We start from the raw sequence: 121,896 nt of genomic DNA, 5'->3' as shown, positions 1-121,896 counted from the left end.
TGAGCCAACAAAATCCTGAAGGAAAGCAAGAACCTTGTTTAAGCAAAGTCTATACATCTACGGCTCCTAACAGGTTTTCCAGTACTCTATCATATGCCCAGTTTCTAGAGTGTAATTTTATTTACAAAGAGTTATGTGGGCCCTAAGACTGGACAATTGCTAGAGATTATCAAGGTTTACAGTTGACCTAGCCTCTATTACCTGACCGGTTCAAGCCACGAGCTAAACTGAGCAGAGGGAAATCCCAGGGAACTCTTCAAGTAACAAGGGCAGTTGCTGGATTTATTTTTGGTTTATGCAGGAAGGTTTTCTGAGTATGGTTGGCCAGCGGGCTCAGCACCCTGGTGCAGTTGCTTCAGTTAGAGCCTCATGTCAGGCTGCAAATTCAGTATCAGAACATACAAAGAAATCGTACCAGCCCCAATGCCAAATGCTGTCCCACGTTCAGACTCATCTTTAGAACCACCCAAGATTACACTAATAACACACTCCTACAGCTGCTTTTGAATTTGAGAAGTGCAGTTGAAGAGTTTAAGAGGCCGCTGCTGAAACAAACTTCCTTTGCGATTTTTGGTACATGATGATTATGCTCCTTTTTGAGTTAACCCAGCTGTACTCACAGGACTAGTACCAGCATGACTCGCCATGGTGGAAAGACAGGAGAGAACCAGGCATGGCTCAGCAGCTCTGATCAATCCTTCACTGCCTCTTCCTTGAGTTGGGTTTAGGAGTCATCTTACCCTTCACAACTCTTGCTGCTGCAACTGCTTTCTTCCCCAGTGGAACCTCCAGAAGTGAGTGGTTGAGGAGGAGACAGTGGGAGCCATGAGAAAGGCAAAGATCCACAGTGGTGTGTCATCAACCCTGGCTGTCAGTGAGCTGAGGGCTGCTCTTTCCACTCATGGTCATTCACTCACAATCCAATCAGCCCAAGGCATCACACTGAAGCTGCCAGCTTTTTCTTATTACCTCTCATCCTTCCCACCTAGGTATTTTCCCAGACCTTCCCATCCCTCCAGAGCTCCTCTGTGGCAATCTTGTATTTTGACTACTGTTCTTCAGACCCCCATCTCCTATAAATAAAAATCCAGCACCCAGCAAAACAGCCTTTTGACAGCTTTGAAGGAAGTTAGCCAGGCCAGCCTCATCCTGTCAACACCCCTCTGCTTTCCTTCCAGCTGAAAATGTTTTCCATCTTAAAATCCATCCTCCTCTCCTCCCCTGAAGATTCATCTCCGTGATTCATCTGAATCATCTACAGCTCTTCCCATTACTCCACTTTCAGAGCTGCCCTGGTCTCACAGACTACGCAAAGAGCTGCAGATGCAAAATATTTCCAAAACCCAAAATTAAATTTACTGCTGCTTTTCAAGGCTCATTGCTTTCACTACGAGACACTGATGCTCGATGTGTTCTGAACCTTAAGTTCAGCGGCACTTAGAGCTGAGTGAAATAACTATGAGAAACAGAACTAGGAGGAGGTGTGGAGCTACTGCTGCAGACAATAGCAATTCTATAGCTACCACTGCTTTATCACGGTGTTGTAAGGGTTATCACATGAGAAACTGTGAAGCATTAGCCAGCTGTAATATAGAGGTTTAGGAGCACCAGAGAGAAACCTTGCATTAACAGTTTTATCTAAAAGTAGATCAATGGGGAATCCCCGTCTATAGCAAGCACTGCATAAGACAGTCTCTATTATCTCATTTTTCTTAATTACAGGAAACAGCAGAGAAAACTCTAACCTCAAACTTCCGTGTCTGCTTATTTCCATACCTAATGGGAATTTCAGAACTTCGCTCCTATAGCTGAAGCTATGCACACTTGTACTCAGGAAGATGCCCTGGGACTAAATGAGAGTGTCAGTTGGAGCCACTGACTTAAAAGGCCTTCCTCCGATTATTGACTGACAGAAGTACTAGCAAACCACCAGGGACAGCAGCCATTCTACAAAGGAAACCCCTTTTTTGTACTTGACTTTGCATAGAAAGTATGAAAATAATTTTAAGAACTGCAGAGAAATCTTTGCTAAAAAGACTAAATTCAGTGACCGTCTCAGCTTTTTCTTACATGCACAGTTTTATCACCTTTACAGCAACAATATACTGGTGCAGGAAATGAGCCATTCCTTCTAGATGCTGACAGATTTCTCGTGCTGAACATCCATCACTTCTGTCACTTCCTCCTCTGCTGTGCTCCTGGAGTCTGGAAGCGCCACACGTTCGAGAAAACCATTAAGTACGGTGGCACTCTGGTGAACACGCTGCCAGTTTATTTCTCTGTCACTGTGTGCACTCGTAATGCACTACCTTCACTGTTACGATCCTTCCTCGTTACTGTAAACTGCAGCTGGAATCCTGCTGACTCAGGCATTCCATCTGTAAAACCCTTCAGAGCTGTCACTGCCAAAGAGACCATCCATTCTGCCACTCCAGTTTCAACAGTGAGTACATATTAAGTCTGGATGGTTACTAACCCACCAAGCTACATTTCTTTCTACAGAAAAGGGTCTCAGGAGACAAGCTGAACAAGCTGCTTTAGTAGATCAGAACTACAGCATGTAATTATCATGCTGCAAAATGACTATATTGGTGGTTAACAAGGAAACTTTTCTCATGGGGAGCTCAGAAAGTGCCCTCCTCCTGCCCTACCTCAAGGGCAGTGGGGTAGAGGGAAAGAGGCGAGTCCATGATGTGGCACGGTACATACAGAAGTGAGATTAAGTCATCTCAGTTCATCTTGATTCAAGCAGCAAGCTTTTCCCAAAACTCTCAACCCCAATCATGCTATTTATGCAAACACACACACGTTCCCACAGTTTGCATTTTACAGTACCATGTCAGGTCATTTCGTATCAGCACACTCTCAGCTTCCCACAATGGCATCTGGAAACACGAGCTCCAATCTTACAGGCACCACACCTGGCCTGGATCCTGCCCAATCCCAGTTATCCACTAGCTGGTGGCAAACAATTCTTTTCTGCTTTAAAGGAGTGTGTGCCGTGTCAGAATGACAGGGTACATTTGGTTTCTGGACTGCAAACCATCACTAGCTCTCCAGGCTGCTGTTCTGCATTTTGTCATCCTATAGCCTTCTTTCTTTGAATATGAAGAAATAAACAATGGAGCTAACTATTTACTTGGTGAAGAAACACCAACTTTCTAAACTGCATTTTTCTTCACGCTTGAAATGGCTGAGTCTCAGCACACCAATGCACGAGAAATATAATTTCAAGCGTATTCTAGAGGAGTCAGCACAAACGCCTATTCTGCAAAACCTTCCTAGCGTAACCCTGTTTCAGACTGAGATGACAGTGTCCTGGAGTGGCACAAATCCCTCACTGTCCCACATTATTAAGACAGGAGAGACTGCGCTCCTCCATGTAATCATTCCTTAATTGCATACGAAACATTCACTGGAACAGAAAATCAAAAGTACTGCTGCATAATGGCAGCTTTTGCCTCTCCTTTGCATGATCTCTGCATCTTTGCCTTCCCATCTCTGCCACAGGGATCCATGGGCCTGGGCTACTGTAGCGTGATCCCAAATGATCAGTGTGCACCTCCTCCCATTACTCTGCTATTGCTGCTACAAAACCCTGCTGCTGTTTGGTCTCCTGCTCCTGCAGTGCCTCACTGATTTTTAATTGGCTCAGCAGCTGGCTCACTCAGCCCAGAAGTTTCCATAAGGTTACTCAAAATGCAGTTTCATAGCTGAAAACAATTTAACTTACATTCTTCAGTTACAGGCTATCAAATTCATTTTCCATTGCCACAGATGCAATGATTAAATTATACTGCATTATTCTGTTTGGTTCAAGTCAAACCAGTTAGAAACACATACAGATGCTAACTAGCACTAATCCTGCATGGTCAGACTCATGCACAGGGACCAGCAACATGCAGCCACATGTTTGGCTGCGGCTTGGTGCGCTTCTCATCTGCCGCAGCAGGCAGCAGCCAGCAAACAGGACCTGTCAGCATCACAGCACAGATTCAGGCAGGGTACAGCACTGAACAGTCAGTTGCACCTGGTCCACAACCATGAGATACCTTCTTGTCACAAAGGTAGTTAAAGTCTACAGATCTGCTGTCAATTTTCTCTGGTTCTCTGGCCCAGTGTTTGCTTCAAGCAATGTTCTCTTCCTCACCCTACATGCTAGCTTAGCTCAAGCAGCACACAGGCCCAATGCCTCATTACACTCTGATGCGATTCCTTTACTGAAGCACAGCTACTATGGGAAACTGAGAGATTCCTCAGATGACCTCTAACAAAAATAGCTGTGGCACTAGAAAAAGGGTTGCCAACTGGTTGACACAGTCTTCAATTATGCTGCTATTACACTAAAACACATGTAATGTAGCTGTAGCTTCAGAAAAAACCCTAAAACATCTCCATTTGTGAAATGAAATAAACCGAGTACTGCTGAGGCTTGCTTTCAGCTAGGGCACACAACCATTAGGCTACGCATGAAATCTCAAATGTTAATACATCATCTTGACAACCCGGGAACAAAGGGTGCTGAGTGGTCAGGGCCACGTAGGTGCAGGATGTTGGTGAGTCTCTGCTTGTGAAGTAATGAAGGTCATTGTAAAGCCATGGCACCAATGGGGCAGACACAGTGAGGACTCATCCGGTTTGTCTGGAAAACAAAATTCCTGACTCTCCTCAGCTCCCGATTAGTTCTGCCTCTTTTTTTAAGTACAGCAAGAATTTTCTGTGTATTTGCAAATATACTACGTAAGGAACTGGAAATTTTACTTGAAAAAAATTAGGTCCTCATTGCTTTCTAACTTTCAGATTACTGTACAAGTCTTCCAATCTTTTGTCAAAAGCTTGTGTGCACACTTGAATTTTTAACAACCACAGTGCTATGTGGAACAGCTTAGCAAAAATAAGGTTAACTAACCGAAAATGTAAAGTTATTAAATGCACGGAAACAAGCTTTCATTTCATTAAATCCTGACGTACTGCATAGGCACTATATTACACTGGTTAGATGAATGTGCACATTTGTGAGTTTCCATCGTTATTTACAGAGATAATGGGTGTATTTTCTATGTATTCTTTAATTTTTTATCATTTGTAAGTCTCTTTATTTTCATGATCCCAGAGCTCTGTACTGTAAAATGTCACACCAGGTAGGCATGACAGTAAGTTTACTCTTACATTTATACCACTCAAGCATGCCCACCAGTCTCCGAATAAGTAAACTGCTACCTTTGCAAGTAACAGGCACTTCTTTGTTTAAGAGGCGTATTTTCATGGATATGCAGTTCTTGTATCCATAAAATTAACTGGACTAATAGTTAGGAGAATGAATTAAAGATGCTACAGAACTACAACAAACAAGCTTAGTGTAAAAGGTGGAAGTATTTTGTCTTCACCTGTAATACTGAAAGCCCTAATGAGATATTCAACACAAGAGAAGTCCATTTAGGAGAATTCTAAAAAAAAGATGTGTTTATTTTCCTTGTAGATACAGATGAACCCTGAAGATTATGTTCTTTACTCTTCTACTATCACCCCAAAGTACATTGACCAGGCAACGAACAACAGAAGATAAGACAGACTGCTTAAGTTACAGTTACATACCCCTCCGGCAACTTTCTTGATGAACATGTATTTGGTGAACCAACGGAAGCCAAAATACAGTTCAGGTTACAGCAGATCATACATCAAGACAGAAAGAGCCAAGAAAGCCACATCTTGATACTTCATTAGCAATTTTAAAAGCATTTCTATTAATGAATGTTTCTACCAATTACAGCTATGGAAAGTGATGTTTAAATACAGATTTATGTTAAAAATTACACAGAACAACATGCTTTTTACATTTTTTTATTGAATGTAATATTTAACCAATTTCATAAACAACTAAAGCAGAAAAGACTGTCCGCTCATAATGCTTCCAATTTTCTTTTCTTCCATTTTTCCACATAGACCTTGAATGTCTCCTAGAAATAGAGTGGAATAAACAAGTTCAACACTGTTCCAACTGAAAAGTTACTAATTCTGAACAAAGTGTTATGTCCTGACAAAAGCAAAATCTATTATTCTCTGTCATGCAAAACTAGATCTGTATTGAAGTCTGTATAATTAAGAGAAATACCAGAGAGAGAGAATAAAAGGAAAAGGAAAACCTTGCCAAAAATGCATAATGAAGCTTCTATTACAAAATGCAATAATATAATCAATTTCATTTTAAAAATGAAAATACTTTTTAACTGCAATCTGCAATTGTGTCAAAAAAATTATGAGATGCTTTTAAACACCAAGCTGCATCAAAGAAAAATTGAAATCAGGGAAATCAGAAAATGAATTATTACAGTGACTCTGAAAAAACACTCTTGTTTTCACTAGCTACATGTAAGGAACAGACATTCTAGGTTTTAAATTTACACAGTCCAAATAAAAATTCTGATTATAAGTTATGTCAAGATTGCAGGAAAAACTCCACAGCTGTTAAAAGGCTAAACCAAGTATTTTATGCCAAGATTTTCTTCAATTCTTTGCAAGATGAGAAATGAAAAACATCACATTTATGATGTCGCAATATGGAGAAACAGCATACAATCAGGTGTTTACAGAACTACAGAAAAAACCCTTTTAGAATATAAAATGCAGCTAGAAAATGGCAATTAAAAGTTTGCTTAGAGAGAGACAAAATACATTAAGTCTTTAAAGTTTGCTTTGCTAAAATGGTTTTAGTAGACTGCTGGTGAAAAGAATGATGTGAAAGAAGTATTTACAAGTCTTGACAGATTTAGTGTCATGCCACTTGTCATCCTCAAATAAAGCGTATTTGCAGGGTTGCATACATCTGTTGGTAAGGCAGCTAGAAGCAAAGCTGCAATAGAAAAATAATTCCTACACTTCTAAAATGCCATCCTACCAAAGCATCAACTTGTACTTGATAGAAACCAGGTAATTAATGAAAACTAAGCCCCATTAATTGTTAATGGAATATTCTAGAAGCCTTTTAAAGTTCAATTGCTTAGATAAATGCCCTGAGGACATCTGATAAAGGTACACCTGTAGATGAGTGCCTGGTAAGGATCAGGTAGCTTAAATATTGTAAGCCCAAGAGGTTTTATTTCCTCAAGTCAAATCCGATGCAAGATTACTGTAGCTCCTGTAACACTCGGTACTTCACACGTTACCTCCTTTGAGGAGGGTCTGCAGAGATCTAATCCCCATGTAATCATTCATGCAATTTGTTTTATTAACACTGAACATACACAATTCTGCAGATCTATTTCTTAATTAGACAATACTCACAGGGGGCTCAGTGAAAGGGACAGGCTCTCCTGCTTTCTTCAGAAAAGCTGCTATAGATTTCAGAGATAGCTCATGCAGCTTTATATTCTTCTCTTTTGTTTTCTCATACAGAGCCTTCACAGAAGCAACATCCCCATCCAATTCTGAGGAAAAAATCCCAAAACAAACCCCAGTGATTAAACGCTCCTCTTTTTACCTGTTTCCATGATGTCATACACTCCTACTACTTGCCAAAACATATTATACATATTTTAATATACAGTATTCCAAATATTCCGGATACTCTTCATATCCTACTGACAATTCACATAAAAGAACAGAACACAGCCATTCTAGCTTTCCTTTTTATTGGAGGCTGCATGATCAATTCCTTCGAGCATGTGCTGGAACCACATGAGAGTAGGAGCTGCATGGTAAGAACACACCACTCTAGGACGTGAGATACAGAGCCGCATGTGTCTTTCTGAAGCAAATGATAAAAAATAAAAACAAAAGCTAAACCAAAAGCCACCCAAATTCAGAATGTGAAAAATCTAGGACAGAATTTAATTCCCTTAAGTAAGGGCAGAATATTGTCAGTTACAAGTGCTGGCTACATCAAAGCTATAACCTAGAGGAACAAAGAAAGCAAAGGTCAGATGCTCATGTTAGAACACAAAACTCATTTCATCCTACTGAGTAGGAGAAAATTTTTGCTGACCCACTAACACTACTTAGAACTGTAGCTGCTCAGGTAACCAGTGACATTCTGGCTATTCCATAGAAGGCACCATGCCCTGCAGCAGGTTCTAGCTAATCCATTCTTCATCTATTTAAAGCACTATTTACACTTCTAGCTGTAAAAGAGTGGGGTGTATGTTTCTCCTTCCTCTAAACTGGGAGAGGGGATGAACTCTTCCCTTTACTTTGAGTCTTTCTTAGCCATAGACTTTTCTGCTGCTCAGACATTTGCTTCAGAAGCATTAGGATGACACTAAAGTGACCCCTTACAGTTTTACTGTTGTCCTCCAGGTCCTAGAAGCAGTACAACAGTTCCTATCTAGCACCTTGTGAACCAAAAGCAAGCCATTACGTTCAGTTAAATTCATTTTGCTCCTTGGGAAAATGCAAACATCTCCAGCATGGGAGCTGTCTCAGGTCTTACTTGTTCACATTTGGAAATGCCATCTGCATGACCAAAGGGGCTACAAAAACAATGGTTATTAAAGGAAAAAAAAACCCACACAAGATCTAATTATGCAGAAATGGACAGCTTGTCCCCCATTCTCATGAGTAAACGCTTTCCAGTCATATCTGGCAAGTGGCTGAGCAACTTCATGAATGTGGGAGGTTACTGCAGAAAACTGCATGAAGTGATGGTTTAATGAAATTGAGAATAGAAAATTAATAGAAATTGTGAATTTTCTATTCCTTTAAAATAGACACATTTATCGTACGGAAGACAAAAAAAAAACAAACAAACAAAACCAAACCTAATACTTAGGTAGCATTTAATGGATCACCAAAATGTGATTTTACACATTTCCCTTTTCTAGAAGGTATCCATAAAAGATCATGCACCTCACCAGATGGAGGAAGTCTAGTCCTGGCAGTCCTGAATCCTACCTCAGGATAGAGAGAGAAGTCGATGTCCCCTTACTTGTTCAGTTGTGGATGTCTGATATATGATCAGACTTTTCAGCTGTGGCCTGCATTCTATTGTATCTTTGCTAAATACATAATTATTGTTTGTCCATTTATTTTCATAACTAGCAACAGTAACCAAGCGTGGTAATAGCACTCTGTTATCTTTCATTCCCCTTTCTAAATAATTACAAGTAACAATGGACCTGACAGGAAAACTATTTGTTCTATAGAAAATGATCATACTACAAGGTTGGACTTGGCCCAAAATGAGAAATCATGTTTTAAAGCATACTAACTGTAAAATGGTAAAATAAAACTAAAATCTTTTAAACAGAAGACCTTATTTCTAGCCCTCTTGGCTAGAACACAACCAGGCAAAGCCTTCCAAATTTCAGCTGTACTAAATATTTTGCTGATGATCACTTTAAACAGCTGAATGAAACTAACCTACTCACCACTTCAGAAAGTATTAAAAATGGAAAAGAAGGGATGATGGAAAGAGGTACCTAAATTGTTCATGTGTACAGGTCTGACTATGTTCTATCACCACATATTACACATGGTAATAATGTCCCTGAATATCCTAACAGTAGGACACAACCTGACTTCCTTAGAACAGAAATATGCAATAGAAAATGCAAAGATGCCCTAGTATGACTCAACCAGACCAGCCCTGGTGAAGTGGATCAAGATGTGTACTCTTCTACTCAGTACTGGAGTGGAAATCCCCGTCTCCTACAGGCCAGATACTCGTAGAGAATAACCTGGGAACAGCTTTTAAAACTGTTCATGCTGGTACTGAATGTCTCCTCTAGAACTTGCCACAAGCCAGATATCTCTGCGTAAGAAACTACAGCAACCATCTGTTCATCACATACAGTGTGGCTTTGCATGTTGAATACACTCTCACCACTGTTTTACATATCATAGAGCAAGTGACTGCTTCTCTGCAATCTCCTTATGAAATTGTACTACGATGCAGTTGGCAAAGGTACTGAAAAAATTACTTAAATCACTTACGGAGTTTCTACTGGGGTAAAAAAGTTGAAAAGGGCTAATGATAACTATAAAGCAGCAAGTGCATGCTGGTGATAAAAGGGTGGTGTTTTTTTGTTTTATAAATACATGTTAGGAAACTTACCCTGCTGTGAATGAAACCTTGGGGCTAAACCATTATGGTAGTGATTGCTGTTTTGAACATTACTAAGCAAGTGAAACTTGTAAGGTAGCTACTACATCATGAGAACTTCTACAACTTCATTCAAATACAGCACTTGTACTTCTTTAACAGCATACCTTGGATTTGGATTTGAAGTATTCTACTTAAGTTATTCCTATTTTATTTCCTCTGTGACAGACTGGAGCACAGGGGCTTCTGTCGTGTATTACAAGCAGAAAGATATAACGTGAAGAGTATTTACACCTATAATAAAACTGGAGGACCATATCAGAGTACACAAGGCAAATAACACTACAGCACAGAGACATAAGCTTCCAACTGAGTGTTGCCACAGGAGCTACGTGCTGGATTTTCATGGGTGGAAGCTGCAGATAAACATATTTAAATAAGCAACTTGATTTTTTAAGAGCTATTCCTCTCCAACTATAATGAGAACTGATCAGCACCTCAAACCAACTACTTGGGAAAATCCAAATGAAGGCATCAGGAATATCATTATTGGCTAAATTAGAACAGGTATAAAGAACCTACACTAATAACAGTAAGGTCCTTCAACATTACTGATATTAGTTCTAATGGTTTTCATGACTTTTCTGAAAGCCTTGAGAGCTCTTACTAAAAAACTATTCTGGACAATACATTACCATAACATTTCATGAGGTAACAATATGCAATTTCTTGATCTAGATGCTTAGGAATCAGTTCCAGAAGTGTCTCGATCGTCTTTGCCTACAAAATTTAATACACAGACAAAAAGAGCATTAACCTCAAATCCTAAAGAACAAAATAAAATTGCCAAAGTTCGAATAATTGTTTCAGACCTTTTAAGTGAGATGAACTGCACTGATAACTAAGGAATGGCCTGTACAACTAAAGCAGACATAACTTCCTTCCTGAAGTTTCATATGCAGATACAAAATAGGCAAAGAAACTAGGCACAAAAATAAATCAAACAAAATACGGGACTAAACTCCCTACTCAGTAAGTCTTAACATCAGTTTCTCACTGTTTTTTTAAAGGAAGCAATTCATATATTAATGAGAACATGTTAGAATCTCAAATCAATTAAAAAAAATCATGCAAACCACTCAGCAGACTTCACAGACCTAGAGGTCAATACTAGCCATGATCAGTGCTTGAAAGAACTGAGATCACTAATGTGCTTAACTTTGGAACCTCCCTCCCTCAACCTCTCATTCCAGTTTCAAAAACTCTCAGGTCCTGAATTTAAAAAAGTTTATAGAAATTAATAGCATCTTTATCACATACTATTAACTTCTACAAGTTATTAAAATTTCAGCTTGAAAAGCTAGAAAATGTCAAAGTTTTTCTGATTTCTTCTACAGGCACCAAAAGATGGTGTTTATCATCATCATATTTATCACCACTTCAAGTGAAGTTTTAATCTAGGAGTATTTAATGGCAATTCCTACACAACATAAATGTGCAGTTTCCCTCATATGAAAAGTATCTATTCTAGTTTGTGTATTAACTGTCTCCTGACGCTGCTCCCCAGTGAAAGAGAAATCAATGTGGTTTTGTGGTTTATAGAGAATGAGCAACGCGCCAGGAATCTAAACAGACACTCAAACTAGAAACATACCCAACCCACCTAAACCCATCAGTTGCTGGCTGGGGTTAAACCACGACACAAGTAATATGAAATGTGCCTTTTAACGTAAACACAGAGGCATTTTATCATTAGATAGAGGCTGAGGTTTTAACTTGGCATTTGTATTCACATAATGTAGCCAACAAAATAAGTACTTTCAGGTTGCAAGACTGAACTGGAGAGTGCAGTAAAACATTTAAAGCACAATGTTTGTAGGGTATAAAGTATAACATCAGAAATGCAGGAAATTACTGAAACAATAGAAAAATATTAACTACAACCTCCTTTTCATCATGCTCCATAAAGTAAATTGTTCCTTTAAATGTAACCAGCTCTGATTATTAACCTTCTCCCTTCCCAAGAAATCTGATAAAGCTCTCAACCGTGAAGTTCAAGGTCTAAAACTTCAAAGGTTGATGAAATAGTATTCTGCTTCATATACAATGAAATACCTGAAAAAATACTATACCTGTCCAGGCCTAGATGCCAATCTAGCCATAAAATTAATGAAAGTTCTCTTCTGCTCAACTAATGCACTGCACCTCTAAAGAAAAAGGAATAGTTAATGTAGCAGTCACGAGTAAGTCAGTGATAAAATTACTAATCACAGATGTTTAAAATAATATACTAATATATAACCTATTTACAAGGTAATAACAGAACATTAGGTTGAAAAAAACCCAACCCAACAACTCCAAAACCACCACAAAATTACCACTGAATACAGGAAACAAGTTTGTTTCATGCACCGTTTTGATAAACACCGTTTTAAAATGGAAGGTATAAAGTTTGTTTAAAACAATAGGGGAAAGAATTGAACTAATACTTCAACATACCACAAAAATGGTTTTAGGACTGCAAAAGAATGAGAAAGAGAAACACTATTCCTCTCCAATTATACTGCCAAGCATTCACAAGTGAGCTAGGGATCATAAGGTTAATTATACATTTAATAAGGTGTCAGGGAGATAACTGCTCGTTTCTTTATAAAAATTAAAATGTACAAAGCAAGTTCTCTTTAAAGTATAATTACCTACACTTATGCATACAAAGGACTGATTTCAATCTCTCTATTTTATAAAAGGCTTTCACTGCAATAGACAGTGTTTGAGAGAGAGAGAAGTTGAACTTGGAAAAGTTTGAGACAGACCAGATAAAAATCAAAAATCCATCTTACATTAGAAAAAAGGGCAAAATAAAATCTGCAAGACAATGTTGTAGTGTGTTTTCTTCAAAGGCATCAGTCTCAAGATTCTTACAATGCACAGTGCTTTTTTACCAGCTGCAAGATATTTTCAGTACCAAAACACACAGCAAGAAGAGAATACTGTGCATATAAAAATGTACATACCATCAATTTACTACATTCAATTAGTGATTTAGACTTCAGCAAAGAAGAAATTATATAACATGGTCTGACAAGCTCTTTAAGGTCCAAGTGAAAAGGTGTGAAGCCTCATTCCATCAGGCAAACAAAAATATACCTGCAGTGTTCTGACAAAAAAATGTGTTTTTGGAGATAAACTCAAGAGAAATATTCACAAGAGAAACTCGTGACATGGATTCTAGCCATTCTCATCTACTGTCAGTAGGTGCTGTGAGAGGAAAAAGACAGCCTAGTTGGAGAAATGCTCTCCACAGCCCCCTTTCAGGCTGAAACACCAAACCACTTCTGACTTTGTCAGGAAAAGCACCTGCACTCCAGACAGTAAAAAAGACATCGTTACTGTCTCTTGAACTGTTATAAATGCCTCTTAAATGCATTTTTGAAAGCGAAGATTCTCCATGTGTATACTAATATGTCAGATTATTGCAAGCAAAAGAATTAATTTAGATTGTGAATTAACTTTTCAAGAAAATAATAAATGGCAATGATTATTCTTCTCTTCTAGTTGCCTATTAGCAGAACACTTGAACCACCATAGCTGTCAAGAACGCTTAGCACAACTGAAAATGTTTCCTGCACCATATAAAACCAGAATTCTCTCATATACACAGAAGTTTCAACTCCTGCTTGTTTGTGGATGTCCACTCAACATGAAACATTTTAAAGTTTTCCCCCAAGACATAGTGTATAAATGTTATCTTAAGTATGTTACAGAGCCACGGATTTAATTCCAGCAGTTGTACGGTGCGTAGTAACAAGTTTTAGGAATGTATGAATGGAAATTATTCCGTGTTTTGAAAAATATTAAGAATTTACAGATTTTACTTTAAAATGCAACTCCACCCTTTCTTCACAGCAGCAAGAAATTGTAACTGGTTTGCATTCACTCGTTCGATTTCATTCATTTAATCAAAGAGCTATCAAAATTCAGGAAGAGTAAAAAATAACTTGAGATTACTCTTTTTTATTTTTATGTGTTATGATAGCAAGAGGGTTTTATATAAAAGTTGTAGTTGCCTTTTAAACTAATACTCAGATGAGCAGTTAGGCAAAGCAATAAACAAAGTAATATTCCAGAGCAGGGAATATACGAAGAAGATACTCCACGCCTCACAAGTAACTGAACACATTTGTTGGTATGCAAAAAATGGTCTTAGCTGGATGGATGAAGCAGAGCTTTTTCTTTAGCAGCTTAAAATACTTAGGAACTGGTAAACAAGTAATAGGCACTATGAGGAGATGGTAAAAGGCCTCGCATACAGAACAATCGTCAGACTTGGTGGACTGCCTGACTGCCACCTGCTGGGATGAGCCTCCCTGATGGAGCCTGTTTGTGCACACTCCCATCACCCCACCTCTGGCTTGGCTTTGTCCTTAGCTCCATAAAAATGGCATGAATGCAGCTGTCTCATCCCTTAAAGATGGCTAACTCAGCTTAGACTGTGGCCCAGAGACCAGCATTTGTCTTTTAATGCATCCGTGACACTCAAGTGAGTAGAAAGCAAAATCAGCACTTAAACCGTGAACACAGCATATACAATGTTATAGCAACCAAGTGAGATAAAGTCCATGAAAATCAGACATTGTCTTCTTCTGGTCTGCAAACTGTACAGCTGTTAATTATCATGTTTACAGCACTTATAAATTTATGCGAGAAGTCACAAGGAAATGGTCTGCAAGCATTTTACAAGAAGCAACAGCTTCTAAACAGCAAACATATAAAAGAGTATTCACTTTGGATGGAATTTCAGGCAGTACACAACTCTTCTTTTACTCCCTTCAGGTTGTTAGAAGACAAAATACCTTCCGACTCCGGCGCCCACTACTAGCATTAGTACTACAGCACTAGCCTGTGGTTTGAAATAGCCTAAATTATGCTACTGCTACGCGCACTAATTTGAAAGCATACTAGTACTAACCTATGCTATACAACACCTCTTCTTGACAATTTCTCAGTTAACCTTTGAAGAGTTCTAAGCATTTCTGTACCTCTCTTATTATGTCATTACCTGTAACAGCGATCTGGCATCTTCCACTCTGTTTGCACTGACATATTGAAGGAAAAGATCTGTGACAGGTCTGTAAATTCCATGCTGACTGGCCAGTCGTTCTGCCATCGCACCAACTGCAAAATGATGGGTATATAAGGAAAAAAATTTGATTGAAAAGACACTTCTGTAAACTTCACAGGCATGATTTATGCTGACGGAGCAGGTTTTACATGTAATAGCTCTTTCATAACACCTCTGTCTAGTCAGAGTATTTAAATATCATTGCAATTAACTTACATTTTTCCAAAGCTGGTTCTAGTCCTTCCTCAGACACCTTTCTTAACAAATAGGAAATACTTTGGATACCTTCGTCAGGATTCTGTGCACCAGAGATAAGCAGAGGCTCAAAGTATTCCACGGCAGCATCAAGGCCATTCCTAAGAAAAGAGATTGAACTGGTTTAGTTTCTGAAATCGAGATTTCTAAACCTCAAGAAACAATTATATTAAACTCTTTGTTTTCTACATTAAGGTTATATTTCCCAGAATGGTTGAGTACCTGTCACTCCACTCGGATATTGTAAAAGGGAAACCATTTGTAACTGAATGAATAAATTAACCCATAAATAATTTTTTTTTGACCTTTAACTTGCACAAAGCCCAAGTAATTTTGGCACAATTTTACCTCAGTAAAAAAGTTCTGCTATCTGCCTTAGGAAAATGCGTTCTGCTAATCTAGAAAGCAAAACCAGAACATTAACAGAAAGTATCTGTATAATTAATGCAAGCAACTACATTTTTTTTAATGCTATTCAATTAATTATTTACCCAATTTATCCCCTGCCTGCCTTTTTAGATGCAAAAGACAACACTAAATGTCATTCGCAAGATATTTAAGAATATACGAAATGTGTACTATTATGCTGCTGCGAAGTCTTTTCACAGGTTCAGGCTAGTTGTGGTATGGGAAAAGCAAAGTTGATGCTATTTAAATAAGCTGCGCCTGCATGTAGCAATTTCTTTATTTATTCTTTTCATCAATCTACATCTTAAGAACACAGCATGACTTTGCAATGCTTTTATGACACGGAAATACAGGAAAAAATGCAGCTTATGAGACAAATCCTGAAGTATCTCTACTATTTGGAGTGTTTAATTTAGGTAAAAGTCAATGCACTAGAACTGTGTACCAAGGACCACTCAGATCTAAGTATTTACAGGATCAGTCCTTTACAGACAGATTGTTTTTCAGTAGCTGAAAACAGAGTGAGCTCACTACCGAAATGGGCCTGCACAGCTCTCCTTCAAGTCTTCTTGCTGTTCCAAACACTTCAGTTACGATTCTCTCTGGTCTGCATGCCTCAGGCAATCAGGTGTTTTGTTATGTACTACACAGTTCTACAGCTTTCCTGCAGAGTTAAGACACAGGAACTCTACCTGATGAAACTGGTTTGAAATAAAACAGAGTATGTAGGGTTCTTGGAAGACTGGCTCCTGCAAAGCATATTTGAGAAGTTCATAGTATGTCCTTTCTCCCAGCAGTGCTTTTCCCATGCAGTTTTATACAAAGCATAAACTAGCACAGTACCAATGTATCAACTAAAGCAGAAATGGTAGGCAGAAGATGATACTGTATTAAACAGTTGAATCAAAGGATGCTCAAAGTGTGGGGATAATTATCATGATTGAAACAGGGGCCTAAACCAGCATAGCAGCCAATTTTTTTTTATAACTAGAAAAAAAAAGGACTCCACAGATATATGTCTGACTTTCACATTTTGAAAGAGTAATATTTTGTCATTTCAACTACTGGAACAGGTAGCAGATTTCTGTAGGTGTAGTATATTAGAACAAAGGTACCAAAGCTAAATTACACTGCTGTAGAAGACCATATGCCCTCCCAAATGCTTCACAGCTATCCCTGTCTTTCATTAAGTCATTTTCAACCTCAAATGTGTTTGGGAAACGATACCAGAACAGAACTGCACAGCACACTGCTCAACTTGACCAGAATTTTAACAACTAGGACACTGGAACAATGAAACGGATAATGAAAGCAATTTCCCACCACTCTACATAAAAGAATTACATATACTAGTCCTAGAAATACTTACTTTTTAGTATGAGCCAATGCAATAGCATTAGCCATTAGTGAGGCAGGTATACCAATTGCTTTTGTGCTGTGTTCCAGCATGTCTTTAAGTGCTTGCAGGTTCTTTACATCTCCTTTTTCTGCCAGAGACTGAATGAGAGCCGTAGCTGCTGATCTACTAGGAAATGAGCCGCTGTCAAGTATTCCTTTTAAAACAGCCATGGCATCTAACAACGGTAAAGAAACAAGGGAAAAGGAAATCAGATTTTAGTTCAGAATGCAACCATGCTGCTGGTATCATTAACTCTACCCTTTTAAAAACATTTACAGGAAATAATTCTCTTGCTGAACTTAAGCCCCAAAACTGCTATAATGAATAACAACTTTAATATACACACACACTAACAAAAACTTTCAGCAGTACTACAGCATTTTAACCCGAATTATTTCCTCAATAAAATTAAGATACTTCTAAAATTTTATTTAGTACCCAGCTCAAGGAAAGCATCTGTGCCATAAATGTCCTCCCTCATGACCATAAAGTCATGGCGTTTTCAGCTTGTTTTTTCTCCGAACTCTAACCAATTTTCTTTAAAAACCCCAAAATGTTGCGTGCATAAGAACAGTTTTTAAATGCAATTTATTACTGAAATTGCAAAAGTCTGGTACACAGATTTGTCTTTTTAAGCGTGCACCAAAACGTTGTCCAACATTTTAATTTTTAATTAATTAATTTTTAAATATTAAATTTTAAATAAAAGCACCGGACAGTTTCTATACAAGAACAAAAACAAACTTGAAATTGGACAGTTTCCTCAAAACCTCCTACAATTATAGCAATTACCTACGTTAAAAACATACCAAATCTCTTGTCCATCTACCACAAATTTCCCAAACCCATCACAGTCGAAGTCACCCTCATTGCTCTACCCAGAATTCTTGTCAATTTACGTTATCCATGAGCAAACATACACAGAAAGACATGCCCCTCTGGTAAAAATCTTTCACTCCTTACCAACATAGGCAGGATTAGTCACAGATGATAATTATAATAGCAAGGGATAACACTTATAATATACACCCACTTGAACTCCACAGCATTAACATTCCAATATGCAGGTACTGCAGAAACAACGTATTACCTTCTACATGAGAGGAAGAAAAAACATCCTGTGTGCCTAACCTCACTCCACAGCAAATTTTCTTCCTGCTCCCCTCCCTCTCATATCCCCCCCCCCCCCCCCTTTCTTTGTAGGGAAAGAAAAGGAGCAACCCACCAGGGACAAGATTCCCCAAATGTAAAAAGCAAATTTAAAACACATGCTGAAATTCAAATGCTCTCCTGCGGTCCACACTGTAAATCCACACTCTCTTTTGCATGGAGCATGCCAGCCTTCTCAAGAACACACACAGGGGAAGATTTGGAAGTTGCATTTGTGCAGCACTACTGCAAGAAATTATGTACTAGGAGTATACTGGATAATTCTGCTGGTATCTTTTTATTTTTCCTTATGCAAAAGCATCCGTTACTCCTAATCTGAGTTCTTAATTTAATCCCTTGATTTCTTAGTACTTAAAAGCAGGTAACTACGTGCTTGTGAAAACTGACCGTTTATCTTTTAAAAGGCTTTCCTATAAACTCTGCCAATTCCCTACCATGAAACTCGAGTTCTGACTCTTCAAGTAACCTGGGTTTTACCAAGCTCTTGTTTGGAGATATTACAGCTCTTACAAGTATACTTAGGGACCTACATTACACAGAAAAGAATGACTGTGAATGTAATGAGGAAGTGATAACGCCAGCAAGTTTTACACAAGCGAAAGCCATCACAGGACACAGGTCAAGTGTAGTTAACTAACAATAGATTACAAAAAGACAGTACCCGAAATTTTTCTGGGTAATCAGAAAATGACTAGTCTGGTTGAAATATTTAGTAGCTTGCATTTTCAAGGCTTCTCTTACAAAAAGAGAAGCAGTATCTTTCAAATTAAAACAGAAACAAGGATCAAGTTGGACTATTCAATTAAATTACCAAAGTAAAGCTTGCTCAGTGCAGAAGGTAAACAGTTTTGCAAAGCAATGGAATTCCAGAGACTTCTTGAGAAACTTTGTATTGTGCAAAAAGAACCATTTTTAGGGTACTGCAAGGGAGAGGGGTTTTGTGGCAGGGAATTTAGTGTCCTAGCTAAAAAGCAATCATATAGTTAGCACAGGAGACTGGTGTAATATAGAAACATCAGTGATGTTCTGAAGAAGGGAAGATTTTTCTTCAGTGTAATATTTAGGAAGAACTGGCAAAAATTCACTGCATACTGGACAAGAAAAAGCAGATTTGTTAGAGTAAAATCAAACCGGGGAAGTCAGGTGAAGGCCTTGAAAGCTGTAAAAACTTAAGACTTGCCAAGAGCAAGAGAAGCAATTGCAATGACCATGTATATTTCAGTTGGTAACACCTGGCAATGACGTCAGACTGGAGATTGAAGGGGAAAAGGATTGAAAAGAAGTTTATCAGCTGCAGGAAGGAGTACACATGATAAGATGCATCTCAATGCTTGTCTTAAAGTATGTTAATGGACCTGATATTACACAGGTATGGGCTACTACAGCTATACATAATGGAAATAAATAAAATCAGCTGATGGCAGTATCAAAACTGTATTTTCTGGTATGAAAGCAAAATCCAATCCAGTGTAATACATTTTCTTTGTACATTTGTATGTTGTCAGTATGTTTAAAGGTACTGACAAAAATACGCACCAACACTGAACGCTTGCACAGGGATAAAAGACACAGCACTGCATGTAGAACTACCTGCCTGCAGAGTTTCCTTCTCTCATCAGAGTTCTACCGCACAACTGAACAAGTAAAATTCAACACTGTGGAGCTGAACTTTTCCCTGCAAAACAACCCAATGCCGAGAACTAAAATAACACAAGTGTAAACTTTACCCACCATCTTGCTGGGTACCCTTACGTACTCTTCAGCCACCATTTCCTTTTCTATCATCATTTTTATGTTAAACAGAAAAACAAACTGAGTATTTTGTTACTGTTGGTATTGAGAACTATTAAAAAGTATTTGATTAAGTTTTTAAATCAATATTATAATCATTTAGTGCACAATCACGCACATTTAACAGTCAATTTAACTCATCTGGTATCTCACACAACCAACACAATATGCAAGAAACAACTGCTGGGAATTGTTTCAGATGCTCTAAAGTATGTTAATTTCCAAAGCAAAATGACTTGTGCTGTGAATTTTAACGCACTTGAAAGCCTGTACTTTCTCTCGTTCTGGAGCACAAATTTTGCATGTCTGAAGAGCTGTGATTCATCTTAAGAAAACCCATCTTGTGTTAAATGGAATGGAAACTGGACTAAGTGGTCAAATGACAAGTACATTCATATTCAAGCTGTATTATAAATGCATGTACAGTAATTTACGTCTCTCAGCTACCACAAAAGGCTCTTGATAAGCAGGTAATTTGCTAAATGGACTCCTTTATCCAAGTATTCGAAGGGCGTTACAAGAAAAATCTGCAGAGGCATTAATGTGACGTAAAGGTCAAGCATTGTGACATACCTTTCAAATAATCCCGCCTAACTTGCGATATGATGAGGAGGCTGCTGGCAGCACTGTTCAGTGTGAAGCCCTTGATGTGGGTCTCAGCACTAAAAGAAGCAGACATTTAGAAAGGAATTACTGACATGCTTCTGATACGATAATAAATGGTTGAGCACCAAGGTGAAATTATAAAAACTACTGTTCGTATGTTAAAAATATTGCTGCAAAATATCGACCTGGAGACAGCTTTTGTGTTATCCTGTCAATGGTTATAGAAGGATAATTTTTTTTTGCATTCTGACAGATGACAAAGTTGGAAGTGAGCAACAAAAGAAACAAAGTACAAGATTTTTTTTAAACAATCGGTTCAGATTCTTGAATGCTGACATATTAGATGACTAAAATAACTGCATGCCCTGCATTGTTCTGTTGTATCCTAAGCTGGATACTTTTTCTTCTTTTTTCAATAGTCACCATAATTATAAAATATAAAACTATTCTTTCAGCAATAAAAATGAAACATTTATTTTCAGCACTGTATATTTTAAACATAAACTAAAGCATATTATGAACTAACACCATATCATTTGGTTGATTAATTTTCAAATTTCTGTCATCTAGATGTATACAGGTTTTAAAGTGAACATACTACATTTGCTGCCTTAGCCATGTTAAAATTGTATTTCACTTATCAATTCTTCATCTCCTGCAATACAAAACTTCACAGATCTATAGCGAAGAGAATCGTTACTTTAATAGCACTGCTGGAGCTTTCTAACACACTGAAAATTAGTCAAGAGAGGCTAACCCGCAATCATATTGATCCTACACTACAAAATGGTCCCATTCCCAAATGACAGATAGCCACATTTTTAATATATAAGGATAAGTTTACAAATGTTCATTTCTAGATTACAAAATCTCTACACAGAAAAGGGGGGCATTGCCATTTACCATATCAGCAATCAACATAAACCTCACTGATCATCTTGTGGCAAACAACTGAGCAGCCTACCTACTTGAACTTAGAGGCTGAGCGGATTGGGAGGTAAGCAGGGTCATTGCTAAATTATTCTCCTCAATCCCAAGAAAATCCTTCACAGTGCACACAATATGACTATCCTCTCAGTCACTTTCAGCCTCCCAGGCTCAGAAATGCAGTCACTGGACTCTGGGATTTTCTTACTCTCCCAACCAATCCTCTTAATCCCTGCCTAAGCGCCCACTGCTCAGTTCCACATTTTTTTTTCCCTTTGTCCCATCTGTCAAAGCCCCTAAGTCAACAATTCATGCATGAGACTGTAAATTACATATAACAAAGGATTTACTTTCTCCAATCTTCCAATCTTTAGTGTGATTAAATAGATGTTAGCTACTATTACAGAACTAATCCATCATTCCAATACTCCTAAATTTCTATTTAAAACTTCTTGGACTAAATGCAGTAAATATTCCTATACACGGTGCTAGAATGTGAAAACAACTAGACCTGGGTTGACCAACATATTAGTAACCCCCTGGGTTGTTTGGTTTGGGGTTTTTTTATCCAAATGCAGAGCAGGAGTGCAATTTCCTTCTACCACATCACTTCCACATGGAAGTTCCTCAGTTCTGTTACGAGGAGGGAAGTTTTAAAATTATCTGACCTTTTCAAATGAAAATCCCACTTATTTTGTTGCCTATGCTACTGCTTATAGTAAGGCACTCAAAATATTATTTAAATTTCAAATTTGGCTTCAAGCAGAGAAAAAAGAAAAAGATGTTAGCTTATATAAACGAAGGCAGCTTTCCCGTATTTTATGAAAATACTAGAAGTTGCACAAGTTTCAGGCCACTGCACACATTTAGGCTTTGTAGGAGTAATCTCTTTGTAATACGAGGTTGGAAAAATTGTCAAGCATGCAGAAACGTGTGCAAACCACACAGATTTGCTATTCCTCAACCATGGGCACTCACACAATCACTTTGTCTATTTCAGTGAATAATTTAAAACTTACAGACTTTTGAAAATGCTTAATGTAAGCATCATTTTGTTACCAGGAAAAAGATACAGAGATAAACGCCATGAACACTGCCAATATGAAGCACTTTCTGTCTTGAGGCAAGTGAGTTGTTACAAGTTCCTTACAATGTCATTATTTGGCATTTCTATGCTACAAGATGGAGTATAAGAGTTCTGAAAAGCACAGGGGTTACGATGGCTGGCTTTGACCAGTGATGAAGAACAGGACCTCTTACCAAGTCCTATTCTCTTTTTTATTAAAAAAACCTCAAGGTTCAGAGGTGTGTCCTTTGAAACACATCTCCAACTTCATTAGTCTTTACAATTTTTTGTTCTTTATTTTTACCCCTGCATTTTGAATTTACATACTAAAACACTAATCTAGAAGTGGGAATTCAGAATCATTAAAATACTAGGAACAAGCCACTGCCTTTTTTCTGCTCTTCCAATCTGCCAATTACTGCTGATAACATGCAATACTTTGTGCATCTTTCTTACAATTGTGTTTGAGCAGGGAAGCAGTCAATGCAGTAGAATGTTTTAAACTTCTCCCCTGAAGAATCTTTCAATACACTGCAATACATTCGTATTTTGTGTAAATGTTTCACAAACTACCTAATTTAAATCAACACTCTTTTGTACTTCTAAAAACATCTTCTCTCCATCTTCTCTTTATACACACTTACCAGTTACTTCCATTTCAGGGAGTGTAATGTGGCAAACTGTCTTACTTTCTCCTTGACACAAGCCACATATCCATCAAGCACAAACATTCCTTACCATGAAGCCCAGCTACTGAGACCTCTTTGAAAAAATGTTACTTGTTCTTCTGAATGCAGATGTCAAACACTTTCTCAATGAAAGGCATTTCTTTGGTCTAAACACTTTTAAAGAAAATACGTTCCCAGACATCGAAGATTAAATTGACTCTAAAAATTACTACACTTTTATAGTGCTTTATGCATCATGTAAGTTACCTACCAGGCACTTTCAAATTCAGTGTGTCCAGTCAGAGAACACACTTGATGACAACCACTGTTCTTGTTTTAGTTGTAGAAACTTAAAGACTTAAATTACTTACACTTAAATTTTTGTTTTTCTTGTCTTTATATTGATAAGTAGTAACACTTTTACTTTGAAGCCTATAATCTGACCAGAACACACGTTACAGGCAATAATTAAAACAAGTGGTGTTCCATGCAACTCACTAAAGGTTAATTCGATTCTGTTGATTCTAATAATAGATGTCAGCAGGTTGGGTTTATTTCAGAAGTGTTAAGAGTTGGATCTAAGGTTTATGGTCATCTCCTAGCCACTGGCATTACAGTCAAATGTACCATTTTGCATCTGGCAGGCAGCCAGCTGCCAGGGAGCGTGGGTAGGGTAGGACAGCAGAGGGATGGGGATGGAGGCAAAGGCTCACGGGCACTTAAGTAAAGGAATGTTGTCTGTTTGGATATTGCTTGAAAGAGGAAAAGGCAGGCTGCCAGGAGGGTGGATTTTCAGTTCTGATGCCAAGTACATTTGCTGATACTGTTAGCTGAAATGAGTTATTAGCAATACATACTGTCACTCTAGTACCTTTTTAATACACAGAATATCTCTCTATGAAACACTGGCATATTTCTTACCATAGCTTCTAATTATCAGTCATGACCTATTGAAAGTTAAGGACTTACCTTTAAATGATCCAGAAATTATTTTAACACATGCCTCACCCAACTTAATTGTTGGGGGACCTGACAACAAATACCCCAAAACACAGAAAAGCCTTACATTCGTTTCACTTTCATGGCTTCTTGAAGATAATCCTGTGCTAGCAATGCTTTTATAAGGGTAAAGTAAGAATGATGATGAAGCTCATTCTTCCCCTGCATCTTCAGGAAAATACTGTAGGCCTCTATGACGGACAAAAAAAAAGCCAAAATTAAATGTCTCATTGCAATGATGTTGATCATAGATAAAAATCACCTGTTCATTGGAAAGGTCCATCTTAAATCTGTTTATCCTCCCCTTACATCTTAGAGCCCAAAGCTGTTTGTCGCAGCTTGCTCAAAACTGCTTACATACAACAACGGACACGTATCTCCACGAAGTTTGCTACTGCTCTTTTTCTATATGTCTGCTGCTGAAATACCAACACAGCTGTTTAGAAGGGGAAGGCTCAGGATTTTTTAAGCAACACCTAATTCTGGGGTATATAGTTACAGTGTCTGGTGCATGATCATAACAGCATTTAACAAATAATATAGGAGGTGATTCCAATATGGGGAGATCAAATTATTTGGCTACGACAAGATTTATACAAAACATACAATTTACAAATATACAGATATTTAACAAGTAAACTGCGCTGCATTTGTTTGACTGATTAACAGTTTTATTTCATGCATTCACAATAACTGTCAGTGTATGAAAAGATGTTACCAAAAAGGGGGAAAAAAATGATAAGCACACTTTTCAGTCATTTATTTTTCTGAAACTAGATTATGCGGCTATAAACATGCAGCTAGAACTGCCATCCAGGCTGTAACGTATGCTAGAAAGCTGTGTTAAAACCACAAATGATCTTTTATATCTAACCCGCATTTGCACGTTTCATTTAATGAAACTTAATAAATAACCCCTTTGCTAATGCAAACCATAGCCACAATAACCCTTAAAACTTTACAGAAATACTTGTACAATAACAGCGTGAGGCATTTTAGGATTTTTATACTTCAGAAGTAAAGATGAAGACATCTCATTTGAATCCTACTGTCACAAGAAGAGTCATACTAATAGCGTTTACTACAGTGTGCTGGGGAATTTTGAGCTAGCATTCCCCAAATCTAAACTGCTGGTGTTCCCTTTGGTTTGAATGTTAAAATTCTTCAACCAAAGAGTATAGAATCATAGAATGGTTTGGGTTGGAAGGGACCTCAAAGATCATCCATGCAACTTGCAGCCTGATTGAAGTATACCTACATGAGTCTTAAGACACATGCCTGATCAGGTATTATCAGCTTAAAGCTTCTTCAAATGGCATCTAAAATTACTAAAGTATATTAGCATTCAAAAGAGAAAGTTCTTGGTTTCAAAATCATACTGTGTTTTAGTAGCTATTTCAAGTACAAAGATTTGTTAGAAAAGTGACAACTTGCCAAGAAAGTCTCAGCTCTCAAGACAGTCAAATTTGTTTCAGCAATTGCAATTGTTTGGGATATGTGTAACATGATCCCCCAGAGTCAAGTTCTCACACTGAGGAATCATGATAAAAATGAAAATATGACTTAGCATAAATCAAGCACTTCAGGGAACAGCTTTTCAAAACACCTCCATGTCAGAATTGATAAATTTGTGAAATTAGTTACATAACCAGATTAATATTTTTCCTATCAAAAAGCTGATGCTGATAAAAAGTTATATTCTGCCTTATTACATTCACATCAAAATTACACTATACTGTTATTTAAAAGCGACAACTTAGTATTTATGCTGTTGGTTTTTTTTTCCAAGAGAATTGTTTCCCAACATTTGTCTTTTCTTCCCACTAATTCCCAGCAGCTCTAGACCACCTCCTCTTGAATACTGCATCTTTAAGTAAAAGAATATGCAGGAATAATTTACTGATAAATTCAGTATCAAATGTTATCATTGATAGTTAGCAGTTGCGTTTCACAGTTTTAAATTAGTCTCCATGCAAGGTCCAAGCCCTGTTTAGTTTCCTCCTCCTCTCTACTTGATCATTTATGATATCAAAGGCACAGGACACTTTCCTAGGAATAATGTTTTACGATGCACTCCACTAATTTTGAAATGTTCCCAGTGAAAATATTTCTGTGTTTCTCATTTTCTTTTGAGTCCCAAAATGTACCAGCATGAAGGAAATTCTTGAAAACATTTTGTCTGCCCTAACACGTGATTCCTAAATTCATATACATAACATGAGATTGCACACCCTATATACAGAATATCCAGACTTCAGACCTCTCATCAGTGGTCATGCAACTGAATAACTCTATGGAGTCATTTTGCTAACAGAAGTATGTGAATAGCTGACAGATTCCAGTTTTAAAAACTCACGAGCTTAAAAATCAGCATGTCCAACCTGTAAAATACCCTGATAACATCAGGGGAAAAAAAACCTAGGTATCTTGTATTTATAAATCTTTCTCATTCAGAAAAATTAATTTTTTAAACCTACTTAATTCTATTTCTTATCTGCTTCCAAGTGAGCTACCTGTTTATATGTCATAGTATAGGTGAAGAAATAAGGATTTCCAGAACATTCAAATACTCTGCGTCTTGGCAAATGCTAGAAATGGACTGATTTCCACCCCACTTTGAGAGGTCCAGTAATCTAGTTCTGACTCTATGACCCTGCTTTGGGATGAGATGAATAGGAATGGATTTCCAATGATTTAAACACAGGCTAAGCTAAAGGAACTGTAACGAAATACACTCCTCCTTTCTATATACAAAGGCAAACACCCATGTATAAGTTAATTCCGTTTTTATCGGAGGCAGGGAAGTTTGCACAGAAAAGCTATTAATTTTTCATAGCAGAATTGATGTGATCTCTCAATAAGGCCTTTTTACTTCTGAGGTGGTACCCACAGGCACAGGGGTTTGAAACTGCAAGCTGTGGGTCACATTTTGATCTTTTTTTCCTTTAATAACCTTTATTTCTTTGGGGAAGGCACAACAGGAGGAAAAGTTTGCAAATCCTACAGATAAATATGGACAACTTTAATCTTAGTTATAAAGAAGCTGAAGACACTTAAGACGCTATGCACCACATTAAATCCTCCCTTCAAATAGAAATAAACAGCCCTGCAACATCAGTGGATAGAAAATAGACTAACAGATAAATGCCAGCTAGGAGGACAGCAATGGTTATCTCAGTAACATAGACCCATCTCATTTAATCTTGTCTATTTAATTTCTTTGTCAAATCTATACTTCAATAAGGTACCTGATGTATACTTTGGAACCATATCTGATCTTAGTGAGACTTCAACAGCAGGGGCAAATACAAAATCTCTGAACCACTTCTTTTAATAGGTAATTGCCTCTCATAAACATGTCCCAGCTATTTCACTTGGTATCAGTCTTTCATCTCCCTACACTTCTCATGTCTTACACCATAAAACTTTTGACCAAAAAGCTACATTTTCTGGGAACCATAGAAATGTACATAAATTCAGGTTCTGCTGTTTAATGGATACATTTGAAAACCTAGAACATGGTGTTAACCCAACAGTATAAATTGAACTACAGGCCAGCAGTACTTCGGTAATTTTAAAATTGGCAACTTCTCCATACACTGGCTTTCAAACGTGCATTTAGAAGTCAGCATTTTTAATGACATTTTAAACATTTAGCATATCCTTCTCATAACAGGTGCCAAAACATAATATTGGCAGGTAACGTTATCACGTAACTTTCTTAACATACTAGGAAACCAACAAAAAAGCAGCAAGTATCTGTGGGTAAGTTGCTCTGTAGTTAATTGAAATCTTAAAATGAACGCCAAGGGGGAGCAGAGGGGGAAAATTTACCTTTTGCATTGTTTTTCCTGCAAAGCTTCCTTATTTTATTTTCTTCTTCACCAGAAACAGTTGAACTATCGGTATCTTCATGTCCAACCTTTAAAACAAACTTATTTAAATTACTGTAATGCTGTACGTTAACACTTCTCAATGGAAAGAAATATACTAAAAAGAGTTGTTAGCTAAGAAAGATAAACAACAGTTACCTTAGGTACCTCAAATGGAACAACCTGACCATTTTTTTCAAGTATTTGAGCCAGTAAGGTTAGCGTTTTTGCACGAGGAACAAGATTTTCTTCTTGAATTTTTGTCCAAACAGCTTCAGCCTTTCTCCAGTCATTGTTGTTATCTGAAAACAGATTCAAATCTTCAGTCAAAAGCACATTTAGAGGGGAGTTTCACAAAAGGTATCTTTGGGAAATAATTCATCAATTAATCATATACTTCTGCTTTTTAAGATCATCAACCCAAGAAGTTCTGAACTACTTCTAAAACACAGAGGATGCTAGGAGATGCAAACAACAAAAGGATTGTAGGAATTTTCAAATTAATGAGAAATCAGCTCACAAACACTGCAGAAGTGCACCTCCTGGCTCATCAGTTCTAATATTCTTCATTGTTCATTATAAAAACAACTACAAAAATTTCTAAGTTATTACAAAACATTAACCCTCTGAGGTACCATTTTCTCAGTTCTATTCTGAAATTCTTGAAATTAAATCCTCTGGTTATGTAGCTACTGAGATAAAGCATCTACATCCCACAAGTTTAGGCCTTCAGCCTCTCATTTTGCTAAAAGGAAAAACCCTGAAAAACAAACAAAACCGACTGTATCTGAGGACTGTAAAAGGTTAAGTTTTCTGAAAGAGAAAAAATAATCGCTACCAAATTCACAGAATAATTCAACTGTTTTCAACAAGAACAGCAATTTTACATGCATCACTGTACCTAACTGCAAATAAATAGAAAGCTGGACTTCTTGACTGAAAAAAGTTAACTATTACTTAACTACATACATTGGGTGGTTTCATGTGTCTCCTATCATAAGTCACCAGAACAGCATTGGCTTCTGACTGTAGATCCTATTCACAGCTACCTAACCCCAACTTCTGCTGTGATCTGTCATTCCATATTTTAATTCAGAATCCCAGAAATGAAGAGAAGCAAGGCAAGAAGGCAGAGCCAGAAGGCGGATGGTGTAATGAATCATTTGCTCGGCAATATCTCAGCCTAAACCAGAAGCTCTTCAGCTACACTTCCAACTGTTCAGCTAGGGAACTTGAGCTTTTCAGTAGCTCAGGCTCCACTGGACTAAGTCAAAACACAAGGAAAAGCTGGAGCAGCAGCCTTGGAAGCAGCATGACACACTTGAATGTTGTTCTCTGGAATTGTTATACAGGTGGAGTTTCAAAGCAGCACATGCTGCTTTGCAAACAATATTGCCATGCAATACTGAAACATTACAGTGCAATGTTCTCTTCCTCCCATGGCGCAGCATGGGTTTAAAAAAACATATGGATATGTAGTTGGGCTGGTTCAAGATCCATGGCCACTTGGCAACAAATTTCTGGCACTGCTTCAGCTTTTTGGAAGTGGCAGCAAACTTGGTGACTACCCTAAGAAAAATAAAATGGTTGGTTTTAAGGACTAAATAGTGCAGATAACATTTTAATTATGTCAGATTATTATGGCAGTTAGAAGAGTAGGACAGAGAATTTCTTAACACTTTTTCATGTGCCTGTGCCCCTGAGGCCTCATGACGCCACATCTAGAGGACTGTGTCCAGTTCTGGGCTCCACAACTATAGAAGACATGCTAGAACTGGAGCAAATTTCACCATCAAGACAGACATGGGGCTGGAGCAGATGAAGAACAAGAGGAGGTCAAAGAAGATGAGTTTTGGGCAGCCTGGAGAAAAGCAGGCTAATACGGCAGACTATTTGCTGTATTTAGTTATCTGGAAGTTACAGAGAAGAGCAAGTCAGTCTCTCCTTGGAAGTGCACAGCAAAGTATAAAAGGTGACGGTTAAAAGTTGCAGCAACAGTGTCTGAGGATGATCAAACCCTGGAGCAGGTTGCCCAGGGAGGCTGTTTGATTTCCAACTTTGGAGGCACTCAAAGCTTTACTAGACAAGGACACAATGTGATCTAACTGAAGTTCTGGGAAACGGCCAGGCTTACAACTCCTGAGGTTCTCTCCAGCATAAATCCTGTGATTCTAAACAGCCAAATGCATTGTCTTCTACATTTTTGATCACAGCCTGGACAAAATGGTATTTTTTTTTATATGCCTAAGTTAAGTTAAGGCTACTTTCTACCGTGCTTGTGCACGGAACAGCTTCAATAGATAGTCTATAATGGTTGAAAACAGGAATGTGCAGGGGGTTTGTGTTTTATGGTGACAGAAACCCACAAGTGTTTTCCACTTCTTTGAATAGATGGAATTGGCTTTGTCTTTTGAAAGACAACTGAAGATTTTGCATGACAGAAGTTCATAAACTGTATCTTCTTAGATTCTTTTCCTAGCAGGCACACTGTCAGACTTAGTCACTTCCAGAGGTGAACATGATGAGTAGGGAAATAGGAAGGCTCCCTCCCTGTTGAGCCAACATTGCTTTTCAGGCCTACTTGATTTTTGATGGTGAACCAGTACGCGCAAAGCCAGAATTGGGTAATGCTATAGTTGGATTTTGAAGCTAAGGCTGTTCAGGAAATGGGAAGTAACAAAGTTCTCAAGAGGTCTCTTGTCATTTGTTTTGTGGAAGTACTCATCTCTTCTGCTTAGGGGAAGTGGAATGGGGAAGAAGCCTCTTTTATTACCATATGAAAACATTGCTAGTTCTAGCCAACCAAAAGTACACACGGGGAACAGCCCAAAATTACTTCAAGCTCAAGTGCAAGTATTTGCCATACTAAATATATCAAATTGCTGTAATGGCTCATTAATGCATGCACACACAGATATTTTCAAGACTTCAAAATAACTGAAGCTTCCAGAACTTTTTAGTTTTGGTTGACTGAGTAACAAACCCAGCAGACTGAAAAATACATAAAAAGAGGAAATGAAAACCACTATAAATCTATCCTACACTAAGTCTCTAGCACAGAAATAACCTTCCAATTTTAAAAACCGTCACGTTTCTATAAATGAAGCAAAAGTTAAACTGTAGTTGGTGAAGAACTGGTAGATTAAAAAAAAAAAAAAAAAACTTAAAAATGCAGCTTTCCAAACTAGATCAAATTACAGAAGACTCCAGGTCTTTATCTGTTATGAAGATGTAACAAATACACAGTTTTACTTCCTTAAGCATATTAAAACCAAAACAGAGTAAACTTTCAAATTAGGACACAAGGCAATAGAATGGATTGGAAGACTTGGATTGTGCAAGTTCTAGGTAAGTGTCAAAAGTCCCCTGTACTCTCCCACTCACAACACGCCTCAGAAATGGTATCCAGGCTAATTGCGTATCAGGATAAAACTCTCCAATTCAGGGTAATTTCCTATCTCCAAACACAAACCAAAACAGATCACAAGCTCACTTACCACAAAGTTGAAGCAAGGAGCAGTACATCGCATTTCTGTCACATTCAAACAGATTTTGAGTTAATTCTACTAACTGTTCCAATGCCTCCATCTTTAAAAAGAGAGAAGAACATAGTTATAGCTCAGCCAAACTATTTTTCTATGTATGTGCACGTACATGCTGTGTGCATTCAGCTAAAACAATGTTTCTGTTTAAATATACAACAGCATTTACACAGAGCATTAAGTTCACCTCATCAGCCTGTCACACATCCTTTCACAAACATAAAAATCAAGCAATGAAATACTTCCAAACAATTTTTCTTGGACTCTAATGACAGTTACACAGAGGACATCATACAAGCCACGTACCTGATTATTTGATATACACTTCTTTACAAACCACTGCAACCTTCCAGAGTGGGCTCTCAAGCCAGGAGTCTGTAAAATATTTCCAAAAGAAGAAACACATTACTTCACATAGGATGTTCTGAGAAAAAGAAAAGTGAATAAAACTTCATAGTTTTGGAGTTGTTTTGTTGTGGGGTTTTTTTGAAAGCTGAATGAGACTACAAGCTCACAAATAATTCTGTTAGGCTACATTTATAAGAGACTTTAAAATTGCAGTTTATTGAAGACATTTTCCTTTATTGTTGAACACTACCAAGAGAGCTGTTTTAAAATACACTTTAGATGAGCTGAAATGTTAAATAACTTCTACCACCACAGTAACAGAGTATTATTGCTATTACCCACAGTAATCTTTTGTATTACTTGTGGTAGAGAATTACACAAAATGCTTCCAAACTGTCTTCACAATGAAATGTTTGTATTCAACAACACTGCAATGTCTTAGCAACTAGAAAACCATGCCTCTCAGCCACATCATCACCAACTGGTACCCGGTTCTCTGCTAACATTAGCCCTTTTCTTACAACTAGTAACACCTAGTACCAATTGTGCTTTTAGATACTGACTTCTCTTGCTACTGCTCATTAAGAAAAGCAAGAATTTCTAGAGCAGTAACTGTTACAACTGCAATGTGCTGCCATGCAGGTGCCAGGTATACTACTGTAAGACAATTATCCCATGCAAAAAAAAACCCCAGACAACAGAGCAAAGGCTTACCAGAGTTTCGTACATGAAGGAATTGATGTATAATAGTCAATATGTCCTAGTTCTTTCTGTTACTAATTTGCTCAGGTTTGATGAGCCTTTGCTTATTCATTCCTCTCATTTTGAGCAGACTACAGTTACAGAATACAATCTCAAAAAGGTTTCAATCATTGGAAGCTCCTCCTGGTACAGACTACCACATTGTGCCATCTCAGTACCACCGACCAGAATAAAAGTATTAGTTCCTCCACTTAATTCTTAAAGACAGGAAAATTCTCAGTCCTTAAAGAAACACGTTACAGACATGCCAGCACTTATGTCCAGCATATCTAAACACATGATACAAAGAAACTGTGTGCAAAGCATCCATCATTTTCACCTCTTACCCTTCCCTCTCTCAAAGTACTTAGATTTACTTTATAGTCTCTTGTTTTAAGCACAAGGATCATTTACAGAGAGTATTCTGCTTTCATTTCAGGTGTCCAGGTTCACATTAATACAGCTCAAAGTGATTCCAAGGAAATGTCTGTTCATCCCTACAGAGAAACGTGTTTTGACTCATGAAGGCTTTTAGCTGTTAATATTTTAAGAAATCTCTACTGTTTAAACACAAAGTGCAACTTCCAAAACGTGAACACCACTTAGCATAAAAGAGGCAGCTTGAACAAGCAGCTGTGAGAAATATTGAGTCTCAGTTCCAAAACAGTGGAAACAATTACCATTGAAAAAGTCAATATACCTTCTGTCTTTTTAACATAGATAATTTCCTTTTCCCATATTCCTAAGTGCAAAATTATTACCATTACATCTTTCTGAAATAATTCAGGATATACCAGAAACCACCATGCAAAGCCTCAGTCAAAACCATTACAATCTGCTAAATAGATAGGAAACAGTGTTCTGCTGAGTAAATATTAGGCCATATAATCCTACAAATCATCCAGGCCATATTATTCAATCATTGTAAGGTTTTCAAAGAAATAGGACATTAACCCCCCAGTTTTTCAAGATGGGGCATTGTCTCTGTGTATTTAACTGCACTATAAAAATAGTCTCAGACTAAGAGGTCACAGAAAAATAGTGGCTTTCTCAGGTATTCAAAAGTGGTATATGTGAACAGTTTTGCTTTCCAGGTACTTGCTTTTTTCCATTTTTTCCCCCCACATTTATGATTATAGATACTGTTCAGTGCTTCTTTAAGAGCTACTAAGCAGTTTCATATAAAATATGCTGAAAACTAAGTCAAGAATTAACATCTTATACAACAGGCTCTTGAAAATGAAAAAGAAAACAGTATGCTGCATGCATTTGTAGCTAATCCTCTTTAGGACACGGTAAAATTCAAATGCTGAATTCACTTACAACTTTCAATATCATTGCTGATCCGAATGCCAATGAACTCAAAGCTACAAACTTTTTATAGTAAATCCTTTCCTGTTCAGAAATGATTGATGTGGCTGTCACTACAAGGACAGCTGAGTTATACAACAGATATCCTTGTGTTTCATTTTGAAATTGAGAAGTGTTTTCACATACTGCAGGTCTCAATCATCAAAAGAACATCTAGGTCAGATTAACTAAATCTCCAGGGCTTGCCTGATAGTCCATATTTGTAGCTTATCCCTTACCATCTTAGGGCATTTTAAACATTGCATTTAGCAGGGAGCAGGCTTTCTACAATGCAGCAGACTAAAATACAGAATAAAAGAAAAATGCAAGTTATAAAAAAAAAATGAAGTAAAAATCTGTTACTTTCATTACTTGTCCAAATCCCTTTTTACAATTTAGCTCTTGCTTGTTTCAATCGAGGAAAAAAAATTAAAACCTTATTATTCTTAGTGGGCTTGGGTTGGGGTTTTTTTTTAAGCTATTCACTCCTTCAAAGAATCAAACAACTATTTAGAGTCTCAAGCAATTCATACATTATATAAACTAAACATGGAGGTTTTCTAGCTTTTACATTCTCTTGGAACGCAACACAGTTGTGCTATACCAAACCAAAGGTTCATCTAGCTTCTTCATTCTCTTCCTAACAGTGCCTATAGGAGAATACAGAATGACAGAAAACCTGGCAATACTTCCCCTTTAGTGCTCTTTCACTGTCCATCTAGAGGGTCAGGACATCACACTGTCCACAGAAAGTGATTTCTCTTCTGTGAACTTTTCTGGTTGCCCCTGGAATCCTGTAAGACTTTCCATTCCTGAGATCCTTTGGCAAAAGGCCTCATCGACTACCTTATGCAGAAAACAACCACTACTTTTTCTTTTCAGCCTAGCTGCTACTAGTTTCTACTTGTATCAGAAGGCAATGCACAATTGATTTCTCTTTATCCTTTCTATTTCATACTAATTTCATGAGTGGTATAATTCCCTGTGGTATATAATAATAACCTATTTCACTGTTTCTTTTCCAGAATACACAGAACTCACCTACTTAGCTATATCTCCTATAGAAACCATCCCACACTTCTGATCACGTTTGTCACTACCTTCCTGAGGCTCAGCTTACGACCCTACAGCTTACTGATTCAATGCTTTCACATACAGAAAGGAAAACTAACCAGAAGGGGCAAAAATATGCTGCATCTTTAGAACAACTCTTGCCAAGTAGTACTCAAAAAAAAATCACATGAACGGAACAATCCTAACATACTGAACACATTTGGTTTGTTTGCCTCCTTTCCTAGAACCAGTCACTTCAGACAGGTGATTTCTGTACTAACATTTTTATTTGAGGTAATTTCTACCTATTACAGCTGAAAGAAAACAGATTGCTTGGGAAAATAGTGAACTATCAGAGAAGAATCTATTTGATGTTTTCCCAGATTTTTAGATAATTATGGAAATATTCAAGTTCGGTTTAGTGTTCTGTAACTGTTAAGCTAACAGGCCAACACTATTTCCTTACTTGCAAAAAAAGCTTTACAGAAGACATATGGAAAATATTTACTTCTCTCTACTTGCCTAAAGCAACCTTTTTCTCTTAAACAGAAAACTTGCAGAGAAAACCCACAAAACCCAACAGACCAGAAACCCTGTGGTATTGTTAAAAAACGAGGACTTTCTGGAAGCTAAGAGTTTCCAGTACACCCCTTTTGCTGTAGCTGGCTTACAATGCACAATTATTTAAAAGCCAGCAGAAGTGGCTGGCTTTTCATTTGGCATATACATAACATGAGATGGATGACTTTTGTTTTAACCTTCCGACACTGCACTTCGACAAACTACTACCGTGTACTGCCTGGATACCCTGGACAGCTAATTTTAGCCTTTCACAGTGAAACTTCACTGCAAACAACACACCAATTCTAACCAGTCAAGTTTAACTCTGGCTTCCTTAAGTGTTTTTATGTTTTCTTCTAAATCCTTACATTTTCTTCCCAAAGTTCACTCTTTCTTTAGGGAAACAATCCCACTTAGAATCACCAATCCAAACACATTCAAAATAAAAAGTTCAATTTTATAAACACCATCCATGCTGCACTGTCTGACAGTATTTTTTTGGATGGGTAGAACCAGTCATTCCTCTCTCTGCAGCTAAAAAAGCCAGTAATAATAAGAGACAGCTAATGCTGCTGAAGGAAGAAGAATGTTTCATGATGAGTTACATCAACAGCCATAACAGACTTATGTTACCAGTACCAGAACCAGTTACTGAGATTTAGATGCCAAAGCAATGTCTTGCAAGAAAATGCGTTACTTCTCCAAACAGACAGCCTTGAACAGACAGCTATAAGAACTGATGTATGTCATTTCTAACAGCGCACTCTAACATAAGCATCAGAGAAAACAGAACATTTGATGGGAAGTTCTTAATTTAAAGACAGACTTTTCCCTGATCCCACAAAAATGTCTATGAAATTCTCACAAATTCTATGCAGCTTCAATGAAGCCTGGGATATTTCTGCCTGGCAGCTTACTTGAACAAAGTTTTGTACAGAATAAACACTGTATGCTATGCTTTCATCTTCCTCCATGTTAAAACTCTTGGTGAAAGTCCTCAATTCTGTTTAGTAGGTGTTTAGCAGGTGTACCACTTCATCAAAAATTAGAACAAAATATGCAGATATAAAGTTTCAGCACCATATGTAATCATGTTAGTATAGTTGAGAGATGAGATGGTTAAAATTACCTTACACTTGTTATACTTCTACCTCTTATTAAATACTCCACCTTTAAATGGCAATGTGTTAATTTCAAAAAAATCAAATACTGAAACATACACTTTAACATTTTTTAAGTCATCTTACACTTGTTTTGCTAGATATGAAACAAATAGACCATTTTGCTCTATTTCTTACACAGTAATCTTCGTAGCATAATGTAAGTGAAGCATCACAGTGGGATATATAGAAAACACAGAAGGACCATTTTGATTACTGTCTCTGAATGTACCAACTTTTACGCAGTAGTCCAGAATCTTGTAAAAGATGCAGCTTCAAAGACTTAAGTGATCTAAAATTAATCTGTGCATCAAAAAGCCTATATTCTGGTGAAACCATATCATCTACCTGAACAACCTGGTCTACTGGAAGGTGTCCATGCCCATGGCAGGGGGGTTGGAACTAGATGGCCTTTAAGGTCCCTTCCAACCCAAATGGTTCTATGATTCTTTCCAGCTCAGATTTTAAGTCATCGTACTACCAGGATGACGCTAGAGTTACAGCAGTACATGGCTGAGAGACAAGGTTTTTCTACAAGCTCATTTTCTGCCTTGGAAACAGTTTAGGGCTTAGGAATTAAAAAAATTGTTTCTTCGGTGATGGCACGGAAAGAAATTCCCATTCATTAACTTTTGCCTTTCTCAACAGAAGAAACAAAACCTTGCAAACTGCTTGTAACCAAGATGGGATTTCTCTAAAAGAGTAATAGCTTTTGTGCTTTGTAAGCTATTGTGCCCAGAAATAAATGTGACTAAACACACCCCGAACTCCCATAATATCGATTTCTTTAATGAGAAGCTCATCTGAAACCTCCAGACATTTGCACAAAGTTTTACGCAAGTGATAAATGAAAACTTGAATATAACAAAACCTGTATCTTCAATATGACTTTTCATGTTTGATAAGAAGGGCAAGTGCTCTTACGCAGCACCAGAGTTTTGAAGATTCGTTGCTCCACTTCAAATAATGCTTTCAAAACCTACTCAATTATAGTATATTTTGTATTTTATTTGCACTACCAGATATTCCATGAAAGACAAAGGGACGCGTATCTACATATTTATCCTCTAACTCTCCTGTTGGGAGCAATTACAATTCAAACTCATGCTCTCCTTTCTGCCTATCCTAGAATAACCCAAGGTAGCAAGTGGCCTACTTGAAACTAGGTTAATTTTTTACATAAAAAACAGCAGTAGTTCATAATAAGAAAATAAGAGAGGTTGCAGTCTCCACTGGGAGAGTTTTTACTGTTGGTCTGTGTTTGCCTCAAAGCTGCTAACAGTTACATAGTTCACTGAATTTACCAACACAATGAGTATCTGTTTAGTAAATACCTGTGATTTTATTTAGTTCACTTGAAACAGGCATATATGCTGCTTTACATTAGCAGACATTGAGAAAAATATAAGGCAACTTTAGTTACTTTCCAAAAATACCTACACAAACATAGGAAAAAGCTTTACAACTTCAGCATTACTCATGACAGAGACTGGTGTATGTTTAAACGCTATTGGAATATTCTACATTTACCAGTAAGATTTCCAAGGTATATAATGCAGTAAAGTAGTATTATTAAAAAAAAAACCAAAAAAAAAATCATGGGACAATAAGAAAACTTCACAACAATAATCATGTCGGAAGAAAAAAGTGACAAAAATATGCAAAACCCCTGCTCAAAACAAAACCCTCAAGGATGTTCTAAATTCAAAACAGCAAAAATTTTCTCTTTGTATTGTAATGTGGTTTTATGTTGTCTGATGAATGAAGAAAGTATTATAAAACTCAGTAGCATCTTCCCTCTAACACAAAGTCCCTGAAGCTAAGAAAGGATGCACAGCTCTTGCCATGACCCCACATTCCAAACATTACCCTCTCTCTTTCTGGAAGGGATTTGTTTAGTAGTCATCTCCTTTACTGAATTTACTTATTTGAAACATATTCCTTTGATTTCTTTTAAGAAAGCAGTACTGAAGAACTTCTAAATAACATGCACTGAAGCAGTAAGCATCCTTTTTTTAATTAACCCATATACACGCATGTACATAGGCATGAACACAAAATCCAACTTCAATAATAGCTGGATCAGAGTCAAGTTTCATAAGTAGAAGTAATGCTTTTATTAAGACTAATAGGACCCAATAGTAAGAAAAAGAAAATTAAAAACTTTTCTTGTAGTTGCAGGGCTTGCGTGCCTGAAAGCACTTCAGCCTTTCCCCTCCATCAGTCGTATGCAGATACTGTCGTAAGAGCTACTACACCCCCTACAAACTACTCCTCAATCTCAGACTACTGTCAGCTAATGCAGTTTGCATTCAGCATTCACAAATATTTAAATTTTGTTCCAATCATCTCAACCCTTTTCTAAACAGGGCCCAAAATAAGTCTGTCTAGGTAAATTCAGACACCGGACAGGGCCACCATGAAATTACACCTAAACCCTCCACAAACTAAATCCTGCTGTCACACATCAAGAAAGCATCTTCTCCCCCGAGTTTATCTCTAGCATAAAATCAGGAAGACTCAATTTTATGATGTAGATTCTTAAAAAAAAAAAAAAAAAGAAAAAAGCAATCTGGAAAAAAGAAGATTGTAATCTCTCAATAGCAAATAGAAATATTCTCATTGTTTTTAATGGTAGATTAAATCCAGTGGCAACTGGTATCTTGAGGTCTGCTGACAGTGGATGTCACAATTCTTTGCTTAAATCTATTTACCTCCTGAATTAACTTGACATCTGTTGATAGATATATTCCTGTACAGTAAACTCACCCAAAACAGTTCTTTTGTCAAGTCTTGAATTTCAACAGCAAACACCTTTTGTTGCATTTATTCTCACTGGAACACAATTCATTAAAATACTTCACAGCCATCTGTCCCTAATTTCTTAACATAAATGTCTTGAGATATGGTATGATATTTAACTATTAAATATAAATGACACATTTGCTATAAGAGCAAAAAGCAGCAGAAAGTGAGGAAAATATCACACTTAAAATCCAGTTAAAACAATTCTTAAGCCATGCATTATGCATTGCCATTTCACCAAGGGAAGTTCCTCTAGTGGTAGCAAGCTTGTACAGGCTGATCTTCTACCAAAAACAATTTGCTATTCAGTTCTTTCCTATATCCCTATATCTTTCGTTATATCCCAAATACAGAAATCTTCCCTTAGCCTTCATTTCTAGTAAAACTACAGAGTAAGACCAACAGCTGTACTCCTTCATTGAAGAAACAATTTTAATAGCAAATAACGTGATTTGATCTAGAAAGATTTCAAGAACTGTCAAAAGACAGCTGAACATTTCTACCAGCTCCCAGTTCCTATCACAGGAGACCATATGCTCCTAACTAAAAATGCCAGTGACCTGATGCCATCTTTTAACGTGGTGCTTGTTTTTATCAATTTTATCAGTGTAGAAATGGATCTGACACCAGTTTAAAACCTTGCATACTTTAACCACATGTGCACAGTGTTCACTTCCACCATGAAAACATGGTTTAGACTTTTGTGAAGCAGATTTACAGAAGGGCTTGCTTGAAACTCTGCTGCAGGACTACAGTACTTAATCATAAGTCTTGTAACTCTAAAAGGAAGAGCCAAGCGTGGACAGGGACTTAATTATACACAGATTAAGAGAGTATTTTCATAATTGCATTCAGCATGAATAATAAATGAAAATAGGGGGAGTCTCAAAATACTCAACCATCATGCAGGTGAAACAAGAGATCTCTGTGCAAAATTGGGAGATCACCAAATAATTAAAACTGGGCCAAAATGACAGACAACTATATTCTAACTGCTTTAGGTAGTGAAATCTTTAAACCTCCATGCATCATGCAAAGAGAAGAAAAGAGTAACAGGTGAAGGGAGAAGTACATTCCTCAGAGGTTGTGTAATATTCCAAGGAAAAGCGAGCTAGTATGTGACCTTAAGTTACCTTAAGGAGCAAGGACAGAGGTGTGCCAACTTGGTTTTGACATGATCACCTTTGAAGGACTCAAGACAAAAGCTAAATTATCAGTTGATGTGCAATTAAGAACTGAAGAATAAATCATGCTTTGATGTACTACAGCACCCAATGATAGAACATGTTCCCAGTGGAAAACAAAAGAGCATCTACCAACACACCCATCTACCAGCATAACTTAATGGGCTCAGGAATCTCCAGGCACAGCTAGAATAAAATAGACTTTACAGAGCAGCTAAGGGCACCTCATTTGGAAGTAGTCTTTGAGACAGGCTTTCTTCTCTAGCTAACAGCCACAGAACAAGTAAGAATGGTCTTTCAGAAGCTTAAGAAGGCAGTCAAGCAACATTGTAAAAAACATTACCTTATCAATCACCCTGTGAAGCCTTACAGCCTAGTTCCATTTCCTGCCCCCCAACAGCTTTCTCAATCACAGCTTCTCTCCCACTTAGCATCACTTCAGTAGACTTACACCATCAAACTGAGCACACTATTCAGTTTATTTGTTCTAGTACTGGTCAGGTGCATTCTTTGCTTCATCTCTTTTCTATTCACCTTTCATCATCTTTTATACTATCATTCTCTACTTGGTCTTGATGTCCTCCCAACAAACAGACGAGCTCCAGAGCTTTCAGCTTTCTTGCTATGACAATATGCTGTATACATATTCATGCACAGCACACTTGTGACCTGTTAATGTGCATACACAAATGTGACCTAATTTTTATAATCTTACTCAAATCTTACCATTCTCATTTCTCAATATCACCACTCAATTGTACTTCACCAAAGGCTGAGATACAAGAGTTACCTTCTTATTCCTGGTACTCCGAGTTTCAAATTTTTCAAAGCAGAGGTTGTCACAATGTTTCATACAAGCATCTAGTGTACTTCTGATTTCTAAAAACAGCAAGTGCAAGTAGAGGCAGTGGTCTCCCAGTGAGTAAAACCCCATTTAAATGACTGTATCCTCTGTGGTCTTCATTTCTGTAGCTCCTACAGAAATTTTTCTTTCCAGCTTCACTACTACCCTTTTAGATACTCTTAATACTGTAGATACTTGGAAAATAAATGATACCACTAAAATCAACTGACCACCATATTCAGTAATACATGATAGAAGTATGTACTGAAAGGTAATCTATGTCTAATATGCAACATTATCTAGAAAGAGAAAGCAGTACCAACTGATCACTTTCGCTGAATATTATTTCATAAGAAAGGAAAACAGAATAATAATCTGAGATGACCAACAGTAGAAGTAATTTAGTTGCAAAAACCACTGGACTAAAGAAGAGGATACACATACAGCTTTTACTCCATCTTCCACATTATACCAATTAAGGCTTCAGCTTCCCAACACACAGAAGTGTAAACAGTAACTTGTTAATGGTTAAATATAACACAATGTATAGTAATTGATTTTGCACTGCTTTATCCACTGGTAAAATACATACATGCTATTCCGACCTAAATTCCTATAGTCCTAAAAATTCCAGAACTTAAACCTTTTTTCTCAACAACATATATCAAACTAATTCATACTTAATGAAGTTTTGTTAAGAGCAAGAAAACCTACTACAAATTGCATAAAAAGCAATGAAAACTTCAATTTAGTCTCCAGATATCAGGTGTTCAGATTTACACTTAAGTACCTGTTTGTGATTTGCAATGATTTATGATTAATCACCAGATACCGAGTATTTGCAGAGATAATTTGGCACCTACTAAGAAAATAAGGAAAGTTTCAAAGCCCAAACAACTCAATTATTTGCTTCCTATCCTACTTGACTGTTGAACTGCCACCACCAATTTTGAGACATTAAATGGCAGTATCAAAGAAACAGCTGCTATATCACATCAAGTACCAGTTTTACTCACTTGATTTTAATTCCAAATATCAGATTTCATCCTTTTACCTCCTATGTGCTCTAATAATTATAAACCGAACTAAATTCCTCAGTGTAATATTCTGTCAGATACTATTTCTATTCTTCTGTATTATAAAACTTCAAGCTTGAAAAAAACTTCAGACAAAAATGTCAATGCTTTAACATTGTGCTTAGCAGTTTCCACACACCCCAAGCAGGACAGTATTCATCTACTGCAGACAAACAAGCAGATACTCAGCCAAGATTTTTTAAAAGCAAGAATTCTATTAGATAATTCTATTAGGAATAACTGGTATTTCAAATACTCTATGGGGAATTGGGAAAAAAAACATACTTTGTCTTAGGGAAAAAAAACCCTCCAAATTAGGTTAGAGTAGTATATGTATACATATACGTATATGACAAAAATGATGAGGACTAAGTATTACTTTTTTGGCAAGATGTCTCTTTCCACACATTAACTAGAAAACTTATGCAGCATTTTGAAAACATACAACTGTGTTAAGAAGAAAAATAATCACAATCTGGGCAGACTCTGCAGCTGCCCCTTTGACTTATCAATTTCAGTAAGCACAATTTCAATCAAGTCTAGATAAAATATACTAATCCTAAATAGACCAAGTTTGTCACCTACCACTTCCTATAAGCTGCTTACTATCCTGAAAAGAGAGAGAGAGAAGAAATGCTAAATTAAATGCCAAACAGTAGCAGACAGCGCTTGTTTGGCTGATTAACTTGTAGACAAGCATTACAAATAAATCTGAGCATGGTCTGCAGCAAATTAAATTCCAGTGCTTTTAAGAACAAAGAATTCCTTCGGAAAGAGGATTAGCAACTTTACACCCAGGAATGCCAGTTTAATTTAATTGTTCCACAATCCGATATTTAATATGCAAATATAATTTTGATATATAACAGTAATTTTGAAAAAGTGAGGAAACAATTTCAATATACAACAAGACTCATTCTCTTCTGAACTGTGATTATACAAAATAAAGCTGGTTGAGGGTTTTTTTAATTACTGGGATTGAATTCTATTAACATGAATCAGAACAAGTCTAATTAAAGGTTAAAAACTTTAAAGATTTCTAATTAGGAGTCTAAATAGCTCCACTATTAGAGTACTACATTTAAAATCCCACCTCAATGACCTTCCTGGCCTCTTTGTATTTTCCTGTTTGTAAGAAGGCGAAGAAGAGATCATAAAGAGCCATCATGTCACCATATTCTCTGCTTATAAAATCTGAAACTGAAGAGAGAATAAAACTCATGAGTGTACTAAAAACATTGAAGCATTTTAATACATACATCAGATTTTGTTAATACTAGGGTTTTCCAAGCACCTCAAACCCCCAAGAATAAGCCATGGGGAGATAAATTTTGAAACATATGGAATTATTGCAACATATTACACAATTTGTTGCAGCTCTGCAATTGAATGTTTCTCTGCAAAGTATTTTGAATTGCATTCAACAAAATAAGAGGATATATTGGCATTCTCTCTCTACTTGTAGAGAGTGAGGATATAGGATTTCTCAACTGCACAACTTCAGTTGTTTCTTCATAGTAACATACATAGCTAGAACAAGTATTAGCGCTCATCTTGGAAAGTTCGGTGATGTATTATCCGAACATTCTTGTTCTCCGCACTTAAAATTAATATCAAGTTCCAATCTGAAGAATGTAGGCATCGGATGCTTTAAAGTTACACATATAGACACCCACCATTTTTTTTCTTTCAGTTGAAAGAATGATACACAAACCCTGGAACAAAAAGCCTCCAGAATACACCCTATATAATCGGACAGCATTTGACTACATGCAACTAACCCTTTTGCAGAAGATCAGAATCTCCTTTTTCTACGAGTCTACAGTAGATGTTATGAAGCTGAAGAACTTTACCATACTTCTTATAACAGCTGATTAAAGCTTCCAGAGCTGCAGGCATGTCATCCCTTGTGGAATGAAATAAAACAAGAGTAAAAACAATCAAACATCATAAGCAGAAGCAGTGCATGCTGAACCCATTTCAAGTCCTGAAAATTCCAAGGAAAACTCATTCTGCAGTCTATAATCCAAGAGCGTATTTCCCCACCAATATGCTACAGTTATTTTTAAATTAAAGGTAGAAGTTTTCCTACAAACAAATCCCATGTATGCTTGACAAACACAGACATGAAAACAAGCTACAGGTTTATGCTTAAACCTCTTGGCTTAAAGTTTTGATTGCATCACCACTATTCACTGCAAAGTAAACCAAGGTGTAAATGTTGTTCATCATTAGATGCACTTCTGAAGTAAAATTTAAGTTCTGCTTATGTATTATTGTGACAAAACCCCAATTCTATGGAAATTTCAGTTTGTATTAAAGAGTTCTACTTTTTTTGTTAAGAAGTAATATTGTGCATATTACTTCCAAATGTCTGTTTAGATGTTTTTAATTTTTAAGCGCTCTAAAATTTTTCCAAATTCTAAGATTTTTTTATTTCAGCACATATCTCCAGATTCAAGCAAGATAACCACAGCTCTCTTCAGATTCCTTCACATTTGCTTTATACCTTAATGGACTAGCTGTAAATAATCTGTTGATTTCCATTTCATCATAATTGAGGGGCTAGCATTCTTCCATTCTATATAAAGTTATGAATCCAATGTATATTGGATTTTTGGCCATGTATTTTTTGCAAATAATTCAACAATATATTAAGGTACCAAAATGTATTTTATGCTGGCCTATGTCACATAGAGCCACAGCACTATTACATATCCACAGTACCAGTAAATTAGTGTGTAAGATGCTGACTTCCTTAAATGCGCTTATTCAAGAGCCTTTGAGAAGTTAAGTACCAGTAAGAAACACGGTATTTTCATTTTTGTTATGTCAGTCCTTTGCTTGATTTTTAACCTACCTATAAACACCTTCAGAAGCATCTACAGTTAAAATGCAAGCCTGCAAAGCCATAAAAACAGATCCAGAACTTAAAATAACAACAAATACAAATCAACTTTTTCTACTGTGCAACTAACAGAACTAAATCATCTGCTTCAGACCCTTTTATAAAGGACTGTAACTATGGCTAAAAATCAAAACAAGAAAAAAAATCCAAAACCCCCAAAAGCAACCCAAAACCCAACCCCAAACCAATAGAAGACAACCACTGGAACACTGATAAAACAGTATCTGAAGTTATTCTTTGAAGGGGAATGTTTGAACTGAAATTGAAACAAAGCCAAATGACACGCGTGAAATGTAGTAAGTAGCCAAAGAGTCCACAACAATGTATGTTAGATTTTAAAATGCTTATCAAATAAAAGCTGTTGGAAGTAGGCAAGGAGAGAAATAAAGAATTTTAAATAATAATAATAAAACCCCTTAGCAGGAACAGCTGAAGGCCATAATAAAAGTGACTTGAAATAATGATTTTGCAGTCCTGAAGCAACTTCTTATTGATCAACTGAACCTCAACAAATTAAGATACTACTGTTAGACCAAGCCGAATTCAGATGTCCTCCCACTGCATTTCTTATGCAGCACAAATTTTGCTTTTTTCAAAGAATGAAATAATTACAAAATACCACAATCTTCATTTAGGCTAATATGTCAAAAAAAAAAAAAAAAAAAAGACTAGAACACAGAAGAATTAATTTTGTTCAGTAATACTGGCATTCTGAAAGCGAAGCTAAGATGATGGATTTCTACCTTATCCCCCTTACCGAGCCCTGTTTACAGTGCATCTTCTGGCACCCCATGGAGTCATTTGAATTTTTGTCATTTGGGGTGAAGACTAAATTACAGGTTAATTTCAAAACTGCAAGTAGATGTTGCAGGCTAGATTACTGTCATAAAAGAGAAATACTATGGTAGTTACCATAGACAGATATAAAGCTTTATATAATCAGTATTTTTCTCCTGCTTTAGATGCAAGTTCAGTTAACATCTGAAAAAGAAAACAACCAAACCCAACCCAGTTTTACAGAAAACTACTCAATTTCTAAGGAGGCACAACAACATTTATACATTCAAATTAAAGTTTTCAGTGATAAATCTAGCCTTTCAGATTGATCCTCAAACAGCCACAGTATTGTCTCAGCTGTATTCCTAAAGGATTAAAGTGACTGTTTTTAGGTCAAAAGCTATCAATAAATGAATGACTAATCAGAATGCCATTCAAACAGGAACATTAACAGTTTTCTAGCCTCTAAATGTATACTTCTGAAGGCATTAATATTGTATATTCCAAGAAAAATGTCAGCAGAGAACTGACATAAAAATGGAAAAACTGGTACTTACTGCTCAAAGGTGGCTGAGTAAATCTGCGTTTAAGGAGGTCAGTATCTTACACACTAATTTACTAGACATTTGTTTTGAATCTATTGAAATCTGATATATTTGTTCAGTTGCATTCAAGCATCCAATGAGTCATTCACTGTTTACTAGAGAACAAGGTTTTTAAAACCGATAAAAGACAAAACTGGCAATAACCAACTATAAAACAATGAAAGGTATAGAAGTTCAGCCTCTACAAAAAAATAATTCATACTACGGCTGCAAAGAACAAAACATCAAGCTTATGTTTGTACTTCAGTTAATATTATTTATTCATCAATTTGCAGTATTTCTTAATTGTCACAAGCTGCAGTTAATGTCAAGTAAGTACCGGCAACTACTTCTGTAAGCAGTTTTCACAATCCTGTTGGCAAATGAATGAAAAGGAAAAACGGGAACTTACTGCAGGCTTCAAATTTTGAGTGTGGGTAACATGTTAATGATTTTGTTATAACTAATTAAAAAAAAAAAACAAACCAAACCAAAACCTGCACAAAAAATGACTTTTCGTATTTTAAGGAAATGTATTTATACTTGAGGACTTGAAGCTAAATAACAGCCATGCATTTGAAACTATTTAGCAGTCTTTCTGTAAGAACTTGTGCACGGTGAAAAGCCTTTTGTCTTCCCAAGGGATACTGACTATAGCACTAAAATAAAAGCCTGGTCCAAAATTACTAAGACAAAAAGGAAATAAAGCTCATATAGCCATGTTGGCAAAATCTGATTTCCAGCGTCATTCTGGACAAAACAGCATTTAAAATGTGAACACAGATGATCCATGCTTCATTTTGAGTTGGCCAGATACTACAGCTTTAAGTTACTCACAAATATTATCTGTCCAGGGCTAATACCTGTTCTGCTTAAAGATGAGGTGTATTTTCCCCCCTCTCACTGAAACTTGTTACTTTAAAAAGAAGATACACTACTATTTTTGAATGACAGAAGAGGCCTTAGTCATCACTGTATTATGCTCAGCCCTCATGTAATTCCAGAAGAGTCCTACTTTGGCGTTATTTCTCAATTAAATTGTGCTAGGGTGAAGATACTGTAAGTTTGTGGGTTTCATTTGGTTTCTCTTTAGGATGCCTACGATGTCCAAGATACTACTGGGCACAGTTTTCAAAACTATCTGCATGGGCAGTTTTACTCCCACAAAGCTCTTTCAAAAGACAAAATTACTCAGACGTCTGAACATTTGCAGAACACACTCTGTGGCAGGACTGGCTATAACATGCATGGATATAACATCCCCCTTCAATTTCAACAAGCCACTCCCATCTTGCTTCAAGAATGCAGCACTAAATCTAACCCTTTTACTTGTAATAAACAACTTTCCCAACCAGAGAGTCCGCCTGATAAAAATAAGACTCCAAATATTGATTTTAATTGGAATGAAGTGCTGCAACATTATGCATAAAGCTTTAGTGAAGTGGCAATTTACCTAAGGGGTTTACTGATTGAAAAGCTCTCAAACCTGAAATTCACTAGAGAGGTAGAAAAGAAAAAAAGAAGGACTCTGGGGGGGGTGGAGGGTAGACTAGTAAAACAAATCCCTCTCTACAAATCTGAAGCAGATGTTAGTGTAGAGGGAAGTCAATTCAGCAAGGTACAATCAGCTTTACAAAAATTATTCTGTTAAAAGAGAACGGGCTCTTGAAAGAGCTAAATGTTTTTCTGTTCATTTGCTATACTGAGGAATCTTCAAGGAGACTGGTGTTGCAATTACAACTAATCCTCCCCAAAAAATTAACTGTGTTGAAGGCTTTGTAATTTCCCTAGGTACAATTTAGCTGTCACTTACTTTAAAATTTACTCAAACATGCGTTCCGAACAGCACTAACTTCACATGTCAAGTGCTTTCCAGCCAATTGAGTCTAAACTGGAAGTCGGTGTTAAACAACTGAATGATTAGACAAGATAGCTCATTTCCCTGCTCTTTTGTTCAGAATAAAATGCCACATTTACATTATCAGACTCAACAGGATTTTCTGACAGAGGGAGAAAAAACCCTAGTGAACACTGTCCGTACCAAGCACATGAAGCCTGTCATTTACCAATCATCCTTCAAAAAGCAATAGCCATGAATGTAACTTAATTACGACCCAATGATCCTTGACGAAAAATCATCTTATCACTGTCCTGTCCCCATAGGGCAAATGAGACACTTTTGTCCTTTGGCACTGATGATGCTAAATTCCTAATTGCAATAATGGAGTAAGAGAGGCAAACATTCCTAATTTCACTGCAACACGTAAAGAGTTTTAATGCAAATATCTGAAATAAAGCCACTAAAATTAGGAAAAAAAAACTTCTTCCCACTAGAGATTCCCCCCCCACACCCCCCACCCCGGTATCACCTAATTTTAAAAGGTGCCTATTTTAAAAAGTAAATTCAAAAGTCAATTAACTCGTACGTGCTACAAAATCATCTCAAACGAAATTATAGGTGAATTTAACCCCGTGAAAACAACAGGAGAAAAACTATCAAGGCACTACACTCAGGATGTATCGTGTCTAGTATATGAGAAGCTAAATGAGTTTGTCAGGTTAATCACAAACCAGCACACAATGCTTTACTGGACAATGCTGTACTAAAATTCACTGAGCATTTTTTAAGAGACACAACTGAGCTATAGCTTTTTCATTGTTTAATATACAGCTATTAACTGCTTGCATTCACTGACTTAAAACTACAAAATGTTTTATTCTTACAGTTTGTAACAATGTTTTCACAGTTTACCTGCAAATTTTCTTTGCTTAAGAGCACTCTGAAATTTATCAGTTCTCTATTTCACAACTTGAAAATGTTTTGGTTTGTTTCTTTTCTCTGAGATGGTATTAAAGAAGAGAAGAAGCAAACTTCTGTTAATGAACATACAGGAACCATATCAAGTTTTTAAGACACATATTCCTATTTTGCATTGTATGAAAGTTGACTTGTGCAGCTTTCTTGAAGAAAGCAAAAAAAGAAATCATCAGTAGTTACTGTATTCATTCATTTATCATCCTGTGATAGGTATTACCAAAGTATCATATAGCACAGGAGCAGTTTAGCTTCACAAAGCTCTTCAGTTTTGTAAACTGGCTCATGTTTTCCTGTGACAGTGGGTACAGAAGGCAAAAGCCAAAACTACCATCATCAAAATTGTAAGACTTTTTATGTGGTATAGGTAACACAACTGTTTCCAATTATTAGAAGTTGGAAGACCCAGTTCAAATACCCAGCCATGTTTTAAGAAAAAGTACAAGCTTTTCACATCCTTGCAGCTTTTAGAAACTAAGATTTTTATCGTACTGTCCAAGGCAGGTTGATCACCTTGAATGACAGAGCAAGATTCCACACGTGGACTGTCTCAATTTTTAATGCGACTTCAACACCCTGAGAAACTGTTCAAAGTCATAAATAAATATCATGCAATTAAAGGCAGCGGGTAGCCCCCCTTAAATTCACTTAGGGTAAAAAAACCCAAGGTATTATGAGTTCTTTCTCTACTTATTTCAGTTAAACACTTCTCAAAATACTAAAGACAAAATGCCCATTCTACTAGGACATTAGATTTTGTTGGCTTTTGTCAAGTTACACTGTTCATCATAAACATTTTTTTTTGTTTTCCATGCTCTGCTGCCAACTGTCACTTTTAATAAGCAATAGGACTCAACAAGAATTTCAGAGTATCCAGTACTCAATACACAAAAAAAGAGGCAGATAAAAAACATTTTACACCTACAGTTGCTGAAATCCTCAAAAGCAAATCACAGATTCTTTCCCAAGCAATTAAAAAGTCTGAAATAAACTAAGAACACAAAACACCAGCATAATCACTGCTGTGGAACATTTTAATGTATCCCGGGTCTAATTTGAGAGGCATGCGATGAGGCATGACCTGCACCTGAGGCATGACAGCATTTCAGTATGATACTTGAGCTCTACGATGGCAAATAGTAAGCACTACTTCTGAAAGAAATTACTAACACTTATTTCAGTCACTCCTAACTTTCAGAAACTCTTAGCATCTTCAAGACACACACAAATACACACACACGCACACAACACCAAAGTCAAATCTAGTTATTCCTCCCAAGCAAATTATGCGGAAAAAGCTTCCCCCTTCTGTTCTAACACTGGAGAGGAAGCAAGTCTCTGCACCAATAAGGTCCTCCCCCCCCCAAAAAAAAAACATAGGAAATGAGCTTACTTTGTATTATATTTATAGATACGAAATATAGTAAGCTAAACAACTGAGTACCAACAACTTTTAGCCAATACAATTCCAGAGTATGGAATTATTTTTTCCTTTAAAAATCTAGTCTCATAAAAAGTCCCTAAATCCTTACAAAAAAACCCCAAAACCTAAAAAAATCCTTAAAAGTTTTACCACACGTTTATAATCCAAAGGCTGTGGAATCACACTAAAATAAGACTCTTTACTGTCCCTCTGTATCCACATATGATCACATATTTATTTACATTATATACTACTTCTCAAGTGAAAAGAACCCAAGTAGCACGATGTACAACTTGCATGTCAACATGCATAAAGCAATTATGTAAAATGCAGCTGCTCTCACTGCACACTGCAAAGCATATCAGATATTTTTCCGACACATTAGTTACATATGATTGCAGTTAAATTACTTTCATAAACATCTGCTTGTCTTGTGATGCAACCAAGGCAGTGTCTTTGACTGCAGAGATACACACTGTATTCTTAATTGTGGACCGCTACACTAAAATACAATTTTAGAAGAGAATGTACACGCATATATCAAGTTACATTTTTTTAACAAGAATTTTGAATAAAGAAAACATTATCCAGACCCTGCATACCCAAAATACTCATAAGAACTCAAAAACTCCACATGTTAACAGAAATGTGCAGAAACATGCATCTTTGAGGTTAACCTACATAATACTATAAAAAAAAAAAAATCATTTATTTCATAGGCATCATATTTAAGCCAACAACATCTCATATGTGAATTGAACTCCAAGAAACTGATCAATCACTCTGGCTGCAAGAGATTAAAATCCAGCAACTACACAAATAACATAAGAAAAAAAACCAGAAGGATTGTACATATGGTAAAGGAAGTGAAAAGGGACTCTTGGCTCAGTTTTAGTAAGAAATTGTTATGTACTTCATACGTACATTCGTTCAAGTATCTTACACCTCATAATGAAAATTTACGCAAAGGAACATGACACATGGAATTACTTCCTGACAGAATGAATGTATGAACTTCCTTCTCTCTATTAAAGGGTATGAAAACTATATATGGAAAAAAAAAAACCCAAAACCAAATAAAACAGTACTCTCTCCGAATTTTAAATTCAGTAGCATGGCAGTAGCATCAAATTATTTGAGTTATGTGAATTAAAAATATTTCAGTGTTTGACAACTGCCCTTCTACTCACCTGAGATGTACTAGATGGCACAAAATGATGTTGTTTTGACGGGAAAACACATGCCACTTAGCCACAAGAGCTGAGGCTACACCATGCTCTGAATAGCTACCTTGTCAGACAGACTTTAGAACCAACTATTATAAGAATATTCCAATATATAGCCACTTCATTTCTGATGTGTACATAAAACAGCTGTTGCTCCCAGGGCCATGATGCGATGTATAACTGATGAAAATACTTATCTAAAACATATTCATTTGTTACTATTCCTAAATCACTTCAGTACCTTATGTGCATGCATGTGATTTCATTTTTACTTGCAGAAGCACTTTCAAACATGTATGTGCAGCTGTGCATAGCACACACAGGTCATATAACACAAATACATAACTTGTTTCATCTGAAGCCCAACCATAGCTTACTTTTCAAGGTGAACTGTAATCAGAGGGGAATGAAGGGCAGCAGTCTCTGCCAGCCCCAGGTTCACAATGGTCTCATGTAATCGATTCACTGTTTCAACTTCACCTCGCATGGCAGCGGCATTAAGGATGCGGAAAAAAGATGCAACTGTTCTGTCTGAGATAGGAACATCCTTCTCTTTCATCTCCGTTAGAATGTTAATAGCATCTACAATGAAACAACACAAAAGACCCTTAGGTAATTTCATGTAGGGAAAACAAACTGCTATTAAAACAGCATTTCAAACCCAGCAGGAATGCAAATTCTGGCGTATAATGCCGATTTCAAGTTAATTACTACTTGCATTTCTAAACGAGACTACAATTATAAATCCACAATAGCATGGTTTTATCATTTTGCTGCAACTTTGACTACAAATTATAGATAGGAACTGTGTGCCCACTCTGCACCACGTAACCCTGTACAGTCTGCCCTATAGCTGCAAGATTCTACTAAATGGATGCTTTTATCGTTCGATGCTAACATCTGCTAAATCACTCCATTGTTTCTTCAGCAGATGGCTTGTCACGAGGCCAGATAATAAAGATATGTTTACACTGTATATACAGCCAGACTAATGGTCTGATACCGATAGGGCCTGTTTGCTGTGTCGATACTAATTAGCCAAGGAGAGCCAATGAAAGCTTTCTAACAGACTGCATGTTAAAACATTAGGTTCATTAAGCTTCATTAGTAAGGCAGAAATAAACATTTTGGTATATGGAATAAGTGCATTTTTATAATGCTCTTAATTATTGCACAGACGGAATGTTTTGACCACTTTACATTTGGCTACATTTACGAACTGTTTTATTTTCTGAGGACATTTATGTTCTTATAAGCAAGCTAATCTTTTGAAGCTGCTTTAATGTAGAGGTAGTCACAATCTGATTTATTAGGATTTTGAAGATCTCAGCTTTGTTTATTATTTTCTAACAGTAAGCTTAATATGAAGCCAAAACAAATTTCAAAGAAAGATCTTACAAGGGGAAAAAAAAAAAAAGACATTTGATTTTTAATTTTATTGTTTAGTTTTTTTATATAAAAATACAACCTTTTGTGTCTAGGCTTGGACCACGTTTTTATGGTGTTAAGACTTCTACAAAATCATAGAACTCAATGTTCAGAATCACCTTTTAAAATACATGACAGCCTACAGTTCTTCTAAAGATCAACCAAATCATGTAAATTACAGAATTATATTAGACTAAATTACAGAAATTAAAGAGCTAACAGCTTAATGCAAACACCTAGAAATACAAAATAGGCAGTTTGCAGAACACTCATTAAAAGCCAAAATTTCCAGGCAGTTTGACAGATCTGACTCTGAATTCAGTAACAAACACATAAAAGAATACTAACAGAAAAATATATACCTTATAAAAAGTTAAATGATTTTTTGCAGTACTTGGCTCTTATGAGAAGGTTATGTTTATAGGTTTTATGTTCAGCCTTCAGACCTTCTTAAGCAAAAACAAAGCCATTAGTCTAGGCACATACGCAATTTGTGCCATAAGTCATGATCTTCAAACTCAATCCAAACAGCAATGCTAATAAAAACTAGCTGCAGAAATGCAAAAAGCACTGAGCTGTGCAAATGTAAATGACAAGCTTGCCAATCCATTAAAACTAATGGCCTGCACTGTCCAAGCATCTCTGGTTGAATTCACATGCAAATTTGTATGCAAAATGTTCAAGCACTTTTCAGGACATGATATACCATTAATATCAACTCACATTTTTATTCCTCAGGCAAGATACCTTTATTACATAGCAGAAACACACAATGAAAGCAAATGGATTACCTTCTAGTCTACCATGCTTTCCTAAGACTTCTACCAGCGCTATGTACTTTTGAGCGTCGAGAGCAACAGGTGAATTCTTAGGGAAGCTAGAAATTAAGACATTAAGAATTGTATTAACAGAAGTTCAGGTTTCATGGATTCAGCTTAAAGATTTATTTTCAAAACTACATAACAAAACAATAGCACTGTGAGCTAAAATTTACAGAAGTGTTAAGGGGAAAATCCAATACGACTTTAAAAGATACACCATTACAACATGATTTAAAAATACTATCCACACACCTTCCCACCCCCAAAACCCAAAAGTTGTATTTTAAAAGAAAAAAAAGAAAAAGGCTTAATTATTTGGTAGTTATTGCATGAAACAGGGTATTTCCCAGAAGCCTGGGAAGAAAACTCAGTTCACCAGTATACTCAGGCAGGGCTGTATTCTTTGCTGTGAAGAGGCTATTTACCTATAGTAACAAGTTAAAAGCTACCACTTTGAAGTTTCTTCTATGTGTTTGCTTTCTTTTTTCTGGAAGTTTTAAAATTCATTCATTCACTGTTGTTTTTCTTTGCAACAGTTCAAAGAGTCACTTCTTAGCAATACTATGCTACATGCCAGGCAGATCAGTAAAAACATGCTACTGCAGTGAAGCTCCACTAGAAGACTCAATTTTACTTCACATAGGCTGTGCCAGAGTAGCAGGCCAGTCAAAACCAATACACTACCATTATTTGCAGAGTGGCAAATTTCTTGATATTCATAGCACAATCATTTCGTATAATTTCAAAGACCAGCAAGGTTTAATGAGCACCTGATTGCTAACCTACTGTAAACTCGGAGAAAAGACTTTGTGAGTGAATACGATAGGGAGAAAAGTAACACAAAACTTGTTCTATATCCACTGCAGCATCAGTGGAAGGAGGCTTTTAAGGGAAAAAGGGAAAGGAGCAAATAGAAATATGAAGAATTTGCTCTGGGATACCTCATACACATAGTACGATTTAGCTGGGAGCTAATTTTTATGGCCAAGATACAAAGCTCTGAAGATGAAAAATTTTAAATAGAATGTTTATTGACAGTTTTAAAATAACGTCACACACTGCTATTCTAAAGGCAATATAGGTGCAGTGCATTTTAAACACATTCTAGATGCTTTCTAAGACACAATGCAGGTACTTTTTTTCCCCCTAAATTCAGCCAAGCTTCAATATAGGTACTAGGTACATTTAAAATAAAACCAAACCAGATCCTACATAGCAATTTGCCTTAAAAAAGAATAAAATAATAATTACTGACCATACAAAGTAGCCGTTTCTGATGTTCAATTATACAAAGTAAATTTTTTGTTTCAAAAAACCACACCCATGACTCTTTTAAATGCACATACATTGGTGGGGAGAACTAATTAAAAATGGATGAGGGGGTTAATACTCAACCTACTTAATTCAACAAGGTCTGTGTATCAGCATAAATCTCTGTGACATGTTTCAGTGCCGGTGTACTTACACTTTTTCTTTCAGGTTCATTGCCTCTTCTACATTATCATGTCGACAGCACAAATTTATTAAGGCTGCATAGCCACCGACAACCATGTCCGGTTCGTATTTGGCTTTCACTTCAAGGGCTTTTTGCATATTCTAAAAAAGGAACAAAGCAAAGATGTGAACTAGAGGAAAAGTCAGTATGACATTATGATTCTTCTATGTTCAGTGTGCAGTTACATGGCTGCTTTAGTGCTTTTAGCAGCACAAGATCACATTTGAAAACAGTGCTTTAACGAAAACAAATGCTAAGAGTGAAAGTTATTTTGCAAAAATTAATATTTTTCTAAAATACCTTTTAGATTCTCTTGATAGATTTATAAATATCTTGCTTTGTATTTCTAGTATGTTTTAATCTCAGACTTTTTTTTTTTTTTTTTAAATCCAGACAGATAATATAAAATGACTGACCCACATTTTAAACCAGTTCTTATTTATTTGGAATTTATAACAACTTCCACCTGGCACATTGCCAAACAGATAACAAAACTACTTTCTAAAGAGTAAGAAACTACTTAATGATCCCATAGGAAGCTTGTTTTTTTTTCCTACTTTCCTATTCATATATTTCACCACTCTGAACTTACAATAGGTGTTTGCTTCTAGTCTTATTTCACAAGCAAAATTGTAGAGACAGTTGAGAATCACTCTTTCTAAATTGTATTCTTAGGAACACAGAATATTGTGCTATCATCTGCACGACTGTTACTGTTCCTATATATACAGCTTTATAGGCAGGATCATACTGAACGAGAAACTGAATAAAAGTGTGGTGATACCCCACAAATTACAGACACACACTAAATGAATGTAAACTACAGCTGGACGCCTGCCGAATGAAGGCAAGAGACCCTTTATCTCAGAAGAGCTTTCCTCCTGCAGGAAAATGGAATTTCAATCCTGCATTAACAACCTAGTAATATTTGAATTGCAAATGACTAGTGCATGTATCAGTTGCTTGACAATCTAGATATAAGAGACCGGAGCCATGGCTTGAAAGGACATTTGGCATGTATGATAAACCTATCACAGCTGTTACTATCATTCACTTTGCAGATTATTGTAAACAAACTTCAGCAACCCCAAAACATGCCATTCAAGGTGTTGCTGAAATTAGTTAACCTTTTGATTTAATTGCTTTTTGCACTTATGTTTGATTTATAAGCATCAAACCATGAAACCTGAAGCACTGCACTTGTCTTTGCTTAACTATGTCTTTCCATAATACAGTCATTTATGTCCCTTTAAAAATATAGCTATGTGTTTCCAATTATCTCTGCATTGCTTAAGATACCTCTTCTTCACAAAGAGCATGTATGAGTTGTTTCAAGACATCTGTAATAGGCTGGTTTTCAGCTTTCTGCTTTTCTAGTTTCTTCTCCAAAGCAGACACGTCAGGTTTAGCACTCTAAATGGAAGTAATAGAAAGAATGTCAATTGCAAAAACACCATTCCCTGAACAACTTGTCGGATCACTTTAATAAAAGACAGACAAAATAATCCTCTTCTTTCATACTCTTAAGAAATTTTTTAATCATTTAAGGTGCTTTTATCTGTTTAAACAGCACATACTAATTGAAGATTTGACTCAGAATGCAGTAAAAAAACCCGTGAAGTAGCATATCTACAAAGGTCAACATTACTATTTCTCTCGTACTCGGTTCTTTGTGTTCAGGGAAGCAGGGAATAGAAGCTTGTTTCTCTTTCCATCTCCACTCTGCTCAGATCAGAGATGTAAAGGCTTGACACTCCACCATTAGAAGCAGTATGGATTTATATGGTTCCTGCCACTCAAGTGGATCACTGTAATTTACAAGCATGAATTAAGCCTCACACCATCACTGTTAACTAACTAGAACTTTCAAAAATATATATACTAGACAGGGAAACTGAGGCATGAAGCCTCATCCAACTCCAAGGTCAAGTATCAGGTCTATATGAAAATCTGGATAGCCTCTACTCCTACTCTGGAAAGTAACCTCTGAACTTCAAATGGTAGATTTAAATAACGCTAATATACTACCATGATCTGAAAGCTAGTGATTACACTTCATCTAAAAACCCATATCCAAACATTGTTATTACAGTAAGAACAAGCATGGCTATCTGGGAATTTACTTACTTCTGGAATGTTGTCTGTAGACAGGATTTTTTTATGAGACAGTAATCTTGCATCCTAAAACGTAGCAAGACAAAGATATCACAAATTTCCCCTAAAAAAAGTTCAATCCTTAAGCATATTATGCTAAAAATGTTAAAATTAATTACATAATTGCAATGTAAAAAAAAAAAAACCTGTATTCTACAGCATTAATACACTGACTTGAAAAAGCACTTATTAAATGTATCCTTTTCACATATGAAATGAAAACAGCTTCTACAGTGAAAAATCTTGGAAAGGTTAAAAGGCTTACACATGATCACTGCATAACAATATTTATTTTGCAAAGGAGAATACAGTTATAGAGTATAGTTTTTTTAGATTCAAAATAATTGCTATAGAACCACAGACCTTAATTAATTCAGGAACTTGAGAGGAGTCCAGCAGTCTGCAAATGCCGCTGTAGTGGGTTGTAGGGATAACTATATTCTGTACCAAGAGGTGGGGAAAAAATTATATGAGTTTTGAAACACAACCAAACTGAAATTTGTCTAACAGAAATTATCTCAGACGTAATTCAAGTCTCCAGCTCCTGCATGTCATTGAGAAGTGGTCTGGTTGTACTTAAAAGCAGCAATTTCAAATCTAATAGATACATGTCAGGCAGGACAGGCATTATGTAGCAAAAAATGAAATGGTACCATCTTCTTCAGCTGATGGAAGTATTGTCTCAAACGCTCCTCCTTGGCCTGTACCTCTGAGTCACTCATGCTGTCAATCAAGTGATAAAGAAAATAGCCAACAGCTTCTGTGGAAAAAAACAAGAGAAAGCATTCCACTAAAATTACTGAGACTGTCATGTTATCAAGATTAATTTATAAGAAATCATTTTGGTGTGAGATGTCACCCTGATGAGAGGCTCTGGAATGGCAACAATGATCACTGAGGCATAGAGATTATGTGGTTTGGGAGCACATATCTAACTGGTGAGTGAAAGGAATATTAATTATTTTCAGACCTAGTGACAGCTTTTCAGTACAGAATCTTACTTCAATCTATTTTTTCCACTACTGTGTGACAGAAGTGGTACTGCCCAAGGCCTTCCCCCCCTTTCCTGCCCGCTACCCAAATAGTTGCCACAAATATTTTGTCATTGCTCAAAAGAAGGAACAGATTTCTAATGCTTTGCATATTTATTCTGTACATTGTATGAATTATATTCCATTACTAAGCCACACTTAGTATAGAAATATTAATGTTAAGGACATAAAAAATGTTTTAAACATTAGGTCAGCTAATACTGAACAAGCTGCCAATTAGCCAATGAAAATCAAGATTAACAGATTTTAGCAATAGTACTAAGTTTATTATCTATGATAGTGTAGAAATACACGGGGTCTTGTTGCCAAGAACAGGAACAGCATCAATTATTGTCTCCTCAAAGGTTAGCTTTCGCCAAATGCCCTTGTCCCTCTGGCCTTGACACGAGGGGAACCCCCCCATCCTTTTTTAAAAAAAACCCAGATTATATAAAATGATATACTTATTTCAAACTAGAAGATTTGGGATGTTAAGTACTATTTGCTTTCATGAAATCAGAAGGGCTGGTAAAGGTGAAACTAAGTTGAAAGACTGCCACCTTTTCTCTTTTTTTTTTTTTAAAGTATTTAAGCACTGATCCTGTGTCCATTCTAAATCTCTTTTGGTCCATAAATTTAGAAAAATAAATCACTATCCGCAAGATTTGCCTCTAAAAAAAGATCTTATGGATCTCGCAAAATATGCTCTGATTATTCGAATCAGGATTTTACCCAACATGTTTTCAAATTTCACTTTCAAAAAGAAGCAATCAGTGTTTACTGTTGTAATCCCTCAAACCCATCATTACACAGAAGAACGGATTTGTGGATAAGTTACAATCACAGAAATTGAAACTCTACCAGTTGGTCCTACTGCAGGCGTCAGGCAATAACGTTCATCCTTGTACAACACTTCTGTTATCTGGTAAGACAGAATAATCGTACATTGCAGCCAAAAGAAGCAAGCAAGGACAAATAGTATCTGAAATTGAATTCTCAAAATAATAAAGCATTTCTCTGTTAAAGTATTATTCTTTACCACATCATAGTAATTCCCTAAGAAATACAAAAGTGTTTTTTTGTAAATAATAGGTTTTTCTTGAGAAAATATTGCAAGCAAAATGCTTTCTGAGGTATGGCAGCAAGACAGACACTCTAGTATTCTGTTTATGTATCATTCTATAGAAAGTTAGCTGCTGTAAGACATTGCTTAAAGCAAGTATTATAAGCAGTGTCACCCCTGGAGATGCTACAATTATTTTCCAATTTACTGAAAGGCTGAAATTGGTCCATAAAGCCTTTTTTTTTTTTAAATTTATTTTGAATGAACCAACTACATAAAGAAAATAGAGGAACACCATTTATCATGCTCTGCTACATTTAACTAGTGCAGCTATTGCAAATAAGTGCAATTTTGGATGACAAAATATGCATCCATAAAATTAATTGGATTACATTTAGCACATGTTCCATCAGTCATACAAACTGAAGGAATACATACATTTTACTTTATCAGAAGAAAAGAATCATTTACCCCAAAGCCCCCACATCCTACGTACAAATACTTAAACCTAAACTACAGCACCTCAAAAGCCATCTGACTATTCTTAAGGAAATTACATCATCTCTAGTTAAAATCAGAGATTTTAAGTATTTCAAGAATATTGCTTTATCTGCCATGATTCTAGAATGCAATCTTAACGAAGTCTGAGGTAAATACATTCCCCACTGTCAAAGTGCTGTGTTTCAAGCAACGATAATTGTTAATGAAAATGGATAAAGCCAGAAAATATGCAATGTGCAATGGAATACTGTGACTATCACTTCTCATTCTACCAACACCAACGACACTGCGCAGTTAAACTACAGTTTTCTTCTGCTCTTTTGCCCTCATCCTCCTATGACAAATTCAAGACAATACAACAAAATAAAAGAAAGTCATGTTAACAGTTTTCCTTCTGAATCATATCTCAGAAAACACTAGAAAGGAAGAGTAACAGAGAAAAATCCATGTAAAGGGGTGATATTATCTCTAAAGCTAAGTACCTACTTTTTTCCCCCAAGTTAGCATTTCTCATTTTAGAATGTCAATACATATATTTACTCATAAATTTAATGAGGATAACAAAATCTTCTTCCACTTTGGAGAACAGCAGACGTAACTCTAGATACAACTTCTTGTGCAGACAACCATTACTTCAGTCCTCTGACTGTCCTTAAAAATTAATTTCATAATAGGAGTAGTAAGAAATGCCTTTTCCCTCCTTCCCCACCTTCCCTTTGTACCTTTAAAATGCAAAAGACAGATGCAGAGGACAAAACCATCCTCTCACCATAATCTTCATGCAACATAAAAAAGTAGGAAATTACAAAAAAAAAACATCATCTCACAAGCTGTACCCAATTTAAATGAATTAAATCAGTGACTTTCCCAACGACAACTTTTATTTCTTTCCAAGATTTCTTTGCAAAATCTAAACCATACTGCAGGTCATGCACTAGTTTATTAGTCAGCAGGTACAGAATCAAACCAGAAAAAAAAAAAAAAAAAAAAAGACAAAATGCATAGTGCATCTCTTCCCAAATTCTGTAATCACAATTCAGGCCATATCTGTCAACACCTCTGTCCTAGTGCTCATCAAAATTAACTGACCAAGTTATACGATAGTGTCTTCTAATGGAGCCCATATCGGAGAGGGCAAAAGAACAGTCGTTTCCCCTTGAATTCACCAGGTAATTCCTTTTACCTGGCTTTGCATGCAGTGTTTTAAGGTATATAACAGAAGCTTTAGAATTCTAGTTATGTTTTATTGTTTTATTATTTTATTAGTTCTACTGTGGGGATACGAAGAAAGTTTAGGGAAGACACAGAAGGAAATTAAGCAGGCAGACTGCACAACCACGTCAGACTTTGTTCCAGAATCTACATACTACCTTCAGCAATGACAACACTGATCTAGAAACTGAAGTAGCATAAACTACACTACATGGTAACACCATATTTGATTTTTTATAATTACACTTAGCTGTCCAATTTGAAAACTCATTTTCATACAGTTGTACAATCTATCATTGACAAAAGTCTTGCTCACATTTATCAGGTCTGCAGTTATTGGGCTCAGAATTCAGATTTACAGGAATGCATCATAAAAATACAATGTCTAAAGAACTAGATTTTATTTAAAGCATTACTATTTCCACTTACCTTGCTCCAGAGCTGTACATCATCTGAGCTGAAGAGGGCAGCAAAGGATAACAAATTAAAAGCAATAAAATGGTTTTTACTCCTGCCTTCGTTTTTTAAAGATAACTTACACTGAGAATCTTTAATGAACCATTATATTTAGAACCATGATAAATTAATGAATTGTATCAATAAAAACAGTCATTGCAACATATTGCTTAAACCAACTTCGTACAGAATAAGCATACTATTTTTTACTATGCTACAGTCACAGTTTCTGCTAAATAATTTAAAATAATGCAGCAATCCAAACAGATAGCTAAGACTACAATAGATATATTTTAATCTTTAGTTCAATCTTTTAACATATCCTAATTGTACTTTTTTATTTTATACTTCATTCTATTTAGCATTTCAAGATAAGCTTCACTCAAGTCACATTTTACGTAGCACTCAATAGGTCATATTTGCTAGGGCAAAAATCAGCATTAAAATTAATTTTTTTCGTACAGACAATTAAGTACAGACAGCTACAAATGCACTTATATAATGCAAAAAAAGTAACCAAATCTCTTCAGGTATGTTTATTATAGTGAGATAAATAGATAATGTTTTAAAAAACAGAAAACAAAACACAGAAGAACTCAAATTTCTCCCTTCATAGAAGAGGACAGAACTGGAAGGCGAGCACTTCTCTGACTGTCATCAGGTTACAACCAAAGATCAAACGTTAAGCAGTTCACCGAAGTATAACCCCAAAATGTTAGAATGTTAACCAGTTCACTGAAGTACAAAAAGCTTGACATATTCCTATAATTTGGAGAACATAAAAATTCTCGCTAGAAGCTGTAACTTTTCAAAAACTATAAAGCAGCATTAACCTAGACAAGGCTAAAAGATCAAAAACATACAACCGTATTTTATCTTCCTATAACTCTCATAAGGGGAAAATAAGATGTCAGTCTGAACAGCTGCATAGAAACTTGACAGCATTCAGGGAAGTTTAGGATTTTATTTAGGAGATTTAAGCCTATGAAACATTAATTCTCTCTGTGCAACTGCCACTTGTATTTGAAAATGAGTCAAACGCAGGTCCACACAGGGCGGCGGGGGGGAAATATGCTATCTGTGAGGTTAGTTAAGCTTTCCTAGGTGAACTAGCTCCACTACTGACAGCATGACAACGAACTGCAGATATCAAATGCATCAATTTCCTAAAGTACTTGACTCTGAAATAGTAATGGTACATCAGGCAGACAGAATGGGAATACTTCGAAGCAGTTACCAGAGAAGAGCAGCTGCTAAAGAAATCCATAAACTAGTCTGCCACAGACACTGTTCCTGCGTCCCTGGTGTCCATACCCTGTACTTTTGTATGCCAGTCCTAAACTCCACTCATTTGAACATTCAAGACCTCCATTTAGTCATAAACTTTTGCTTCGGTCTTTACAAAATGTACAAGTATTTTTTCTTCTATCACATCTTCAAGCTTCATTTTCAGACTGGTCTAGCCATTATGTTTAAATAGAAAAGGAAACACTGAATTGGCATGCTTTCAGAAACAATGTAAGGGTGAAACCTGGGCACAGCCAACCTTGTACATCGCTTCTGAGGCCAAACAGAAATGAAGGCAAAAGCGAGATTAATGTTAAAGAAAAAATAAATTAAAAAGCAAGGAAACAAACCAAAACACCAAACTAAAAAAAGCAAAAAAAAAAAAAAAAAACCCCAAAAAATCAACCCAAAACCTCAGAATTCCAAGCTTTTTGCCCAAATATCCAATAACTATTGAAATCACAACACTAGTAACTGTTCCACCACTGACAAGAGTAATTGTCTCACTTGAAGAGAATATGATTCTTCAGCAGGTAGTTTTCACAATACAAGTTGATAACAATTTAAAACTACTTCAAATCGCATCCTTACCACCTGCACCCCAGTGGCAGGGGTATCTCATGACGGCATTGGTTATGTGCAGTAAAACATTGGCATGACTTCCTTTCCACCGCAAGTTCTACTCCTACTGAATATTCATCTATACTTGCAAAGAAAATGTGTTCTGAAAATCTGTTAATTAATACATCTGAAACAGACAATTCTGGGGCTTACTATTGAAATTAAGAACTCTGCTGGATCTAAGACATTATTTCATTTACCCCTTGGACGTCAAGGTCCGTTACGGCTTAGTTAATGGACCCAGTTTAGACACTGGTTTGCTTTTTTTCATCCTCTTCTCATAGTAGAGCAGGATCAGCTAGACACAACTTACAGTATACTAGGAAATGATTTTGGTCATATTCACCTGGTATGCTTTATTAATCTCCAACTTAAAACATAGTTATATCTCATAGCCACTACAGAACTTCAGGAGATGACTTAGTGAACAAAACCAGGCTTCAGGCTCTGGTGTGATTATTATCTGAGTGATATTAAGTGACCTCTGTAGTTCCCAGCAGCGCAGGTGCACTGCAAAAAATACCCTCATTCACAGTTCTAAATGTTTGACGGGGCAAACAGTGAATGATAGAAATGCTCGCTAATCCACATACACCTGCAGGGTTCTCTTAAACTTATGCAAGCTAGCAAGGAACCCTCCTTGCAAAACAGGACCATAGGGTTGTGAATATAAAGTCATGACAATTGCAGCACAATAGCTGGCATTCAGTGTGAGTATTCAGGAGTCATATTAACCCAGAGGGCACAGAAAGCTATCAGATGTAGAATATGCCTGGACTGGTATTTCCTCATCATTAAGCACCCACTTGCTTTAATGGTTACTAGTGATAATCTTTAGGGAAATCTTACATTAGCATAGCAGTTTATAAACAAAAATAGTGAATACAGATAAACCCCCAGATGTTTACTACTCTGAGAAGTTTATATACTGTCAAATACCACAGAACAAAGAACAGTGAAGTTCTTTTTAATCTAGTATATACGTAATACTTCAAAGGTATGTTCATATACAGCAAAGGCAAGGAAATCAGGGAAAGCAGAGAGGAACAAAGACATCCCTCAAATCTGCTACACCTGACACCATACTTTTCAAACTTCAAACATGGACTGTGGGGAAGACTGCATAGACCTGTATTCAACAAGGCAAAAAAAGACAAGGAACTTTGCAACAGCAAAAATTAAGGTATTATATAGCAACCTTACCTTCTAAAACCCAAACTGAGGCTGCTCCTGATCTGACGAATATCAATGCGAGGCGTTCTTGCTGAAGTCACTGTAAATGAAAGAAATGTTTCTAAGTAGTCATTGTACAAAACCAAATAATAATTCCTGGAGTGCCACAACTCGGCAGGTCATGTAAACAGGGTGTCCTCAGGAGAATTATGTTGTTAGTTCAGAGGAAATGCTGGGTAAACATTTGTGAGCCAAAATTTCAAACACTAGGAGATTTGAAACAGTCCTGGTTTTATCAGCTCTAAATCTGCTCCATTTCAAAAGGGATCAAATATTCTAAATGTGAATTTTCCCCCTTTTTATTGCCTTCAATGCCAATAGTTAACACATCAGTCTTTTATACAAGTTAGTAATTGGAGTAAGCATCTTACCTGTAAAAAAAGTGTAAGACTGAAGAAAGTATTATGCTCCAAAAAGAAAACAAACCCCAAACAATCCTAACCAAGACACTAGGGAAACTATAATATTACTTAAAATTAGATGGCCCTGAGAGGTCATTTCCAGTTATGCCCTATGTCCTCATCCTTACATCATTGCTTGGCTAAATATTCCAAAACAGTCTACCTTGTTCCTCTAGAATTCCTGTCTCTCATTCCAGCACCATACTCCAGCAAAGAAAGAAAATACAGTAGTAGATGCATTTAAGTCCTGCATGAAGTTATTATTCTTGGACTTTACTATCACAACAGATTTAACCTGAATGCCCTGCGCCCTTTCATCAAGGGCAGCAGTATGGTATATGGTAGAAGAGAACTTAAATAAAAGCACTAGCCCTATAGGAACATGGGCAATAAAAGGCAGGAGCAACATGCTAAAACCACTCCTTAAACTAACTCCAGGCATTTAGGAAATTTAAAGTTTTAAATGTTGGAATGTTTATTTAAGTTTGAAAATCTCAGGTAAAGTTGGTTTCAAGAAGCCCCAATACAAATCTTCTTCCAGTGGTATATTAAACTTTTTGCTCATAAAAAGATGAGCAGAAAAGCATCTTAGTATGCTCAGCTGCTGCTGACAATCGGCAACCTGGTTTCCTTAGCAACAAACAAGTCTGAGAAAATCAAGGGGCTGACAATGAAGTGGAATGGAACGGTGTGATAAAGGGAAAAAGCAGTTCTCATGTATGCCGCCTTATGCGGCCAGATTCCTCAACTGATGCTTCGTAGTTTTCATCTTGTCAGTGGCAGAAATCTATACATTATAAGGCATGAGAAGTTGAATCAATACACATAGATAGCAACCAGCATTAATAACCAACATTCGCCTCCCCTGGCTACACTGATGAGACAATCTTCAACTATTTTCCATACTGCATCTATTTTTCCCTCTTTGTAATACTGCAAAAGGAGCCAAGTCAATAAAAAAAAAAGGAAAAATCAGCTGTTTAATATCTGTGCCTTATCATTACACAGGTGCTAATTAGATTTACTAGCATTCATTTCAGCTTGGTAAACTATTTACAGGAGTAGCTTCCTTTAAAGCTCAAGTTCAAAAGAAATCTTGTGCATCTCCATGAATTATTAACCCTAGCCTTTGTAAATAGAAATACCACTACAAGATTCAAATTCAACACACAGACAACAGCTAAATAGTACACTACGCGAGACTAATTTCATGACAGTAACACAGAATTCAGCCTACATGTGCCCAGTATCACACTTTTGATATATACATCTACCACACACCAGACACACACAAATTTGTGCCTTACAACAGGTTAAAACTTGACTATTTCAGGTAAGCAAAATGAGTGTGGAGGGCGGCATTTACTTTCTCATGGAAGGGAAAAAGCAGCAACAAAAAATACGAAACCAAAATACTCCCCAAAAAACTATTTCACCTTCCAGAGGAAATTTCGCTGCTGTAAACCAGCCACCCTTTCAAAAAAAACCCTTCAAATTTATTTTAGGTGTTCATTTTTCATTATTTTTTTTTTTTTTTTTTTTTTTTTTTTTTGCAAGAACAGACAAAATGATGGCACTAGGTAAGGTTCACTAACTGATAAATCTCCAATAGAGAAATCAAATCACTGACTAATAACTACTCAATTTTCTCATTTTCAACACAACAGTTTCCCAGGGTCATGGTGCATAGACTACATATTTCTATATTTGTTAAATAAAACAGTTAATGACTATTGCAATAAAAGACTGGTTAAGCTCTTCCCTGAGCCTTGGACACATAAAACTGTTTAAAAAAAAAGATCTTTTTGTGCTATATTTAGTCCAAATTTAGGTATTTCATTACTGTATCAGTATATTAGGCAAATAAAAACTGGGCTTTTTTAAATTTAAAAAGAAACATATATTCCTACTTAATCAAGCAAATTATCCCATCCCATACATTCAGTCAATGACATGTATTAACATGTGGAAGCACAGAGCATCAGAACCGTCTTTGGAGAAAACTCTTATTCATGCTATTACAACTTCATCACCTAATTAACCCATCAAACTTATACACATACTTCCAGGACCCACAGAGCACCCTCGGGTTAACTCAGTGTGAATCAGTTCTTTAAAGCTGGTTCTTTCATTAATAATTCTGTAGTACTTCAGAGCCATGTTGTTAGACTACCATCTTGCTGTAACTGGCACTGCAAACAAAAAACATTCCTGGACCAACAACTTTACAGTCATTCTGCAAGGCAAATTGTTTCCTTAAGCCCTCTAAGTACAAAAGGATCATAACTGCAACACAATCACAGCAAAGCTGTGATTTGTAACTATCACATATACAAATCTTATGGCCAGGCTCAATGTTCAAAAACAATTTAACCATGATACGCTGTCTAGAACTGGTAGTTTCAGTCTGATGTTTCATTGCAGAGGACCTCACATAAAAGCTTTGCTCAAGTTTCCCCACATACCTTTACACCTCATATTAATACATGTATATCTCCTAGGCTACAACCAATCAATGCTACCAAGTACATAGTAACATGCAACATTAAAAATACTTACACAGAGAAAGAACATTGTTCAGTCTTCCATTTACTGCTTCGTATCTTATTTCTGCTACAGAGAGCCCATCACTTTCAAATAGGCAGCCATTTTTCTAGAGATAAAGCAATCAATCATTGTAGGCACAGGGAAGACTTCCTGATACTTTGTATTTTTTAATGCTTGCCAAGGACATTGGCATGTTTGTATTGATAGTCACTGAGAACACAGAAACTGCTCCACAAAAATCTACAAGGCTAGCCAGGTAAGTTGCTACTGATCAAAAATTACGCAGATTTTGTACTGAAATCAATTGCAAGAGATAAAATTATCAAAAATTAAAAAGAGTGGGGCAGACAAACTTAGTCTGCAATTCTCAATTTTAAGGTTAAAAAAGTTAAAATTAAAAAAAAAAAAAAAACAAACACCAAACCAAACCAAAAAACACACCAAAAAAATCACCAGCAACATCTGTAATACTTTTAATTCTCAGCAAAAGGATGTAATTCATTTATTTAGTTTTCCACCTGAGGAAATAGAAAGCTACTAAGTCTTGAGCTAAGTATTTCGGTTAGCTCTGTAAAGAAGAAAGGAAAGCAGCAGGCGAAGACAAGGCAAACAAACCATCAGTGCAAGAACTGCTTCAAAAGTAATCAAAACTAGTATCTAAAGACATTTTGAACAGGCTTCATCAGACCATGTTCATGTTCAGGGCACTACTGAGATTTACAGCCTTCACAGAGAACACAGAAAACCCAGACATACAATAGCCATTTTTATGAATTCTCAATGTAAACTCACCTTCAGCTGGGCACGGGCAGTTTCACTATCAGCAAAACTTTTAAAAACATAGTCTGCGTATGTGTCCGCATCAAGTTCCACCCCCAAGTCGTGCATCACTTTGACGACCTCAAAGATACCTATATCAAGGCAAAATTAGTAAGGCTAAGTACTTCAGAAGGATGAAAGACTTCTCTCCTTGATTTCCCTCCTTGACATTGCCATGCAACATCCTGCAGTTTTATTTTTGGTGTCAATAAAGTTCTTAATTGTGAAGCTTGCACCAGATTTACTGAACTTCCTGTTCTGTGCTGTATTAAAACCATGAAACTCTTGGTTAGCATACAAACTTTTTAACACGGTGAATATATGACAGCAACTCTTGATCACTTTTGCAAAACAACTTTTAGAGTAATATATCAAAACATCCGTATTATTGTGCATAAAAAACAAATGTGAAATTTGGTATAAAGTACATAATCAAATTCAAGATACAAACGCATTCTTCAGTACGTTCTTCACTTTGTTCCCAATATCCAACCCTATTTACCAAGGCAAGCTTTTAAGGTTTGTCCCTATAGTTGCTTAAAACAAGTAATGTCTTTGTAAGCAAATAGGTTGATTACTCTATTAACGCAACAGCTTCGAGGTGGAAATCCCAAGCCCCAGTGAAACTACATTTTAACTTTTACAGGGTTCAGATCAATTCATACAATTACACCGTATATTAATCCAGCAGATATGCATTTGTAAACAACAGATACCAAATCTTAATAGATTAGCAACTATAGCATAGAGTTTTAGAGTATGCTTTTTAATCGTTCACACTCTTCTATCTGCAGAAACTTCTTACAGTAGCCCTAGCTAGTAAACTCTGAACCCCTGTCAAAACCAATACAGGTATTACCATTTTTTTGCTGGTCTAAAAATGATTTGTCAGTAGCTGCAGGACACCAGTACCAACCAGCATATGTTTTTTTCAACTTGCATTTCATACTTATTACTTTAAAAATGTCCAAAGTCCCTGTCTTTGCCCTGGAGTGCCACCTATGGAAAAGTGACACTTCCATGAATATTTTATGCAGTGCACTATGGTGCAAATAATCAAATGTGAATTCCCTTTGAGCACTTGAAAATACATGCAGGCAAGTCATACTAGATTAAAGTCGCATCATCTGTTCGAGTTTGCCTTAAACAAAACTCTGATTTTGGACCAGAATCTGCAAAAATATGAATAAAGAATTAATTACAGTAAGTCTTCCTTGATATACCTTTCAAATTTTGACAGGTAGTTTCTATTTCATGTTTTCAACTTTCCAGAAAATACACCAAGTCCTCTTATATTGAAGTGTTTTAAAAAATAACTGTATCTGTATCACAAGAAAGTTGTCTGAAAACCACCAACTAGATACCACAATGAACAAGGTGTGGTAAACTGAAGATTTACGTTCAAATTTGTATCTAGGAGAAAGTAGAAAACAGGCTTGTTAAGCATCCCCCTTCCCTAACACCCATTAGGCTCAAATGTCTATTAGGGCACAGCTCCTGAGCAGGAAAGGGCATGTATTGAAGATTAGAACACCTGCACAACAGTGAGAGATGCAGAGTAAGGAGGAATACCAGTAACAATACTGCACATAGCCAAATAACTGCAAACTTGAAAAAAATGCTGGCACACATTTCTTCATTTCTAAGATGGCTGATCTACAACCTGGGGGGGAATCGAAGATTAATGAAAATCAACGCTGAACCCTACAGTTTTGCATGCATTTTCTACCTCTCCGAGAGCAGAACTACTTTATTATCACATAAATGTCTTCCACAGCACAAAGCAATCAAACATTCCCACTTCAATCAAAATACTATAAAATTGTTAGATACATGCATGAAATAGGATTTGAGCATCCTGTGTGTGGACTTTTAGAAATTCTTTGCTCCTCATACAGGAAAATACACTAACCTCTTCACTCTCCCCGCATCAAAGAACGGACTAAATAAAGAGTAACACAAAGTACAGTGATACTCATCTAGAATGCTGCTGTCCGAAACTTTGAGAACACACCCCAATACATGTATATTTACTTGGAAATATTACACATGTACTACTGTACTGATAAATTACGCACATCAGAAAACCTACACAAAAATAGAGCATAAAAAAGGCTGAAATAATTATTTATTTTCACCCTGCTCACACCCCAAATGATTGCCTTGCTACCCCATTTTAGAGACCACTGATCCAGAAGACTGGGTATGATGAAACCCACAGTAAAGTCTTCTGGCCATCTCCCTGCTTGAACAAGAAGAGGTTTTTGAGATCTTGGGCTGAGGTATGTACAGACTGCAGGAGCTGAGTGTCTAAAAATCAAATAACTGAGTGGGAAAAGGGAATAAAAGAAAGAAATACGGAACAAAACCCAGCCCAACTACTGTTCTTTTTGTCAAGACTAGAAACAGCACGCAAACATCCCAACAGAACAGATTCCAGCCTTGGTTCAGTACATCCAAGAACAAATACAAAAGAGATTAATTACAAGATGTTCATAATATCTGTGGTAGAGCAGAGCAACTTCCTGCTTTTCAAGAAATGAAAAGTGACACTTGTATTTTAGGCCACTTTTAATTTCCTAGGTTTCTCTCACAGTTAAGTCGTGCTTCTTCCTAAAGCAGTGCCATCATAACAGAGGGAATATCAAACGCACTTACGTACAGTTATACATGTGCAAGGGCAGTAAAACTGGGCTTTAAGCAGCTTTCTAAGGAAACAAAAAATTAAAACTCCAGTTGGAAAACTGAGGTTGCATTCAGTAAAACAACGTAATTTAATGTATAGTTGCTGTGCTCTTAATTTCGGATGCACACATGAAGTTGTGCGCCAGAACAGACTGTCTACAAAACAGTATTTTTGTGAAGTCACCACCCTTATTCCCCTCTGGACTCAGACTCTTATTTCTCTTATATTTCAAAGTAAAAATTGAATTACCATTCAACCATGATTAATGTATATAACAACATTTCTGTAGAAACTAAAAGTGAAATACACAACTGACTTTTAAGAACTGTCTTTAAAAAATAACATTATTATACAAGGATGAAGGGAAGCTACTGAATTTTGAGTAATGAAGTGTAAGTCAAAGATTTCTGCTTATTTATACCAGGCTCTCCTGGTTTCAGTGTATAATCTGATACAAGATGAATCTCAGTGCCAACAACAGTTTCAGCTCCACCACATATTGGTATTTCAAAACCTGCAAACACTTTCCATTCCTAAAAGCCTAACAGGTTTTCCTTACATATGGAAATAATTACTTATCACCTTATATAAAAATATACATAAAGGCAAGAATGCCCCTCTGAAATTATATGCCTGCATAAAATGATTGAAAAAGAGCTGTTTGCTGTTTCACAGTGGTTAGGTTCTCTACAATGAATTTAAAAACGGCTGTGCTTAGTTTCATCCCTCTTAGCCATTACTTCATCGCTACTTTTCTTCGAAGCTCAACTCCATAATACAGAAGAGTTAGGGAATTTCCTTTGATATCTGGTGTCAGCTTTTGTTAAAATAAGCATCAGATAAATATATAATTGAATACTGGTACTAGTTACATAATTGTTTGGGTCACGTTATATGCACTGATTCAGACATTTGTACCCTGCAGTTCTGGACAGGTTCTGCTTACATTGTGCATTCCTTAATGACTATTTCATCCACTGACTACATCCCATCAGATTTTTTAATATGTTTTTTCCTCAAAGCTCTTGTCCATTTTCTGTCTTGCTGACACTGAGATGCAAAATTACCAATATTAGGCTGGGCATTACTACTTTATAGAGAAAGGAATTATTACCTCATTTCTGGCATGGGATGTGATACACTATCTATATAGTTTTGTGTATCTATATAGTTTTTTGTTCACACAGCTCTACTATTTTTTTCTGCTACAAAGCACTGTTCTGTTAATTTACTATCTGCCGTCACCTTTACATTCTCACTGCAGCACTATTTTTTTCTCTACTTTTACAAAACAGTTTCAGGGTAGGTGCTTTTTTCCCCCTTATTTACTTTATTTCAAAGGTATTGGTTGTATTTTCAGAGAGCAGATCTCATGTATTGATTTTTTTTTTACTAAATTTCAAAAAACGAATGTGAGCTTACATATGGAAAAGAACAACTTACTTCACTGCGCCAATAATAATTCCACTGATTCCTCACTGCAAAAGAAGTTGCATAGATATCTTCTTATGTATTTTAACAATTGCAAAATCACTGACTTCTGTAGGTATGCACACAGTAGTAACATTCCCATTTCACAATTCAAACTTTGAGACCAAGTATCAGGTCACAAAAATGTGCTTGCAAATCCACAGCATTATCATCCAGACATACAGAAGTTTATGTATTCAATGCCTTTGCACATATAAAAAGAAAGGCTCTCTAGAAAATGGCAAAGCCAGAATTGAGGGTTTCTTGATCATTTTCTTTTCGATTTGCTTACATGACTTCCAACAGGAACTACTAGGCAAAGCACAGTCAGTTTCTACAGGCAACCTCTGATCTTGCCAGTGATCTCAAAAGATGTGAAAACTTAAGTTTGTCCAGATGGTCAGATACTGCTTCAGTTCTGGGAGCTAAGTCTAAATAAAAAAATACTTCCGACTTTCCTTGTTATTGTGTTAGTGAAGTAAAACCTTCCATGGAGTAACAGAAAATTTGCTTTATCAGTAGGGAAGCATGAGACTGATTTCAATTTACTCATTTTTGGCAAAGTTGGACTTCAAGTCAGTCACAAAGGACAAAACTAAAACAATGTCACTTGATGCTGACTAGAATAGAACTTTCAAGCATTTGATTCTCTTCCAGAACAGAACTTTAAAGCATTTGAAAATCTGGGAGAAGACAAACTTGAGAAGTTGCCTAGCAGGAACAGAGCCTAAGGAGTTAATAAAAACTGAATACTGTTTTCATAAAGGCTTTTTGAAAAAGACTTGAGACATTTTTATAGCCAGAAACAATTAGGGAATACTTGTTCCAGCATTTCTTCCAAACTGGAATGTGACTGTATATTTAAGATAAAATTGCGATATGAAGAGTCTGCTAAAAGCACTTTTTTTTTGTTTGTGCATTTTGTTTGTCACCCAGTGTCACACTAACAACTCTGCATCTCATTCTAAAGCACATTATACTGTGAGATAAGATGAAAAAGACAGTTTTTTGTTTCCCCAAGGGGGAAGTACTTCTGTTAAAAGCATCTTTTTACAATACCATTCTTTCTGAATTACCAATAACGCAAACCAAAGAATTAGATACTGTACTCTAAAATTTAATATTTGTTCAATTCTTATTCATATCCCGTAGACATCCCCATGTGTAACAGGGGAAAGTATGTTAAATGCTTAAACCTACTTAAGAACCCCAAAGATTGAGCATTTTTGTCCTTCAATCAGTATGCTGTCAGGTCAGGCTCATACATTCAGCAGTGTAAGTTCTCCTGCAGTTTTTATGATTGTAATGAAACTCATTTTTGCCTTATTAGGTCAAAAATAAGAAGCTGGCTTGAATAAAGGTTTGGGTTTGCAGTCCAAAAGAGCTATTACAACATTACCTTACTTTTAAATTCTTCTCTCAGATTTCAGTTGCTTCAAGAGTAAGCTCCATAAAAGGTAATGAGCAGCAAAAAGAACCAGCGGAAGGCAGAAAGAATGTGAAGAGTTAAAACTCTGCCACATATTTCTATGCAAAAGTAGATTTTACATTTGTAGATCTGTATGTAACACGATTAAGAAGGAACAATTGTTTGCAACAAATAAGACACGCAGCAAGGTCTTCGTTTACTTTCAAGAGTCTGCTGAATCTCAAAGCAATGTTTTAGTAAAGATTTGTGCACTAGATCTGCAGTAAAGACAGAGGAGCTACTTATCAGATAACTAACCTTTAAGATTGTTCTCTTTCTGGAACTTAACGAGCAGTGGCCAGAAATAGTGAGGTCTGAGTGGCAGGCCTTCCTTTTTCATCGTCTTCATCAAGTCAATGGCTAAGGCTGAAAACATTCACAAGATAATTAAACAGCAACCAAGTACTTTAAATCAGCAGAAGAAAAATTAAATAAGCAGAATACCTGCTTTGTTGGCCTCCAAAGCACAACGCAAAACAAATGGCAGTGGTGCTGAGTGCATTTTTGCTTCTTGTAGCTCCTTACAAAACTGCTCCAGCTTGTTCATTGGCTGCAAATAATTTTAAATAATTATTGTTCAATTTCTCAAATTGTTAAGAATGTCAGACTCTTATAATGTTTAGGAAGCAGATATTACATATGCCAAACGTAATTCCTGTGTGAATTTCTATTTACTATACAAATTAATATGAAAAAAATAAAATCCTTTTTTTTATTCTTTATGAACTGTACAAAAAATCTACCATTTTCCATTTTCACAGTTGCATAATACACAGTTATTAGTCTATAAGGGAAAAAATACTACTATTCTGCATACCATATCTCTATTTACACAATGTTGCAAGAAGAAGCTACCCTGGTCCATATTATCACGTGAGAAATTGGGAAAAGACTTCAAAATACGGAAACTTATATCTTCGAAGCCGTGAGTTATCAGTGTCAAACACAGGTTCATTGCATCTAGCAATTGAAAAAAAAAAAAAAAAACAACAAAATTAAGTGCATGTAACTATTTTCATACTAAACCACTAGGATTAGTGAAAGCTAGCAAAGTAAATGTTTTACAAGTTTCATGAGCATACCCTAAAACATGATGAACCAATTAAATTTGAGACGCCCTTTTCCAGATTTACATTTATCAATGAAATTCACTTTTCTCATTAGAAGACTATGCCAAAAATTACAGAAGCATCACTACTGCAGCATGACAGAAGGATACTAAATAACAGAAGGATACACATTCCCAGACATGTCAAGAAAGATAAAATGTATGAAATATAATTAACAGTTATCAATCAGATTACGCATACTGGGATCCAAAAGCGACTAACTGTGGATAAAGAAAACTATTCTCCGTGTTTAGCCTCCCTTTTAATGATATTCACAAAGAGCTGTAATTTCTGTTGCGACAACAGTGCTTGAGGAAAGGACTCCACACTTAACTGCTCTCCTAGAAAATCTTAATGAATTTTATAAGGTTAAAAAAATTGATTAATTTTTGTATTTAAGCAATTGAGACTGGTTTATATGAAAATTTTGTACACTGTTATTTAAAGTATACTAATGGCAAAAGTATTATTTTCCTTAAGTATTTAAGAGGAAAGTACAAAATTACCTGTTTCCAGTAACATTAGTTATTGTTGGGGTAAAAAAAGGAAAATGCTTTCCCTCTCCACCCAGAGTAGCAACCACTGTTGTAGCAAACAAGAACATACCTGGAATTAATTCCTTTTCAAATCTTATGCGTTCCTTAATATCTTCAATGTACTGAGGATACCCAGCCTTGGCGAGGCTAAAAATCACCTGCATCAAAACCCTATCCATAAGGTACCCTTCAGTCTTCTCAATCTGTTCTAGAGTCTGTAAACCAGAATAAATTTAATATTAATAAACTCCAAAGTGACCCAATTCAGGATACATTTAAACAAAAAATAAAATAATTAAAATCACAAAAAGCTGTGGGTTTTTTCCTTCTTTTAAAACCATGGGGTTAGGTTATTAGGGAGAATACACAACATCTATGGAGAGGGCCTCAAAAACACCTTTAGACTGCAAAGAAGAAAAAGAGACAGGTAAAAGATGACTTTCATTGATATGACTCATTGTGAGATGACTTTCAAAAAGAAATTACTTTGAAAAGGGGAGAATGATTAATCAATCTTTTTGTTACTGTTTGGAAAGAGGATGGTTGAAGATATAATTTGTAAGTCACAGAACACTGTGATGTTTTCCACATCCTCTTCCTTGATTTGGTCCACTCCACCTGATACTACTTGTTAAACTGAAACCAATTTTTTTTTCTGCATTCCTTTCCAAATAGTTCATTGATTTAAAAAAAAAAATAGAAGAGAGAACTGGAAAAAAAAATCATGTACACAAAAGGCTGTAAGGCAGCATTATCTTATCCGTACTTCATGAATACCTAAGCTATTGGTATGAAATCTCAAAAATCAGTATTAGTGGAAAGATTCTGTGGCTTCAATGGGAGCAGGATAATCAAGGTGTACTTTTCATTTATTTTCATAAATAAATATATATTTCTCATATGCATTATTTGCCTCTTTTCAAAAAAAGACTGAATTATTAAATCACTCACTGGCAAATCTATCTTCTCAGAGTAAAAGGCAACTATAGAAAGAAACTGATTTTTCACAAACTATGAGACTGCCTTCAGTTTTCCAGCTATTCAGATAACCAAAAAGTTTAATTGCCGCAGACTAGGAAGAACCAAGTTATAAAATTCAGTATTATTCCTCCTGCATGGATAGAAAGCATTCCAAAGTTAAACTGAACAAGAGATCAATCAAGTTTATTATTTAAAATTAAACTTAAAATACCTTTTTCATGCTATCAGCATCACCCTTTTCAGCATACACATTCAGTAGTGATAAATAGGTGTCTGGACCTGGTTCCACACCAGCCATCCTCATCACTGAAAGGATATTTTCTGCACTCTTAATATCCCTAAAAGAATTCAGAAGAAAGACCCTCAGTAGATTTAATTGTAATAATGTTTATTGTGACTTCCACAATTACTTATTAAATTAATTAGAATTGGAAACAGACAGCAAGAAGCTCAGAGAAACTTGCTTTAACTGAGCAAATCCTGAAAGGTGAAAACGCAAATCTTTGAATTACTGTATTACTTAAAATACTCTTTCAACTTTACAGCTGAAAAAGTTCCAAACAAAACACAGCAAATTTATTTTTCAAACAGTACAAAAGTACAGTAATTTATCTTGAAATGCAAGATCTTCAGACAAGAAATACCTACTTCCTTTGCTGAATAGCCCAGTTTTGCTTCAAAAATGAAAAGACAGTCTTCTACATATTATTATTCAAACCCATCACACTATTCTGTAGCTTGCAATTTTTCTGTACCGTATCACTTTATATTGTGGTAAAAATAAAACAAAAGAAAAAGGTATTAAACATTACCCTGATCTTGCATGACCTTTCACAAGGCTACTGAATACTGCCTCAGTGATTGGAAGATCTTTGTTCTTCATAAATCCAAGAATCTGACTGCAAAATACAAGACAATGAAAGATCAGATTTTTTTTTCCCTTTGAAAAGGTAGACTAGTGAGATATTGCTGCTCTGCTGGACAAGTACTGCATGATCAAACAAAATGAAATCTTGATGTCACTGAGCAATTACATTTGGGGACACTGCATAACAAGCTCATGATTTGGTCATCCTCATTTTTTCAGATGAATTGTATTTGTCACTTTGAAATACACAAGACACAAGCGTGCAGCTGGTTTTTGTATGGTTTTGGGGTAAATTTTATCTTCCTTTTACTTATTTCTTATGCCCAGCATTCCCACTGTTGCAATGTAAACTCGCTAAGATTAAAATGTTAGACAGATATCCAGGAAGCCCTAAGTAATAACAAACACAACAATCAGAATTACTACTATTTGCTCCTTAGCCCACTTTGTTGTCAAATGCCTTTCCCAATAGCCACTTTCTTACTTAGGCAGTAAGCCTTCATAACCTTAGGCTTTTTCATGCTGGCTCTAGAAATGACAAAGCAAGTTATTTTCTGAGCAACCTGAATACAACTTGATTTGATCACACTGGTCTTTCGCTTATTTTTATTTTGCTTGTGTAGATTCCTGCTGTCTCCAAGGAGCTGCTCTTCAGTACTTGGTTAAAATATACTTAAACCCCCTCTTTGCTTTGCTCAATTTATAAGAATTACACCAAAACGAGTGTTAACATTAACAGTAGGGAATACAAGATACAGATTGTGTGAAAATCCCTTTAAACATAAACACAAAAGAATACCTTGCTCCTTCAATGTCACCCTCATTGCAATAGGCAGCAATCAACCTTTGGTATGTAACCTACAGAAAACAGAAAGGGCAAGTTAATGATTTCTATCCAATAAATGGATACTACTATTAAGAATGAAGGTATAAAGGGGTACCTACTCGATTGGGCTGCACATTGGCTTCCTCCATTCTGGCCAAGAATTCAGTTGGAGAAAATTTGTGCTCATTCTGAAGGTAGACTTTAAGCAAAGCATTATAATGGCTTGTATCATACACAGCACCTAAGGAAATATTTCAACCCCAGTCAGTGAATGCAGATTCTCTAAATTCAACACTATTTTATAGCTTTCTCAGGTATTTAATTTCATATCAATTTTATTCTGTATGATCTTTATGTATAATGAGACTGCTTCCTTTTATCCACCTTTAAAATATCAGACATCTATTTAACAGCACATACGCTTATAAAGGCTAAAACATAAGAGCACAGTAACATGAATGCTTGTGTGCATGTTATTTCACAATCTCTGCAGCTGTATTTATTATACAGATTCACCAATATTACTATCAAGAAGAAGTTCACCTACGCATCATCTATACATAAATAATTAAAATATCATCTGATAAACTAGCTGGTAGCACTAGGTGTATTCAGCTCAACAGATAACACGGTAACATCTGACATCAAGAAAAGTAAAATGCATTCTTACAATAATAAAAGTGAAGCAAAAGTCCACTTTAAGCATCTTACAAGAAAAATCTTCAGATTTATTATTAACACCCCTAGATGTCAGTATAACTCCCAGAATAGGAAACAGGTCTCTCACCTGAATATTAAAACCTAGTGATTATTCGGTAATGTGTATTTGCTGTTGTAACCTAACATTTAAACACTAGTAAAATACATGCAGTCTTCTGTTATAAAGAAAGTAACTGAAGCTCACAGCTGTTCTTGGCAGAGGGACTAACAAAACCAACCTACCCAGTTCTTTCATCTTGTCCCATATCACATGAGCTAGCTGTGTTCTTTCAGGTGACAATACCTCTGGTAAAAGAGCACCACAACTTCTCAACAAAAGCAAGGTCTGGTTACTCCCTGGACTCCCTGCAAGTGGAACACAATGACAAATTTCTTTATAAATAATTATGCATTTAATATTAGAAAATAAGATTCTAAATTGACCCACTGAAATACATAAGCATTTTGTATAGGATACTATCTTCTCCACAATTGAAGATTTTTACAAATCAGGATACCCAAATGATTAAACAATGATGACGCTATTATGCATTATCATGAAAAAGACTCACAATAAAACCTACCATTTAGTACTAATGATCTCTGCTTAGCAGAAATTTTAAAACACGTAACACAAAATACTAAACTTGGGTGATCTGGTATATTAATTTCCCAATCTAAGTCCTGTAGATCATTTTATCCTAACAGGGACATAACTTTCTGGTCAATTGCTAACATCGCAGAATAATTCTTACCACTTCCATACTACCACAGAACTGGTATTCAGAGACATTCCACACTGAAATTTGTATTTCCACTTCTGTTCATGCCCAATATAAAACAAATGAGACAGTTCACATATAGAGAACAGTGAAGGAACCTGCAGGAATATTTATATTCCTTATCCTTATTATCTTTATACTTATTCCTTATAATCTTTAGATTGGATATAAGGAGGAAATTCTTTCCTGTTAGGGTGGTGAGGCACTGGAATCGGTTGCCCAGGGAGGTTGTGAGTGCTCCATCCCTGGCAGTGTTCAAGGCCAGGTTGGATGAAGCCTTGGGTGGGATGGTCTAGTGTGAGGTGTCCCTGCCCATGGCAGGGGGGTTGGAAATAGATGATCTTGAGGTCCTTTCCAACCCTAACTATTCTATGATTCTATGATTCGATGATTATCACCTGTTTATCATCTCTGACTTCTGCACTACCACCAGAATATTGAATAAGTAACTATAAATTCATTTGTCTTTCTTGGACTTCATTACTACTCCCGAGACAAAGAAAGGCAGAGCTGCCACATGTAGCACAGATTACACAATAATCTGGAGACAATTTTTTTTTTGATCTCATCTTCATAAGCAAACCCAACCATTTCAAATAAAATGGTATTTCCTTAGAAAGCAGCATGGAGTTAAAGAAAAAAAAAGAGGGGGGAAGGGGATAGAAAATATTGCCTATTTGTTTCCTATCAAAGAGAAAGTTATATTGCAAAAGTAATTTCATTTAACAAGGAGCAAGACAAATGTTTGCATCAACATAAATGATTGAAAAAATGAAAAATACGTAAGGTTTTCTATCTCAGAGATGTCCAGGCAGACTTGAAATACTGAGACTGCCAATATTACTTGAAGTCCAGAGCATCATTCACGTTTTATAAGTTACTTCTAAATCATCATGCCAACACTCCAAAGTTGTGTACAGCTCAGCACAGAGGCAGAAGCTGTTGCCAGTAGAGATCTCCAGCTGCTGCTGATTGCTGTATGTCTAATTTTTAATTACAGAGAGCCGTAGAAACAGCTATAAAATAACAGCAAAATAAAATAAAAACCCATCAACACCAGAAATCTATACACGATCTAGAATTAGATCTTCAGGTATCAAAAAGGACCAGCAGATCTAGGATACCACATAACTATTGTAAACTACATGCAAGAGCACGATCTACAGCAGAAAGGTTATTGACACTGTGTAAACTCATGCAGGAAGAAACGCAAACAGTAGTGGGGAAAATAATAAGCAATAATGAGGAAAGAAAACAAGTAACTTAAAACACTGAGAGGGGGCAGGTTCAAATTGCAAGAAGGGATCTGAACTTCCCATGACATAATGGGGTGGTGAGAGAAATCATAGTTTATGATGTATTTTAAGACTATGACTTTTTTTAAGACTAGCTTTTTAATCCCTGCATACGACTGGTTCATGTAATAAAAACACCAACACATCTCCAGTTGCACACCACCAGTGTTATGCTAGTGACAGAGTACTTTGAAAGACAGAAGAAACAGGAAAAGGTCTGGCAGTATGACAATGGAAAGATGCGCGACTACACACACAGGAAGCACGTTTGGGCATTTTTTTGCGTTGCAATTAGAAATGGAAAAACAATACAAAGGCAGGCAAGTCTTTAAGAAATCAAGAGTTACTAACCTCCCACACTTCCGCTAGATGAGTTTTCAACATTATTAATAAAGGACTGAATTTTTCATCTGGAAATATGTAATTTATTCTTATAGCATCCTAGTTACATCTCTTGTGAAGTTCTACACTTTTAACTATACTTACACAACCCAAGGAAACCACTGCAAGCAGTTAATCTTTTCTTAATACGCATTCCTAAAAAACTATGTAACTAATCAAAGATCATAAAGAACTGTGATTTGCAAATAACCTTAGGGACACAAAATTCTTGCCAATCCACACTCACAAATTACAAATTTATACCTAAAAAAGACAAAAAACTGTCAGAATCAGGAAGAATACTTCAAGCAAAAAGAAAACACTAAAAAGTTCAAAAGAGAGCATGAAGTGAAGACAGCTTTTAAACAGTAAACCAGATGACTTAAAAGCACAATCCCATGTATATAAGGTATTAGCAGTCCAGAGCAAAGTTTAAAATTAATACAAAACAATACATGCTATCTCTGATAAATATTAGCAGTAGTACTTAGTATATTTAGCAAATAGCTCCACTGACTAATCCTAACTGGTACCAAACCTTACCAACTGTGGTACCTGGTTTTCAAAATATTGATGTAGTCTAGCTATTTTTAGCCAAAAAAAGTACTGAATCTGTCAGAATTAATGCCTCAGCCGCTTATTTTTGGCTTACTTAAAAAAAACGCCTACTTTCTTGTCCTGAGTATCAGAGCTACCTGGCAATGGGGAAACTTGGGGATCACCTCGACATTTCCCTGTTACAGTTCCAGTTTAACACAACCAACCTCTTAAGGATAGCATGGTTTATTACAGACATTTAAAAAAATATACTGTGTAAAAGGGAGATAAGATCCCTGTTTGGAATGCCGAAAACAGTTATATGAGGAAAGCGTAACATTACCAGATTAAAAATCTACAATAAGCAAGGCAGTACAATCAGACACCTTAGAAGTACACTGAAGTTTAACAAGACTTAAAAATCACAAAGCAAAAAGAAGTAAATGTGTGCATTCAAAGCAAAATAATCTCTAAAGCATTTTAAGTCTGTGCATCAATGTATGTAGCAGATTAAATAACACTTACAGACAAAATATAAATGAGAAATCTTTCTATTAATTTCCTTGGTTTGACGTACTGTTATACTGCAGCTTAAACGTAGCTTTCCTGTGGTTTTAAATGGAAGCAACTTACCTGCTTTGCAGATTTCATCAAAGACTTTCAGTAGGAGACTTTTAGGGATGCGGCCAGTTTTTCTGACAGAGTTATCCAGTTTGTTGAATGCCCAATCAAACTGCCACGTCCGCCGGGTTGGAACTTCTGAAACTGGTTCTTCTTTAACACTTCCCTCCTGCTGAGGTGCAGCTGTAAGGAACCTTATTTGGTGCACAGTGTTTCTGCTTAAATAAAAACAGAAAAACAAAAAGGGTACACTTCTGTGAGTCACTTTGCAACTAGAGGCACATAATGTCAAACAGATAATGCACCTCTTGCTGATGAACAGCTCCTCAGAAGCATTCCATATTGATATATAAACACATACAGGTGATTCATTTCAGTGTCTTTCTACTTAAAAATACATAGTCATCTCTATTTTCTCACAGTGACAACTCTGTCTCTGAGATTTTCACCTGGATTCACCTCAAGTTAAATGGTTCAAATGCTATTACCACAAAAATAAACTTTTTTAATCACCAACTGCTTTAAAGGTCTACTGTCCCATTACAGCTTCTCACAAAAGCTCTCACATGCTTCTGAAAAATCACTGCAAGAACAGTCACAGACATCTCTTCCACTGCACAGCAAATCATACTTTTCGGTTAAGAAAGTTACTACAGAGCCCAGTGTTTTAGACAACAATGGCTTACAGAACAACAGGATCATTCCTCATTCGTCAAGATTTACATTGAGTGTGAAGCTGCCATCATGCAATGTAAAGCAAACATTGACACTGGATTTCTCTAGGATACTGCATCCAACTCAGGGGCCCCCAACATAAGGAGGAAATAGACTTGTCGGAGCCAGCCCAGGGGAGGCCACAGAGATGCTCTAAGGGCTGGAGCACCTCTGCTATGCAGACAGGCTGAGAGAGCTGGGCTTGTTCAGTCTGGAGAAGGCTCTGGAGAGACCTTAGAGCAGCTTCCAGTGCCTAAAGGGGCTGACAAGAAAAATAGAGAGGGGCTTTTGACAAGGGCCTGTAGGGACAGAACATGGGGGAATGGCTTTAACCTGACAGAGGGGAGACTGAGATGAGACATTAGGAAGAAATTCTTCCCTGTGAGGATGCTGAGGCGCTGGCACAGGGTGCCCCGAGAAGCTGTGGCTGCCCCGTCCCTGGCAGTGTTCAAGGCCAGGTAGGACAGGGCTTGGAGCAACCTGGTCTAATGGAAGGTGTCCCTGTCCATGGCAGGGGTTGGAACTGGATAAGCTTAGAGGTCCCTTCCAACCCAAACCATTCCATGATAATTATTTATTACCTCAAATAATGTCTGACAACAAGAAGCAAAATGAGAAAGTGTTCTTATTTCTATCTAAACAACAAAAGCTTGCCAATTTTATTGTTTCCTTTAAAGAGCAAGTTGACGTACATAAGAATAAGAAAATAGCATTTCTGCCACAGCAGAATTGGGAACAGCTTGTGCAGGTAAAATTATCGTCACACACAAGCATTTTTGGAATTCTCTTCTCAGTTGTCCTTACAACTTCACAAAGTAACTCAGACTATGCTCCTCCAGAACACTATACAAAGGAAGTTATACATGCTGGATGGCAAAAAGAAGATCCAGCAGCTTCTGAAGCTGCCCTTCCTCATCTCTGGCTCTCTAGACAGCTCTTGAGCTAAATTTATGTAAACTTTCTAGACTAGTTAAAAACCTCCCCAAACAACTAGCTGTTGTATTCCCTGCTGCTACACACGCTCCAGGAGTCTTAAGCAGTAATGACTGCACATTTGTTGAAACAGCAGCCTAAAAGCAAGGAGAGCTGGCATCCTCTACAAACTGACCCCCACCCTGGAGCTTTTTCACAGGTGTATCTGCTGGCTGGTTTCTCACCAAAAGATAGTGCTAGTTTAAGGCTTTAGGAGTGGAAATCTAATAGATGAGAAAAAGCTTGCTGGCAATTCACTGCTTCAGCAGCATTGGCAGCAAGCTGCTAAACGACAGAAAAAACGTAAGGTGGGTGCATATCATCACGGTGGGAAAAACCAGACTGGTGGTTTACCATCTGGTTGCCTCTTGTGAGTAGGAAGTACCCCAAACACCACTTTTTTCTTGCTGTTTGAAATAATGATTTGATAACTGAGCAGTCCATCAGTTCTAGGAGCAAAACTCTTTAAATAAAACCAGCCTGAATCAGAATCTGTTTCATAATAGAGCTGTGAGAACAGTTAAACAGAAGATGCCCAATTTCTGAAGGCATGAAAAAAAATCCTTTAGTAATGACGAACATCACTACCACTACCTTGAGAAAGGCATTACCTTTTTCAAGCAGGCAAATTTTACATTGCCCAATCTCAAGTTTCTTTCTGAAGAATTTTTCAGAGTCCAGCAAATAATCTGCATTTTATTTGACTAGGGAAAGGACAAGGAAGAAAGAACTGAAGAATTAAAAAACCTGCCTAAAAAGGAGAGATCCCCTCAAGTCTCAGTGGTACCTCCTTCTAGACGCAGGTTCTCAACCATTCCTTTGTGCTAGCCTCTATTTTATTCAGACCCCTCTCTGAGCTATTTTAACTCATGAGCCTGGCACAATACCAATTCAGCCATTTTGGCAAAATCTAACAATTACTGTTCCATTAGACTGCAGTGGAAACAGCTCGTGATGTCCAAAAAACACCACAATGAACCAGAAAAATAATGGAGCAGGAATAGGTGGCTAAAATCAGAGAAACCAGGAAGAAAACCAAGAAACTGAAACACCACTTTTACTGATAAGCAGCTCAGCAGATCAATGCCATCAAACTTCTTTCTGGTTACTAGTAATGTCATCTGTCACTAGAAGTATTTCCAAGGGTATCTTTTTCCCTGATTCTTTCTTTCCTTCCTTCCTTTTCCTCTTCTTCTGCTTCATCCTGTAACCAGACAGGGTACTTTCCCTAACACAGAAATCATTAGACTAATTTAAGGAAAAGTCAGCAGTACAAGGTAAGATGCTAAATCTTAAATCATCTTGGATGTAACGACCAAATGAAACATCTACAAATTAAACTCTTAGACATAAAGAGTAATTCTCAGCTGTGAGCAAGCCATTGTACAGCTCTAACTGACTGCAAGTTTATTTTTTCTTAAATATACAGATAACAAAATGGTATCACCCACTCTTACACCATTAAAAAAACCCTACTTTAAAGTTTTTCGGAATACTTCACGTGAGGTTGGAAAAAATGCTTTGCAAGCCAGCAGCAACACAGGCCTTTGTAAAACAGACATTTAGACTTTGATTTCCATTAACAGTCAAAGCACAAGTGGACAAAACTCCTATGCTCCAGATTAAGACCTGCTATTGTTTTATTGCATTTTTGTAAGTTATTGAATTATCTTGTGTCATATAGCCCACTTTAACTACAAATGATTTTGGTATCTATAATTCTTAAGTCCTAAACTAAAAATGTCATCTTTGAAAGATTCTCCATATGTCAGAGTCCAAAACATTTTAAAGCACTTGCATAGCTCCATCAGATTCAGTATGAAGGTGAAAATAGCACGGGCATGCTCAGCATACACTGGTTTACAGCATGAGAGGATTCTAAAGTTTCATTTGTTACTAAACTTTCCCTGCTTAACATTTAGCAAGTTGCTGTTTCTAACATCAGTTTAGTATATTGTATCAATTGATAAGGTTACACATTGTAAAATATTATAATCTTACATGAACTCTTATTTTCATACACTAAATTAACCTTCTGAAAGATCAGCAGAATTGGGCATTCCTATTTACACACCTCCCAGATATTATCAAGTAGCATACTGGTGTTTCTCTTCATTTACACTGATTACAGACATATTAAGAAATGGCACCATGGGAGTCTGAGTGCCAGTTTTAGACAGGGAGAAAAAGTAAGCGAGTATAAAACAACCTGAGGAACTCAAACTTCAACTGGCATCCACCTAGATTGCCATTATCAATCTTGAGATGCAACATCTTTGAGATACAACAAACCAAGCATCACTGGAGTGCATGTTATCACCTGTACACGTTCAGCACTTGAGTAGATTAACATTTTTATCACAATTTAAGGCACTGTGTAATAGTTAAGCCATAGTAAGAACTTTAAAACAACTGTGGCTTCAAAAGCGGTATGAAGTTGCAGGCATCTACTCTCCTGAATTTGGTTCTTAACACTACAGTCAACTAAGAACACAAAACTTATGAGAATATGGGGGGGAAAAAAAGTAAACATGCTGGGAGCTCACTATTCTAAACAGGCAAGAAAGACAACTGCCAAGAAAATGCAAACTTAGTAAATTAAGGGACATGGTGTGAGGTTTGATTTCAAGCAATCAAGTGAAGGACAGAGCAATGCAATAGAAACTGAAAACTGATACTAATGGCACAACCTCGCCATGAAAAAGAAGCAGCATGCAACAGGAATCTCAAACAGCCTTGTAAAGTTCTTCTTTTCATTTTTAGAAGTTGAGAAAGAACTGACAATTAAGAGGAATTAAAAAAAAAAAAAAGGCTTTTAAATATAGGAAAGATTATTTTAGTAAATAGTCATGCCTCCTAAAACGGAAAAAAAAATCATATAGTGCTTAGCTTTCAGAAAACTAAAACTGCAACCATACTGTAAATTTTAACCACTTTACATGACCAAATTTTAACAAGGAGATGGGGGTATAGCTGCGAATAGGGAACACTGCGCTACGTACTTTCTAGAAATGTTAAGATCTATTTAAGACACACTAATAGATCTTACTCAACCTCCAGTCCTTTGGAATTACCTTTGAAAATTCATGAAAGCTTTGGGAAAAACAGAAGCATAATTTAAAAAAAAAAATTATGAACTGATGTACAGGCTTTTGGCACCATGTTACCTGACAATCTCTGAATCAGACCAAGGAGATACGATGTACTTTTAGTTAGAAAAATAGGGGTTAAACAGTTGTAAAAAAACCCCAAAAAACAACACGAAAAAAAAGACAAAATGCGTATAAAATTAAACTGTGCTGATCAGGATTTGTTGCAAAATTGGGAATATATTTTGTTCAATTCTAAATTAAGCTATATCCTGACCCAAATGGGAAAAGACTGGTACAACCCATGCACATTCAATGATGTCATTAATAGTTTGGACAACAAAAGGGCTAATAAACTTATTACACAATGAAGGTGGCAAACTCTTAGAAGGGGAGCCTCAGACTTCAGAACTATCTTGATTACTTGATGTAATGGTCTGAAATGAACAAAAAGGAAATTCAGTACAGACCAAAGTTGTATATTTTGGACAATGCAGAAACATAAGCTGGTATACAGCTGGATAGGCAACAAAGCAACCAAAGTAGTACTGAAAATGAGCCACTGCTAAACATGAAGCATCACACAGCAAGAAAGAAAACTTCAGTTCTTTAGCTCCTAACAGCAGGAACACAGATGAAATACAGAAATACATGCTTGTCATGATATGTCACTCATAAAAACCAAGTTTAAAAGACTCATCTATGCCATTCCACTTTCCAAGTAAAGAAGCAACTGCACCTAATCCATCAGGCATCACACTGGTAATATTAATTGCTATAATATTAACTGTAACAAAGTATTAGAACAGGATACTATGACAAACTTTATTTAGAAGCTTATAAAGTAAGACTGGTGGGGGACTTATCACGCATGATCTTGGCATTTCTGATCATGCCTCGGTGCTAGAGGTTAGATTACAGTCTTACCACAGTCATGTTTCTCCAATTATTTTAATTAACTTTTTTTCGGAATTAAATGCTATGTTACGCAGCAAAATGGTTGATACTTCTCCCAGGGCTGCAATGAGTGCCAAGTATTTACTTTCATGTACTAAATGGCATTTTAAGATTTTCTCCATATGAAACACCATCTTTTGCAAGCACGTGAAGGAAAACAACAAACTTCAGATCTGTTTAAATCAATCTGATTCTTCCCCAACATATTTCTCTTTACTATGCTTCAGAACTATGTTTCTTTGTACCTACCCAGAGAAGCTCAAAAGGATATATTAAACCCTACGAAGTAATCTCTCTCCTACTCCCACAGTCACAAAATTACAAGTAGCCTTCTGATAATGGAGCTTTTACATAACTGCACCTTCACACCTTTCACAGCTTTGCCTCTACAACTGCGAGGATGAAAACTGCGGACCTTGACAACACAGGAAAGGTTAACGAATTATATGTTTGTAATCCCACACACAACCACCCGCTATTTAGTGGTAACTTCTCACCTCCAGTTTAACTTAGAACATTTGGAAAGTAGTTGAAGACAAACTCCTTAATAAAACACTGACACAGGGATGAAGTGTGCATGGGGAAATTTATACCAAGTCAACCAATATCACTGTACTTGTTTGAAGGGTTTAGTAAGAATCCCAGTACCGTAATTAAGTACTTAAACGTTGCCCTTATTTCTAGGGCAGACTAAAGGCAGTGTCTTCAGTTTCCTAAAAGAACACATCTTACACACCAGTCTGAATAAAAAGCGTCCCATCCTTCCAAAACTCAAGTAGATGGTTTCAGTGCTCTCCCAGAAAAAAAATCTGCCTAATTCCAAACATTCAAAAAGAGAATTACCAAGCCACTGTATGGATATTTGCCTCCTTTTATCACAGCCACAGTAAGGTATCTGCTATGCTTTTTCTAATACAAGTACTGAATATTTTGTTCTTTCTAAACTAAATAAACAGAAGGTATGAAAGAGTTCTCAAGCTATAAGTCATGACCAAAGTAGTAGAATAATGAAAAAATAGTTAAAATTACTGTACATAAAACCACTGCAGATTTAACATTAGCTAAATTTACTAATCTAAGACTAAATATACCATCTGAGACCACAGCCTAATTCACGTAACAGTATTTCCCCAGTCTTAGCTATGGTCACCTACAAAGAAGGCCACAATGTTCAGGCCACTATATCCTTGTTTCAGTGAAGATACAGGAGGATTCTAAAAGAGGGAAAAAAAGTATGTCTTTTTTCCACATACACTGAAAAAACTCAAATTTCCTGAAGAGTATCTAAGAACTTTGCCCAGGCGATTTGCAACAAGCAAAGCAGAAAACCTTTGCTTTGTGCTACTTCTTAGGAAACCCCTAGACATTTTGCATCCATCAGTAAAATACATACCCCAACTGCAACAGTAGTGTAGGTTGTGAAACTTTACTACAACACAGCATTGCTTCAGGATCACCAAAAGCAAGTTTACTGAATGCCTCCTCTTCATTCAAAGCCCACTTCTTGCATCATTTTGCTCATGTAACATAATTAAGCATCCAGCTCTATATTTTCACTATGATAGTGAATAGCCAAAAGCAACTTGTTTGCAGCTAGTTAAAAACAAACATACCACATTAAATCATGAATAATTTGCGGGTTTAACTTATGGTTTACCCAAAGATTCTTTCAAAGGGTATTCTTCCTCCCATCCCATCAGTATGTTTCAATCTTGTACAAATGCAACACAATGTACCAAAAGGCAACACTCTTTACAAGGACAACTTGAAAAGCTTTGTATCTAGTATCCTCTTGCCAACTTTATCAACAATCACACCTCTGAACAGAACATGGATCTTGCAAAAAGCAGGTTTCGCAACAGCACAATTGCTGTTTGGGGATAAGCTCTTAGCTCCACAATCCTGAAACCTGACATTCAAGGTCATATAGGAATTCTCTGAGGAATCTTAGATAGAAGAAGTAACAGAAGATTTGCAAGATTTTCCTCCTCAACTATACTTTCATGACCTATGTCTTAGGAGCGTAACTGGTCTCCTCCTTTCTGAGGACAATAAGGTGTCAACTTCAGGACGATCCCAGCACCTGCACATGTAAAAGCACAGTTCAGCAATACAGCTGCATTGATCCAATACCACAGAGGTATTGCACAGGGTTCTCTCTTCTGCCAGCGGTCTCACGCTTCTGGAGTTCATCAGATCCTTAAATGATACAATAAAACCTGTCCATCTGTCAAAAAACATTTTCCTTGCAGTCTAGCAAATGAAATCAGCCCAGTGGCAGGTCCAAGGAGCACCCTGATTTAGAGCAGGACAAGTTAGCCAGCAACAGGAGAGTAGTCAGCATGGGAAGAAAGGAGCCAATACTGTTCCTCCCAACACCAGCAGCAAGCTGTAACATCAAACCATAACATAATCACCTAGTGTACGTAGAATAATAAAAAAATTCTGATGTTAATTCAAAATCTGCTACGAACATTTGTTAGGAGGCTCATTACAGCATACTTGACAGTCAGCTACTAGCAGCAAACTTAAGTACCTCTTCCCTTAGTGAAGCTTCTGTGGACAAAGTTCCAGTAAATACTTTGTACCATATAAATCAACTAAAGCTTGCTGTTGTAGATCTGAAGTCTGTTGTATTGGTCTGTCATAGTTTATCTTGCTATAATTGCATGGCATGAGACTGATGACATGTATCTCGGTACATTTTGTACTCCATACTAGGGGTAGTCAAGTGAGATTTGCCTTAGATCCAATTTGCTATCAAGATGCTTCTCAACCGTCCAATGCAGTCAGATATCTACTATCCTAACCCATTTTCTTTGGATTAAATCTATAACTTTAGATTAGTAATCAGAGCAGTACAATGCTTTGATAAAAATCTCTGCCCGAATGTGAATGGTTGCTGTTTCACATCTCTAAAGAAGTTAACAAATTTGCAACTTTTTTGTAACCACTACTGTTACTGAACTGACTTTATTATGTTCAGTGCTAAAGCAACTACACCAAGCACACCTATAGTCATTTACCCAGGTCTCTTGCAAAATGCTAGATTATTCCTTGTTATTTTCTCTTAAAAGTGTGGGTGGGTTTCCCCACTATCTCAATTAGAACTCTAGCAATATTTTCTGGAACTTACTGCAGCGGACTGCATTTCACACTTAAAATACTATCGCAAGACCTGAACTGTGAGCACGCCAAGTTTACATGGTATCCGTATGTCATTCTAGTTCTTTGAAAGAGGTCCATTTCCATAAACAAAGGCTTAAGTAGAAAGAAACAATAATTAATAATTATTTAAAGTAAAAAAATTGAATTAGATTGTGCACTTATATGTGCCATTTAAGTTCATAAATGTTACGCTTTGGTCCTACAGCATCAGTTATGCGTGGGGATGCCTAAACACATAAAGTAAAGTGACAGTAAGACAAAGATTTTTAGTGAAAAATTCTCTTAGGAATGAAATTACTGGACAGAAATAATGCACAAATTTAGGTATTCTACTCAGTCTTGCTTCAATGTAATTCACAGTTTAGAATGAAACCTAAAAGCTACGAAATAAATACCACTGCTTTTTCTTGTGCATGTGTTCTCTAATAAGTACCTTTCTCACACAGTTAACTAAATCTAGCCTGGGAATTAAAGTTTCTGGCACTGTTACTAAACTATCCCACATTTAACCCCACTTAGCCTTGAAGACAGAAGAGAGTATTACCTAGTGCAAGAAAAAGTATTTTCTAAAAGGGCGGGGACAACTACCAAACCCCAGCTGTTATAGCCAAATTATCATTGCATTTCCAGAAATGGAGTTCTAGAAAAAAAGCACTACTAGCCCTCCATCAAGTCCCATGTTAATTTCAATATATATTACTTCTTGCAACAAACTAATCTCAGAAATTAAGCTTCCAGCCAAGGAAAACAAAAACCAGCTGAATTACCACAAAGTAGAGAAATTTATTTATGATTTGCAGCTAACTAAACATATGATTCTGTTGCCAACCATACTGCAGACACCTTTCCAGTTCCCTGGTCCTTCCTGCACAGGTCTGCTCCATCCTTCACATCAACTTAAGCATTTAATCATCTGTTACACCTCAACCACTAAAACCAGCAGAAAACTGTATTAGCTTTTACCTGAGACTTTGGTCATACTGAATAAAATCAACAAGTTCGATAAGCACTAAAGCAAGTACAAGGAGCACCATTTCCCTTATTTTCGTGGTGAGACTTCTCTCTATGAGTTCTCTATTGCCGGCTGTTCCCATCCCTTCTCCTGAACTAGCTCTGGAACTCATCAGGTGCTGTGCTAGAGTGCATTTCTCTCTCTAGAATGACAGAAAAGTGTTCTGGTTTCCTACCAGGAATTAAGTTACGCTGACTTAAGAGGGGCCACCAGACTTGTAACAAGGCACAACAAGACAGGACAGAAGAACAGTCTCCCTTTGGTTGCTCTAAGTTACACCAGCTCATAAAACTCAGTGTGTATGCTTATTGCTTTTTTATTCTCAAATAATACACAAAAATTTGTTTATAGCATCATGTGGACATTTAATTAGAGATTAATTCCAAGCTCAGTTGCTAGCACTAATTAAACCTACATGGTGATACTTTTCTTTTTCAGTGGATAATGCTGAAAAGTGTGTTCCCATATTCAGAGCTAATGGGAACATCAGCTGCTACCTGAATAGTTCGTAAGGTGACACTTCTACACACCAGAAGCATTACATTCCCTTCCCAACCACCTGCACTGGATCCTCACTAGGTTTTGCAAGCGCTAGAAAAAATACAGCAAACTTTCATCTCCTTGGAAGAAACAGGTCTAAACTTCTGTTTAGCCACTCATTTATATTTAGCAATTATTTATAATTAACTGTTCAACCTCATACAAATTTCTAGTTAACAGCTGTAATGATAATCACAGCAAGTCATTTGACGTAAGTGAAAGCATCTCAACCCATTCCCAGCTCCCTCTTTTAAGACTTTGAAACTGGACATGGTGGAAATTGGAAACCTAATCTAATCAAGGCCCAGAAGTCATAAAACCTTTCTCTCATTCACAGGCAATCAGAGAACCTGTTGACAATGAAATAACTCCTGATGTTGAAAAAAGTTTACACAAACCTTCATGTAACTGTAACAGCATATTTGCTGCATGAAATACAAAAAATAAATACCAAACTCTTTGACACAGCTATCATTTGCACAAGATGCTTCCTTCTTGGGACACATAATTCAGGAAAAAATTACGGAAGCAATAAGCTTGCCTATCTAACGGAACACTAACATCACCCTTGTGATTTAAAATCAAACTGCTTTGCAGAACATGCACTGAAATGTTGTACATTTCAGTACATTTCAGTGTGTTTGTACACTGTACAAATGTACATTGTACATTTCAGTGTACAATTATGACATGTTTGCTTATGTACTCAGGGCTGAGCTTTTTGCATTTCTACACTCTGTAGGTCATCCTTTGCCTAGAAAAAGTTGGACTGGATGACCCCTGGGTCCCTTCCAAGTCAGTATTCAGTGACTCTATGATCCAACAGGTACGCGACCACAACAAAAAGGATCCCAGAAGTGTAGCTGTGGTGCACTGCGAGTGGAGAGAAAGCTCAGCTCTCCCAAAACTAACATTATAAACAAAGCAAACAAACAAAAAATAAACAAATAAATAGAAGGAACAACTGCGTCTTCAAGCTTCCTGCCGGGCATCAACCACTGATTAGCGTGGTCAAAACGGCAACAGGAATGCACACAGGTGACTTTCCCACCTTAAGTGTATAATGAAAGAGACAGAACTATGGCAAAGGAACAAAGATACTCCTCCTGATAACGGACCCAGCGGGGCCCGAGGGTCACCATAAGCTGCCCGGATTCCAGCTCTACGGTTACCCCAGTCAACAACTACCCATCCTCGAGGGTCTCTGCCCCACTGCGATGCCTCGGCAGCAGCCTCTGCGGAAGCACAGGGCCCTTCGCTCCCCACAGGTAGCAGGGGGCTCCGCTTTCACATAGGCCCAGCGAGACTCCGCTGCGGAAGGCACGGGCAGCCCTCACAGACCCACCAGGGCTCCCGCGGCCTCTGACCCTGAGCTAACCCTGCCGCGCACACGTGGTCAGAGGACACCGCACCGGGCCGAGCCGGGCCTCAACGCTCCCACCGGCAGGCCCAGGGTGGCAGAAGAAGGTTTCTAAGTGTGCACCCTCCGCTGCAGGAGCGCACGGCGGCCTAGCCAGCAGCGCCCTTGGGCACCAGGGCCGCCGCCTCGGCCAGCCCCGCCGCCACCTCCGCAGTCGGCCGGCGGCCGCCGAGCAGCCCCGCGGCGCAGGGTCTCACCTGGCGGGAGCGGGCGGGCGGAGCAGGGGCAGGAGGCGCGGGCACAGCGCCCGCAGGCGCCCGGCGGAGCTCAGCAGCGCAGCCATGACCGCCGCGCACGCCGGACGCGGAGGAACACGTGAGCAGGGCACCGCGCTACGCCGCATGCGCACCAGAGGGCAAAAGGAGGCGGGAGGCGCCCGCACTCCCCCTCCACCGGAACATGTGATGGGAGGAACCATTTGTCTCCAAGGGGGGGGGTTGCCCTCCCTGCTCTTGGAGTTGGTCTGCTCAAGCATAGGCATAGTTCTTAGTATCCACCCTGGGCCGCTGATGGGACGCTCTTCGCGCAAGGCTGGTGGCGCAGCCAACCGCGAGTCACTGCGGCGGAAGGGGGTGTGGGTGGTGGCTCCACCTGAAGGGGAGGAAGAAGGGGAGGAAGAAGGGGAGGAAGGGGAGCTTGGTGCGCCTCTCTGCACGTCCGGAGGCGGAAGGGACCAGCGGGAAGCACCGCTCTTCCTAGCGGGTTCCTCGGGAAGTTTGGCACCCCTTCGGGCACCCCTTCATCCGCCCGTCCTTGCCCGTGGAAGGCAGTCACTCTTGCGGCCGCCGTTAGCCGCCCCTTTGGCATCCCGCTGCACCGCCTGCTTCCCTGGGGGCTCCCCGTTGTTCCGATGGCGGTTGTGCGGGGGAAGAGAGGAGGTACCCGCGGGTCCCGCTGCCGCAGGGCTGCAGGCAGGACGGAGCTGCCGCTCGCTTTCTGCGGGTTGTTTTCGGATGCCGCTGGAAATGGCAGGTGTTCAGCCTGCCCGTGTCCGTAATCGGAAAACCTCCGCCAAAGGTCGGGCGCTGGTTTGAAGCTTTATCACCTCCACGTCCTCGTCCTAGGAGCGAGATGCGAGTGAGGGGCGGAGGGAGGAGCGCTTTAATGGGGAATGGGCCGAAGCGTGGCACCTGCACCGGTGTTTCATTTTAGCTGGCAAGTTAAGCTGGTTCCTACGGCATAAAACATTACTTAGAGTTACGAGTTAAGTACATGTTTTCATAAAGAAAAAGGCTTCTTTTTGGCCATAAATTCAAACGATGGGGAGCAGTTTGATTTTTATCAACTTTAGAATCAGCTGCGTCCGATTATGCTTTACTTGGAAAGACTTGCCCAATCTCCTCACCAAGGTGTGAAGAGCCCAGTTTTTTAAAGTTGTGGACACCCATTTTTGTTTATAAGCCCTGGATGTTCAACACTTCTCATTGTCAAGCCTTAAGGCAGGAGTTGCAACCTTACAGTTAATAGTATAATGTTACTGCTTACCAGAGCCTCTGCTGTCGTCGCAGTGTTACGGTATTTCATGGAATATGGAGTTCAGGCTTTGTGAGGAAGGCCAAGATGAAATTCATTAACCCAAGTACAAACCTGGTAGCATACATGCTAATGATGAGGGTAGCTTAGGTCTGTGTTTACCAAACTTGGTGATGGAGTAGAGCCCCTGGGATCTCACTGTAATGACACAATACAAAAGTGCCTACAATGCTTACAGTAAGGACCAGAAATGATAAATGACTGGAAGAGTAAGAGAAAATAACAAGATGATGTTGGTCAGCATAATGAATAGTTGGTCCTTGTTGCTGAGACTTCACTGCTGTTGAATCAGTAAAGAGCAGCTTAAGAAGAATGATGGCACAGATGCTGACCAGGAATTCCTCTAAAGGACAAAGAAGATGCAAAGGTGTTTGACAATCCAGCTGCCTGGATAACCGGATCTGAAATGACAGGCTGCTTAGAGAGGAGCTGTCATCGTTGCCGAATGAGAGGTCATAGACGTGATTCTGTGTTAGAAGTAAAGACAGCTATTTGCTTGATGTGGAAAGGGAAGGAGGTCCTTAGGAATTAATTCAAAATGTGACACAGCTGAAGCAGTAGGCTTTGGAAATCATATTTGCTGAAGTTCTCTCAGTGGGTGAGAGGGTCTAGATCACATTTACAGAGATCTGAAAAAGAGAAAATTTTAATCAGTAAATTGAGACATAATGTTTAAAATCTAGGCATGATTTTTAGTTCTCTGGATGAAGAAGATGAGTTGTGAATGAGATACGTTATTCATGGCGAAAAGCAATGGGCGGTTGTATGCATGAATCAAGAGAAAATGCTTTATGCTAGTGTCACCAGTAGGAGTTGAGAAACAGAAGTTATTAGGTGAAGAGGAAGTGTTTCATTTTAGCCACAATAAGCTTGAGTCGTACATAAAATGTGAGTGAGGCACTGGGATTTCAGTGGGGCCAAAAAGGTTGGGATAGATCTGTAGGTCCTTAGCACAGTCACTATGCTATTATTGTAGAAAATACAAATCCAGAGGTAAAAGATACAGATCCAGGGATATGGAAAAGGCCAAAGGCACAAACATACCCAAAGAGGGGGATGAAGATGCTCATCCCAGTAGGATGATTGCAAAAGATACACTAGAGCAAGGAAAGAGTTGTAAAAAGAAAAGCTATGGTGAGCTGCATAAAGGACAATTGGAAAGTCAGATGTGAGTGCATCCAGGCTAAGAGAGATGGGAAGGAAAGATGTGTGGCAGACAAGGGGCTGGAAAAGGGAATCAGTGTAGGGAACCTGGTTTGCTGGCCTCGCTAACCAAAGAAGGAATTAAGAGAAAGCACCATACAATCATAAGAAAGCCTCTGCTGACTTTTTGGTTTGTCCTCTCTCTTAGCAGACCACGTCTTCCAAGACTCTTGGCCTGATTGCCTGGCATAGTTTTAGTAGCATCATTCAGCTTGGCGCTGTTGCCAGTAGGCAGTTTGGCGATGGTCATGCTGTGCTGGAGAGTGGGAGAGTTTAAAAGGACAGACTCTGGCCAAACTCTTCCAAGTCAGCTTGAAAGCCATAGAACGGTTCTGAGAGTCCTGGTGATTTCTATATAAAGCATGCTCAGTTTTAATGTAATAATGTAAAACAATTCCTTTCCAATGGCCAATGGTGCTTTAATCCCTACAGAATGCTAAATTTATTCCTGTTGTATGTATCTGTTAATTAAAATGTTTTACTCAGAATCTCTGATGAGTTCTATCAGAGCTGTATTGCACTGTAAAATAATTACTTCCACTGAAGATATAAAAGAATCCAGCTCCTCAGCTATGTTAATTTTGCAGGGTTAGTAGAAATTTTAGTAAGTAGTAGAGCTTTTATTTTTGTAACCAAGTCAGCAGATCTTATCCTGGCTATCTATGGGGAGTAGATCTGATGAGTAAGAAGGTGCTTTTTTATATAGTTACTTTTCATAGGATCACACTTTGAAAATGGTTGTGACATAACTGGGTCACATCTGAAATTTTTCTATAAGCTGCATAAAATAAGAAGTTGAGGTAGCTGCTTTTGTCAGAAGGTATATTGTTAGAGCTGTGGTGAATCATATAGCAGAGAAATTTGCATATTGTACTGTTACTGAAAGCTGCAAGAAAGTCTTAAATTTGTAACCCATTAATAGTCCTTCAATACCTTAAATCTGTTGCTTTTAAATAACAAATTCAGAATTAAGATACATATAATAAACATCACATACCGTGTGTTTTCTGTCATTGCCTTTGTTTTATGGGTTTAATTGTGGGCATGCTCTACTACAAAGAATATCATGTCCCAGGGTTTGGCTGCAATGTGTATTGCAGAGGATAAAATAGTAAGACAAGATTTAGGAATGGTAAAACTGTGGTTTGGCTGCCTGTATCTCCTGTATGTAATAAATCATTTTCAGGTTTTGATGCATGCTTCAACTTTTGGTTGAAACAAGAATGGAATGATTCAGAGGTCATGCAGATTGATTGCTAGCTCAACTGGGAAATTCTAATGAAACATGATTCCTAAGCTTATACTTTAGATAAGAAATTGTATACTTTAGATAAGAATCCTTATGCTTTCTTATATCAGTGGGCACACTGGCTGAGTCTTTCTGCCAGATCTCCTCCTATCCCAAACAATGAAAAAGTTTCATAATTCTGGATATAACACAGATCAACTGAGCATCTGAAGTCTAGGCTTCTGCTTTAGTTCAAAGTATTTGAGGTTTTCTTATGAATGTTCTGACTTATGTTAATAGTTACTGAGTATTTTTTTAGGAATGAGGCAGTTAGTATATGTGATCTAGAAGGGTTAATGCAAAGCCCCCTTAGAGTTTGTAAAACCTGATCCACTAACATTAAAACAAATGTTAAATCCTTTGGTGTATGCATATGGTACATATATTCCTTACACATGCCTATCTCACTGGTATGCATGCCAGGGACAGATACAGCCTGTTACTGTATATTTGTATGGGTCTTTTATCTGGTTAACAATTTTATTTCATTCAGATATATGGGTATCTAAAATGGCATTTGGATGAACCTTTATGAGCAGTAATCAAATTAGCTGTTACTGTGTTAAGAACTCCCGTTTTCTGTTTATTTCTCTTTTCTCTGAGCCGGTCCACCACAAGCCTAACTGACTAAGGAGACAGAAGTTCCCAGAGAAGTGTAAACCAGCATTTTGAAGGGCAGAGAGCAAGGATCTCCTAAAACAGATCAGTCACCGATGGAAAAAGCTTTTCATTTTCTTGGCAGCTGATCTGCTTTGGGAGATTTCCCTTCTCTTGCTCATTTTTCTGCATCCCTGATGGACATTTCTGGCCCACTGGTTAAGTCAGATGCTAAATCACATGTTGGTGTGGCTGTGCTCTGAGGCGTATTATTTCCAGTTGTAAAGTCAGGGCAGAAACAATTATTGCTTTACCTTTTTTAAGTGCAAGTACTGGTTGTGTTATAAGCCAAGTGTCAGCCATGTAGAGAATTTGTGTTGTTTCCCTGGCTTTAATTGTTTTCTGAAAGCTTTCCCTCCTCAGCTCGAGAGCTGCTGAATTAAGAAAAACCCTAATAGATACACTTAGCATAAGGAGGCTTCAGGGGTGGACATTTCCATGTTGCTTTAGGCCCTTGACTGGGTTTTAGATATATTTTCATGTTGTGTCATGAAAAAACATTTTTTTCTCAAGAAGCGCTCATTTGTAGTAAACCATCTTTTCTGGCTAGACCCATGTGCACACACAGAGACTTAGGGACTAAATGTCAGCTCAACTGAAACAAAGTTTTCAGTTAATGAAAGCCAAATCCAAGGGTGAAATGAACAGTTTGAATTCTCTTTGTGGTTTCTGAGTGCTATATATTTTCCTAACTACTACTCAAAATAAATGTTTAGCATTAGATATTGCAGACTCTATCAAACAGATTTTTTTCATGAACTTTAGACAGGATGACTGGAATGGGTATCATTTAACCAGAGAGAGTAACCTGTTTCAGCAACATGGGTTATGTTGCTGATATTTTCCCATTGCTGCAATGTGTGAAGCCTGGGAAGTTGAAGTATTTCCCATAGGGCAGGTACTGTCTGGATAAATCAAGATAAAATGGCAGTCGAATATATTGGGCTATGCAAGGTGCAGCAGAAGTGATTCCTGCAAAGGAAGAAGAACATCATTAACATTTTAAACGTATCTCCTCTGAAAAAATGACTTTTACTTTTCCCTAACTTGTCTAATAAATTACTTAAAATACATGAATTTAACATAAAAGTATTTGTGTATTTATTTCTATAAACTAATGTTTTAAAGGCATTAATCAAAACCATGCAAAAGAGATGGTATTTTTAGCACTGCAGAAAGAAATATTTCAGACATGGAATCGCTCTGCAAAATCCTCTGTTTATTATTGTCAAATTTATGTTCTGATGAAGCCATGAAATGCTTTTTGATTATTTCACTAAATCAGTGACTTGGACAATAATTTTGCGCTCCACGAAGTGTGATTTAGTACACTCGATATTTGCCTTAAAATACAATTTAAAGAAGAGCTTTGTCCTCTTTTGTCTTGTTTCTTGATTGTTGCTGTTCTTTGGAAAGTTCCCGTGGAAGTTGCTTATTTTCAGGGGGAAGAGCATGTTGTATCTTTCACAGAATTTTTTCCTACATATTTGTAATATTTGAGCTGAATAAATGTTAGCAAAGTAAAAACCAAACTAGTTCTTAAATGGTGTGCCTGGGTTTATAAACTTGCAGGGCTGACTGAAATTGAAGGATTCTTCCTTCTCTTCTGGTTTATGCAAAGGAGCTTTTGACTATGTCTAATCCCTAGAAAATTTCTCTTCTGTCCAAGAGACCAGATGTCTCTCCAACACACAAAGTGCTAGTTTTGTGACCTTGGTAAAAATGCTGCTATGTTGCCTTGAATCGTGTTTGAGGGTTAGGCACTCTTACCATCTTCAATGATGCAGAATTTCTCAGTGGCCTGATACCTGGTGTAATGCCTTATTGTTGTGCTGGTACTCTGCAGTCAACATCTGCAAAGAAGGAGGAAGGAAGAAAAAAGTATGTTTCCCACTGTCTAATATTAGCAACCTAACTGTCAGGTTTAAACATAGAGTTTTAAAAATGCTAACTACCTGTACTTCAAAATGAAGATTGCTTTATTTAGTCAGAATGTTTCAGGTTGTCTGTGCAACCTAATGGCTGGGATCGCGTTGTTCTACTAAAACTCTATTCTCATTAAGCGCAAAAGTAGCATAAAGGTTTTCTTTCGTTACGTGAAAAGAGTTCTGTTTGTAAAAAGCCAGGTTCTCAGCACAAAAGGCAGAATTTTCTGCAGTGCTGAAAATGTAGAAATACTTAATAATGTTATGGCTATAATTTACAACAAACCTGGATGCATTCATATATATGAGCACTAAAACATTTTCTGCCCTGCGGTGAAGAGGTTAAAAGGACTGTTACATATTTTTATGTAAGCAGGTTGAAACAAGTCATCCCAAGAGGTCCTTAAGAAACCTGTACAGATCAGTGATGTTGATTTTAAATGAAAATCTGAGAAGTTCCAGAGAATCAGGAGAGTGTTCTGCTACTGTTGTAAGGGATAAGACTGGTAGTTCAGGAAATGAAATACAAGACAACTACTGAGGCACAGAGACTCAAGAAAGTAATAGGTCAGCTGATAATGGGCTTCATTAGAGAATTAAATGCTGAGAATACAGTTAATGTTAACCAGCACGATTTCGTAGAAATTGGGTCTTGTCAAATGAAATTGATACTGTTCTGAAGGACTACCAGGCTGGTTGATATGCACACTTCTGTGAAGCATTTGACTTACTGACACCAATTCAGAAATGCTTGCTCTTCAACAACAGTAAATTCAGAATGGGTTAACTACTAATACTCAAAATGTATTTGCTAGGAGTAGCTGGCAAAATAAATTGTAATTAGTGAGATTGTATAGAGATCAGTACTTTAATTAAAACCTAAAGGAAAAGTCACTGTCTGAATCAGAAAAATCGTGGAGCAGTAAATGATGGAGATGTTTCACTTACAGAACATGATTTGGATCATGTCATGGATGGACATGCATTTCACTCATAACAGAGAGGTAGCAAAATGTTTATTGTTATAAACCAGAGATTTAACAAAATTTGATAGTAAATGTGACAGGACAATGCTATGCCATAATCGCCCCCCAATTCCCTGTTTAAATCCTTCTTCCACCTGCTTCCTATTTAATGAACATTAGCATCCAGTTTTAGTGCGTAGCCCCAAAAATTCATGGAGGAAAGGAAAGGGTTGAACACTTCCAAGGATGGGGCATCCACAGCTTATCGGGGCATCCTGTTCCAGTGCCTCACAATGCGCACGTTAAAGAACTGCTTCCTAATATCTAACCTAAATCTCTCTTCTGTCAGTTTAAAGCCATTACCCCTTGTCCTTTCCTACATGCCCTCACACTTCTAATGTAAATAAATGAAACTCAGAGTTTTTTTCTTTCACATACGAAAAAGCATCAAAAAGAAAGAAACAGACTATTTCCTTGGCCATTTAAAGTTTATTGGGCTTGGTTCATCATTAGAGTTATACTGAGGATGAATTTGGACTCTGTATTTTTCCTATCCTGAGCATACTTTCATAGAATCATAGAATCATAGAATAGTTAGGTTTGGAAAGGACCTCAAGATCATCCAGTTCCAATCCCCCTGCCATGGGCAGGGACACCTCACACTAAACCATCCCACCCAAGGCTTCATCCAACCTGGCCTTGAACACCACCAGAAATGGAGCACTCACAACCTCCCTGGGCAACCGATTCCAGTGCCTCACCACCCTAACAGGAAAGAATTTCCTCCTTATATCCAATCTAAACTTCCCCTGTTTAAGTTTTAACCCATTACCCCTTGTCCTGTCACTACAGTCCCTGACGAAGAGTCCCTCCCCAGCATCCCTATAGGCCCCCTTCAGGTACTGGAAGGCTGCTATGAGGTCCTCACGCAGCCTTCTCTTCTCCAGGCTGAACAGCCCCAACTTCCTCAGCCTGTCTTCATACGGGAGGTGCTCCAGTCCCCTGATCATCCTCGTGGCCTCCTCTGGACTTGTTCCAGCAGTTCCATGTCCTTTTTATATTGAGGACACCAGAACTGCACACAGTACTCCAGGTGAGGTCTCACAAGAGCAGAGTAGAGGGGCAGGATCACCTCCTTCGACCTGCTGGTCATGCTCCTTCTGATGCAGCCCAGGATATGGTTGGCTTCCCACTCAAACCAGTCTTTTTTTTACTTTTTATTCCAAATATTTGATTCTAAGTCTTTTCATAGCCTTCTCTTTATCGTCAGCATCTGTTTTTCTTCTTTTACTGTCACCTTTCCATTTCTTTGCGTAGACCTCTTTAAACATTTACAATTTCAGAAAGTTTCCGACCTGCCATTAGTAGTAAGCCCTTAAAAGAATTCCTCATCTAGAGATGTCTAAGTAGGACATCGTTACTTCATCAAAAGATTAAAATATTTTTCTGATGATGTGTCAATTTGAATTGTAAAGCTCTTGTAAAAATCCTTGTGTTTGGTGGTTGTTTCCTTAAATACATTTCAGTGAGAAAGACAAGGGTTGTGAGTGTCAGCAAGATATGCCTTCAAACTGTTTAGGTTTGATTGCATTGCATTATACAATGCTTCATTACTAGTTTAACCTCTCAAAGGTTTTCAGCTGCTGTTTTATTTAGCTATACTGACTACACTGCCTACAGCAACTCCAGGCAATGATTCCCCCAGTGGCATGCATGAGCTGCCCTGCTCTACTGCAAAAATACATTATGGCTGAATTTGCCCTCAGAGTTTGGAAAGATCTAAAGTCTTTGGAGACTAAAAATGTGTTTTTTTCTTTGTTTTAGCTGGCAGTATGAGCCTCTGGCATTTTAAAGTGCAAGTCATTAGCGTCCACAAGGGTGATGTTAATATGTCTGTGTTTCAATCTCAAGACATTTTCCAGTTGCTTCTGCCACAACAATCTCTGCCATCTCAGTGCTTTTTAAGCCCCTTGTGAATTCAAGTAAGCTTTGCAATGCCAGCAGGAATCACTGTAGACTTTGGCTGAAACCAGTTGCTACCTGATTTATTCTTTTTGCAGTGGTTGGCAGTGACGCTCAAAGTCATTCAGAGCTACTTGATGTGTGTGTTGGGGGGGAGATGAAGAGAGTGAGGATATAACACATTACATTAATGTGAAAACATTGAACACAATCAAAAGAAAAGATAGAGGATTTTGAACAACCTAAGTTTTGAAATTATTTGGGTTTTTGTTGTTTTTTCTTTTTTTTTTTTTTTTTAATTGAGGAGCTATGATTTATAGACTTATAAGAATACCCAGTTGTACATACAAAATCCCAGCAACAGTGATAACATGGCATCCAGAAATAAAAGCAAACTAAAGGATCAATTGAAGCAATTGAGAGCATCGCCCGAGGGACCAGATGACAGTCCTCATTGACAAGAAGGACAGAATCTGTCAACAAAGGTAATGCCTTGCAAGAAATGCAATAAGGCAACACAAAGACATCAAGGGCTGACCCTTTAACCCAGTGTGTAGGCATTGAGTGTGGATGTACAGTGTGTTTGGTCAATTGCTGCTTGCTTTCACTGGGAAGAATGTCAGAAATATTCCCCCTTCCCTTTTAGACTGCTTTACTGTATTCCCTCCAGTTCCCAACTCAGGCGTAATCCCAGCTCCCACAACTAAAAGGAATTTAATCAGAGGGATAGAGCAGAAGAAAAGAGGTCTGAATGTGGAGACAACCAAGCGAAACTAAAAACATGAACATTTTGGCAAGCATTGCTATTTTTAGGTATTTCAGTTGGTCTTACGGAAAACTAAGTAGTCTGGTGCCAAATCAATAGTGCCTGCGGTTAGATGGCAAGGTTTTACAGCCATCACTGCCTGTCCCCACTGTGTAAATTTATAAAAGGGCTGGGGACTAAGAAATACAGTTTCTCTCTTAGTTTCCTTCTGATTCATTACTGGTTTCCCTGGCAATGTCTTTAAATGAAGAACTCTGCAAGGGATTATTCTCTATAGCTCCAAGCAGAGGCGTTCTCTCTGGCACGGGGTCCTGCCCGCTCCGAAGGCCAACATCAGACATGGGTCTTTCAGAGTCATCTGCGCACGTGTGCCCACATGCACGTCTGCCATCTTGTACCAGCCTGATGATGGCTCAGTGCAACAGCTTGAAGAGAAGGGATAATCCTGGATCACATTATAATTACTACTGACCAACTGATTTGGAGCTTTATAGAGCTGAAGCTCTTGTTCATGAAGAGTCCCAGAAGGGCTGTGGTTTGGACAAAGACGATCCAGATCTTCGGACCTGCAAGTAGTGAGATCACAGTGTATAGGTTAAAAAAAAAAATCAGTCCTGTTTGCCCATTTATTTTCACGTAATTATTACATTTATCTAAAAAGATAATAGGATAATAGAATAGTTAGGGTTGGAAAGGACCTTAAGATCATCTACTTCCAACCCCACTGCCATGGGCAGGGACACCTCACACTAAACCATCCCACCCAAGACTCATGTTTCCAAACTCAGGTTTCTTGGAAATAACACAAATCTTTGTTTTGGTCTTGAGTAACACATTTTTGTTTGGATCACTAACTTTTATTCGTAATATTGGGAATGCATATATTCATTCTGGCCATTTCCTTTTCTTCATGTGTGTTATGCTACGAAGTAGCTCTGATTCAGGTGAGACCTTACCGAAATACATGCATTACTTTGAGTGTCAGTAATAGTTTATACTGTGTGTTAGTCTGACCTGTTTACACAGTGGCCTACAAGGAACTAAAAGCTTCCATACAAATTTCAGTTTTGATCAAACTGCAGCCATTCTAGCACTAGCCATTAACGCAGCCATTACGTACTAGCTAGTGCTAGTGCTTAAAAAAGAAGAACTCGCGTGCTGGCTAATTCACGGTACCCTAAATGTCTTATGAAAACAGTAACAGTAAATTTATAGTCATTGGAATGAAAATTCTGAGTTTTGTGACTGAAGGTACAAAGTGAATGGATGGCAGTGCTACGCATAGACTTAGTTTGGCTTCCAGTCACTTATTCCAGTCCATATTTTGCCTCTTTTAATTTGATTTGAACATGACTGGAATGAGCAAGCGGGAGTCTCCTCATGCTCTGAAAACTATGGTAAGATGCTTCTTTTAAAATGTGGATTTGATAGGGTTAACAGACGATTACCAGAAATAAAAACTAGTAGGCAGCGTCTTGTATTTCTCCTTAGCCGAAAGTTGCACATCAAAAGCAAAGTACACTTAGAAAGCTTTGTGTATGTTTCACCGACAAGAGGAGGCAAGGATGACTGTGGGCCTGTGTGTTACTCTTCAGTATGACGTAGATGTTCAGTGCCTCTAAATCTTAACATTCAGTGTATCTGATGTATTTTCAATTTAATTTATTATTGTTTATTTGCAAAGAACTCTGAGGCCATCATACTATTTTAATGATTAATGACCAAGTTTTCCTTATGTCTTTAAAAATAATAGTATTGCGTTTTATATGAATTCAGTACAAATTGTTTGAGAATAATTGCCTGAGAATAATCACTATTCCTTTTATATAAATTCAACGGAAATCATCTGAGAAAAATAGCTACAAGAGGTTCTGTTTTGCATATCTATCGTTCTTCCAGTTGGATGCTCTGAGAGCATTCTACAAACAATAATAAATTTAGCTTTATAACACCCTGCTGGTGTGAAGGAATATTATGAATGTTTTTTAAAATAGGAAAACTGAGGCATAGAGATATTAAAGCAAAATGCCTCAAGGGTAGCCACTGGCATTACTTTGGAATGTTTCCATTTTCTTTCAGTGAAAGAAAATGACACTACATTATCAAACACTACATTCTCAAACTGGTGGAAGTGTGAGGAAAAAGTTTTATGATGCTGTCATCACTTCTGCACTGTTTTTCCTTGGAAGATGAGTGGTAGTCTATGGGGATGTTCAGGATCTCAAAGGAAAGCACTTCAGATTAGCTGGAAGGGGCTATTTTGAACATCATCAGACTTTTTGCATAATGTAGTGCATTAAATGTTATGACCCTTATAATTTGCACTAATGTGCGATTGTATGCTCACATAACTTTTAAATTACTTTCTAAAGTAAATTATGTAAATTTTATGTTTTGATGATAAATCTAAATTTTCTAGATGTGTGCTTAAAACTATTCTTAAATGGGCGGAGAAATATATTAAAATTTCAATATCCTTACACCTCCAACACAGTATTACAAACAGAAAGGTATAGAAAAGTTCTGCCCGTTACTGCAAATGTTCAGTTTTGGTAGTGCAAGAGGAACTGTATTCTTTCATATGTAAAAGCCAAAGTAGAGACATTGCATGAGGTATTAAAAGATTTTGCAGTCTTGATGAATAATAAGCAATAAGCAGCACGCAGTAGACTCCATTATAACTGTAAGCTATAGGTACATCCAAAGCTTGGTCTTAACTCTGTTCCCCACATATGAGAAAGCTAATTGAAGCTGATGGATCAACTTTACAATAAGTTCTTTTGGCTTTAAACAGGGTCAGTGTATTTATAACACAATTATACTAGGAGTCTTGATGATTTGGCTTCTGCTTCAGCCAGCTGTGGAAGAAAGTCTTGATGGACTTTACTGACAGTACTACAAAGCTGCTGCAATTGTTTGTGCTGAAATAGAAAGCAGGGCCCTGTGTACAATTGATTCTGATTTATTTGACTCTCATGTCTATCAGTGGTCTTACAAATAGCTCCGTGTCAATGTAATTAGTTGTTCTGTCAACTTTTTGGGGGCAGAAATCTCACTGACTTAAATATTAGGCCTCTGAGGACTATTTTACTCTATTGTAACCATGCTGCAAATGCTAGTGGAGCTTGCAGGGCAGATGTTACCCATGAAACAGTGAAACCAGTTCCTTTGAATCCTGCTTCAGAACCTCAACATGTAGAATAAAAGCTGTTTCATATTGCTTCACAGCGAGACTACCTCAGACCCTGAGAACTCAGAATGACGTTTTTCCCCTTTGTTGTTCCTGTGATTGGAGAATACTGCGATATTCTCATCGGCTCCTACCTAACTGGAAAGCCAGTGGGTGGTTTTTTTCCCCTTAGCTTCCCAAGTAAGCTATTGCTGGGTATCTTTTGTTTTGGCTGGACTGGACTCAGTTCCATTGGGTTGATGTTTTTCAGGTGTTCACAGGAATGCTTGGTAGAAGAGTGTTATTAGTTCTTGTAAAGACTATTTGAGTTCAATATTTATTTTTGAAGACTCAGCAATGGGAAGACTTTGAGTGCAATAAAAACTTGATCAATTTTAATATAAAAGCTTTATTCTGAAAATGATGATTTAAAGTTTTTGTAGGGTAACTCCCTTCAAAAGATTAGCCAGGCTAATCTGGTCATGTTACCTGATGAAATCTCAAAAGTGCTGTGAAAACCAGACATTTTTGCACACTAAAGACCTAGAATTCCGAGATGTGAATCTTGAATATGAGATTGTTGCAAAAGTTGTTGGTGTCACCTGCACTGGAAGTATGCTTGGATCTTTACTCCATCCACCTTGCAGAACAAGGTGGCTGATGATCCCTCTTTCCATTTTGTGTTTGTTTTTTTTTCTTAGTGCCATTAATATCACTGGTTACAAAGTTCTGCAGGTACTGAATGCCTTTGAAAATTCTCCCAGAGGTCCATTAATGCAAGTTTTTAATGTACTTACTTGTACAGTACTTTGGGCTGAGGACAGTTCTCAGACACTGGCCTGAATTGTACCTTTGAGCATACTACTGATAAAAATGGTGCTATAGAGCTCCATGCAGCCCAAGGTGATGTAGGCAAAGGATCTCCACAGTCTTCACATCAAACACGACTACATATACGACATCACATAACTCTTTTCCTGACCTTGTCAGGACTCATCATGCTGGGGAGCAGCCCTTTTGCTTGTACCACTCAGAAGAGAAGCTGCATTCCAGACCTGGACTGCCGTGGGTGCTTCCTCCAGCAGCCCCTCGGCTCATGCACAGCCAGTTGTTCACTTGCCTGTTGTGGTGGTTAAATGGAAATCCTTTTCCTTCTGCAATTGATTGATACATTTTTTAAAAGAAAACCATATCTGTAATCAGCCTCAACAGGTCACTCTCTTCTTGTATTATCTCATCAGATAGCCTCCTCTAGCAGAACAGTTCCAGTTTGAGCTCTTTCCTGAACCAGGTGACTTGAAAACTTCATAGTAAAGTGTCACCTAAAGCTTCCAGGTGAAGGCTTACCCCTTCTTCTGTGCAATGATATTAGTAGCTCTTCAACAGAAAGATCTCATCTGATACCAGCTTGGCATCATTTGTCTTTCTCACACCGACAGCAGATTGTCATCTGCAACTCCTCCTGTGATCACTCATTACAGCAGAGTCTTTCTCCTTATCTAGTTGATGGATTCCCAGCTTACAGCAAAGATTTTGTTATTACTTTCCAAACACACCATCTTGCATTTTGTGATATACCATTTCTTCACAGGTTTATTATTCCAGTCATGAGGTCTTTCTCTGAGACGTGTCGGCTCTTTTTGTACTGCTTCACCTTTAGCTGAGCACTGTCAACCCATCTCATCAGCACGCTGTCATTCCCCTGTTAAGGTCACAGAACTTTTGACAAAGTTTGTTTTAAAACTAACCTGGAAGATACGGACTAATAACCCCTCTCCAACTTGAAATGCTTATTTTCAGCGCTGTTTGCTGTTATACTCTTCAAGCAGTTCCTTATGAACCATGTTTTCCTTTACTGGTTTCATCTTCAATTTCTCAGATTTTTCATTGGAAAACTGGTAGAGGTTTTCCTAATTTGTTATAACCAGACCATTATTTACTTGAAGAAAAAAAATCAAGATTAGGCAAATATGAAAATTCTTTCTTTTTTCCCTGCCATATTCCATTCAATTTATTGAGGAATTCCCATTCATTTCAAGTCTTTCTTGCTGATTTGCTGAAAGTTAGACCTTGCATGCTATCATATTATTTATATCTGATTAACAGATTTTATCTCCTCAACGACAGTTTTTTTCCTGACTTTAAAGACTGTTAGTCTTCATCCCCCATTTAGACAAGATATTCAAGGTCTTCAGTACTGGAAGTTTGAATTGAAGGACTTAGATAACCACTATATAATCCCAAAGTGAGAAATAGCTGAACCATGGGTTTTCTTGCTTGCTTGCCTCAGCTGGGATTTTTTTAGCTTAGGAAAAACAAAAGTTTAGCTGATAGCAACTAATACAAATTTTATATTATTACATTTTTCTATTTTATGCCGTTTATGTGAGTTCTAATGAAGGATTCGCAAGGAAACCCAACTGGCAGTCACTTCCCTATACATTTTATCACATATCCCAATAGAGTGACATTTTTAGCATGCTTTTCCAAGTTGTTACATTAACAAATTTGCACTGATTTCTTTATCCTGTCATCTAAAGACCACCTTGTAGTAAGACAGTGAACTTTTACAGCATTCCATAGTTGATGCACTGTCTAATGTCACAAATGTCTGCTCAAATTACTTCACTAAGACTTGAGAAGAGTCTACATTGTGCCTTCCATTTGAGCTTGATTTGACAGAATCAGTCCCTGCGCTAGCTCATGGCACTTATCAGTTAGTCAGCCTTCCTCAGGGAAGAGAATTTAGAGTGCACCATATTCAGTTTTCAGATCAAGCCCTGTCCCCTTAGGAAGCTATGTACTGCATTATTAAACAAGGTGCCATCAGCCGTAGCACCATGCTTAAACATTCAGTCAAATAAAAGACGACATCATTATGTTAACTCTTTTTTCACCAGCCTCATTTATCTTTCAGTGGTCTGAAATAAATAGCTAACATGAAGAAATCTTTGCTACATCTTTCTTTTAATTTCTCTTGAAAGTACATAAACATGGGCAGGAAAAGCTGTGTGATGTTATGAAATAATGATTAAACTTCATGCTATATGAGTTAGCTCTTTCAAATCTGAGTTTTTTAGGTTATTTGAGACCAATGTATTGTTTATTTTGTCAGGTTCTCTATAGAGTATATATATGTAGTTCTCATACAGACTACTTATTTTGTGTGTTCTCATATAGACTACTTATTTTGTATAGACTACTTATTTTGTATGTTCTGATCTAACTGTTACAGCTATGCACAACCAAATTCTGATGATTGCCGTAACTTTAAATGCATCAAAGACAGAAAAGTTACTTCAAGCTGATATAGCTAAATGAGAGAAATTGGTCATAAATGTAAAAGCCCCTTTATAAAAGATGTTACCACTTATACCGTAAGTGCACTGTGCAATAAAGTATAACTAGAATGTGATCAAATTATGCACACAGCATCAAGAACCGTGGATCCTTCAAAAGATCCTTTCATGTCATTTCAATCAAACTGAAAATCACACAGAAGGGAGACGTGCTCCCTCTTGAAAGTGAGTAGATTCAGGATATGTACATTAACATTTGCGTTTTAAATCTCTTTGGATCTTCTCCTTATATTCAAAGTGAGTTTTGTGCATCTTTATTTATCTTGTCAGACCAGAAATTTTCAAGATTCTCCGAGAAAAGGAAAGATACGCTTTTTAAAGCTTCATGTTGATATAAATATGAAAATGGATTAAACTCTGCTTCCAATTTTCAAACATATGTACTTCAATGAATATTAAATGGTAGACCCATATCATCATCATGACTTATTTACTTTGCAGAGTTTTTATCAAAAAAGGACTGGAGTTTGCTGTGGAGCGTGAAACTCCACTGTAATTGAGTTTAGAGTGGTAAAACCACTAAAGAGGCCATGGCCCCAGAGAGTTCCCTGAAACCCACCTGTCAGCTGGTGTTACATCACTGATCCAACAAGCCGTGCCTTCCTCTTCCCGCTAAAGACTTCTGTGGCAATAAAAAAACCCAAGATGAAAAAAACACCCAAATTTGCTGCTAGAAAAACCCCCTCTGCAACAGCTGCACGGTGTCAGCAGAAATAATGATCTAAAACTCAGCCCCCGAGGGATGCTAGTCAGGGTCCTAATTCTGTAAGGTGTCATTTCTTTCATTGCGATGCCATTAAGCATGAAAGTAATGGAGAGGGCATGAAGTATTCTTTTGCCAAAGTATAACAAGAGGGAGAAAGGGTACTTCAGGATATTGACAAGAAAAGGTGTCTTGTTTTGCTAGAAGGATCATCTTAAAGGATCCGTGCATAAAAATGGACTATTGTACCATCAGAATTGCACATTTTAACACTGTGGCTTTGGAAAACGTATGTTCACATGAAAAATTAAATTGTAAGCAGGTTTAGTTCCATAGTTCCTTTGGTTTAAAAGCAATTTTTTGCAGGGGGATTGAATGACTCAGGAGACTGATCCTAGACTAAAATCATTGATGAAATCAGTCCTCAGGTCAAGTGTTCTGCTTGCGGAACTCCATTTACTTCGGTGGAATTACATCTGTGCAGGATCTGGTTATAAGCCAATAGTGACTTGATATTTAGCAAATGGCTCACTGGCCTGTTTTCTGGGCAGTAGACAGATCTGAAGCACCTCCCTGCTGTAGTTTAGGCACCTGCACTATCGTTTTTAGCAGAGATGGGGAGCCAAATGACACAGGAAATAGCTTCTTTGTGAAACTCAGGGTGATTCCTGTACCAAAATGTCACTGCAAGCTGGCAGGGCCATGCGAGCCGCGTTCCAAAATGGCGCTTTTATTCTATTTTTGGCATGAAAGGAAGCTTTCGTCTTCAGACTGTCAAGCAAGTCCTTTCACAAAAGCGAACACCTAGCTTCAAAGACAGTTATATGCCTGAGGCTTATTTAAGAGCTTACCTCCACTGAAATCACTGCCATTCCGACGCTGGATCAAAGTCTATAGAAGAAAAGAGTCCAAATGTTTTCTCTTGAGAAGATGTAGCTGATCATATTGAGTTCCTTTTTCAAGAAAGGGAAAGAAGCTGCTCTGTGAGACTTGGATTTGTTTCAAAGATTGTGGCTGGCAGATGCATTGTTCTGAAAACTACTCCTGCCAGTTCTTTTTTATCTATTACACCTACATTAATATTCAGCGCAAATGAGTCCTCGATTTGGTCTTTGAATTACTACTGTGATCATCAGTGATGAAACTGAGAAAGGATATGATATTTCTCCTATTCTTTGCTGCACATCAAAGACTGAAATAGTGCTTCCTCAAGGAGATGTGCTGCGCTCAAGGAGTTGTCCTGCTGTAACATGCTTCAAGAATAGTTGCTGGGAGGAGCATTACAAATTGTTGTGCATTGCCAACCTGACCTTGGCAAGCAGGTCTACTACAAGTAACTGCTATTGATACACAGGAACTTCCAACCTACTCAGAGTGATCTGGGCTTCCAGCCTGTTCCTGAAGGAGAATAAGGGTGGTGGTAATGTGAGTGCTCTCCTAGCTGCACAGAGGTACGTTTTCTTTAAATCAGAGAACATCACTGCAAATCCAGTGTCTCCCAACATTTCCGCTTGCTTTCAGCTTCACACTCAGAGTCCTGAGTGATTATTTACGAACATTGTACCAGAGGTAACACGTCTGATGTGCCTCACAGAAGAAATGTTCTAATTGCCCATCTTTTCAATATTCTATGTGGTTTTACAACCCAGGAAACCCTTAGACACATAATGAAATTTAATGAAAGTGTGCCTTGAGAAGAAACACACATTTTGTCTTTGATTTGATCTTGATGAAGCATACCTTTTTCTTCAAGGGATGCAGCTTAAACATTTAAAAATACCACTTTCTCTGTACTAGAAATAATTCTCATTTTAGTATTGATATATCAAAATGAACTGTACTCCCATGCCTTCATATTTTATGTTTCTTGAGGGGCTATAACTCATGCACGTTGGTGAATCCTTTCATCTGTAGTACTGCAGTCTTGGACATGGTTTCATTTGTTCTTAAACCAGTTGAACTGTGGACTGCTGCTAAAAGGGGTGATTTTCCTTGGGTGATCAGGCTGCTGTTCCTGTTCCAATATCAGCTGCAGGGCATCATTTTTGGTGGCTCTCTGATAGAAAACATTTTTTCCCCCCAGTTAATTTTCAGTTGGATCAACTCATTGACCTGGCAAAATCTGGTGCTGCAGGATCACTGGACCTGACATGACAACCCCAACAGGGTGCCCAGAGAAGCTGTGGCTGCCCCATCCCTGGCAGTGTTCAAGGCCAGGTTGGACACAAGGGGCTTGGAGCAACCTGCTCTAGTGGAAGGTGTCCCTGCCCGTGGCAGGGGGTTGGAACTGGATGAGCTTTAAGGTCCCTTCCAACCCAAATCAATCTGGGATTCTATGATTGTGTGTGGAAGGTGGTGGGAACACGGCACCACAGGAGGGCAATATGCCTGACTTCTTTTGTCAGCAGCCTAAGGTACATAGGATAAGATCTATCATGAAGCCACTTTGCAGTTAGTACCAGTGCTGTTTTATTACACTAACTAAACAGGGGAAATGTGACTCAATATCCCTGAATTACCCCCCTTTTTCTCCCCTTACTCTGCCCACCAGTGTAGTGCCTTACCTACATCAGCCTTAACTTTAGCAGTACATTAAGAAGATGAGAGATGCTTAAAGTAACTGTTTCCATATATTTTCACAGGCAGTTTTTTCTACATCTCTCTGACTGTGATACAACTTCCTGCCTTCAACCCTGCTCACCCACGAGGTTTCCTGACATCTCTATGTGAGAGGCCCCAAATGGAATTGAAGGAAAAATGACACCTTACCCCAAAGAATTTGCCTTTTGCTAATTTGGGAATGCACCAAATCTCAGGTGTTCATACTTGTACTTACTGTGCCGTGAGGGGTTCTAATAATTGTTTAGGAGAACTTCATGGTGGTAATGTATGTTGGAAGTTTATGCTTCTTAGTGATAACAGAGTATTTGTGCTAATGAGTGCCAGAATGAAGCTGGTGCTGTTGGTTTGACTGTACCTGTCTGGCTACTGCTATCACTGAATAGTAGTGAGTATGGCAGTAGCGAATATCAGAGTACTGAATATCACAGTAGCTTTCAAGAACCAAAAGAAGAAAAAATGACAGCCTGCATGTCTTCAACTTTCATTACCTGTTTTGCTATGGTATGAGGATGGTAACTGTTTATAGTATCCTCCTTACAGGAATTTCAGGAAAAGTATGGTGTTACAATCTGTTGCACAGCAAGCTGGACTATCAGTTCCAGCAGTTTACTGAAATAAGTGATCATCGCAATGTCACTTGTTCAAGGTATTTTATTGCAATGTTGGGCAGCTCTGTTTCTGATAAGACTCATTCCTCACTATCAGATATTGACGGGCAACTTTCAAACAAAAGATGCTCACCGACTGTTCACACATACTGTCCAAACATCACGGGGTGAAAACTTATTATTATTATTGAGCCTTATATTCGTTACCCAAGCGTGTTATCAGTAGCTGTCCAGTAAGTGATGAAGAACACGCTATGAATATTGCAAAGATTGCAGGTAATGAATGCTTTCCCTTTGACAAACAATATCCAACACTAGATGGCACGCTTGGCCTCAGGATCACAGCCACTTCTGCATGTCCTTGAGTTGTGTTACCGGTTCGGTCTTTTTCATAGTTTCAAAGTAAGAAAGGTAGGTGAAGTTACAGAGCGCAGCTGGCACTCCTAGTAGTGTAATTCTGCAACTTCTGTCATTTGATCCTCCCCAAGCTGCTTCTTTCTACACATTCTGAAACCTTTCAAAAATTCCCTGGATTTTTTGAAATATCACCAAAACTGTAAAATGACAGGAGAAGCAGGAGTGCAAATAGGACAGTACTAAAAATAGTAACATTTTAAGCAAACAGTAATTCATCAAAAATATTTGAAAAGGGATGCAAAACTATTTTCAACAGACATTTTCCCCCTCCTCTATGATATCTCCATCATGTATTACACTGGTGGGTTAAAAATGGTTACATAAGCTGAAAATAAACTGCTTCATGTCAGTTTAATCCAAATCAGATTTTTACTTTATAACCATTCTTGATTTGGTCACTGAACCATAAATCCGCAATGGAACAGATCATCTTGTGTGCCATCACACAGCAAGTACAGGACAACCAGGTAATCAGGCCCAGTCAACACAGGTTTAGGAAAGGCAGATCTTGCTTCACTAACCTGATCTCCTTCCAGGACAAGGTGGCCTGCTTAGTGAATGAGGGAAAGGCTGTGATGTCTAATAACAAATGTATTGATTTTAGTAGTTCAGCATCCTGATTTTTAGAAGGACTGAAATATCTCCCAGCTGGATAAAAAAATGCAGGCAAGGCAGCCCTGTCTAGCTGACACAAAGTCAGAAACCTAATAAAGGGAATGCAGCATTGGAAAGTAGAAAAGTCAACATGTCAACATAAATCAACTTTGTCAGAATGAAACAGATGAGTCCATTTGTTGGTAGATCAGATTAACGTAAATCAAGGGACTATAAAGGTTACACATTATAGGGATTTGTGACTGGTAAACCTTCATAGTGTGATCAGAGATAGTAATCATCTGGCAGTGGGAATAAAAAGTCAAAGTGTAGCTTAAATGCTGAATCAAAAATCAGTCCTGTTAATGTCTAACACACTGGGGTCAAAAATTCATAAGAGTCCAGCTGTGAAAATAAGATGGGAACTGTATTAGTTTTCTCCATTCTGTATCTCACCTTTAAGTGTTGTCAGTTGATGAGAGTTTGTCCCTTGGGAATTGTGGTGGGGTAGTTTGGTCCATGTAAAGTGAAAATTTTGCATCACATACAGGATCTTGTGAAATTCTGTAAGGCATGAGGACTGCATGCTGAGATTCGTAATAGCGAGGAAAGAACAGTAAAAACAGTAATCTGCCACATGCCCTTATCTGAAAGTGCTTCCTGACTAAAGAAGGCAGCGTGTTTGCAGCCTGGAAGCTATCAGAATCTGTGACACATTTTAGCAGTCAGTGGTTATTAATGGCTAAAAACTGGTAACTTCAGAGTGGTATTGATACATAGAGCTGTTTAGAATAAATATAAATCCCAATGGACATATTCTTTTCACGCCTTTCAGTACTATTTCTGTCTGTTCTTTCTACTGGGCCAAAAGTTTGATGTAAACAAGCACTAACCTCTCTAAAAGGACTTATATACTGAGAAAACTTGAATTAAGAAAACAAATGACATGCAACTTCTTTAAGGCACATATTGCACGATGTCTATGCAAATATTTTACAAAGCTCAAAGATCCCAATTCAGACCTAAGTTAAGAAGCTCTTTCCTCTGTGTTTGGCCCCACTCTCTTATTTTTAATTGCTGGTGCTTTCCAAAGAGTGAGGTGTTAATAGGCACATGAACACGTCACATCTATCTATAAGGGATGTATTATGTACTTGCAAACTACATTACACAGAATTGTTGATTTAAGGTATTCAAAGGATTTTCCACTGTTCATTTGATAGTCTGTTTAGCCTCATCTTATTGATGGGGTAACATAAAATCTGGGGGGAGATGATGTCCCTATGTAACTTCTTCCTGGTGGTGGTCTAAAAGTAATGACAGGAAGGTTGTGAGGATGTTGGCTGAGACTGATGTGCCTAAAAAGCATGGTGTATGAGACCATTTGTTTCCCCAATTCTATGACTATCTACTTGTGGGTGATTGGAGCTCTGGAACTTGGAAGCCACGGTTTGAAACAATGATTTATCCAAGATAACAGTGATAGGCATGGCAAAGTCAAGATATAAATTTCCAAGTATCCCAATTCTCAGTTTCCTGTTCTGGGTGTAAGATCTTGTTCCCTCCTGCCTCATAGTTACAGTGAAAGCAACTTTTCGACAAGGAAAGTAAAGTTCTCATGCATCTATTTATTCTTTGAAAACATAAACAGAGAATAATGTATAATAACTGGCATCAGGTCATGGTATCAGAAGTATAGGTTCTATTACTTGGTTAAGTATATTTTACTGGATGACAATGGCAATGAAAGACAATGAGTGACACAAAACCTGAAGGCAAATGATGTCACTTCATACTTTCTTATCTTGTGATTTTACTGACCATAGACTGTCAAGGGATGGTGCCCTAGCCTGATAAAACATGAAGTTTGTTTAAAAGCTACTAATGATAAAAAGATCTGCAATTAAAGTAATAACTAAAGTAATTTACTTCCATTCAGAAGGGTCTCAATTTAGTTTAACAATTACGTCTGTGGAAATTATTTGCCACATAAATCTAGCCAACTCCGAAATGGGACAGAAAGCTTTTAGCATTTCAGAGTAACAGAACACCAGTTAATGACACAAAATGAGAACCAAAATATGCTGCTGTAATAAGAGTATGTACAGTAAATGTTGTGAAATGCCAGTGTCCTGAGAGGGAGGCAGTCGCTGCTAGGCTAATTTAAAGGCAAACCTGATCTTGTGGCATTAGGAGTTGCAGTAGGCTTAAGAAGAAGGAGAGATGATACTAGGTCAGAACTAGGAGCTAGGTTAAGTGAAAAATGAGGTATCCCACTGAAATAATAGTTGTTGTTTTAGCCTTAGTGTACTCAAGCTGTGTTTCGCGCCAGACATGAAGTCTGTCAACGTTGAAATTGTCTTGAAATCTTTTATTGTAACTTTCTAACTTCATTCCCTGGTGCTGGTTCAGTACTGCTGGGTACTGACTGGGACTGAGAAATACAACATGGGTGGAAAAGTACTCCTTCCTGCAAACATTCAAGTTTTCTTGGAAGTTTCCCATCTGAATACTGACCTGGTATGACCCTATTTAGCTTGTGAAATCTGATGAGACCAGAGCCTGAGGTTATGGCACTAAACTAAGAAAAGTGATAACAAAAAGAAAAATTGAATGATTGACAGGGCAGTGGGCTGAACACAGTAAACCTATGGAGAACTATGTGTATGTATTCCACTCCTTAATATCCTCTTTGTAGATAAGAAAAATAAGCCTTACCCTGAAGCCAAAGTAGTAATGGGATGAGGGCTGCCTGCCTCACTTGATGGCCATAAACAATAAGTATATTATACAAAGATGGATTACTGAAATGGAAAGTGGGTACTCATGAGATGCTACCTTAAGGCAGGACTGAAGCAGGAGCCATCCTGGACCCTTGTGCTGTCTGCAGTTATCTCTTTTTGGTGGCCGCATGTTTCTCAATAAGCTGTGATACAACCCCGTAGTCCAACTTTAGTGCTTTTCACTGTCAGGTTCATTGAGGCTATAGAAGATTATTTTGCTTGGAGAAAAAAAGAAAGATACGTGAACAAGTCACTGAAAGCATTTACAGATAAAAGAAGTAGTCAGCAGAAAGCTGTCTGAAGAGGCTCCTTTTGTAGTTCACCAATGGAAAGCAGCTACTTACGACAATAGGAAAAATGGCAATAGAAGAGTTACATAAGGAAGCTCAGGTTTCTTTATTTGCATCCATGTTTTTCACTAATCTTGAAAACTGTTGAGACACATGCTCTTATGGTTGTGATGTAATTATACTGAACTCATTTAAGAGAGCTGTAATGATAGATTTTCCCTCTGCAATGAGTACTGGAAGTCACTTTGGAAACTAGGACAACTTCTGATGTTTCATTGTAGTGTGATAAATAGGAAGAAACTATTGAAATTGTTCCAGATCATTATCAAATACCTATAGGTGTTCAGTGCTCACAGCCTCTCTTTTTCAGCCTTTCAGAAGACTAGCATGTTTTCTAAACATCTTTCATTTCTATAGACTATTTTATATGCAAGCTGAAGGCTCATATAAATCCCCTCCTTGCTTGGAACAAGCTGGGACAGATCAGATGTCCTGAGGCTTTTTTCTCCAGTGTTCCAGATAGAAATGCAAATAAATTTAATTAGGAATTGCACAAAAAGCCTCATTCTTATTTTAGAGATTCAGAGCTGGTGTGTGATTCCTGAATGGGAACTGGAGCCGGGAACTTTTCTGCTGAAATAACTAATGGAGAATTGGATTCTGAGGGAGCACAAAATTCCACAACAGGGAGGATACATAGTTATGAAATTATAAAGGAGTAAAAGTTGATGATTTAGTGTATTTTAGACTAGTTGTGGTGAGGATCAACCAGATCTTCTGGCCCTGTTAAACTGAATATAACGGCCACAAATATTTGGCTTATAGCTTTTAGTGCAACCTGGAATAGAGGGATTTTCATCTTTACTAAAACATCTGAAGTGATTGTCTTCTCTGCTTTCGGAGGACATGAATTAATTTGGAAAGCAGTCGGTAATTTCCTGGTGACATTTCCAAATACAGTTTTATTTCCCTGTGAAGCACACTTGTGAGTGTTATTGTTTTACATTCTATAGAAAGCTCAGGCCCAGTAAGATACAAAATTCTTTCAGTGCTGTGATCTCAGTTGCAAAGTACCAGCTTCAGTCAAATTTGTAGGCAATAGTTTTGCAAGTACTGAGAAGTCACTTGCTCCCTGA

The 121,896-nt window shown here is 37.4% G+C and overlaps 1 protein-coding gene across 2 annotated transcripts; it reads right to left on the bottom strand.

Annotated features, from left to right (window-relative positions):
* Positions 1 to 5,825: 5,825 nt before the first annotated feature.
* Positions 5,826 to 96,283, bottom strand: LRPPRC (leucine rich pentatricopeptide repeat containing). 2 transcript variants are annotated; one of them, XM_065679514.1, is made up of 38 exons: positions 96,114 to 96,283; positions 84,057 to 84,262; positions 80,672 to 80,794; positions 79,849 to 79,970; positions 79,703 to 79,761; positions 78,848 to 78,934; positions 78,247 to 78,373; positions 77,125 to 77,269; positions 76,227 to 76,369; positions 75,854 to 75,959; positions 75,668 to 75,775; positions 69,759 to 69,877; positions 68,979 to 69,072; positions 65,989 to 66,058; positions 62,851 to 62,878; positions 60,507 to 60,567; positions 59,268 to 59,374; positions 58,978 to 59,055; positions 58,588 to 58,641; positions 57,760 to 57,873; positions 56,431 to 56,561; positions 54,936 to 55,021; positions 53,094 to 53,298; positions 44,765 to 44,889; positions 44,077 to 44,183; positions 32,168 to 32,236; positions 31,817 to 31,907; positions 28,479 to 28,621; positions 28,282 to 28,369; positions 24,515 to 24,638; positions 20,755 to 20,843; positions 17,191 to 17,395; positions 15,375 to 15,514; positions 15,096 to 15,211; positions 12,169 to 12,243; positions 10,732 to 10,816; positions 7,282 to 7,424; positions 5,826 to 5,957 (listed from the first exon to the last, which is right to left on the bottom strand). In XM_065679514.1, exons 1-38 carry the CDS (start codon positions 96,257 to 96,259, stop codon positions 5,901 to 5,903), a joined length of 4,176 nt encoding a protein of 1,391 aa, XP_065535586.1. In that variant the 5' UTR covers positions 96,260 to 96,283; the 3' UTR covers positions 5,826 to 5,900. The 2 variants fall into 2 exon arrangements, with proteins under 2 accessions (XP_065535586.1, XP_065535587.1); XM_065679515.1 differs by having other exon boundaries at positions 84,057 to 84,259.
* Between the last annotated feature and the right edge of the window lie 25,613 nt (positions 96,284 to 121,896).

Source organism: Lathamus discolor, chromosome 5 (assembly GCF_037157495.1).
Source record: "Lathamus discolor isolate bLatDis1 chromosome 5, bLatDis1.hap1, whole genome shotgun sequence".
NCBI classification, from domain to species: Eukaryota; Metazoa; Chordata; class Aves; order Psittaciformes; family Psittacidae; genus Lathamus; species Lathamus discolor.
This window is presented reverse-complemented; position numbering and strand designations above follow the sequence as displayed.

What these genes read in the sequence shown, in the direction of transcription:
- LRPPRC (XM_065679514.1), bottom strand. Translation starts at nt 96,259, where the DNA reads ATGCGGCGTAGCGCGGTGCCCTGCTCACGTGTTCCTCCGCGTCCGGCG. An exon ending in TTCCATTTGAGGTACCTAAG is followed by an intron (nt 28,370 to 28,478) that starts GTAACTGTTGTT and finishes TTTGTTTTAAAG; the next exon opens with GTTGGACATGAAGATACCGA. An exon ending in TGGCATCTAGGCCTGGACAG is followed by an intron (nt 10,817 to 12,168) that starts GTATAGTATTTT and finishes TAAATTTTGTAG; the next exon opens with GCAAAGACGATCGAGACACT.